This window comes from Opisthocomus hoazin, chromosome 1 (assembly GCF_030867145.1).
Source record: "Opisthocomus hoazin isolate bOpiHoa1 chromosome 1, bOpiHoa1.hap1, whole genome shotgun sequence".
NCBI classification, from domain to species: Eukaryota; Metazoa; Chordata; class Aves; order Opisthocomiformes; family Opisthocomidae; genus Opisthocomus; species Opisthocomus hoazin.
The window spans coordinates 3208748-3351132 of record NC_134414.1 but is presented as its reverse complement, the minus strand read 5'-3'; the positions used below and the strand labels follow the sequence as shown (position 1 = coordinate 3351132).

At 50.9% G+C, this 142385-nt stretch overlaps 2 protein-coding genes across 4 annotated transcripts; one reads left to right on the top strand and one right to left on the bottom strand.

Moving 5' to 3' along the window:
- Window positions 1-39972: 39972 nt before the first annotated feature.
- SLCO2B1 (solute carrier organic anion transporter family member 2B1) lies at window positions 39973-112211 on the bottom strand. Of its 3 annotated transcripts, none has more exons than XM_075414674.1 (15): window positions 112129-112211; window positions 96416-96519; window positions 84425-84562; window positions 84162-84324; window positions 82520-82747; window positions 79716-79814; window positions 77048-77178; window positions 63539-63647; window positions 53889-54053; window positions 51717-51909; window positions 50769-50925; window positions 45247-45416; window positions 43340-43404; window positions 42512-42632; window positions 39973-40530 (listed from the first exon to the last, which is right to left on the bottom strand). In XM_075414674.1, the coding sequence occupies exons 2-15, from the start codon at window positions 96494-96496 to the stop codon at window positions 40356-40358; spliced, it is 1995 nt and encodes a 664-aa protein (XP_075270789.1). In that variant the 5' UTR covers window positions 96497-96519; window positions 112129-112211; the 3' UTR covers window positions 39973-40355. The 3 variants fall into 3 exon arrangements, with proteins under 3 accessions (XP_075270789.1, XP_075270799.1, XP_009941603.2); XM_075414684.1 differs by lacking the exon at window positions 112129-112211 and adding an exon at window positions 96737-96819; XM_009943301.2 differs by lacking the exon at window positions 112129-112211 and having other exon boundaries at window positions 96416-96820.
- An 18819-nt stretch (window positions 112212-131030) lies between these two features.
- Window positions 131031-137320, top strand: OR2AT4 (olfactory receptor family 2 subfamily AT member 4). The gene is given in 8 exon segments (XM_075413926.1): window positions 131031-131091; window positions 131512-131635; window positions 131755-131921; window positions 132181-133121; window positions 134445-134469; window positions 135078-135192; window positions 136079-136270; window positions 137281-137320. Coding segments are annotated over 8 exon segments (1665 nt in total).
- The last annotated feature ends 5065 nt before the right edge of the window (window positions 137321-142385 follow it).

Sequence of the window (142385 nt, the reverse complement as noted above, 5' to 3'; positions counted from 1 at the left end):
GGCTGCCTCGAGCCCTGTCCACGCCACAGCACTTAAATTCTGCAGGATAGATAATTATTCCTTCCGGAGCATAGAATCATAGAATCATAGAAGGGTTTGGGTTGGAAAGGACCTTACAGATCATCCAGTTCCAACCCCCTGCCATTGCCAGGAACATCTTCCACCAGACCAGGTTGCTCAAAGCCCTGTCCAACCTGGCCTTGAACCCTGCCAGGGAGAGGGCAGCCACAGCTTCTCTGGGAAACCTGGGCCAGGGCGTCACCACCCTCATGGTGAAGAATTTCTTCCTAATATCTAATCAAAATCTGCCCTCTTTCAGTTTAAGACCATCACCCCTTGTCCCATCACCCCCTGCCCTGGTCACAAGCCCCTCTCCATCTCTCTTGCAGGCCCCTCCAGGCACTGGCAGCTGCTCTAAGGTCTCCCCGCAGCCTTCTCTTCCCCAGGCTGAGCAGCTCCAGCTCTCCCAGCCTTTCCTCCCAGCACAGGGGTTCCAGCCCTCGCATCATTGCTGGGGCCTCCTCTGGCCCCGCTCCCACAGCTCCAGCTCTGTCCTGTGCTGAGGGCTCCAGAGCTGGACACAGGACTCCCGGGGGGTCTCAGCAGAGCGGGGCAGAGGGGCGGAATCCCCTCCCTCGCCCTGTGCCCACGCTGCTGGAGATGCAGCCTGGGGCACGGTTTGCCTTCTGGGCTTCAATCAGTGATGCATGCATCTTCCCTGCTTCCCACCAGCTGAGGTCCCCTGCTTCTCCCCTCTCAAGACCTCTCACCCCTCAGCCCAGGCCTACCTGAAATGTTCCTGCTCTATTTCTGGCTTTCTCTGGTGGCATCATGACATAATACTTTAACAAATACAATGCGAACAGGAGCAATACGCCCAGACAGCCCCATCCTCGATTTGACCAACAAGCCAATATTTGCTTCGGTGTTTATTTTCTGAGAGGAGGGAAGATCGATGGGAGAACGGGGAATGCTGCTGATTTATCCCGTTTGCCTGCAAAGCCGATCTTCTTCCTCTGCATGGGTGTGAGCTCACACGTAGTTTCACAGAATCACAGAATCACAGAATAGTAGGGGTTGGAAGGGACCTCTGTGGGTCATCTAGTCCAACCCTCCTGCCGAAGCAGGGTCACCTACAGCAAGCTGCACAGGACCTTGTCCAGGTGGGTCTGGAATATCTCCAGAGAAGGAGACTCCACAACCTCCCTGGGCAGCCTGTTCCAGGGCTCCGTCACCCTCAGAGGGAAGAAGTTCTTCCTCACATTCAGACGGAACTTCCTGTGCCTCAGTTTGTGCCCATTGCCCCTTGTCCTGTCGCTGGGCACCCCTGAAAAGAGCTTGGCCCCATCCTCCTGACACCCACCCTGAAGAGATTTGTAAGCATTTCTAAGGTCCCCTCTCAGCCTTCTCTTCTCCAGGCTGAACAAGCCCAGTTCCCTCAACCTCTCCTCGTAGGGGAGATGTTCCAGTCCCCTCATCACCCTCGTAGCCCTCCGCTGGACTCTCTCCAGTAGCTCTTCATCTTTCTTGAACTGGGGAGCCCAGAACTGGACACAGTACTCTAGATACTAGTTTGTTCAGGGGCTGATTAAAACCAAACCCCCTGCACCCTTATCTCACCAGCTGCTGGCCCAGTAAACCTTTGAGAGTGTCAGACTCCCCTTAGAGTTATTTTTTTGCTGAGAGTCACATTACTGAGGCTGGATTTCTCTTAAAATGGATTGTTTTGTTCCATTGGTCCAACTTGGTGCCATGAGAGGTGAGCTGCAAAGAAGGGGTGACCAAGAAAAGCCAAACAGAGAAGGACCTCCTCAATATCCTTTGCTTTCAGCTGAAGTATTGAAGGCAAAGTCGTGGCATGGTATTCAGTACCAGCAAGTTTCGAATCCCCAAAGCTCTCCCACAGCCCTCTCCAGAGTGCGCAGTAAGTGGCTTTTGGGCTGCCCTTGTCTCTCAAGTGCCTTGCAGACTTGCTCACATCTACTCAGACTCCGAAGCTGCTTTCAGTCACCGACAAAGCTCCCTGTCCTTGACCTCTCCATGGAGCTTTTCTCATGGTTGCTATTATTTAAGGACTTTCTTTTGTCCTTTTACCAGAAACAAGCATAACTGATGCATATGCTGTTTCTGAAGACTATCATCTGTACCACCTTGAGCCCACAAAGTATATGGACTTAATGTCTGCGTAGTTTTCAAGTCAACAGTCTTATTCACATGGATAACATCCACATGAACATGTTCCTCCTCTCATACTCTTCAAAAGGTAAAAGGTTTGGAACGACTGTAGGGATCTGACAGGGACCTGTGGAAATGCTGTCAGATGTTTCTGCAATTGCTTGTCAGCTAGTTAGCCACCAGCCTGTCTCACTCCACCAAAGTACGAACAATTTTCATTAATGAACCTACTAGAAGATGGGAATGCTCTGTTTCTGGTGTTTTCTCTCCCTGTCAGTGTCTCGTCAAGCCCTGCACAGCTCTGGCACATCCCAGGATCTGGCTGGAGCATCTGCCTCCTTGGGACTGGCAAGCAGAGCCTGGATACGGACCCAGGACCTGCCTGCTGCTCCTTGGCCCACAAGTGCAGGGAAACTGGGGATGGACAGCAAACTGGAAGGAGCCTAGGGAGGGACTTAGGCAAAGCATGGGTAGTGGATGCTGGGGAGACATCAGCAGAAGGCTACAGATTTCCATCTGTATCTTGGAGCTGCTACCATGAGCAACCCAACAAGCATCCCAGCAACACCCCCAATGCACAAAACCGCCCTGTTTATCTCCATCCACCTCCCCATCCCACCAGATAGCAGGCACCGAGCAATTCGAGGCCAGATCCACTGCCTTTAGATCACTGTGGACAACCATGTGGTGCAAACGTGAGGAGCAAGCTCATCCGCAGCCTCCTCCCCATGCTGTGACCCCCACTGCATAGCAGAAGCCCCTCTTTGCCCAGCTGCACCTTGCAAGAAGGAAGGCAGGGCTGAATAAGGCCATGGCAACGTTGCCCAGCTTGAGCAGGGACTTTCCTTGCAGTCGAGAGGCTTATGACGGAGCTGTGCCCCAAGGTCCTGATGCTGGTGAGGCTGCTTGGATGATTTACACTGAAGGGTATGAAGCTCTGTAGTCTCCAGAGGACCTATCTGCATGGGATCGCTGGATGAATTGGCTTTGTTTATCTCTGCTTTCTTTACCCAGCAGTTTGCCAGTAAATCAGAGAGATGTCAGATGTTATCAGCACCTGCAACTTTTATTTTTGGAAGTGATACAGAAGTGCATAGGTGACTTTGAGAGTGCTGAAAAAAGGAAACAAGAGGTTAATAAATCTTCCTCTTAGCAGCATCCATTCCAGTGTCCTTACCCCGTTCCTGGCCTTGCACAGAGATGTGACACCCGCTTACTCCTCAGTCACGTTGCAGAGCCCTGCTTTGAGCTCCCTCCTCTCTTTCTGAAGGAATGAGAGGTGGGTATGCCTTGGGAGAAGGGGAATCACTCCTAGGATGAGTTGTGGCAGGGGAAATCTGATCAGGCTCCCAGTCCTGACCCTCTGCTCCCTGTTCTCAGCGCAGCCCCACGTTGCTGTTCATTGCACGATGGTGTTCTACAGAAGCTCAGTTCCAGGGAGGTGAGGGCAGGTCCCCACACTGTGCCCAAATGAACCTGCCAGGGCATCCAAGACAGCAGCAGGGAAAGAGGGGAGATGGGACACTCCATAAGGCCAGGAGTTATATTGGGTACCTGGGCTTAGGGAGCTGCATCCCACTTGGGGCTGGTAGTCAACTCCCAGCTGTGGACACCAAAACAGGAGATGTTCTCCTGCATCCCACCTGGCCTCCAGCCAGTCTAGAGTGGCACATGTCCCCATAGGTCCTGTGTCCTCTCTGACAGCCCTGTGTGGATGGATGGCTGAGATACCCTAGGGTTCTCACATCATTCCAGATGCTCCTGTACAGGCAGCTGGACCGAGCCAAGGGTTTTAATGGCATATATGGGTGTCTTGAGCTGTGTTGGAGATGCCCCAGGTGTGGAACAGACCTGGAGGCAGAGCAGGATGCGAAGGGCAGCTGAATTGACTTCACTGGAGGACAGGGTTATTTGTAGGTAGATGCTTACTGTAGGGTGAGCAGAATTGCTCTCCAGACTTCACCAGCAGACTATACCTGCATTGAGTATAACAGGAGGTTAGACACCAACCACACATACAGGCATTGCTTCTTAGATCCCTCCACTGATGTGTCTACACGCTGGACCCAAACTGTACTCACATTTTCCACCAGAAAGAGATCCACTAGACTGCTCCATGCCATAAAAAACATTTGAGTGGTGTTACAGCTACTGTCCAAAAAAGGATCTCTCTGCTACCTGTGCACCACAGGTCTGACCTGCGATTTCTGGGGCTGCCCCAGCTGCAGAGAGCCCACACCCAGACATGTGTCAGCATGAGCCTACGGCCCCTTTGGTCACGCCACTTCCAAGACGAATGCAGGCTTCTTCTCTTCCACTTGCTCCTCAGCTTTTCCTCTTGAGACGGACGTGGCTGCCCCATCCAACAGCTAAACCTGATCTTCTCTTTCCTTTGCACTTTTCAGATTGTTTTCCAGAAGCGCAGCTTGGCGCTGGAAGAGATCTGCCGTCCATTAATTAACTCAGGACCTGACGGGTGTCATCACTCTGAAGGGATTTTTGAGGACAGCATTGAAAATGATTAAGGGTTAGACGGGAGTGATTTATTGGCAGAAGATTAAAAGAGTTAAATATGTAAAGCTCAAGTGAATGATGGCAAAGGAGAACCTGATGCCCCTGCAGAGCGGTTTGAAGGGTATAAACACCCAAAAAGAAGTGGTGGCATTGCTGAAATGAGGCATTTCAGCAAAAACCCCTTGGGAAGGCTCAGGGCAAGCAAAGGGAATTGCTTTCTGCAAGCCTGCAGTTATCAGGGTCCACACTTCCAGACTCCATCCTTAAAATTAAACGCAATGAAGGATTATCGGCTCTGATCACAGAATCACAGAATGGTCGGGGTTGGAAGGGACCTCTGTGGGTCATCTAGTCCAACCCCCCCTGCCGAAGCAGGATCACCTACAGTAGGCTGTAGAGGACCTTGTCCAGGCGGGTCCTGAATATCTCCAGAGAAGGAGACTCCACAACCTCCCTGGGCAGCCTGTTCCAGGGCTCCGTCACCCTCAGAGGGAAGAAGTTCTTCCTCATGTTCACACAGAACTTCCTGTGCCTCAGTTTATGCCCGTTGCCCCTTGTCCTGTCGCTGGGCACTACTGAAAAGAGCTTGGCCCCATCCTCCTGACACCCACCCTGCAGATATTTGTAAGTATATATTAGGTCCCCCCTCAGCCTTCTCTTCTCCAGGCTGAACAAGCCCAGCTCCCTCAGCTTCTCCTCGCAGGAGAGATGCTCCAGTCCCCTCACCATCCTCGTAGCCCTCCGCTGGACTCTCTCCAGTAGCTCTTCATCTTTCTTGAACTGGGGAGCCCAGCACTGGACACAGTACTTCAGATGAGGCCTCACTAGGGCAGTGTAGAGGAGGGGGAGGAGAACCTCCCTCGACCTGCTGGCCACACTGCTCTTCATGCACCCCAGGAGAACATTGGCCTTCTTGGCAGCCAGGGCACGCTGCTGGCTCATGGTCACCCTGTTGTCCATCAGGACACCCAGGTCCCTCTCCGCAGAGCTGCTCTCCAGCAGGTCCTGATGCAGCAGAGATGTTGCTAGAAGGCCAGAAACACAGTTTCTCCCCTCCCTTTTCCCCAGCATGGGCTCCTTGGTGCCTCGCATTGCTCCATGCTCAGCACCGCTGCGTCTTCCGAACACGGGGGAAGCAAGGACCAGCTCAGGACCTTACAGACTTGTCCTGGTGCCGGCACATATTGCAGGTGCCGGTCAAGGCAGACGCACAGAAAGCAAGTGCTTTCCTCTGAAGCACTGGGTTTTGCTTGATCAGAAACTTCAGCCTGTATGTGTTGGTCTGATGCTGTCTCTGCAGAGCAAGGTAAAGGCGGTGCTGGGAGTCCATAAGTTATCCGGGCTGGAAACAGCCTCTCACGCAGCGTTGTGAACAGCAAGGACCATCCAAAGGAGCTACGGGTGGGCTGCGTTTTCCTGCTATTCCCCATGAGAAACACTGTTTTCCTGTCTTGCAGAAATACTTATTTCCAGCAACACTCCTTTCCTTGCCTTCCTTCTAGCCACATTCACCTCTGTATCTTAGAGGGCTGCAAAATGTTTGTGCGCTGTTCAGAGCACGGTTAGATGATGACCCAGCTAATGAGTTCCTTGGTGTCAGCTGATCTAGCTGAGAGGTCACTACCAAACTATTCCAGTGCCTGTGCAATTAAGAATCATGCTCTTTTCCCCCGTTTATCTGACCTCACTCTTGCACAGAGCTGCCACAATCACCCAAACCTTCCAGAAGGTATAAAAACCAAAATATGTTGCAGTTAGTCTAGTTCTTCATCATTTTTTCTTCAAAAAGTTTGTACCTCTTAAAACAATGCTAATTAGACTTTTCTTATGGGCAGCATTTTATCAATACAGCCAACTGGGACTGGAACACCAATTAAAGTCAGGGAGAGGAGAACTACAGCTGTAGCAGAGCACCTAATTTTTTCAAAATTATGACATCAACTTAATTGCAACTTTCCAATCCATTTTCCCCCCCAATTAATCTAAAGTGCTGTATTCTTAGGAGAATTTTGGAGCTGTGATAAAGCAAGTCAATGACCTGTTTTCTGACCCTCTGCTAAACTGCTAATGACTTTTTTGGCGGGTTTCATCTCCATTTTAATTGATGATGGACAGAGTCAAAACCTGGTTGGTAAGTTGTAGGCAAAGTTGTTCTCTGCCTTCTGCGACAGGGCTATCCAGTTTGGCTTTGGATGCGGAGGCAAAGAGTGGCTGGAACGACTCAGAACTGAGATGTCAGCTGTAAAAAAGGTAAGTAAGCAGTGGAATTAATGCTGGCAAAACAGCCCAACTGGACAGATGGCCCCTGTCCATCTAGCTCACTTCAGGGCTTTGCTGTCTGGCTCTTTAATAAATCCACTGTATTGGAGCAAGGCTGCTGTATGCCCAACAGAAAGAAGAGGGGAGCTGGTGTCGGTAGCAGGGAGAGGGGAAAGCAGGAGCCTTGTGCATGTCCATCTTCAGCTGATGGTCTCTGCTGGGTAGGAAACCATCTGCTATTACTCTGGACCTCTCCTACCTGAACCCCGACCACAGCTGCAGCCCATAGCTCTTATCTGTCCTGCCCCAGAACTCAGATCCCCCAACATCTCCACCATCCCTCACTTCACACTGCTCTTCCCTGCAGCCCTGGTCCTCTGTCCAAGCTCCTTCTTCATCCTAAGACATCCCCATCTCTACAAGGCTCCTCTCTCTCGGCCGGCCCCATAGGATCCATAACTGGGTGGCTGAGACCAAAGGTCTCCCCAGCCCAATGTCCCATGTTTAAAGAGATACCCAGGGAAGAAAAGGGTAAGCGTGCAGCAGTACTGCCCCAAAACCAGACCTGCTGTTATCTGTGCCATTCACTGCCCCTTGGCCACTTGGTTCCCCTCTGACTTTCCCTGAAGAAGCAAATCCTAGCTCCTCCATGGGGGATTTCCACCACTTGCAGCTTCCAACATCTGTACTTATGAAAAACATGCTGGAGAAGGATCCTCAGGGCAGCAGGGAGGACATGTGTAGGTCTGTGAGTGAAACGATGCTGAAATATCCAGTTCCTTTGGGGTTAACAAGTGCTTACAGACTTCTCAGTGATGCAACCCTCAATTATCCACACTGCTTAATTGCCAGCTCTCCTCCAGCCTCTGCCAGCCAGGTCTTCTCCAAATCATGCCTGAGCACAGAGCAGGGTGGTACAGACCAGGGATTGCTCCTGGTGGGGGCTGTCAAAGTGGATGAACCCTGTGGGTTTTGGGGAGGAGAGGCTTCAGTGGCACGGGCACTGCTGTGCCACGCTGCCTGCCCTCGGGGCCAGCGAGCATCTCGGCAGGTTTAGCATGGGAGATGCAGCGAGGGAGACTCACTCCTCCTCCTCCTCCTCAAGGTGCTCATGGGCTTGGTGATTTTCAGAAGACCATGAGGAATCATTAAAACCATAGGGGGAGACTGTGGCATTTTGAGAGCAACGCATAATTCTTCAAAGCAGTGGAAAATCTCCGCATCCTTCCATAGTCTGTTCTAGTGGCTAAATGCTCTCGCTGTTAAAAACACTTGGCTTCTTTGCAGCTTGAACATGCAGTGTTTGGCCCTTGTTATCTGATAGCCATTAGCTGGCTAGAGGTAAGCCTCCCTTTGTATCAGGCATTCTCTGTCTTCGTTGGCAAGCACGGAGAGCAATTTAACAGCCTCTTAATCTTTTGTAATAATCTCCATCACCAGGACTTCTGTCGCCTCTTGCAGTAGCACTTTTCCAGCTCCTGAATCATTTGTATACCTCTTCCCTGCAGCCTCTCCCCTTTGTTTCTTTGCCCTTTTAAAGCCTGGACACAGGAACAGATCCATCAATTCAAAATTACTTCCCAGAGAGCGCAGCTACATCTAAAAGGACCTCCTGGCTCCTGCACAACTTTCTCCTCTTAGCACATCTGAGAGATGGGTCACGCCAAAATACGTGATATTCAGCTCGTGGGCTGTTTGTAGCAAACATAGTGCAAACCATTGGAGGGTGCTTGGGATGTGTGAGACCAGATTAATAGAAAACAGGACTGGGAGAGCCCAGCTAGACACTCACTGTCCCAAAAACAGGGTCGATGAAATGAAACCCCTCTTGGCTGACACCTGGCTGAAAACCTCACTCCCTCCACGAGCACTCAGCCCCGGGCTGAGTTCTCCTTCCAGCTATAAAGATTATCTCAGCCTGGTTCTCCCTTGCTGTAATTTCAGTCCTTGACTTCTTGTCCTGCCCCTGGAAGAGCTGTTTATTCTCCCCCTCTTTGCAATGACCTTTTACATAATTGAAGACTGCTATTGTGTCTCCTCGCAGCTGTCCTTCCTCCAGATTAAATGACACCAATTGCTTCCCAATAGCTCATGTTTTCCCAGCCTCTGATCATTCTTCTTACTGTCACACAAATGCTCTTCGGGTTGTCCTTGAAGTGAGACGTTGAAACCGGACCCAGCAGTCCAGCCGTGGTCTGTAAGTGGAGAAGAGGCAAAGTGCCACTTCTGCTGTCACCTCCTCACTGTGTCAGCCCCGGAGGGATCTCCTGGAGAACTGTGCGTGTCTGAAAAGGGTAAATAAAGCCTGATGGATGCCACAGGGTGGTATTGCTCCTGCACTCCAGGAACGTGCTTGTAAGAATCCTTTAATCATGGAATGATTTGGGTTAGAAGGGACATTTAAAGGTCATCTAGTTCAACCGCTTTGCAATGAGCAGGGACATCTTCAACTGGATCACGTTGCTCAAAACCCCACCCAACCTGACCTTATATATTTCCAGGGATGGGGCATCTACCAGCTCTCTGAGCAACTTGGTCCAATGTCTCACAACCCTCATCGTAAAAAATTTCTTCCTGATATCTAGTCTAAATCTCCCTCATTGTAAAAAACTTCTTCCTAATATCTTCCTAATAGTCTAAATCTCCCTTCTTTTAGTTTAAAACCATTACCCCTTGTCCTGTTGCTACAGGCCCTACTAAAAATTCTGTCCCCATCTTTCTTATAAGCTGCCTTTAAGCATTGAAAGCCCACGAGGACACTGCTTGTGGGAATTGCATCGTACAGGTTTCACAGCATGGTTTAATGCTGCGAGATCATTGAGATAAATGGGCTGTGGCTCTCCAGAACCGGTTTCACTCGGGGAGCCATGGTGACAGTCCTGAAATTACTGAGGACATTGCTGTCACAGAAAGGAAGACTGAGGATGTATGACAAGAAGAAGGCAATTCAGATGCTCCCGAGTTACCCAAAAGCGTGATGCACCATTCATCTGTGCCAGAAGCCCTCACATTTGTCAAAGCTTAAAGGGAATCAGATATAACTGACCTGGAGGAGCAAACCATCAGCGAGAAGCAATTGACAGTTGTACAAACGAAGCAGGTCATGTTCAATTCTCTGTTCACAAAGGAAACCATTAGAAATCACTGAACCCGAGTTTTGTTGGTGATGATAGGATGACCTAACGAGTCTGGAAGTTTTACGAGCAACTGCCTGTGCTGTTGGAGCAGGGTGATAGTTGGGGGGGGTTTGCTATTTGTCATGATAACCATACCAGATATATGAAGATATCTAAATGAAGGGAAAAAAAGAACTATTTACAAACTGCATCAAATTTTATAATCTTCAGTATGCTTTTGCTCTAGACAAAGATTCCTAATGGTCAAAATTTACACACAAGTTAATCTTTTTGTGGAACATTCACAAGATGTTAAAAGCCTCAGCACCATTCGGTGCAAAGCAGCCACCTCAGGGGTCTCATGAAGATTTTGGCTCCAGATGATACTGCTTGTGCATTTTTTTCTGGAAATCCCCAATGTACTAGTTGACATGCTGGCTCCAATATGGGCCAGTGCCCAGACACAAAATCCCCTATAAACCTCTTCTGCACCAAGATTTCTCCTTTTTCTCTCTTTCTGCTAATCTATAACGGAGATCTTATTTGCGTTCAGAGAACAGACTTGCTCGGAGTTGGCTGGAGACATGACAGAGAGAAGCCAGGAAGGTAATGAAAGCAGGTGGAAATGCTGGCTGAGGAAACAGAGAGAGTATTTTTTGTCTTGCAGTGTCACAAAGCCTCTAACATCCACCTGGAAGCAACAAGGTCGGTCAAAAGAATTTCACACAAAGACAAAAAGGTCATCAGCACAGGACTGAGGATTTAGCTAGGCTAGCCTCAACCTTACAGCCTCTAGCGTCATTGCCATTCCTACTCATGCCCATCCAACCATGACCACCATAGCCAGGCTCCTACTCTGTGTGATTCAGTGGAAATAACGAAAATTATGAAAAAGAAGAAAGTAAAGTCTCAGGAGAGTGCACATATCCTGTGGCAACCTCCCTCTTCTTACAAATGGACACAAAACATTCCCCATTTCACATCAGCTGAGTCAAACACCATTCCAAACCAGCTCCCAGGTACCCCAATGCGGTCGGAGGACATCACTGTGACCACAGCATCACATGCATATAGAGCTGGGGGGACCTCAGGAGATTGCCTAACCCAAAATCTGCATGAAAGAGTAGTGGAAAATGGCTGGAACCCCCTGCCTTCACCTCCTGGGTTGGAAGAAGGGCTCTTCAACAGCTCTGCTTACTGTAGCTCCTTGCTTTGCCCTGCACCCAGAGACCACCAAGTTTGCCAACTGTGTGCTGGCAAAGAGCGTCATGCTTTGATGCGAGTGAAAAACACCCCAGGAAGGAAAGACACAGATTTATTCTATAACCTCCAAAGAGAATCTTTCCCCATGCCTCTTGTTCTGTTTTCTTCTCTATGCTCATCATCGCCCTAGGGCCTGCTGACTTGGATTTCCCCATGATTCACTCTCAGCTGCTAGGAATGTCCCTGGAAGACATCTTTGGGTAGAAGAACCACGTTTCACCCCAGAAGGGTCCCGTTCAGGCCTGGCCTGCAATGGCCATGGATGACTCCTTGGCCTTGGAGGGAGTACTTCAGGCTGGAGCTGCAGGACCAAGAGGCACATGTGGGACTCATAGGGGGTGCTCTGGGCTGTAGGCTCATGGCTTTTTGGAGCATGAACCTCTTGGCAGTGCAGCCATGTAAGTCCTAATGAAAGGTTTTCTGTTTTCCTGGGGTTTTATTTCAACAAAAATAGCAATTTCCCAGTCAGTTTCAGTTTTTGATGTGCCACCTTCATCTTTGCTACTTTATGGTGTTAAACCACTGCCACATTTCTCTCCAGGAGAGAACAAATCCCTTTATTTCTGCCCCAAAAGGGCAAAAATAATCATGGATGTAGTCACAAGTGAAACCGCTCATTCTCTTTCTGTCTCCCTTATCTCTAGTACTTGAACAAGATTTCTCCTCTGTCTTTCTTCTCCTTGATCTTGTGTTTTTCTGTTCCCATCATCTTCTTATCCTCTTTTCTTTCTTCCCTGGGTTTCTGAAGTCTCTACCTTTTATGCACAAAACTAGCAGCTCTCTTTAATCAAACACAGCAATTAAGAAAGTCTCAATTACAAGTGTCGCCCATGTCATGATTTATTCCTGGCTTCAGGATTTTGAGTTCACTTATTATTACCGTGTCTGAAAAAGTCTAAGGGGAATTAAGCACAGAGGATTGGATCACAGAGAAAAAGCACCCCAAAGAGTAGCTTCGTCTGTCTCCAGCAGCCCCAGATTGTCATCTCTGGGGACTCAGCAGCTGAGAGTTTTGTCCCAATGCCTTTGCAAGCTGACAGACACCAGATGCTTAACAGCTTGCTAGGAAGTCTTCCCTGCCCTCCCCACAGTACATGAGTAAACACTAAGCAAAGAAGAGGATGACTCTTTCCTGGGGGTTTTCATATCCTCATTTTAGTACAGAGAAAAAAAATGATTATTGACATCAAGAAGAGAAGAGGTTGCATCGTTGGAAACCAGCTCAGGCAGCCATGCCAAAGCTGTCTTGGCAGAATCAGACTGTCTTCAGCATCTACTGTTCCCTCTGTGTGCACTCCAACCCTCCTCCTCCTCTCCAGGCTGCAACGATGGGGCACAAGTAGATGTTCCAGGAAACACTCCCTTCTCAGAATTCTTGGATGGCTGACAGATGGGGACGTGGGAACATTGCCCAGAGGGAGAAGGGGCAACGCACATGTCCTATGTACCTGGAAAATCCATTAGGGCAACAGATCAACTTCTCAGCTGGGTCCTTGCAGTCAAGAGGGACGAGGGTTATCTGGGGTCTGAACTATCATTTGAGACTCATGCTTTGGGAGGACACTAACCCCAGCCTAGAAATGCCCATGTTCTCTCCTTGTCTGTAGGTCAGCCCATGGATAATGGCTCTTACAGAGATACTTCCGTGCTGTATTTGGTCAGATGAATCTCCTTGCAACGCTGTGGCCATGCTACCCAACCCACCTGCAGCTGATGATTTTGTTTTGACCGAAAAACCTAATTTTCCTTGATTTGGAGGGAGACTGTAACTTACTTTTGAGAACGAGGTGATTCCCAGAGAAACCAATGTTGCACCCTAAAAGACACACAACAGTTTCTGGGTACAGCAGAATCACAGAATCACAGAATAGTAGGGGTTGGAAGGGACCACTGTGGGTCATCTAGTCCAACCCTCCTGCTGAAGCAGGGTCACCTACAACAGGCTGCACAGGACCTTGTCCAGGCGGGTCTTGAATATCTCCAGAGAAGGAGACTCCACAACCTCCCTGGGCAGCCTGTTCCAGTGCTCCATCACCCTCAGAGGGAAGAAGTTCTTCCTCATGTTCAGACGGAACTTCCTGTGCCTCAGTTTGTGCCCATTGCTCCTTGCCCTGAAAGAAGCATCTTCTTTCTTCTTTTTTATTTTTTTCCCCCCTCAGAAATTTGGTATCCTTGATCTACCTTATTCCCTTTGTGGAGGACAAACGTGGAGGTGAAATATACTCTCTCAGAACTAAAACCCTGTAGCTCTCTCTGCGCTAGAAACTAGCCAGGGCTGAGCCACGAGTTCCAGGCTCTGCTCATTATCTCCTAGACTGCTTCATTGTTAGCTGATTCCTGGAATGCTCTTGTGTTTCTTCCGGGCCGTGTCTGAGCGTGGTTTGTAGGACAACACGGGCCAGAGGTCTGATTCAGATAAGCAGTTTGGATGCAGCACATGCGATAGGGAAGGGAGCAAGTTCATCTCTGCAGACACGCGGAGGCTGTGCTTCTCACCCTCCTCTTAATTTACTAATAGAGACAGAGCCTTTAGCAGTGAGTAAGTGCAGTTGCACAGGGGTTTACCACAGATTAAACAGCTTGCTGTGCGATTCAGTTCTGACAGCCATTCCTGAGCAGCGAAGCGGGTTGCAATGAAAATGAGCTGCAGGAAGATCATAAATCTGTGGGCTGAGAGGCAGAGGGCCGCTGCGGAGAAATTTCCGATGCTGCTTTTTCTGTTGTAACTACCAAGCATGTGCTTTTATCCCTCGGGGCCTCAGATTCCCCTGCATAAATGATACTGGTCCAGTTGCCTACCAGAGGTATTCAGAGCAGTATGGGATGCCCTTGGGCATCCGGGCAGGACCCCAGCTGCCAGCCACCAAAAGCAGAGGCTTCTTGTAGGTCCCGTACCCTGGCTGCTTGCCGCATTCACATAATCACAGAATCCCAGCGTGGCAGGGGTTGGCAGGGACCTCTGGGGTCACCCAGCCCAACCCCCTGCCGAAGCAGGGTCACCCACAGCAGGCTGCACAGCACCGCGGCCAGGCGGGGTTGGAAGATCTCCAGAGAAGGAGACTCCACAGCCTCCCTGGGCAGCCTGGGCCAGGGCTCCGTCACCCTCAGAGGGAAGAAGTTCTTCCTCGTATTCAGCTGGAGCTTCCTCTGCTTCAGTTTGTGCCCATTGCCCCTTGTCCTGTCGCTGGGCACCACTGGAAAGAGTTTGGCCCCGTCCTCCTGACACCCACCCTGAAGATATAAGGAAGAAATTCTTTACAATGAGGGTGCTGAAACACTGGAACGGGTTGCCCAGAGAGGTAGTGGAGGCCCCATCCCTGGAAACATTCAAGACCAGGTTGGACAGGGCTCTGAGGATCCTGATCTAGTTAGCGGTATCCCTGCTCGCTGCGGGGGGGTTGGACTAGATGACCTCTAGGGGTCCCTTCTGACCCAAAACTTTCTATGATTCTATGATTCTATTATATTTATTGGCATTTCTAAGGTCCCCTCTCAGGCTTTTCTTCAGGCTGAACAAGCCCAGCTCTCTCAGCCCCTCCTCGTAGGAGAGATGCTCCAGTCCCCTCAGCATCCTTGTAGCCCTCCGCTGGACTCACTCCACTAGCTCTTCATCTTTCTTGAACTGGGGAGCCCAGCACTGGACACAGCACTGCAGATGGGGCCTCACCAGGGCAGAGCAGAGGGGAAGGAGAACCTCCCTCCACCTGCTGGCCACAGTCCTCTCAATGCACCCCAGGAGACCATTGGCCTTCTTGGCAACCAGGGCACGCTGCTGACTCATGGTTGACTTGTAATCCCCCAGCACTCCCAAGTCCCACCCCGCAGAGCTTCTTTTCCAAGAATTCAAGTGGATTCACTCTTGATCCAAGCTGGGCTGTGCTTACATAAAGCTTTTCACGCATACTCAAGTTCTTGCAAGACTTTTCATGCACACCCATGCATAAACCACAGCACCGAGGAGGTCTGTGAAGCCACAGCACTCCAGTGATACCTTGCATTCAGGGTGAAGGCTGGCCATGGAGGAAATTTTGGGGAAGGGGGAAAAGCGAAGGCCACTGAACCTCTGGCTGTGCTGTGTGATAGAAAAGGCTATTTCTCCCCTTATAGGAAACACGCACACATTTATAGTATCCCTTATAAATCTGCCCTTCCTCAAAGGCTGGATCCAACACAATAGCACTTTTATTTGCATTTTGTGCCTCTGGACAAGAAAGAATAAAACAGCCATTAAGAAATGCCAGCAGAAGAGAGAAAATAACCTCATGTCAGGATGACAGCTCTTTGGGCATGAGCTTCCCCCAGCCAAGGTCAAGGATGGATGTCTGCTGCCCTGTCTACTCATACCTATTGCACCAAGGCAGCAATGGGATCTGTGGGTCAGGGAGACTGGGATCTGGGCTTCCATTCCCAGAAGATAAGCCTTGGGGGCTTGCACAGTTCCTGGTAGAGCAGGGCTCCAGACCTTCTCCCTTGATAGCGAGATTACAGGTGCCCAGCACCACGGCTGGAGTGATAGCAGAGGTCAGTCAAGAGCAAGAGGGTCCAATTGCCTGCTAGTTAAGCTCAATCAGTCCCATTAAAGTTGCAGCAAGGTCTTTTGGTCCCTAAGGACTCCTGTTGAGTTTGTCACTTGCAAGGCAGCATAGGTGACACCCCTGGGAGACGGGGAAACCATCTGGCAGGTGCCCAACTTCACAAAGACCAGGACATGATGGGGAATAGCCAGGCAGGTGGGGTTATGGATCATACAGGCTTTGGATATCCAGACCTGAGGACATATTTTCCTATGGATGATCTGGTTTTAAAAAAGTCTGGATTTTCTAGCTCACGCAGAAGGTGCCACAGGACTGAGGAAGAACTGTTATCTCCACGTGTCCATAGGAGGCTCTGCAGCCATCAGGGATGAAGTGACGTATCCAATGAGAGGGTGACAGCGATGCAGCTAGGGACAGCATCCCAGTCCACCCCTTACCCAGGAGTCCCTCCAGCCCCGTAAAGCCCTTGCCCTTGCCCTGTACAGTGCTGTGAACCACAATGCCATGATTGCAGAGTCATTGTCAACACTTGCCTGAGAGTCTGATTTCTCATTGCTATCTGTAAAGAAATCTGAATACAATTAATATTACCCTGACTCTTTTCTTGCCTTCTCTGCTGAGTTCTGCTCCCACAAGCTGCTTGCGTGCTCTGCTTTCACGGCCATCTCATTTTATGATAGCCCATTCCCTTGATGGATGCTGAAGCTTAATGATGACTTGTATATGACTGAGAGAGACACTGGGAAGCAGCTGGCAATATTCACTTCTAGATGGAGCCCCAAGTCCTTTTGCAGCTGAGTGCTAGAAGGGATCAAGGAAGCTGCAAATAAAACTCTGAAATTATTTCCTCAGGGAATTTCTAGCTGTTTCACACTTTGGGTCACTCAGAGCTGCCCAGGCAAAATATAGCCCGTGGAGATGTTACTTTATGAGCACCCAGTGAGATTTGGGCCACCTCACTTCTGTCATCTTGACCCAGCTGGCTCCTTCCTCTGGACATGGGAAGGGGCAGAGAGGTCTGGAGGCCACTTGATCCTGTCTCAAGATCATGTGTGTGGACCATCCTCTGCTTATCCCTCCCTGCAGACTATAGGGGAAGCCTCAACCACTAGTTTATCAGACTCCGAACATGCAACCAGGTACATCACTGAGTTTGCAGCAGTGTTGGCTTAGACATCCACTCAAGCAGAATCTCTTTCCAGTTGGGTTTCCTCTCCTGCTATATAAGCACCATATATGCACTATCCTAGAAGAACTGTAAAGGATTATTTTTACTGACATGACCTATGGGCAAGAGCAACAGATTGTCTGGCTCTCCTCTGGATCAGGATTGGTATAAGCAAGAAGTGATGAGGCCATCAACAGAGACTTCTTATTGCTCAAGTGTTGCTTTTTTGCTTGTATCTGAATGTCCCCACTCTTCAGATCTGAAGCACTTGAGAAGAGCAAGCAACAATCCTTTTTTGGTGGTATGGGTGATGAGTAAGGATGGGCCAGGGTCTGGTGGAAGCTGGGAAGAGCATGGCTCTCACAGGTCTGCAGCAGACCCATCCCACCACCCATGCTATGAGATGACTAGCCCCAAAGGCAGCAGCCCACGTGGTTCTGGGAGCGAGGGGACATCAGTGTGCTAAGCAGAGAAGCGGCAGCCTCCGCTCTCTGCTCCTGGCTATGGAGCCACCCCCATCAGGGATTTTTCACAGAATCACAGCAAGCTTTCATTTTTAACTAACTTTTCCCGTATTCACAACATTAAACCTTATCCTGAGGCTGGTAATTGATGGACAGAGAAATCTTCTGTGGACCTGCCTGGGTTTCACTTGGCTTGCTCCTGCTGTCACCCGTCCAGCATTTTAATTGTGGCCTTAACTGATCAAAGTGCTTTTCTGCCTGCTTAATCTAGTAGAAAGCAAAGAGATGTTTTTTGCACTAGACTCAAAGCCTCTGACTGTGGCCACATTAATGTCAAACAAGAGTGGATACAGGCTGTCCAGAGCATGCTGGTTTCAAGCAACTGCTCCTCACAGTAGATCTCCAGGTAATGTGCAGGGCATCCCAGCCTTCCCTCTGCAAACAAGAGCTCACGGGGCCCTCAGACATGACGAGCGACTTCTCTCTGGGAAGCTCCAAGATTGAGTCTTGAGTCCTTTATTGAGTATTTAAAGTAGCCGAAGCCTTGCACAGCACAGGAAATCCAGACTTCTCACTGTTTTCAGAGAGTTTGGTGTTTACAGTGTCTGGACAAGGACCTCACCTTCTGGCTGCTGAAGCTTACTGGGAGCAGTGGACACTCATCAGATTCCCAGGATCTCTCAGAAGCTCCAGGCATGTTCCAACTCTTCTCTGAAAGATCCTAGGTTCTCCAGATATGCTGATACTGATTAGCTCGGAAGGATAAGTCCTTCCTCTCAAGATCCTTTGGCTTATGGGGCCAGGATTTGCTGTAAGGTGGACCATTTTGCTCAGTGTTGGATAGTCTTGAAGGCCCTGTTATTCCCCTCTGCTGATACATATGAATATTTCCCTTGGTCCAGAAGGCAAGGTCACCCTGGCAAGCTATTGCAGTGTGCAGCTCATCACTTGGCTCAATGACACCTTGGTTGTGCTGATTGTCTTCCAGAGTAGCCCCAGGATCCCCGCTGTCCCTTCTCTGCACTTGTCCAAAGGATCCTAAAGCCTTCTGTCCACAGTGGGGTGTGAGTTTGGAGACGATACAGCCATCAGGCAGCTCAGGGGGGCACAGAGGTCTTTTGCTGGGAACTCTATGACAAAGTCCTCAAAAGCTTGGCTGAAGGGCACAGAGAAGGCACAGTAGCATTGCTCCTCCTCTTAATGTCCTTCTCATGCTCATCCAGCACCTTTTCCAAAGCTGGAGTGGTTCTGAAGACTAATAACTGTGGTCTAGGGTGGAAGGAGGGTGTCTTCAGCGTGTGCAGGCACTTACACACAGACACACAACCCTCCTTCCTAATCTTCTCTTACTCTATGCTTGGGATTTCCCTGAAGGTTCTTGTTTCTTCTTGGCTTGATTCATGCAGCCGCATTAGATAAGTGGCGCCTGCACCATCTATCCTTGTTATGACAGCCACGCGATGCGCACCAAGCATTCATTTCTCTCCCCACCGACCTCGCCAGTCTTCACTGGAGTGTGCTCGAATGAAAAGCAAAGGGGGAGAGCTGCAATTACTCTCTGCATTGATTAGGGAAACATCGTGAAGCAGCATGGAATCATAAGCAATGCAAGTGCCCTGGTGATGGGTTGTCGTTCCTGCAGCTAATTAGAAATAAAACTTATTAATAGGGCCTGTAGTGATAGGACAAGGGGTAATGGCTTTAAACTAAAAGAGGGGAGATTCAGTTTGGATATAAGGGAGACATTTTTTGGTGGTAAAGCCCTGGAACAGGTTGCCCAGAGGAGTGGTCAATGCCCCATCCCTGGAAACATTCCAGGTCATGTTGGACAGGGCTCTGAGCGACCTGATCCAATTGAAGATGTCCCTGCCCATGACAGTGTTGTTGGACTAGACGGTCTTGACAGGTCCCTTCCAACCCAAACCATTCTACGATTCTAGGATTCTCCATCTACTCCAGAAGCCCTGACTTTGAGAATCGTAGAATAAAATCCTGTGTCGCCTTTCACTCTGTACAGCACTGATGCCCAGGGGCCCAGGCTTGTTTATACCCATAGATTGTCCCATGATAGGGATTATCACTCTGCTACCCCACTAAATCATTGCATTTTATTATTTTTTTTTAATGCAGGAAGCCCCAGGCACTTGGAATCGGGAGGGCCACTTTGCACTGTGTTTGCAGTGCACGTTTCATCTGTTCTTGGCTGTTCCTGATGCTTTGGTGCTGATGGAGGCGGATGCTGAGGGTGAGGTGGTTCATCCCAGGGCTGGTGATGCTGCAGCCTGGCTGAGAAGCAGTGACTGGTCCCAGGTGACACAGGCATGCTGGGGTTCTGGTGACTTAAATTTCTCCCCTGCTACATAAGACAGAGAGCTCTGCCTTGCAGGAACGGGCACACTTTGCTGGCCAGCAGTGTGTGGAAGTTATTAATGGACGGAGTTAAAACCACTTGTGCAAAGTGGAAAACTCATCCCACAGCTGTGGAGGGACACTGGATTTAAAAGCCAGATAAGACTTTCCCAGCACTTATTCCTCAAATTGCTCTGTCTCGTGTAAGGAGTCCCCATGGGATAACGTGCACAGTGCTTGCTGCACCTGACCCCAAACTGAGCCAGCAACTCTCCGGTTCACGAAAGAGCCCCAGCAGATGAAGCCAAGGAGGTCCTCCAGCCTTATCCTTCACAGCTGTCTGTGGCATCCTGGGTCTCCTTCCACTTCACATCTCATCTGTTTCACTCTTGCCTTTGCATTTGTTCAATTATTTCTCCTTCCCTATTTATTATTAATACATACATTTTCTGTCTAATTTCTCCCTCCTTTTCTATTATTTAACTGTACCCAGGCTACGGCTAGGGATCTCTGGCTCAAAAGCTGCTTCTCAATTAAAGCCTCAGCTGTGCGTTAAGCAGAAGAGACCAGAGGTGTGTTTGAAATCCTCCATCACCTTCCAAAGCTTGGATCAACCCCAGCGCGTGCTGCTTTCCAGCATCCCCAACACAACGGGATCTGAGGGTGTTCAGGATCTGCTGTGTTTTACGGAACCCTGTCCTTTAAGACCACGTTCCGCTTGGTCAGTACGTGCCAAACCAAACCTTAACGATTACATCAGGGCTGTTATCTTGGGAAGGGCTGTTGTGCTCCTCTTAGCAGTTTACCTCCTGCATGATTTGGCGGAAAGGGAGCGCAGGAGGGGTCTGCATGGGTCGGAGGGGTGGGCTGGGGACCCCGTAGTGGGATGTGCTCCTAGCCCCAAAGGGATGTGCTGAGGAGTGGCCCCTTCCCATGCATTTCCCAGCACCTGCACAGCTTTCTCACTCCCCAGTCCAGAAACAAATGGAAGGAGCTGTTTCCCTTCGGGAACCCAGAAAACATTTATTATTTCACATTTCTGGAGAAAAATAGACATAAAATTTCTTGGTGGAAGGAGGCAGGGCAGGTCCCACATTAACCCTTGTGCATCCTTCTCCCACTGCCCTATCCCGGAGAGGCTTCATAGGCAGAAACCATCCTGGTGCTACCCGACCTGGTCCATCATGACCTCTTCTGTGGCCTCTGCTTGGTGGCCCTGCAGCTGTGGCAGGTCGTGTGCACCTACCGTGATGTGCCAGCCTGTGGGATGCTCTTGCTAGATGGGATATGCAGGACCATATTTTAAACTTTTAGGACCCCAATGTCTTAAATAACACTGCACAGCTGTGTTTGTATAGCCACAACTAGGCTGTAATGGGAGCTGAAATACTCGGTGCACATGGAGGCAAGTGGACATCTGCATTTAGGGGATTTAATGTGCAAGTTGAATCGCATCCCGGCATCCATATAGCGGGGGTGAGCAAAGATGCTTCTGGCCTGAAAATTATCATGGGCCTGATCAGTCACTGGCTTAGTTCCCTGCTCCGTGCACAGCTTGCGCTTTCTCCCAGCCCTGGGAAAACGGGTATGTGACACCAGGACCCCAGGGACAGGTCCAGGGTGGTGGGAATGGGATGGCGGAAACCACTCAGGAGATCAGGCATCATTGAGAGAAGTTACGGCTTTGCAGCATGCTCTCTGAAGCTGATACCTGGCTGGAGCTTCCATAGACGCCTGGCTTTTTTTGGATACTTCTCGCTCCCATGTCCTCTGTTCCCAGAACATCTTCTGCAACTGCTCCCTTGAGGTATGAGGAATCCCGGAGACTTTGCAGCCAGGATTTCAGGGAATAAATTGGCACACCAGGCTGTTAATCACAGCTTTTTCTCTAGTTTCCTGGAAACAGTAAAGCTGTAATTTCCTCTGGGCTTGCCTGTCATTATCACCAGAGCCCAAAAGCAATGCGTTGCCTTGTGTGCCTAAACATCTCCAGTCTTGGACGAGCCCCAGCTCAGACCTGGGACACCTGGCTGTGTCACTTCTCTCCTGGAGGGCACCATCAGAAGAACTGCGCTCCTTTTTGCTGCGGATGGAAGTGATCAATGAAAAAAGACTCAATGCGAGACCTTTGGAAAGGGAGGTGATACTTGTTTTAACCCAGATGTGTTCCCTCTGGCCAGCTGCCATTTATATACTGAGCATGACACCTATAGTATGGAATATTTCCATTGGCCAGCTTGGGCTAGCTGCCTGGCTATGCTCCCTCCTAGCTCCTGCCCACCTGCCCATCAGCTGAATATAGGAAACTGAAAAAAGGTCTTTGATTTCTTAGCGACAACTAAAACCATCAATTTATTACCAACAGTCTTTTCATACTAAATCCAAAACACAGCAGCTACTGGGAAGAAAATTAACTCTGTCCTGGTTGAAACCAGGACACATGCTTCTCTTTCTCTCTATGCCTCTGTCTACTCCACCCCAGGAGGCGTAGATACTATGCTATCAAGGTCCTTCAAGTTGTGTCCTTGCCCACCGTGGCAGCCTCTCAGGCCCTAGGTCACTGCTTTATCCACGTCTCTCTGTTTTCTCTAGGGTTGCCTGATGGAAAAACTATCTGTGAATATTTGCAGATACCTGTCTGCATCTCACTTGCCTCCCTCACATCTCACCTTGAAGGTTTCCCTCGAGAGCCGCCTCTCTCACAAACTGAGCTGAGACTGGAGGATTGGGTGATGTGCAAACCCACCGTGTCTCAGCCTCGCCAGACCCACTCAACCTCCTGCTTGCAAAGATTTCTGGATGTCTCTGTATTTGTGCCCAGCTTCTGCTCCAGAGCACTCCTGCAGTCATAAGATATTGGAAGATGGGGAGAAAAGAGCTGCTATCATGAGTTGCAAGAATGCAAAGTCCCTCAAACTTTGCAGTGCTTCTGATGGGTGCAAAGTCCCCAAAACTGTATGAGTGCAATTTGGATACATCCAGTCACCAATGTGTAGTTAGGTCATGGCACTGGCAGAGGTAGGAGACAAAGGAGTGGAAAGGGAAACCTTTTTTTAATAGCAGGTACAACAGCAAGAAGGTTTCAATAGCAAGTTCATCTGGGGAATGTGTTTTTTCCCTGAAGTTTGCTCAGAAAGTTATAATGGTGTGCACAGCCTGGAACCATCTCAGGTTCTGGTCTCTTTAGCAAATGACATTTTAACTAGAAAAGTAAGGTGAGAGGGATTAAAATGTTACGGCAGCCTTTATCAGCACCGTCTGAAAGCACTTCTGTCCTTCAGCGCCCTGAAAGCGACAGATTAGGATGAAGCTGGGAATATGCTCAATGACGCAGTGTCAGCCCTTATCAGATCCAGGGGATAACGGATGTTGTTCCCTCGCCACAATAATTTCAGAGCCTTCAACAACGAGCTGCCGCACAACTTTGTTATAGCTACATTAAGCCCCAAAGATGAATTTCGTATTTCATGAGTAATCATTACTCAACCTGTCTCCAAACACAGAAAAGACTTCCTGATTTATTCTGCTCTGTTTGTCTTGGACCTTCAAGTAAGCAGAACTGGAAGAGAAGAGGGGAGGACGCTTGCGAATTAGTAGGAAAATGCATTTAATTTAGCAACACAGGGAGATAATTTTATGCCTCAAATTGCTAGGACAGCAAGTGAATTCTGGTGAATGCCAATTTAATTTAAAGGGACAATATGAGCTTAAAACTCATATAACAAAGGCCCAGGATCTTGGCCAAATCCCAGCAAATTCTGCCTCTTGTACATGCAGGCAGCTGCCATCTCCCCCATGTCCTGCCGTGCTCTCGGCCAAGAGACAGGGAGGTGACCCCAGAGCAGGCTGCATCCCATGGATGGGATGGTCGTTCTTTGATGCATAGCTTGGTTTTGGGTTTTTTTTTCCAGAAGCATTGTGAGATTCAGCTGAATGAAGAAAGGTGTGTAAATGGCAGGTCCTCTGTGACCTTTGGCGTCACAGCTCTGTAAGGAAATGTTGACCCAAGTAACTAGGACTGCAATGCAAGGACCTCTTTAAAAGGACAGCCAAATGCCACGCGGCACGTCAGAGCAGGAAACAAAGAGGGGAGACATCTTACAAACAGCTAATAGGGATGATTTTCTTGGTCTTGGTCTGATGGTGAGTCGCTGTTTACAAGCAAAACCCACCCAAGCAAGCAGTAGGATTTCATGGGATCTGAGCTATTTCTTTCTTGGTTTCTGTTGTCTGAAAAAATCCCTATCTGGAAAGCACAGCTGTGTCCCACCTCTCTCCGCCATGCACCAGGCAGACCCCACATGGCAGTGGGTCATGGATCAAACCCAAGATCAAAGCCAACCATTAGATGACAGCAATGTTTCCTGCAGTCTTTTCTTGACGATACCCTGTACAAATTGTGGTGCTGCCCCTGCTCCCAGAGTCAGCGCGTGGCTCCAGCTGTTTGTTCCACTGCAGTTTGCTTGGGAAGCTGAAACTCTAAACTTCAAGACTCTGTCAAAAGTACAAATTTGGGGGTGATACCTGTTATGCAGTGGAAAACCACCTGTGCCACTTCTTTAAGTTGATGCAACAAGATATGGTCACAGCCCAGACAAGCAAAAGAACAGCTCAGATCCTTCCTGCAGCCACGAATCCCTTGGGTGTCTCATTCCTCCTGTAAGTTGGCATGATGGAAAAGGCAGGTGATCCTTTCTTTGCAATACTGCTGGACTGCAGCTGCTTCAGTGTGAGATCTTCTGGAAAGTAGCATCAAGGATCATTATAGGATCACCAGTGTAACAGAGGTAGGACTGATGGGAAGTATCGTCCCAGTACCTTCACACACTGTAGTTGTTGGGGTGGTCCCAGTTAGCAAATGGCCTGGATTACAGCCATGGTTTGTACTCGGCACTGATGAGGCCGCTCCTGGAGTACTGTGTTCAGTTTTGGGCCCCTCACTACAAAAAGGACATCCAGGGGCTGGAGCATGTCCAGAGAAGGGCAACGAGGGTGGTGAGGGGTCTAGAGAACAAGTCTGATGAGGAGCAGCTGAGGGAGCTGGGGCTGCTCAGTCTGGAGAAGAGGAGGCTGAGGGGAGACCTTCTCGCTCTCTACAGCTCCCTGACAGGAGGGTTCAGTGAGGGGGGGTTGGTCTCTTCTCCCAAGTAACCAGCGACAGGACAAGAGGCAATGTCCTCAGGTTGCATCAGGGGAGGTTCAGATTGGATACTGGGAAAAATGTCTTTCCTGAAAGACTGGTCAGGTGTTGGCCCAGGCTGCCTAGGGAGGTGGTGGAGTCCCCATCCCTGGGGGGGTTCAAAAACCGTGTAGATGGGGCACTTCAGGATATGTTTTAGAAGGTGTGATGGTGTTGGACTGATGATCAGACTTGATGATCTTAGAGGTCTTTTCCAACCTATGATTCTACGATTCTATGATCAGATCATGCAACATAGGTGTGATTCAGCAATTCTCTACCTGTTACAGCCTGACAGGGCCTGTGAGCCCTCATATTGCCTTGTTCCTGGGTAGTATCTGTCAGTCAAGACACAGGATCCATGCTACTGGAGTGGTAGATCCCAGAATCTGCTCCCACGCCTCCCCTGGTGCTGGGGTGAGGAGCCTGGCTAAAACCTTGGGGTCCATGGGCTTGCAGAGCCCCTGGGATGCTGGCTTTGCTCCTATGCCCAGACCCAGATGTGTGGTCAAAACCCACAAAGCAAGGCAGCAAACCAGCTGATGGCTGTGCTGAAGGCTCTTTCCATGCTTGCCTGCACAGTACAGCGATCTGCAACAAGAAGCATGAATTTCTCTCACACATTTCCATGTCAGGGTCTGGTTTCTTTCATGTCACCAGCTGGGGAACAAACCACAAGACCAAGACGTGTTGTTGGACATGGGTGCTGCCAGATCAAGTCACAGCAGTGCTTTGCATTGCTCTATAACCTGTCTCACATGTTGGGCCACAGCAGGAGCCCCGAAAGCAAGATCTCCTGCTCTCCATCTGCTTCGAAGTGTGAGATTTTCTCCCCATTTACATTTGCAACCATGCCTGATGTAACTCTGGGCATTACCAAGATCTATACAAATCATTTTGCTGCTCCTTGTTGCTTCAGTCAAGGAGAGCCTGGGAAGGGCAGGTTGGAAGGGGCTCGGTACCCTCATATATATTTTGGTCGAAGAAAAGACTTCGCCTTTACCTACAGTCATCCTGTGACTTTGGATTAAACTGATGGGTGTTTGCATCTCCTGTTCCTAAAACCTTCCACTGATGGGCCCAGGGCTTTACAGTCTGCTTGGGCACCTTATTGCAGTTGAATGGTTTTTTCCTGCTCTTCCATCTACATCTTTTCCCCAACTGATAACTTTTTCTCCTAGAAATAAATGATGTTGCCTCCTCCTTACAGCTTCCTCGTATAAGAGGTGGCTGCCACATCCCCTTTCTTGCAGGGCAGATATTGCACCCAAGCCTTCCTCCTTCCTCAGCACGGCCATTTTGCTCTGGATGTTGAATCCCAGCGCTATCGATTTCAGGACATTTCTCCAATCTGCCAGGAATGATTTGAATTCTAATCCTGCCATCCACAGCACTCGCGGCCACAGACACAAATTTTATTAGCTCCTCTTTCCCTCATCATCCAAGTCATTAATTAAAATATTGATTCGTGCCAGAGACAGGACAGACCCTAGTGAGATTCTACTAGATAAATCCTTCTGAGTAGGCAGCAAACTACCCATAACCCCTGGAAGTGAAGCTTTCCAATTAAGCATGTTCATTGCCCTTCTTTTTTCTCCTCTCTGCATGATAATTTCATATCGCTGATAATTAGTTGATGAGAATATGGTGGGGTAGGGTCAAAATCCTTGCTTAAGTCAAGAGGTAGCTCAGCTTCCCCAGCTGGGCCAGTTACCTGCCCAAAGAAGAAATTAAATAGTTGATGTGATCTGTCTGTTACAATCCATGACGTTATTATCCAAGTGATTGTACATGGAGTAGCAATTGCTCCAGCAGCTTTCTGCTGCTCAGGGCTGACCTGGGTCTGGATCTGCCTGATTTCTCCATTTTCCCTAAGATCATCCAGAAACCCCCAACCTCTGCGAATTCTGGGGCTGACTGGTAGCAGTTCGGTGATTCCTTGGCCCGTCTTTTCCTAGTGGGAACCTCCCAGACTTTCCTAAACTGAGTATTTCTACCGTTCTTATACACGCATATGAATTCTCTGTCTCTGCCACATGTACTACAACTGGTCGGGTGTTATCAGAGTACCTGCTCCTTGCCGGTATGCTCATAAACTGGCTTTCCTTGTAGGTCAGAGTATTCACAGAGAAGCAAGCCTGCTGCTTTCAGACAGGCTTTACTATCTTTGAAGTTGAGTTACCAGCTAAAAAAAATAGCGCAGCTCCTTTCTAGGGAATTTGGAATTGTCTGGGGGTTTGTAGGGGTTTGTTGTTGTTTTGGGTTTGTTGTTTGTTTTTTTCTTTCCTGAAGAGACATGTGCATGGGATAATGCATATGTGCAGTTGTGGAACTTTATTTTCATAGCAGCAGGAAAAAGCTTGAGGTAGCAGATCTGCATTTTGAATAGGTGTCTGCTTGCTAGATAAGCTATATAATTATTTATTGTTTCTAATGCTTATTTACTAAAGAGTTTCTGGTGTTCTTCACAAAAGATTCAGTTGTTCTTAATTTTATTTAACTTCTGGAGAAGTCTTATGCAGAATTATTTTTCACATACAAGATCCATAGTTATGCAGACAAAACCCCAAACTTCTCCCCTTTGCACATTACACTTTTTAATTTTCAAAATGCAATTTTTGCTTCCTTGTTTTTCTTGGCTGTTAGTGAGGGCAAAATTTTGCCTCCTAAACTATTTTGTATCTTAAATAGAGGCTATTGGCCATTCTTGATTATCAAAGTTTTGTTTTAAGATTGCATAGTGCTGCAAAACCTGTGGAAAAGTTTTTAAAACTTGCCCTTGTAAGTGATTTGCAGAAACTGTCTTGTGCTCACTGGTGTCTCCAGAGGAGTGGAGGGAAGTGGAAATTTCTCAAACTGGCATAGCTGAGGAGGCAGTTCTGTGTATGCCAATGTTTCAGGAATGAGGGTCAGAGGCAGAATAATTTCTGTATCTTACCACAGCTATAGGAACACCTCTGTTATATAGGACTACAGTGTTCTCTCTGCAAAAAGTGACGGCTTTGACTAAGCTTGAATGCTGTTACAGGGGCTGTGTGGCTTAGCCTGTTGACATGCTTCTTGTAATTATCTGCCTTCTTCTTCCCCAGCTTGGGGACTGGGTTTTTCTCTCGCCGCTTTAGGCTATGGCCAGGAACAGGGGCTCTCTGCGGTTTTGTTACAAACTGTGTCTCTTCAATGAGCATTTTCTGGGAACAGATTTCAGATTGCCAGAGGCAGTTTGAGTTAATTGTAATAGAAACATTCAGTGGGTTTTGATACACATTGGTTGGCATTCTGCAAACAGTCACCAAATCCACACGGGACCATCCCTATGCCCTCTGGTGAAAAACCTGTTCCTTTAACAACAGCAGAATCACAGAATCACAGAATCACAGAATAGTAGGGGTTGGAAGGGACCTCTGCGGGTCATCTAGTCCAACCCTCCTGCCGAAGCAGGGTCACCTACAGCAAGCTGCACAGGACCTTGTCCAGGCGGGTCTGGAATATCTCCAGAGAAGGAGACTCCACAACCTCCCTGGGCAGCCTGTTCCAGTGCTCCGTCACCCTCAGAGGGAAGAAGTTCTTCCTCATGTTCAGACGGAACTTCCTGTGCCTCAGTTTGTGCCCATTGCCCCTTGTCCTGTCACTGGGCACCACTGGAAAGAGCTTGGCCCCATCCTCCTGACACCCACCCTGAAGAGATTTATCAGCATTTCTAAGGTCCCCTCGCAGCCTTCTCATCTTCAGGCTGAACAAGCCCAGCTCCCTCAGCCTCTCCTCGTAGCAGAGATGCTCCAGTCCCCTCCTCATCCTCGTAGCCCTCCGCTGGACTCTCTCCACTAGCTCTTCATCTTTCTTGAACTGGGGAGCCCAGAACTGGACACAGTACTCTAGATGAGGCCTCACTAGGGCAGTGTAGAGGGGAAGGAGAACCTCCCTCGTCCTGCTGGCCACACTCCTCCTCATGCACCCCAGGATCCCATTGGCTTTCTTGGCACCCAGGGCACACTGCTGGCTCATGGTTAACCTGTCGTCCACCAGGACACCCAGGTCCCTCTCCGCAGAGCTGCTCTCCAGCAGGTCCACCCCAAGCCTGTACTGCTGCATGAGGTTGTTCCTCCCCAGGTGCAGGACCCTGCATTTGCCTTTGTTGAACCTCATCAGGTTCCTCTCTGCCCAGCTTTCCAGCCTATCCAGGTCACGCTGAATGGCAGCACAGCCTGCTGGTGTATCTACCACACCTCCCAGTTTGGTGTCGTCAGCAAACTTGCTGAGGGTACATTCTAACTCTTCATCCAGGTCATTGATGAAGAAGTTAAACAAGACTGGGCAGAGTACTGATCCCTGGGGGACACCACTTGTTACCAGCCTCCAACTAGACTCAGCGCCGCTGATGACAACCCTCTGAGTTCTGCCATTCAGCCAGTTCTCTATCCACTTCACCGACCACTCATCCAGCCCACGCTTCCTCAGCTTCCCTAGGAGGATATCATGGGAGACTGTGTCGAAAGCCTCGCTGAAGTCAAGGTAGACAACATCCACGGCTCTCCCTTCGTCTACCCAGCCAGTCATGTCATCGTAGAAAGCTATCAGATTGGTCAGGCATGATTTCCCCTTGGTGAATCCATGCTGACTACTCCTGATAACCTTCTTTTCTTCCACTTGCTTCATGATGGCCTCCAGGATAAGCTGCTCCATCACCTTTCCCGGGATGGAGGTGAGGCTGACCGGCCTGTAGTTCCCTGGGTCCTCCTTCTTGCCCTTTTTGAAGATTGGAGTGACATTGGCCTTTCTCCAGTCCTCGGGCACCTCTCCTGTCCTCCAGGACCTCTCAAAGATGATGGAGAGTGGCTCAGCAATGACATCCGCCAGCTCCCTCAGCACTCGTGGGTGCATTCCATCGGGGCCCATGGATTTGTGGACATCCAGATCACTTAAGCGATCCCTCACACAATCCTCCTCGACCAAGGGAAAGTCATCCTCTTTGTAGGCTTCTTCTCTTACCTCCGGGGCCTGGGATTCCTGAGGGCCAGTCTTAGCACTGAAGACTGAAGCAAAGAAGGCATTCAGTAGCTCTGCCTTCTCCGCATCCTCCGTCACCAGGACACCCGCCTCATTCAGCAGCGGCCCCACGTTGTCCCTAGCCTTCCTTTTGCTGCTGATGTAGTTGAAGAAGCCCTTCTTGTTGTTTTTGACATCCCTTGACAGCTTCAATTCCAGGTGAGCCTTGGCCTTCCTCATCGCATCCCTGCATGCTCTCACCACGTTCCTGTACTCTTCCCAAGTGGCCTGCCCCTCTTTCCACATTCCATGGACCTTTCTCTTCTGCCTGATCTCTGCTAGAAGCTCCTTGTTTAACCATGCAGGTCTCCTGCCTCCTTTGCTAGATTTCTTTCTCAGGGGGATGCATTGCTCCTGTGCATGGAAGAAGTGTTGTTTAAAGAGCGACCAGCACTCATGGACCCCCCTGCCATCGAGAGCCCTGGCCCACGGGATCCCTCCCAGTAGCTCCTTGAAGAGGGCAAAGTCAGCCCTCCTGAGGTCCAGGGTTTTGATCCTGCGTATCGCCCTGCTTCCTCCACGCAGGATCCTGAACTCGACCATTTCATGGTCACTGCAGCCGAGTCTACCTCCAGCCTTCACATCCTCCACCAGTCCCTCCTTGTTTGTTAACACAAGGTCCAGCAGCGCGCCTTTCCTTGTTGGTTCCTCCACCACTTGCATCAGAAAGTTATCATCGATGCTCTGTAGGAACCTCCTGGATTGCGCCTGCCTAGCTGTATGGTCTTCCCAGCTGATGTCAGGGTGGTTGAAGTCCCCCATGAGAACCAGGGCCTGTGACTGTGAGGCTGCTTGCAGCTGCCTGTAGAAGGCCTCATCAACCTCCTCCTCCTGGTCAGGTGGCCTGTAGTACACACCCACCGTAATGTCACCCTTATGAGCCTGTCCCTTAATTCTAACCCACAAGCTTTTAACTTGTTCCTCATTTGCCCCCAGGCCAAGCTCAATGCATTCCAGTTGCTCCCTCACATATAGAGCAACTCCCCCACCTCTCCTTGTTGGTCTGTCTTTCCTAAAGAGTCTGTAGCCATCTATGACAGCATGCCAGTCATGCGAGTTGTCCCACCACGTTTCTGTGATGGCGACCAAGTCGTAGCCGTCCTGCTGTATAATGGCTTCCAGCTCCTCCTGTTTATTGCCCATGCTACGTGCGTTGGTGTAAACACACTTGAGCTGGGCTGTCAATCTCACCCCTGGCCTTGGCACTCCAAGCCTGGGTTCATCCCTAGTGAGCTGGGCAATATCCCCTTCCCCCTTTGAACCTAGTTTAAAGCCCTCTCAATGAGCCCCGGGGCCAGCTCGTGGCCAAGAATTCTTTTCCCCCTTTGAGATAGCTGAGTTCCACCTGTCGCCAGCAGGCCCGGTGCTGTGTACACCTCCCCATGATCAAAGAAGCCAAAATTTGACTGATGGCACCAGTCCCTGAGCCACCTGTTAACCAGGTGAGTTTTCCTGCCCCTTTCAGTGCTGTTCCCTGCCACTGATGGGATGGAGGAAAACACCACCTGCACCCCTGATCCCTCAACCAGTCTCCCCAGTGCCCTGAAGTCCCTTTTGATGGCCTTGGGACTTCTTTCTGCTACCTCGTCCCCGCCAACCTGCATTACCAAGAGGGGGTAGTAATCAGAAGGCCGCACCAGACCAGGGAGTTTCTTCGCAACATCCCTAACCCGGGCCCCAGGGAGGCAGCAGACTTCCCTGTGGGATGGGTCCGGTCGGCAGATCGGGCCCTCTGTTCCCCTCAGAAGGGAATCGCCTATGACAATGACCCTCCTTTTTTTCTTAGTTGAGGCAGTCGTAATTCTTGGGGCTGTCTGACTCGTTCTAGGCAACCCCCTGGATGGAGCTTCACCTTCACCCACATCCTCTGTGGCCGGGCCCTCACATTCCAGAGCCCCATATCTGTTGCTTAAGGGCAACTGGGCCGGTGAGGGAGGCCGGGGGGAGATTCGCTTGCCCCCCTGAGCAGGGACCCGTTTCCATTCCCCCCCATCTCTTAGGCCCCCTCTTTCTGCTCGGTGGCAAGAGGGTAGGGGGTTCTCTGCTTTCTGTGGAGCCGCCTCCTGCTGCCGCTGCCTCAGGGAGGGCAGGGTGCGGCTCCACCAGTCGATCTCCCTCTCACACTCCCGGATGCTCCTCAGCCTCTCCACTTCCTCCTTCAGTTCTGCCACCAGGCTGAGCAGGTCATTCACCTGCTCGCACCGAACACAGCCGCTGTCTCTGCTGTCCGCCGGTACGAGCGCCAGGCTCAGGCACTCCCTGCAGCCGGAGACCTGGACACCCGCGTTCTTGCGTGGGGCCTCCGTCTGGGTCCCCACACTCCTTCGAGCAACAGCTTTACCACGGGTGGTAACCATGGCTAGAGTATCTCCTGCAAGAGCGATGCCCACTACTTGACTTGCCAGGAGGGGCGGCTACACCCTGCCTGTCGCCTTCCCCTCCCGCCCTGCCTGCGCGAACTCTCGCGCGAACTGCGGCGCCGCTTCCGGGCTGCTGCGCCGCCTCTGTTCGCCCGCGCTCCCTGGGGCCGCTCTTACCCCTGAGGGGGTTCGGCCGCCCGCGCTCCCGGGGGCCGCTCTTACCCGTGAGGGGGTTCGGCCGCCCGCGCTCCCTGGGGCCGCTCTTACCCGTGAGGGGGTTCGGCCGCCCGCGCTCCCGGGGGCTGCTCTGATCCGTGAGGGGGTTCGGCCGCTGTCACACTCGGGTCCGCCCCCGCTGAGGCAGAGCTGCCGCTCGTTGGCACCTCCCGCTTTCCCGCTCGGGGTGGGGGGGGTGGGGGGGTGGGGGCTGGGGTCTCTCTCTCTCTCACCCCTGCGGTTTTGCCACCGGAGAAAGGGTCCCTCGGCGCGAGCCTCTATTCCAGAACCCTTCACCTTCAGTAGGTTCGCCAAAATGCATCTGCCAAGATCTGCCAAGAACATGGGTTCAGGGCTGGTAACAGATGAGGAGGAACTGGATCCATCAGGGGAAGGGTCTGGGCTGGAAACTTCAGGCCGCTAAAGACCTCAGGTCACTACAGCAGCGGTGTTGGTTGTTGGAGGCTCCTTTGCAGGACAGAGCCACCGATCTGCTAGCCAGACCTGTCGTTTAGGGAACTTCACTGCGTGCCTGGAGCCCGGATCCATGATGTTATGGAAAAATTGCTAAGGGTCATCTAAATTTCCAGATTCCCATGGCTGTCATCTATGTGGGCATCAGTGATTCAGTGAGGGGACACTGTCAGCAGATAAATACAGGATTCAGAGTGCAGGGACCCAGGTAGGGATCTCCATCCTTCCAGCCAAGGCGAATAGCCCAGACAGGTAACAACTTCGTGGTGCAGAGGGTACAGAGACTGAGTAAAGGGATGCTCTACTTTGGAGAAAAACTAACTGCAAATATATCTACTTATTTGTGGACATATATTGTCCAAATATGTCCATGTATTTGTAGCTGCAGGGGCTGCAGCGACCATGAGATGGGTGAGCTCAGGATTTGGAGGAAAGCAAGGAAGGTGGACAGCAGTCACGTCTCAGGGCTTCAGGAAAGCAGTTTATTGCTTGTTTGGAGACTTGCTAGGCAGAATCCCAGAGGAGCAGCCATGGAGGCTTGGGGTTCCCAACAGAGTGGGGCTGTTCGTAATGAAAACTTTTAAGAACCCAGGACAAGCCATCATCTTAGGCAGGGAGAACAGTAATTTCAGGGAAAGGCGATTGATAAGGATCTTATCAACAAGCTAAAACAAAAGAAGAGAGCACCCCACAGGAGTGAGGACACGCAACAGAGGAGGAGCACAAATGCATTGCCTGGGCCCTTAGGGACACAATCCGGTGCACCAAAGCTGGAGATAAGGTCAATGAGGACAACGTGGTAGCAAGAAGGGGCCCTATGAGTATTCTACTTGTCGATAACAGATCAGTGAAAACATGACTTCATTAATGGATGGGGAAATCATCTGGTATTGGATGCTACAGAAAAGGCTGAAGTTCTCCACACTTTTAGAATCACAGAATCATATGGTTGGACTGGGAGCGACCTTTGAAGGTCATCTAGTCCAACCCCCCTGCAGTAAGCAGGGACATCTTCAACTGGGTCAGGTTGCTCAAAGCCCCATTCAGCTTAGCCTGGAATGTTCCCAGGGAGTGGGCATTGACTACCTCTCTGGGAAACCTGGGCCAGGGCCTCACCACCCTCACAGGGAAGAATTCTTCTTTATATCCAACCTAAACCTCCCCTCTTTCAGTCTAAAGCCATCACCCCTTGTCCTGTTACCCCCTGCCCTTGTCACAGCCCCTCTCCAGCTCTCTCACAGCTCCTCCAGGCACTGGCAGCTGCTCTAAGGTCTCCCCGCAGCCTTCTCCTCCCCAGGCTGAGCAGCCCCAGCTCTCCCAGCCTTTCCTCCCAGCAGAGGGGTTCCAGCCCTCGCATCATTGCTGGGGCCTCCTCTGGCCCCGCTCCCACAGCTCCAGCTCTGCCCTGTGCTGAGGGCTCCAGAGCTGGACGCAGGACTCCCGGGGGGTCTCAGCAGAGCGGGGCAGAGGGGCAGAATCCCCTCCCTCGCCCTGTGCCCACGCTGCTGGGGATGCAGCCCAGGGCACGGTTTTCCTGCTGGGCTGCCACCACACACTGCCAGGTCATGGTCAGCTTTTCATCCCCCAGCACCCCCAAGTCCTTCTCAGCTGGGCTGCTCTCCATTTTAGCTTCTGTCTTTACAGGGAAAGCCATCTCCTAGGCCTTTCTGTGCCCCATCATTGTTGGGGAAGTGCATGGAGAGCCCAGAGAAGCAGCAGGACCATTCAGAGAAACTGGAACATTCACATCCATGGAGTCAGATGGGTTTGACTGGAGGATGATGATAAGGTGTGGGCTTGTGGGACAAGGGATGTTACATGGGCTGAAAACTGGTGGGACTGCCAGACTCAGAGGGTAGTGATCAATGGCTCGACATCCAGTTGATAGCTGGTAGCAAGGGGAATTATTCATCCTCAGGGATCAATACTGGGGTTGATATTGTCTACTGCCTTCATCCATGACGTGCATGATGAGGCAGAATGCATCTCAGCAAGTCTGAAGGAGGTACTAAATTAGAAGAGGTGACATGATGAATGGGACAGCTTCAATTCAAAGGTAAAAGGCACGCTGGCCAGCATCAGGAGAAGCTTGGAAAGAAATTGAGGGATGTTTTCATCCCTGCTACACAGTCCTGGTGAGCCCACACCTGGAATATTGTGTGAAGTTTTGGGACTCGCCAGTTCATGAGGGATGGGGAAAAAACAGAGGCCTGGGGAGGATCCAGGGCACATGGTCAGTGAGAAGAGATTGAGGGAGCTGGTTTGTTTAGGCTACCTAAGAGGATGCTAAGGGTGATCTGACAGCATCCTACAGCTACCTGAAAGGAAGAGAGAATGGAGCTAAACTCTTCTCGTCCATAGCAGGCAGCACAACAAGGGGCAACAGCCACAAGATGTGGTTTGGGAGGTTTAGGCTGGACACTAGGAAAAGCATTTTTCACCAAAAGTGTGCTACAGCCCTGGCACATGTCACTAGAGAGGCTGTGGTGTCCCCATCCTTGGATGTTTTTCTATGTCAGGGCAAAGTCACGACTGCCTTCATAAAATCATGGAATGGTTTAGGTTGGCAGGGCCCTTTAAAGGCCATCTAGTCCAACCCCCCTGCAATAAGCAGGGACATCTTCAACTGGATCAGGTTTCTCAGAGCCCCATCCACCCTGACCTTAAATATTTCCAAGGATGGGTCATTGACCACCTCTCAGGGAAAGCTGAGAGTGTGGTGATGGTCTTGCCAACTAGATGACCTCCAGAGGTCTCTTAGAACATTTCTGTGATCCTGACCCTCAAGGCAGGACAGTTGAGCTCTTATGGAGTTCCTAGAATATGACATTAAGTGACTGCTTAAACTGGAGACTGCATTGTACTGGAGACCAACCGCCACGATCACATTAAAAACATAAGTATAAGGAGTGTCAGCATATGATGAAAAGATACTGTAGACTATATATGACTTTGAAAGAGATTGACATGAAAAGGGTGATTCAGAAGTGATAATTCTGCACAAAAGCAGCTCCCAGCCTTGGGGATATTTTCTCGCAGAGTTATCTGTTTCTGCTAACCACCTTGCTGCCTTTACTGGAACTGGTGCTACCCTCCCAACCTTCATGCACCTTGCAAAGCCTTCTTGTAGTTGGTGAAATAGCCTTCCCTCACGTTGTAATTCATCTTCTTGACCTTGTGCAACCCTCAGCAGCCCTAAAGGCACTGTTTTACCTTCAGGTCTGTGACCCCTGGTACTACAAAGTGCTGCACAGAAACACCCAGTGCATTCAGCTCCTGGTCTGGACGTCTCTGCCCTACCTACCTTGCTGTAGGTTATATCTCCTTTAGACCTCCCTGGAGCACAAAGGAGCAAGACTGAAGAAGTCAAGGGAGTTATGGCCCAGCTGGATTGACTCATTTTAACCTCCCCTATGCAATTTATGACTGTTGCCTAAGGTATATCCATAAGTGCTTTGTAAAATCTATTTTAAACTATATCTCCAGGGAAATATCTCCTCTGGAGAAAACCTGGCAGAGCGTAACGGCACAGGGTGGATTTTGCTGATGCTATACCTTCTTTTGCTGCTGGTTTTTTTGCAATCCTCCTACCTGCCTGCCCCTTGCTCTCCATCAAACACTCCTCCTCCTCCCTTGGTGCTGACAACCTTTCCATATTTCCTGTTTTTTATCTCCCTCCCTGCTGGCAGCGGGAGCTAGCCTTTCCAAACTCCTTCTTATTAATCTTCTCTTGCAAGTCAGTCCTTTCAACAGTGTTCTTAAAGAGCACAAAGAAGAGGAAGGGGAGAAAGAGGTTTTATTTCTCTTTATAGAAACTCCAGCCCAAATTAATGGAAATTACCACAGCAAAAGCAGAAGAACAGGCGTATAGTTGACCACTAAGCTAAGACACACTATTTGCAATTGCCTTGGATGCTTACCCACAGGGAACTCTCCTCTGCTGAAGTCATAATGAGGAAAGGAAGAATTCAGGCTGTACCAGCCTATGCATCGCCTGAGAACAATCTCTGTATGATGTGATAGGAGTTTTCCAAGTGGAAAATGGATGTAGAGTCCTGAGCCCAGCAGTGACAACAGGCCACGCTGGGATTGAACTGGCCAGGCCATCCTGTGAGTTGCTTCTGCATCCCTCACGAGCCCAGCAGTCCTGGCCACCTCTCCAGATGGACAGCTGACGGATGGTGCAACCTTCCCTGCTGCTCAAATCCAAGGGAAGTAATTGAACATGCTGTTTACTTTTGCATTATGTTGTTTGTGAACAAACATACGAGACAAATTGCTGTGTAAGGGGGTTCTTTTTCCTTTTTTCCCCTCCTTTCTGCAAGCAGCACCACTGCTTTGGTAATCATGAGGATTAAGGAACAGCTGCTGAAATCTGGGGGGCTTTCAGAAGGGCTGCATGGTCATTGCTCTGAGGTTCTCCCTCTCATTTATCACAGAAGACCTTTAGTGCTATGTTCTCTGCTTTGCAAGAGCACAGCCACCCCCTGAGCCCATCCCCACAGCCCAGCGTGGCAGACCCAGCAGCACAGGATGAGCAAGGGGTTGGCAGTGATTTTGCAGAAGGATTGCGCTGGCAGACCGAAACACAGAGCTCAGGACTCCTTGGGCCTGTGCAGTGGCCACTGGCCAGGCTGTGCTGCTCCAGTGCTCGAGCACGGTCTGGTCCCCATCTGAAGTCAACTGTCGTTTCTGACTTTATGAAGTCATTTGAGGAGCTACTGGAGAGAGTCCAGCGGAGGGCTACGAGGATGGTGAGGGGACTGGAGCATCTCTCCTATGAGGAGAGGCTGAGGGAGCTGGGCTTGTTCAGCCTGGAGAAGAGAAGGCTGAGAGGGGACCTTAGAAATGCCTCTAAATACCTGCAGGGTGGGTGTCAGGAGGATGGGGCCAGACTCTTTTCAGTGGTGCCCAGCGACAGGACAAGGGGCAATGGGCACAAACTGAAGCTGAGGAAGTTCCAGCTGAACCCGAGGAAGAACTTCTTCCCTCTGAGGGTGACAGAGCCCTGGCCCAGGCTGCCCAGAGGGGCTGTGGAGTCTCCTTCTCTGGAGATATTCAAGACCCGCCTGGATGCGGTGCTGTGCAGCCTGCTCTGGGTGACCCTGCTTCACCAGGGGGTTGGGCTGGGGGATCCCCAGAGGTCCCTTCCAACCCCGAACATTCTGTGATTCTCTGATTCTGTGATTCTGCAGCCCTCATCCAGGGTTATTCCTGGCAAAGCACGTTGCAGCTCTCGTCTTTTCACGCCGTACAAAACAAATTGTGTTGTTGTTGGTTTGTTGTGGTTTGGAAAGTACCCTGGAGTGACTCGAGGTTGTGCTGAAAAAGGCAGGAAACCATCTGTGAGCCAAGGGCTTGGGCTTAGCCAGGAAAGAACCTTTCTCTCTGCCAGATGTAGCGAGAATGCCACAAATCCATGGGTTGCCAAGAGCTGGAGGGACCACTGTGAACATCATGGCCCATCTCTTCCCTGCTCCTGTCCACAGAACCTCATTCCTATTTCACACCTGCTAACAAGTTTGTTATAGAAACAGATGCTACCTAGTCATGGCTTGAAAACCAAGAGTAGTGCAAAACTCCCCCAGATCTGGCTTTACAATGCTCACAGTCAGCATATGCTACGCATCCTTCCTTGAATGGGTCCACCTACATCTCTTCAGCATCTACTCTCATGTCTGTCTTCTAACACCTTCTTTTAGTCCAGAAGTCACTTCTGTGTGTAGGCACCTGTGAACAGGGCTGTAGACTCTCTTAACCATCTCCTCAATGAACAAAAGGCACTGCACAAAAACATGCAAAAAAACTCTAAAGAAAATAAAATAGAATTAGTCTCTCACTCTGCAGTGTGTTATTTGGGTCTCTCCAAACAGCTGGGCAAGCAGTCTGGTGAAGTATCTAAATCAGCCACTTAACCACTGGCCTTTCCACCCTCCACCACTGTTTGTGCACACCCCAGACCTTATCATAGGACTATTTGCCAGGGTGCGAGGAGTTAATGAATTTTCTCCACTGTGTATTTCTTTTCCCTTCTGCATATTTGGGGTGAATGCAGAAGTTTTGGTTTCTCTACTGAATTCCATTCTGGAGCCAAAAATTACACATTACCCAATGGTCTGTGGTTGCATGCTGATGGTGTAAGACCAGTAACACAATTTGTGCTTGCGTGGAAAGGAGTCCTGAGATGGGAAGAATGCAGAAAATAGAGGCAGTTGCACCAAAATAACACCAGACTCGACTTTCACCCCATAATTACAGCTGCCTCAGACAGTAACCCCTTCAAGGAGCACAGCAAGGCTCTCTGGCTCTGTGGTCAAGTGGCTCAGCCATGAGCTCTGCCCGGTCTGCAAGAGGGCTTGGTTCAACCTCCGTTTATGGTCCTGCATCCCTGGCAGAGGTTCTGCCTTTCTCAAACTGCAAAACGGGAAGGAGCCTGAACACTCACATGTTTCAGTAAGCTCCTGTGACAAGTACCGAGCATGCAAAAAAACAGGAATTATTATTCTTATTGCTGCAAAATGCAGCCGTGCTGCCAAAGTGCAACAAGTCTGCAGCTTGGAGTTTCTCTCCTGGCCTGGACCTGCCAGGCCTTTTTGACGTCCTCCCCAGAGCCCTCATCCCAGCCCCTCACCACCAAAGCAGTATCTACACAGCAGCTGGGTGAAGCACGTGAGCTGGTCCTTGACAGTCCATAGCCTGGGACAAAACTCCCATCAGTGTCAGCTGGAGCTGGGTGAAGCCTTCAAGGAAGAGAGACCATCTAACACCACGAGAGCAAAAGGAACAAGAATAACTGATGTTATGGGGGCAAGGACAGACCATCACTCATGGAAACGTATGGGTTCAGTACAAAACCATTTCTTAAAAATGATTTATTAAAAAAAAAACACAAAACCTTTCAGATCTATGGTCAATGCTCAGTGCTGGCATCACCAAGACTGTCAGCAGGAACAAATGCTTTGGAGGACATAAATCCAGAAGATGGCAGTGTCCAAAGGTTAATGTGTGTGGACTAATCCATGTGAAGGAGCAAGCTGCACCATTGAGGTGGAGGAGACAGGTGTAGAACAGTGTATGGACAGACTCCCATGGCAGTACAGAAGTAGTACATCCCACCCAGAAGATCAGGAAGCAGCCCCATCATCCATCACTCCAAGCATCCATCCTTCACAGTTCAAGTGTAGGGTGATTCGCATGGCTTCGACTCCCCAGACACAGATCGCAACTCACATTTTTGGTGTCACACTTTAGATTCTGGGCTCTTTATGGAGTTTCCTGCCAGTTTCTCCTTCTCTGGGTTTGCCTTTGTCTCTGCTGTATTGCTGGCTTCCCTCTCCTGCCGTCTGAGAATCATATACACCATCACGAAGCACAGGAAAGTGCCCACCTCAAAGAAAAACTGGAGGCCAAGATACCTGTGGTGTGGAAACACAATAAATCAGGGTAGCAAGAGCATTCCTATGTGCACCAGGCACCAACACCCAACTTGCCCAGGCACCCAGCAGACATTGAACATGGGGATGGGCTCCTTGGGCACATTTAGCCATGGGCAAGGAACTGCTGCAAGCCTGGCTCCCGAGAAGGGTGCCTGAAAGCGGAGGAATAGCTAGGAATAGCTAGGAATATCTACTTCTCTTTGGTGTTACATTAACAGATCATATCTCCTGGTAAAAAGGAGGCACGTAAAAACATGGCTTTGGGCTGAGAGTGAACAGGAATTGCTGCAGCTACTGAGCAGAGAGTCACTTAATGACGAATTTGCAATGGGGACGGAAGGCAACCTACAGCTCCCTTCCAGCCTCCTCAACATGCACAGGCTGGATTTTGTGTCCTCTGTGTGTTGAGCTGTGCTGCTCTGTTGGAAGATGAAATCATGGACCCTACACCACCTCACAGGCAGCTTAGAGGCTGGGCTCACCCCTACTGCTGCGTCACCTCCATGGAGAAGGCATCAGGACAGGCTGCTTGTGTCTATGCTGGTGAAATAAGTAATCATAGCATCATGGAATAGCCCAGATTGGAAGGGACATAACTTCTTCATCAGTGACCTGGATGAAGAGTTAAGAGTGTACCCTCAGCAAGTTTGCTGATGACACCAAACTGGGAGGAGTGGTGGATACGCCAGCAGGCTGTACTGCCATCCAGCGAGACCTGGACAGGCTGGAGAGCTGGGCACAGAGGAATCTGATGAGGTTCAACAAGGGCAAGGGCAGGGTCCTGCACCTGGGGAGGAACAACCCCAGGCACCAGTAGAGTCTGGGGCTGACCTGCTGGAGAGCAGCTCTGTGGAGAGGGACTGGGAGTGCTGGAGGACGACAGGGTGACCATGAGCCAGCAACGTGCCCTGGGTGCCAAGAAGGCCAATGGTCTCCTGGGGTGCATTCAGAGGAGTGTGTCCAGCAGGTCGAGGGAGGTTCTCCTCCCCCTCTGCTCTGCCCTGGTGAGGCCCCATCTGCAGTACTGGGTCCAGTGCTGGGCTCCCCAGTTCAAGAAAGATGAGGAGCTACTGGAGAGAGTCCAGCGGAGGGCTACGAGGATGAGGAGGAGACTGGAGCATCTCTCCTATGAGGAGAGGCTGAGGGACCTGAGGTTGTTCAGCCTGGAGAAGAGAAGGCTGAGAGGGGACCTTAGAAATGCGTCTAAATCTCTTCAGGGTGGGTGTCAGGAGGACGGGGCCAGACTCTTTCCAGTGGTGCCCAGCGACAGGACAAGGGGCAACGGGCACAAACTGAAGCCGAGGAAGTTCCAGCTGAACATGAGGAAGAACTTCTTCCCTCTGAGGGTGCCGGAGCCCTGGCCCAGGCTGCCCAGAGGGGCTGTGGAGTCTCCTTCTCTGGAGATATTCCAACCCCGGCTGGACGCGGTGCTGTGCAGCCTGCTGTAGGTGACCCTGCTTCGGCAGGGGGTTGGACTAGGTGACCCACAGAGTCCCTTCCAAACCTGCCATGCTGGGATTCTGTGATTCTGTGACATTAAAAGATCATCTGGTCCAACATTTCATGGGGAAGGAGGCCTAGATGAGATCATCCAGCACCCTGTCCAGTTGCATCTTAAAAACCCCAGTGATGGGGACCCCAAGACGTCCTTGGGGAGGTTGTTCCAGTGAACGATTGTTCTCACTGTGATGCAGGGAATGCTCCTGGAAGTAGACGTCTGTGGTCTCTAGCATCAAGCTAGCATGGTCATTGGCATGTTTCTGGTTTGTGCCTATGACTTCCCTCCAAGCCATTCCTGAGCACTGCTAGGAGTTAGCACTGGCCAGGGAGATGCGAGTGTCCCTGTTTTCTTACCACTGCATATACAACAACTTATCCCACGTCGGAGGTGGCCTGATGCCACGTTCCTCCCCGGGTTCCCCTTTCCACCTCCAGCCCTATCCTGACCGCTCATCCCTACCTTTGCCTGAAGAGGTTGTTGTCGTAGTATCGGCAGGCTGCCTTCCTGTCGCACTTCTTCTCCCAGAGGATGCAGGTCGTGTCGATGGCGCTGCCGTACAGAACAGGGCCTGGCATCCATGCTGGAAGCAGAGGGTCAGAGGGGGCTTTGTTACGTTATGGGAGCCAGGACTGACCCAACCGTGGTTACTTTCCCATGCCTTAGGGTGGAAAGTGGCTGGAGATGGTTTTCTTTGCTGTGGCCCATGAAGCCACTGGTCCTGCACAGCCTGCCAAGGGCTGGCTGGGGGTTTGCAATCCACCAAGACCAAGACAGTCCTTCTTTCTCATTGCTCTGTGATGAGGGACCATCGCTTATCCCAGGAATTATTCTCACCTCCTCCATGCACTGTGCATGTATGCTCCTTCCTACGACTGCAGTGGCATGTTCTGGGGGGCCCCAGGTGAAAATTAATTTCCACCATAATAAAAATAACTGGCGGGATCACAGGACGTTGTTTGCAGCTATCCTGATACGCTGGAGGCTAACGTGGCAATATCTGCACACAGCCAAGGGTTGTCCTCCTGGACCCAAGCTTATCCCCTGTCCTCTTTTATTTAGCCATGTAGCTGTAGCCCCACGGAGATGCCTCCTCTCCTCCCCACCATATGCAGACCCCAGACCCTGCAAGGCAGCATCTTTCCCTGGCTCAGGACAGGCTTTGATGAGTCTAAAACTCTGAATAAACCGCACTTCTGCAGCCCTGGGGCTGTTCAGGGACAAATCCCCACCAATCGCCAAGAGCTGCCACGATATTCCAGGACGGCATTTCAACGCGTTTTAATTTACCTAAAACTCTCAGCAGCATGAACTGTATCCCAACCGCAAACGATTTGTCTTCGGGCTGGATGCTCCTGAAAAACAAAATGGAAAGCGTGCCCTCTGCCTTCTCTGCAAAAATGGATGTTTCCCTCCCTGGCATCCCACAAGGCCTTACGACACCTCACCCAAAAAGTCATCCTTCAACCCAGCCTCCACGGACCCCAGGCAGTTCCCATTTACATCAGCAAAAATAATGCTTCGTTCATTAGGGCTGGAAGCTTACCACAGTCTTTTCTTGGCCTGAAAAACCTGCCAAACTCTGTATGAGACAGGGAGGGGATCAGCAAAGTAATTTTGCTTTAATTTAAAGAATCCGTATGAGCAAAACACAAACAGAAACGAATATAGCTGCTGGCTCTGCCAAACGCAAGCAGTACAATGGATGCTGTTTGTGACTGAAAAAGTGATTTACCCTTTGAGGAAGTGGCTTTTTTTGAGGTGGGATGCCCCAGTGTATATTTTGGTGGGACCCCAGTTTCCTGAAATAAGCATTTCAGGCTGTGGTTCCTTCTGGGGTCACACATGGGAGAGGACCGGGTGGCAGAGGACCCCCCCCCCCCAGGGTCATCCCACCTCAGGGGACCCAGCTTCGCTCTCCCCTCTAAATGCCTAGTGTATGCATAGTTCATTCATGGCATAAAAGGTGATTTAATAATGCCTGGGGCTGGCAGAAAAAACAGGTTTTAACCACAGCTTTTCCCTAAAAAGCAACTGTTTAGATTGCTTCGACCACAGAAATGTGCCTGGAAATATCATTTATAGACTAACACAGAGATTCCCCCATGGCTTTCCCCTCTCCCCCAGCACATCCCCAGCCTCATCCTCTCCTGCCCGTCCCAGGCTCCATCCCCACCAGCCTGGGGCTCGTGGTGAGGCTGGCTCCATCTTGCCGCCGCCTGCCCCACAGGCACCTTTCCCAGGGTGTGGGAAACCAGAGTCCTAATTGCTTCTCTGCACTGGGAACAGAGGCTGAATTCAAGCGAGATCCATCAGAAGGAAGGGAGGTAATTAAACTTCTTAACTTAACGCGGAGCTGCATTAAAAAGTGCCAAAGCACTGCCATGATAAATTAATGCTGAGTTAATGGTGCATCTCGTTACTGAGGTATCAGCCGTGGGTGGGGAGAAGGAACGGGATGGCTGCTGGATCTGAAGGTTGTGCTGAGATCAGGAATGGGGGTTGCTGAGGGCAGTGTGGGGTTCCTGTGAGCCCCATGGCCCCGTTGGTGGGTGGAGGTGCCGTGGGGGCATGGCGTGGTGTGACACCCACCCACACCCACTGGCTGCTCCTTGCCTGAACCTGTTGGTGAACACCACGCTGCCTACAAGAACAATTGGCCATGCAGCACTGGTAACTCCGTGTTAAAGCCTCCAGCAGCCTGAAATCTCCAGTTGCTGCTTAACTCCATAGGGTGTTCAGCATCAGCAGCCAAAGAGACCTCGGAAGAGCCTCTGTAGTCTTTAGGCAGCAGGAGCTCTGTTAGTACAGGGTCTTCAAGAGCAAGTCCTGAAGGTCTCTCCTGCTCCAACATTTGAGCCTGGAGCTGCTTGATGTTTCTGTCCTGCCTAGGCATGCCAGATCTGCAAAGCACAGCCCGCTCCCGAGCTAGAAGATGGACAACCACATGTACCACCAGAAGCCCCCTTCCCTGTTCCCTGCACCAACACATGCAAGAACCATGTAAAAGCAATGGGAGGAACTGGGCACAAGGTGCAATACAGGGCTGATTTAACCCTCCAGTCACTTAGCTGGAGAAAATCTTCCTCCCCTATTCAAGTACCCCTTGTTTTTCCAAACCCAACCTCTGGATGCCTTTTCCACCGTGCTTAAAGGAGTGGCTTGCACCTAGACCATGGCCAACCCAGTCTGCTCACCTGAGGATAAGCATGAAGGATGGCGTGTGGGACGTGCTGGCGAGGATCCCCGCCAGGCAGGACAGGACCACAAAGGGCAGGAGGAGGTGGGAGCAGTCGGTGCCGCAGGTCCCGGGCTTGGCAAACCCCGCGAGCCCATTTTCGGGGATGCAGCTGCAGTCGGTGTAGTTCTGCAAAGAGGAGAGAAAACCCAGAGGTTGCTCATCTGCCCAAGGCTATGGAGATACCAGGGACAGCTGCCAGCAGTCATAGGGAGGGAGGATATTTGAGTTTTGTCTGTAAATAATTATCAGTAATTAGCACTCAACACTTTGGGGAGCAGAGGGAAAAATAGAAACACATGCAATGAAGCCGGCTGGGGACAACAGAGTGAGTGGGTGAGGAAACACATCTTCCAATCCCCGCTTCCAGCCTCCAACGTGCTGCCATCTCTGAAAGGAGGTCCCAGTCCCACCAGGTCCCACGGGCATCACTAGCATGTCACACGGGTGAGCACACACACCTGATGAGGAAGCTGGGACCACCGCGGTACCTTGGTTCATCTACAGTGGTACCTTGGTTCATCTCTCTGTGCTTCCAGAGGCCCCTGGAAGTGCTCCCAACCCAGACACATCCTTGCCTTGTTCATGTGAGTTCCAGCAACGCCTCCCCACCCCACCATGCTCGTGCTTCCAGCCCTGCGTTTCACACCCTCTGTGCACCGAAGATGCTTACGCATGGTTTATTTCAACGTCGTCGTTTGCCAGCCGAACGCTTTGGTGTCCTGCATAAATCTGGACTCTCAGCATGGAAAAATCTCACCCTCAGCTGATAAAACATTCAAGCCTGATGTGAGCATACTGGCCTGTGTTGTATCTTTTGGAGGAAATCACCAGGGGAGCACCCTGGGCTCCATCACCTGTAGCCAGCTTGTCTCCTGCTGTGGGAGCCTGCATCCAGGGGCTACGTGTTGAGCAGAGCTGGCAATCAAAGGCAGAGCCCAAGCTCAGGGGAGTATTAAATCACAAAACACTTGCTAGGGGAAAATGCAAAACCTCCCCTTTAAGAGAGGGTCATAAATAACCAGCACAGCGTTAGCAATGCAAGGATGCCCTGGGTAAGGCATATGGAATTTTTGTTTTTCTCCAAATTTTAGTCACAATTCTCTTTTTTTAAAAAAAAAAAAAACAAAAAAGAAACCTCATTTTTTTGGAAAAGACCTTTAAATAAAATGAGCTTGATCTTATTGTTGCCGGAGGGGGACAGATTCACAGCGGGATGGCAGTTTGCAGAAGGGTGATCCAGAGGCAGGAGCACCCCAGGGTCTCCCAAATCCCCGTTCCCACATCACTGCCTGGGGAAGCGGCATGGCTGATGCCCATAAAAGAGACCCACAAGGAACCGCTCCCTGCTGAGAGCATGGGGGGGGAAATTTGGGATGAAAGGGGACACAATCCCTCCTCCCACCTCTAGGAATGAGGATTTAATATTTTAAATTCAGACTGGGATTTATCTTCTGAAACAAGCTAAACCAAACTCATCATCTGGGCTCCTTCTGCAGTCATGGAGGGAGAGGTGGCTCTCCAGAGGACCCACCACAGATAAGTGCCTATGATAGCTGAGATGAATTTGGGCCAAAGCATTTAACAAAAAAGCAATTAGATAAATTAAAACTCACTCGATCTGCGCAACTGCCACCTTTTAAGGAGCATTTGAGTCACAATATTTGGGGGACTCACACAAAGCCAAATGGAGACAAAGGGCTGGAGATGTACGTGATGGAGTCACAAGGCAGGGCTCTGCCCCTTTCATTTGAAACCTCGGAGGATTTCAGAGCAGGAAGCATGATCTCAGCTGCAAAAACCACTGAGGAGCAGGGGCAAGCCGCAAAGCCACCGGTGGCCTGTCCCTGTGGGATGCCTCATCTGGGCAGCAGTGCCACAAGGCTGACGCAGCACTGGGGCAGGGGAAAAAACCACCCAGGGAAGCAGAGAGAGGAGAGTAACCAAGAGCAGCCCTGAAACCAGGGCTGTGGTTTCCGACACCGAACTCTGCTTGATGCTGTCTTATTGCTTCTTTTTTTACCCCAGCTGGGACCTTCTGGTACCCTAAATTTTGGGGTGTGTGCTGGCCAGCTCAGACCTGACCCAGCTGGCAGCAGAGGAAGGTCCCTAGAATCCTGGAATCATTAAGGTTGGAAAAGACCTCTAAGATCATCAAGTCCAACCATCAACCCAACACCACCATGCCTGCTAAACCATGCCCCGAAGTGCAATATCTACACTTTTTTTACCCTGCTCCCACCCGTGGCCATGCACAATGAGGCTCCTGCTGCTGCCCGTGAAATTTGGGGACATCGGGCGATGCAAAGGGCAAATCGCTTTCAGTTTGCGAGAGCTTTCAAATAAGAGTATTCAAGCCAAGCTTGCACTGTGCAAGTGTCCTCTGGAAGGGTTGCAGCCAAGCTGAGCACAGAATTGCAGGTTTTCCTGCACGCTGGGAGGGTTTCTAGAAACCCAGTTGTTTGGGACATGGAAAGCAGTAGGGAACAGGTCCCTGCAGTGGCAAAGAGCTGCTGAAAATAGTGAGAAAAATGTAATATAGCAGAGAAAGCATGAGCTGGAAGAATGCCTTAAAACGCAATAATCTCATATTTTTATTTCCTGCTACAGGTAATACCCAAAACTGGAGAGGGACGCGGGTTGCTCTGCAACCACCTGCGCTCAGCTCCAGCACGGTAAAGCAGCAGAGCTCAGCATCTGTAGCCACGTCGCTGTGAGCCACGAGCTCCCCCGTCGCAGGGAGATGCGACGTCCCCCGGCTACTGCGTGCTGGCACATGGCTTGGCATTTATAACAACACGCCGACATACAGCCCCTGCGTGGAAGAAGCTCTCACGCAACTTAAATTGGGTCAAGAAGCATCAATAGGTGGAAAGAAGATTCAGCAAATTATCTAAGCGCTAAAGGAAGAGCTAACGCTGGCTTTACTAAGTACTGTTTGCATGGCACCATCAAGGGAGCTCTGATTTTTTTGTAGCGTGTGGCTACACATAATTATATGTATCATGAATGCAGGAGTGGGTCGTGTTCAGGACCACGGGGTGTCAAAAGGCTGCAGGCATCTTGAAGGAGGAAGAAGAACTTGAAAGGGATCTGCTGTACGAAAGGCAGGCACAGGGATGCAGAAAAGCACATTTGGGACTCAGCTCTGGCAGAAAACAATATTGTTATTAATATGAAGTGTTATTCATTAAAAAAACGCTGCTAAAAAGTGCCTAGACAGTCCCACGCTGCCATGATATCCTGTGCCAAGGAAAAATACTCACCCTGTATGGATTGCTAACATTTTTCAGACAGGTATTTGAACTGGCAAAGGTTTCCTTATTATTAATTTGTTGAACTGCATTGCCTGGAGACCCGATAGACAATTGGTACTGTGAAAACTCATCCCTGTTGGGGTTTTGGTGACAGACAGAGAGCGGCAGAGGAGAGAGAAGTACACGGCAGCAAAATAACCCTTCCAGGTCTGCAAATGAAGGGAAAGCCAAGAGCAAAACCCGTTTCTCTATCCCCCACGTCGGGACTCTCCCACTAAATTATCCTCTCACGCAGACACTTGGCTTGACAGCCGGTATTTATGGAGAGGATGCACACTGCAACCAGACCATGACTTTTCAACCTGCAAATCTGCCGGCTGAAAGGCGGAATAACATTGCTCTAACGAGGCCCTCCCGGAGTATGCAGTGAAGGTCTGCTAAAAGTCAGTGCTGTGTGTACTGGGGCAGTGGTCCGTCCCAGGTTGGTTTGCCCAAGGCATACAGAGTTGCCCTCTGAGTCCCCAAGAGCAAGATTTAGCTCCTCTCTCTTCATCGACACTGTCTCCCATAACATCCTCCTAGGGAAGCTCAGGAAGAGTGGGCTGGATGAGTGGTCGGTGAGGTGGACTGACAACTGGCTGAATGGCAGAGCTCAGAGGGCTGTCATCAGCAGCGCTGAGTCTGGTTGGAGGCCGGTAACGAGTGGTGTCCCTCAGAGGTCAGTACTGGGCCCAGTCTTGTTCAACTTCTTCATCAACGACCTGGATGAAGAGTTAGAGTGTACCCTCAGCAAGTTTGCTGATGACACCAAACTGGGAGGAGTGGTGGATACACCAGCAGGCTGTGCTGCCATTCAGCGTGACCTGGACAGGCTGGAGAGTTGGGCAGAGAGGAACCTGATGAGGTTCAACAAGGGCAGTGGCAGGGTCCTGCCCCTGGGGAGGAACAACACCAAGCACCAGTACAGGCTGGGGCTGAGCTGCTGGAGAGCAGCTCTGTGGAGAGGGACTGGGAATGCTGCGGGACGACAGGGTGACCATGAGCCAGCAGCATGCCCTGGTTGCCAGGAAGGCCAGTGGGATCCTGGGGTGCATTAAGAGGAGTGTGGCCAGCAGGATGGAAACATCCAGGCTGCTTCCACAACTGTAGGTATCAGCTGAGTGTTTTCATCTGGTACTTCACAGAATCACAGAATCACAGAATAGTAGGGGTTGGAAGGGACCTCTGTGGGTCATCTAGTCCAACCTTCCTGCCGAAGCAGGGTCACCTACAGCACGCTGCACAGGACCTTGTCCAGGCAAGGTCCCTCACTCTGCAGGAGGGCAGTTTGGACCAACTGCAATATTGCATTTTGCTTCAGAAAAAAAAAAGATAACTTGTTCATTCTAGGCTTTGAGCAGTATTTTAGGTCAAGCCCAAGCAAATGCTATTGGGTGAGCAGCCTGGGTGATGTCTGCTGCAAGATATTGAGGTGTGTGAAAAATGTGTGCCACCCGCATTGGTATTTTGCCTTTGCAACCCCGGAAAATGGAAACACTCAGACTCCGTCCAGTTTCAGAGAACTTCAGGCACGTGATGCCCAAATTGGGAGCCTTGTTTCCATAGGTCCCTGTTCAAGGAACATGAATGGGACAATCCAGAGCGGGAGCTCAGTGGAGGTGGGCTGACTCACCCTGTGGAGAAAGCATTCCTTGAGTGCAAGAGGCATCCATGGACTTGGGTCATGCTTCATGCTATGATTAGCTCTTCCCACACTGCACGTCCTCCTGTACCACCACGGGAAACACAGCTAAGAAAGCTGTCATCGTTTAGGTGGGAAGGGAAAGCAGAAGGTCCTTGCATCTTCCATGCAAAAAGTCCACTCCAGTTGCTGGGTAGCAAGGGAGATATTGAAGCTGGGGTTTGTGGAGCAAAACCTGACCTGGGGGGGAGCAGTGGATGGGGAACGACACCTTGACATCTAAAAGGTTGGATGCCTAAAAGGTTTCTGCCTGCTGCTTTGGCCAAGGACTTGTACTGGGAAGAGCAGTTGTATACTGGAGAGTGTCACTATCTACAATGGCTTTTCCTGGGACGCTCTCAAACTTCTGCTCATCCCACAGGGTCACGCAGAGCTTGTCCAACACTAACATCAGAAAAACTAACTGCCAGGTTGGAGCGCTGTGTTGGTCATCCCTCATTAGCCATCGCAAGCCCGAGCACTAGCGCGGTGGGAATGACTCACCAGCACCGAGTTGTCTGCATCGATATTTACAACTCTGCAGCCGGCGGAACAGGGCGAGATGTATTCAATCGCGTTTGAGCCGCAGATGGGGTTGTAGGCTTTCTCGGGGCAGTTACACTGGAGGTTACATTCCAAGGCGTGGTGTCCATATTCAGAGCTACAACAGGAAGAAAATATTAACATATGGTATTGAGCATAATTAATACACATCTTATATAGACAATATACTGCATGTATATTAAGATTAGTAAAGAAACACATGATTACTTAGCAAAACCTTCCCCATATGTAAGTGAGGAGCCACAGAAAGTCCACTATAACCCCCCAAGCCTTTGCTCTGCCTGGGCAAAGCATCCTGACCACGAATGGTCAAGGGAGTTACCCACTTCCTTCATACTTGGTCCCTAACGTTGGGCAGTGCAACACCACATTGTGGGAGGTGGTGAGCTTCCCACTGAAGGCTCGGACCAGCTTCCACCGAGACCAGAGGATGCTGATAATGTGAAATGACAGCAACTTGGATCAAGCCTTGAGGGAAGACAAGGTCCTGCTCATGTTTAGCTGCGTAGCGAAGCAGCCATGGCTTTGAAGGCGTGATCCCAGGGCTGGCCCCTGTCCAAGCTGTTCATCTGCGAGTAACGCGCCGCACTTTCCAAGATGAAATTTTAATCTTGTGCTGTTTGTGCCAAAAATGCGTTCTCTTCGAGTTTCACAACCAGTCAATGAAGTTAGGAGTAAGGACTCAGCAGATTCAGTGTTTATTCACAAAAGCATTAATTTCTAGCTTTATTTTATCACCATTAACTTTTTCTCATGAGGGAATAAACCCATTTCTGGGTATTCTGCTTAACTCTCACCTCCACGCCAAGGAGTGCAGCTGGGGATGGAGGGTACCCACAGCCCTGGGAACAACCCACCCATGCCCAGCTTAGCTGGAGCTGTCGGTACCTCTCGCTGTAGGTAACGCCCGCGACCTTCTGCGTGGGGCAGCCGAGGAAGAGGAGGGGGAAAGCCAGGAGCAGGCAGAGGAACATGCCGAGGATGCACATGGCGCTGCATTGCCTCAGGGACATCTGGAACCGCTTCAGGATGGCACCACCCACCACGATGCCGACCATCGCCCCAGGGATGTTCACAGCACCTGGAGAAAGGCAGATCCTTGTTTTGCATCCCCCAAGCCATATCAGTCCCTTCATTACAGTGAAGGCCCAGAGGATTTGTTGTTGGATTCCTAGTTTTCAGCATCGGTGATCTGGAGGGGACCAAGTTTTTTGCAGGGGCTGGTGGAACGGTGCTAAGAAAGAGCAGTTTTGCAAAAACTGTGGGCTCCCACAGCAACCTGGCTGTCTTCTGTATCCACACATGGAAGATGCAGGGACCAGTGGAAAGCTTTGCTTCATCCAGCAAATGTGATTTTTCAGTGCCGACAGGAGAAAATACCAATGAAACCTGGAGAGGATATTTGATTTCTGCGTAATGCAGTAATGTGCCCACTTCTGTTGTCACCATTACAAAACCGTGAAGGTTTCCATGACAGACTCAGAGTTTTGCAAAACCCACCTTCATAATGGGATCCAAAGAAGTGCAAGCTGTTTAATTCAACGCAGAATCAACAGGGAGGTTGCTTTCAGCCCATAAATACCCACAAAATGAAGGGATTTCCAACTACAGAAAGCCATTTGATCTAACAGAAAGAGGCAAAGCAAGATTCAGTAGCTGGGAACAAAAGCTAGATAAATTCGAACAAGAAATACGGGGCACGTCTTTAACAGAGCGCGTAAATCAAGCCTGGGAACAGCTCAGCAGGGCACCTCAGTGGAGGACACCACTGCTTCGGCATTTAACCTTTCTGCCCGCATTTAGCATCGGCTGCTGGGCTTTGCCAGTCTGCTCTGCTCATTTCCTTCTGATTTATTTGTTGCAGACTTCAGAAGACTCTTTCTCTGAGGATGCATGCTGTTTGTTTAAAAGTATAGTTTAAATACTTCTGTGTCTAGATCTCTGAATTCTACAACTGATTATAAGAGCAGGGCTTTATTCTTCATATTTTTATTACCATGAGAAGCTCACACAGGGAGACCTCACCCTCAGACAGGACATTCTGGATATTACAACACAAGCAAAAGCAGTCTAATCTCATGAGCACTTGTCCTGCTTAACATTTACTCCTCTCCTTCACAACAATACCAACAGCAAGCAATTAGCCCAACCATTAGCCCAACAATTAGCCTGAAGAACAGAAGGCTGCGAGGGGACCTAATATATACTTACAAATATCTGAAGGGTGGGTGTCAGGAGGATGGGGCCAAGCTCTTTTCAGTAGTGCCCAGTGACAGGACAAGGGGCAATGGGCACAAACTGAGGCACAGGAAGTTCCGTCTGAACATGAGGAAGAACTTCTTCAGTCTGAGGGTGACGGAGCCCTGGCCCAGGCTGCCCAGGGAGGTTGTGGAGTCTCCTTCTCTGGAGATATTCCAGACCCGCCTGGACAAGGTCCTCTACAGCCTACTGGAGGTGACCCTGCTTCGGCAGGGGGGTTGGACTAGATGACCCACAGAGGTCCCTTCCAACCTCGACCATTCTGTGATTCTGTGATTCTGTGTTTACAAGCAGTTAGTGTGGCTACAGCAAACATTTGAAGAGTTTAGGCTCGATCGGTATACCAGCCTGACTGGTCCCTTGCTGCATGGTGTCTTCAAAATGCATGCATATATTTCTACAGTTCTTAATTTTATTTACTACCTACTTTTTAAAAGACCCTTAGCGCAATGATCAATGTAATCTCTACCACAGAAACACGCACGATTCATATCTGATGTTTCTTTGCTCCCTTGATGCAATGAGTTGGTTTCCTCTCCTTGATTATAGTGAACAGCTTTGAGATAACAAACATTTCCGCAGATCTTCAAAGATTTTATTCTAACAAGCTCAGGCTGCAATATAAAGGAAGGAAAGTGGACAGCAGCTGAGCAATTATATGTGCAAGGACCTTGTGCCACGTCTGTCTGTGGGTAATGGAAGGAGACTGGCAGTGCCAGAGGGACGTGTGCTTCTCAGTAATCTCTAGATTATTTTCTTAGAGGTGCTCAAAAGCTGGCAAGCCTTAACAGCAACGCTTACCGATGATCATGTTGGCGAAGGACGCCGTGATGGAGAACTGTCTCTCCAGGAACTTCCCCATGAATGTTGCTAAACCAGCAACCATGGCACAGAGGTTGACCTGAGCCAACACCACCAGCAGGTAGACAGGATGGCGCAGGTTCCTCAGCAGGACCAGAGGAAAATCTGAAAGGAAAAAGGGAGACCCGTTGCATACAGAAAAATATTAATGCATGGAAAGTGGCAAAACTTTGAATTTTCCTCCTTTTTTTTGTGCAGAATTAACTCTTTAGGAGTGGTGAGCTCTTCCGAACATTTCATCCACAAAAGGGCAGAATGTGTGCTTTCAGGGTTTATCATTTCAGGCCTTGACTACGTGACTATCTGGATATTAAAAAGTCAGGATGAAGCATCAGGACATTACAAAAATTAAACACCTGAAAAGTGCAAATCAGGGTGAGAGAGGGAAGCTGATGATCCCTCATCCGCACCTGCCTTAGGAACCAGCTGTGGGATGGGTCAATCAATGGCAGAAGTTAGTTGTTGCAATGAAGAAAAAAGCAGGGTTTTCAGTGCAAAGCATGTCCAGCCTCAAAGCAAACATCAGAAGAGAGCAACTCCTCTCTGGAAATCTCCCATCCTTGCAGAGCTCACCTCCTCATCTGTCAATCCTTTTGACTTGTTGCTAAGATCAATCATGCTTAGTTTCTTCTGAAGTCCACGTAGTTGAGGCTGGGAACTGCTCTAAACACATGTGCACAACAGGCAGTGTATAATGGGTCTGTGCCAGTGCAATGGGAAATTGTTGGAGGTGTCAGCATCAGAAGAAAGGGAAAGGGAAGGGAAGGGAAGGGAAGGGAAGGGAAGGGAAGGGAAGGGAAGGGAAGGGAAGGGAAGGGAAGGGAAGGGAAGGGAAGGGAAGGGAAGGGAAGGGAAGGGAAGGGAAGGGAAGGGAAGGGAAGGGAAGGGAAGAGAAAAAAGAATATTTTCAGTTGAAAGGGACCTACAAAAATCACCTAGTCCCACTGCCTGACCACTTCAGGGCGGAACAAAAGTTAAAACATATTATTAAGGGCATTTCCCAAATGCCTCAAACACTGACAGGCTTGGGGCATTGCCTGCCTCTCTAGAAGCTTGTTCCAGTGCTTGACCACCCATTTTTGGTAAAGAAATGCTTCCCAAACAAACCCTAAATGAAGCATCTTGACCCAAGAAAATTGAGATCTCACATCAACCCTTGGGTGACGTGCTCAGGCATCCCAGAACACCTGCTAACGCAGAGGACAAGTCCGCCACCTTCTGCAGCAATACCTCCTGCTGAGCTCTTCTTCAGAGCTGCTAGGGTCTGATGATGCCTGAGGAGAAAGGCAAGTGGCTCTGCGATAGTTTTTTAGCCTCAGGTGAACCTCTGTAAATACCGTCCCTAACTCCTGCCTTCAACGGGTGGACGGTACCAGGATGCCTGAGAGCAAGATGGAAACCTGCACGTCTTTTCCCCCGCTACCCATGGGCTGAGGGCTGCAGCGCTGGCTGGTTACAGGGGCTGCTACAAACACGCATGGCCTGAGAAAACACAGTCTCAGTTCCTCTCCCTGAATCTTTCTGGCAAGGCTGCTGCTAAAACAAATATGAAAGTAGCGGGGAAGTGATTAAAAGTTGATTTATTTGCTTGCTGCGGTTGCAATTTCAATGTCCTTTTTGTTTCAATGATAAAAAAGCATTTTTTGATTACAGGCAAGAAGCACTCCAGCAAATTCCCCTGCGGCTGAACCATCCCTGCTTGACAAAAAGATATGTTCAGCCTGCTCAGCAAAGACAGCGGCTCTGCTCCCAGCACCACAGCAGTTCTCCAGCCTGGAGTGACCTCTCCTTCGTCCACATCCTGAACCCACTTTCCGCTCACGCCTTTGGTCCCCCTAAACCATCGCCTTCCCCCGTGCTCATCATCCGGCTTTGCAGCAGTTGCGTAAGGGCAACCTCCAGACGAACAGATGATGAGTTTCCTAGATGAGGACCCTGAAAGCCAACATGTTGAAGCAGAGATAAGGAATTCACAGGGAGGATTAGTGCAATGGCCTGCCATAAATTAATGGCGTTCATTCTTAGCAGCTCACAAACAGCTGGGACAATCTTTGTATCTGCTCCAGCACAGAGGCACTGGGAGGCTGCAGTGGGGAGAACTATCTGGTGCTCATCTGGGAGATGCCACAAGCTGTTTATTTCTTTCAGCTGTCCTAAAAAGTTATGTGAAGAGCATAGCTCCCTCCGGGGATGCGAGGGGAACCCTCATACACAAAGGCAAAGCCCTTGTTCATGGGAGTATCGCCTCTCCAGCTCAGCACTCTGCTCCCAGGGTTAAGCAAGCAGCTGAAGACATGGGGGAGCAGCAAACACAGGGAACTACAGCAGGTCCAAGCATGCAAAGCACGTTCAAGGTCCCCGATATATTGACATGCTGGAGAGTGGGCAGGCTAGCAGTGCACCAGAGAGAGAATGAGCTGCGATGATATCTCTGTGCTAGACCAACATGAAGCCCAGAGAACATAGCCCAGTACAGGCTTGGGGCTGACCTGCTGGAAAGCAGCTCTGCGGAGAGAGACCTGGGTGTCCTGGTGGACGACAGGGTGACCATGAGCCAGCAGCGTGCCCTGGCTGCCAAGAAGGCCAGTGGTCTCCTGGGGTGCATTGAGAGCAGTGCGGCCAGCAGGTCGAGGGAGGTTCTCCTCCCCCTCTACTCTGCCCTGGTGAGGCCCCATCTGGAGTACTGTGTCCAGTGCTGGGCTCCCCAGTTCAAGAGAGATGAGGAGCTACTGGAGAGAGTCCAGCGGAGGGCTACGAGGATGAGGAGGGGACTGGAGCATCTCTCCTACGAGGAGAGGCTGAGGGAGCTGGGCTTGTTCAGCCTGAAGAAGAGAAGGCTGAGAGGGGACCTTAGAAATGCCTCTAAATATCTGCAGGGTGGGTGTCAGGAGGATGGGGCCAAGCTCTTTTCAATGGTGCCCAGTGACAGGACAAGGGGCACTGGGCACAAACTGAAGCCGAGGAAGCTCCAGCTGAACATGAGGAAGAACTTCTCCATTCTGAGGGTGACGGAGCACTGGCCCAGGCTGCCCAGAGGGGCTGTGGAGTCTCCTTCTCTGGAGATATTCAGGACGCGCCTGGACAAGGTCCCGTGCAGCCTGCTGTAGGTGACCCTGCTTTGGCAGGGGGGTTGGACTAGATGACCCACAGAGGTCCCTTCCAACCCCTAACATTCTGTGATTCCGTGATTCTGTGACTCTGTAAGTGGTTTTGCTTTTAAGCATCATCAGAAGTCTTGCTTTTTGACACGTACTCCTGCCTAGTTCCCTCACTGGAATATCTCAGACATCTTGCAAATATGAAACCTCTGCTTGCTTGCTGAAAGGTCTCCCAAGAGCTAATGCAGTCTTTTGTGGGAGGTAGTGCAAATCTTCCACCAGAAAGTGGGAATCTTCCACAAGAGAGATTTCTTTTCCCTAGAGCTCTTCGGTCTTTTCAACCAAGCTATGCCCCCCCTGCCACCCCAGATCAGAGCTATAAATCTACGACAGCGAGCAGGTCTCCTGCTTCATGGTGGGAGGCAGCAAGATTGCCATCCTTTGCAATCACCAGCTCCTTACTGGTTCCATCTTCCTTACAGGTCCAGAGAGGAAGCTGGGCAGATACTAAAAGCAAGTGGAAACTTCAAAATTATAATTTAAAAAAATCCTTGAAACTATTTTTAGGCACCACAGAGAAACAAACAAGTCGCAAGCCCAGTGTTTTAATTGCTTTGAAGATCACCTTTAATGGATTAATTCTCAGTATGTGCAACAGAAGCTGCACATCCTCCCAGGTGCCTTCAATAGAAGCCTAGAAATTAGCAATGGAAATGACTTCAGGCTGGCTAAATCCTACTTTCTTGATTACTGTGAGCAGGTCCGATGCCTGCAAAAGGAGCACTTTGTGAGTAGGAGGAGCAGGGTGCAACCCAATGTCACGCAGAGCATCTGTGCAAGAGCCAAGATCATTCCCCACAGTGCTCTGACTTTCCTACTTTTGAATAACTCCGGCGCTTGGAGCCCGCTCCCTTCTTGGGTAATTGACCTCATTGTTTGGAAATGTCCCCTGTGCTTTGCCTGAGTATTTATCCTGTACACAGCTCCATCCTGTTATTGCTGATTGTGGATGGAAAAGCTCTTCCTGTCCTTGAGGCAGAGTTCCCAGGGCTTTGCAAACTGCTCGCTGCTCATCACACCTTGCCCCAGCAAGATTTAGAGCCCAGTGGCTTCCAGAGAATGGAGAATGCAAAGCATCTAACCCGTCCTGATTCCATTCCCAATAAAGTTAACGGCAAAAATTCCTGCAAGCCTTATTTTACTCTCAGTTATCTCCATGTGCACTGAAGCAACAGAACGAATGACAAAATGCATTTCCTTCTCCATAATCATGCTTCATTTTGCATCATTTAAGCTGAAATAAGTGACTAAACAGCATTTTTCAACATCTTCCTCCTCCAGGTCAGCTTAGTAACTTAAGGCTTGCCTCTGCCAAGCTCTTAAGAAAATCACAGAATCACAGAATCACAGAATGTTTGGGGTTGGAAGGGACCTCTGTGGGTCACCCAGTCCAACCCCCTGCCCAAGCAGGGTCACCCAGAGCAGGCTGCACAGCACCGCGGCCAGGCAGGTCTTGAATATCTCCAGAGAAGGAGACTCCACAGCCCCTCTGGGCAGCCTGGGCCAGGGCTCTGTCAACCTCAGAGGGAAGAAGCTCTTCCTCATGTTCAGCTGGAACTTCCTCTGCTTCAGTTTGTGCCCAATGCCCCTTGTCCTGTCGCTGGGCACCACTGGAAAGAGTCTGGCCCCGTCCTCCTGACACCCACCCTGAAGAGATTTAGAGGCATTTCTAAGGTCCCCTCTCAGCCTTCTCTTCTCCACGCTGAACAAGACCAGCTCCCTCAGCCTCTCCTCGTAGGAAAGATGCTCCAGTCCCCTCACCTTCCTTGTAGCCCTCCGCTGGACTCTCTCCAGTAGCTCCTCATCTCTCTTGAACTGGGGAGCCCAGCACTGGACACAGCACTGCAGATGGGGCCTCCCCAGGGCAGAGCAGAGGGGGAGGAGAACCTCCCTCGACCTGCTGCCCACACTCCTCCTCATGCACCCCAGGAGACCATTGGCCTTCTTGTCATCCAGGGCACACTGCTGGCTCATGGTCACCCTGTCGTCCCCCAGCATTCCCAGTCCCTCTCCGCAGAGCTGCTCTCCAGCAGGTCAGCCCCAGCCTGTACTGGTGCCTGGGGTTGTTCCTCCCCAGGTGCAGGACCCTGCCCTTGCCCTTGTTGAACCTCATCAGATTCCTCTCTGCCCAACTCTCCAGCCTGTCCAGGTCTCGCTGGATGGCAGCACAGCCTGTCGGTGTATCCACCACTCCTCCCAACGCTTCAAGGCACTCTGCAGCCTTATCCTGCTCAAGGAGCAGCCTCGAGTGCTTTGCTGAATCACAGCCTAACCAGGCATGCCTTTCTGTCCTGGAGTTTCACCCAGCTTGGGATGGGTCTGGAGCAGGGCCTGCATTTTCCCCACCCGTCAAGGAAAGCGGTCCCTGTTCCCTGCATCTGGCAGGCAATGGGACACTTCCCAACGGGAGACGCTGCCTTCCTCCCAGGCAGAACATTCCTGGTACCCGGTTGAGTTTCCAGCCATACCATATGGGTGGTCCATGTGAAAGTACAAGGCCAGTCTGCAAAACGCTCTAACACCAGCAATGAGCCAACTCCAATTGTTGACTCAACTGACTCCAACCCCAAGCACTTTGTCTGGGAAGACCCAGCACCGATGATGCAAAGTACCTTCTAACTGAAAGTGGATGAAGATCTGCAGATGAGCTAAATAAAAAAGCACAACCCAAATCTCCAGGCCCGTTTTTCAACCTACTTGCTGTATTCAAGCACCTCAGTCAGAGGGAGGACTCTGTCTCATGGGTGGTGCAGGAAGAACAGGACTGAAATATCACAGGGAACAATCTGGGATCTTGTGAGGTCCTTGACTGATCCAATCCCTGCTGGCATCCTAATGCTTTCCTTCATCCTACCCTGAACAGGGGACCCATAGTGATCAGCAACCTTCACCCGACCCCAAACAGGGGACCCATAGCCACCAACGACCTTCATCCCACCCCAAACAGGAGACCCATAACCATCAGTGACCTTCACCCCATCCCAAACAGGGGACCTATAGCCTTCAACATTGGGCAGGTCTGGGGATGCCTGTCCCAGGGACAGCACCAAGTTACCAGGCAGCTCTGGGAAGGGAACCATCTGTAAACACTCCCCTCAAGATGCAGATGGACCAGCAAGCAGATGAGATCCAACCCACTTCTTGCCAACAGCCATCTCCAGCTTTAGGCTTATCCCCTTGCCCATAAAATGAGCATATTTTTCACAAGCAGTGGAAAGCTGTGAGCATAAGACTGACTTAATATACAGGTTACTATTTCTCTTGTAAGATATTCTAGGAATCTGCTTCATGTCTTTTCTGCTGGTGGATTTGCACTACCGATCTCCTAAATGCCCATCTCCTGCCTTTCTGCAAAGTGGGCTCCTGCTCCCCATGCCACGTGCAGAGACGCCAGATGAAATCAGAAAAACCAAGCAGGTACCACTCAAACATTTCACAGCACAACCCCATCGGTCCCAGCCTCCCGAGACCAGCAAAGCAGGTCCCCTCTCCTTCAGGAGCCATCATCCTTTTGTAGTGGGGTGTGGCCTGAAAAGGGCTCACTACGCACTTGGTAGAGGGAGAGCACTGTCCTCCAGCACTTTGCCATCACATGTGCTACAAGGATGATGAGGGGACTGGAGCATCTCTCCTCTGAGGAGAGGCTGAGGGAGCTGGGCTTGTTTAGCCTGGAGAAGGCTGAGAGGGGACCTTAGAAATGCCGATAAATATCTTGAGGATGCGTGTCAGGAGGACGGGGCCAGACTCTTTCCAGTGGTGCCCAGCGACAGGACAAGGGGCAACAGGCACAAACTGAGGCACAGGAAGTTCCAACTGAACATGAGGAAGAACTTCTTCCCTCTGAGGTTGATGGAGCCCTGGCACAGGCTGCCCAGGAAGGTTGTGGAGTCTCCTTCTCTGGAGATATTCAGGACCTGGCTGGACGTGGTCCTGTGCAGCCTGCTCTGGGTGACCCTGCTTCGGCAGGGGGTTGGACTGGGTGACCCACAGAGGTCCCTTCCAACCTTTGCCATGCTGGGATTCTGTGATTCTGTGTTTCGTTCTGTCCCGCTTTTTAAACAACAGAAGGTATAAAATTGCAAGATGGTTCAGGATGGAAAATCTCCAAATGCTGTTTTCATAAATCATTATGTAGAAAAGAATAGTTAAAATAAAGAGGAGAGAATGCTTGGTGTTGGAAAGAAGAAACAAAATAAGTACGAGAGTCACAAAATGGGAGGTAAAATTCCTTTCTAGTGACCCGTAGGTGAGCTAGCACTGAAGTTTTTAGACTTCAAGTTGTTCTCACCTAACCATCACACACTAGCTACCGTCCAGTTTCTGGCTCTAAAAAGAGCTTTCTATTTAAAATCCCAGTGATTTCATCAAGATTGCTCTCCTGACAAAAAATACAGACACTTCATTTTTATTCAGGACTTGGCTTTAGGGGATAAATTCTCAGAAATAATGAATTTATCAGCACGGCTCTCACAGCCCTGACAACAGCAACCCCGATGCAAGCCCTGAGCCAAATCCACAGCTCGAGCAGAGGTAAGACATTTCCTCCTCTCCTCACCCAGAAGCAGGGAGCTTGTTTTTATTCATTTTTCAGAGGCAAAGAGCAGAGTGTCGGCGTGAAAATCCTACCCGAGCGCTATAAATCTGCTCCTACGCAATCGCTTCCATCGCGCAGGTTTTCTAAATGACAGTGCAACGAGGTCAGCGGGGGAATAAACCCCCGGCTTGCTCCTCTAATTTCACATTATCCCCTCACAGGATGGTGAGGGGACTGGAACATCTCCACTACGAGAAGAGGTTGAGGGAACTGGGCTTGTTCAGCCTGAAGAAGAGAAGGCTGCGAGGGGACCTTATAAATGCCTACAAATATCTGAAGGGTGGGTGTCAGGAGGATGGGGCCAAGCTCTTTTCAATGGTGCCCAGTGACAGGACAAGGGGTAATGGGCACAAACTGAGGCACAGGAAGTTCCGTCTGAACATGAGGAGGAACTTCTTCTCTCTGAGGGTGACGGAGCACTGGAACAGGCTGCCCAGGGAGGTTGTGGAGTCTCCTTCTCTGGAGATATTCAAGACCCGCCTGGACAAGGTCCTGTGCAGCCTGCTGTAGGTGACCCTACTTCGGCGGGGGGGTTGGACTAGATGACCCACAGAGGTCCCTTCCAACCCCTACTATTCTGTGATTCTGTGATTCTGTGATTAGGCTAGCGAGCCAACGGTGCAGCCAGCAGAATAAAAAACTGCCTACGCTCGTCTGGCTGCGCCGGCCCTGCACTGACCTTCATAAACCAGAGAATTTCCAATAAATTAAAGGCATAATATTCAGGAAATATGGAGGAAGCTGACACAGGTTGACTTCAGAGGGTCACTATCCTTAAGTAATTGCCAAAGCGCAGAGTATTTCCTTCAAAAAAAGCGATCCTGAGCGATAACCTCCACAGACCAAAGCCCAGCTGATTCCCCTCAGCACAAAGAGCCTACTCCTTTCTAAACAAGCTAATTGCACCGGATTAAGACCACCCTGTGCAAACATGCATCTGATTTTAACTGCTTAGACTCTGGCTCCAGGCAGCACCGGCCATCCTCCGTGGGACAGAGAAGGCCGTCTGGCTCTGGTATTGTCACCAGCCTTGAAAGAGGGGATCTGAGGAGGCTTCTGGGGATCACAGAATCACAGAATGGTAGGGGTTGGAAGGGACCTCTGTGGGTCATCTAATCCAACCCTCCTGCTGAAGCAGGGTCACCTACAGTAGGCTGTAGCGGACCTTGTCCAGGTGGGTCTTGAACATCTCCAGAGAAGGAGACTCCACAACCTCCCTGGGCAGCCTGTTCCAGTGCTCCGTCACCCTCAGAGGGAAGAAGTTCCTCCTCATGTTCAGACGGAACTTCCTGTGCTTCAGTTTGTGCCCATTTGTTTCAGTTTGTGCCCATTGTGCCATTGAAGAGCTGCCAGTGCTGCTGGGGGTCTGATTCCTGCTATCACCTGGAAGCTGAGGAAGAGCAGCTGGATGCACCCACACTGCAAAACCCCTCTAACTGGGGGCCTCTTTCTCTTCCCATGGCTCTGCTCTGGGCTCACAGCTTCCATCCCTCTTTCCTGCCTGGCTTTGGGCTCCAGTGAGGTTTCGGCCTCCATTTCCCACTGCCCAGACGAGCCATAAAGCCACGCGACGTTCAGAGCTACCAACCCCAGATGCTCTGATCAGGACGTGATGGCAAACATCTGCTGTGAGCAGGCCAGGAAGAGATCTGCAGATCTAATTAAACCCAACAGTACGCCTAAGTTGCATCTTGAGGGCTTATCTAGGTGGTAGGCTGAGCACAGGGAGGAACATCCCTTCTTACCAGCATTGCAACCCTTTGCTCATTGCCAGGACGCGTGTTTGTGCAAGAGGAGAAACTCCGTCCAAGTGGGAGGCGGGGGATGCACACACTTACGTTTGATGAACTTCGTTAGCGAGAGGTTTTGCACGTGTTCAGATCTCAACCTGAGCTGGCTGAGCATGTCCTTGCTCTTCTTGCTGTCTCTCTCCTTCCCACTCACCACCTGGGGACAGACGAGATGCTGTCACTGCACCGACCATGCCAAAGTTTCTACTGAACTCACTTTTTCTCTCCCAAATCATGACGGACAGTAGCCCATGCTTCTTGCAGATGGATTCTGCAATGTTTCTGGGTTTGGCCAGCACCACCCGTGTCCAGCGTGTGATGTGCACCGCTGCCGGGCAGGTATCCTTCCACCCATGGCTGCTGATCCATGCCTGCATCGTCGAGTTTCTGGGGGCACTGAGAGCATCCATGCATATGTCTGTGTTGTAGGGGTAAGAGCCCACTTCCCCCACTTTCCCCAACAGCAATGTTCTTCATAATTTCTTCATAATCACACTTCATAAATGTTGAGCTGGACCATTACCCAGGTACAGCACACCATGTGCTCAGCTCACATAAATATGGAAATGTGGGAGGTGTACAACTTTGCACTGGGAAAGATGGATACCCTTAGGGAGATGCTTTTCTTCCCCAGAGGGTCCATTTTGGCCCAGTGTGAGGGGGAAGCAGGCACAAGAACCCAAGGAAGGATGCAGCTAGACCTCCGCCCAAAGCAGGTTTGGACACTGATTTTTGGATGGAGGATGAGCATTTCCCCGCGTGTAGCGTAACAAGCTGCAAGGAGAGCAGGCAGCATTGTAGGAGGAAAAGGTTGGGCTAGATGACCTCTAAAGGTCCCTTCCAACACAGAACATTCTATGACTCCCTGAAAATATCCAGGCAAGGAGGGGGTTTGTGTTGGAGGCAAAATATTTTTCACCTCCTAAGCGGAGAGGGGCTGACCCAGAGCCACCCTGAGTAAGGACGTATCGGGGGTCATGGGGAACAGCTACAGACCCCTCCCCTCTCCCAGCCGCTTTCCACTCTTCTTCTGCTCCTGGAAATCTCAGCTGAATGCTAGCAACTCCTGCTCTCTTTAATGCTTTTAATTTTCTTTAGCCACTTCTTTCCGACTGGACAGCAGCAGTACGGAAGGGACATCATCTCCCACCCCAGTCCATGGAAGGGGACAGATAGAATCATAGAATCATAGAATTGTTTAGGTTGGGAAAGACTAACATCATTGAGTCCAACTGTTAACCTAGCACTGCCCAGTCCACCACTAAACCATGTCCCTAAGTGCCACATCTACATGTCTTTTAAATGCCTCCAGGGATGGTGACTCCACCTCTTCCCTCTGTAGCCTGTTCCAATGCTTGACTGCCCTTTTGGTGAACAAATTTTTCCCAATATCCAATCTAAACCTCCCCTGATGCAACTTGAGACCATTTCCTTTTGTCCTATTGCTTGTTACTTGGGAGAAGACACCAGCACCCACCTCACTACAACCTCCTTTCAGGTGTTTGTAGAGAGCAATAAGGTCTCCCCTGAGCCTCTTTTTCTCCAGGCTGAACAACCCCAGTTCCCTCCACTGCTTCTCAGAAGACTTGTGCTCTCGACCCTTCACCAGCTTCATTGCCCTTTTTTGGACACGCTGCAGCACCTCAATGTCTTTCTTGAAGTGAACACAGTATTCAAGGTGTGGCCTCACCTCAGCCTCACCTCACCTCACCGCTCCCCGAGTTTTCCTTCTCTGTTCAGAGGAACAACACTTTGCAGCTGGACATCAGACAGGTCCAGGCAGCTCTGCTTAATTCAGCCTCAGCTGGTTTTGCAGCTCTGCAGGACACTAACCCGGGTGTCATGCTGCCACCGCTCACAAGCAAAGAGGTGCCAGCAGGAGATGGAAGGTGGAGGGCTTGGATCATCTAAGGTCCATCCCAGCCTCTTTAGGAGACGACTGCACGTCCGAGGCAAGTGTCCAACATCCCGTCAGCAAGCGGGAGGCCAAGGGAGGGGAGGGTTTCTTGGATGTGCATCCCTTCCCCTGTTCTGCAGGCTTTTAGCAGAACGGCTGGATGGAGGGCATTAATTCGATTAGATGTGCTACTACGCATATGTAATAGCAGAAAGTGTTCAGCGGGAGCGTGGTTTTCACGGAAAACTGCAGCATATTTTTAGCCAGAAGGGCAGAGCCAGCGGCCCCGTCTCTGACATCCCACATCAGCTCAGCAACGCTGCGTTTACAACTCTTGACACGAATTTAAATGAGTCAGACAAATGAGTTCATTCAACAGAAATCAGATCTTCATAATTCACAGAAGGAACTGGACAGCTCTTTGGCTAAAATGATCTCTTTTCCTTTGAAACCAAGACTGATTATTAGACATCAGAGAGGTCAAAATGTCCCATGCTGTGAATGCCACATTCCCTTTCTGAAGTGCCTCTACAAGGCAAAACCAATAAAGCTCTTTTCATGTTTTTTATTGGTAGAGCTTGGGGTTTAATACGTTTTTCAAATGCAAAGATAAAATCCAGCTTCCTTGCACTTTTCAATTAGGTTACCAGGTCTCTTCTCTCTGCTCTGAAACGTCATTGCTTTCCAAAATTATGTTCAAGCTGTTACTGACTGCGGCTTTCTCAGCTTCCAGCTGTCTGTACTTCAGAGACCTAACAGTCTGCTGGGCACTGTCTACACATCTGAAAAAAAAAAAACCAAAATAGTCCCAAATCCCCCCAGAATTCCCAGTCTGGGATGCCTCTGTGTGAGCGTGACCCTTGCAAGCGGGAGATTTCTGTGCACATCTGCTGTCTCAGCATCCACACAAGGAGCAGCTGCTGTTTGCACATGGAGCAAAGCCCTAGAGGAGGAGGAAAACTCCTCTCCCCATGTCAGCTTGGCCCCACGATATATTTTTTTTTGCTGCCTGAAAGGATCGGGAAATTCATTCCTCTGGGATGAAGCAGGCACATTCGCACGCCGGGGAAGAAAGCTGCGGAGGGACCGGCACTAATCCTGCCTCCTCCTGCAGGGAGGTGAATGGTGCTGGCTCTACCATCGATGTTCAAGCCCTGCCAACGACGCTGTGCTCCTGCCGCAGGGGATTTTAGCAGATTACGCAGAGCGGACGATTTGGCAAAGCGGAGTCGGTAGGTGCAATCACAGGGGCTGGTTGCTCAGCGATCCCCCGGCCGTCTGCCGCAGCATCATGCCAAGGAAAAATAAACAAATGTGGGAAATGTCTTGCAAAATTCTTGGATTTTTTTCAGGATGATTCCCTAGAGGACTCAGTTTCCTGGTGCACATAGAATCACAGAATCATTAAGGTTGGGAAAGACCTCTGAGACCATCAAGTCCAACCATCCACCCAACACCACCATGCCTGCTCAACCATGTCCCCAAGGGCCACATCCACATGGTTACTGAATCCCTCCAGGGATGGGGACTCCACCACTGCCCTGGGCAGCCTGGGACAAGGCCTGACCACTCTTTCAGGAAAGAAATTTTTCCTGATATCCAATCTGAACCTCCCAGTGATGCAACCTGAGGCCATTGCCTCTTGTCCTGTCGCTGGGGGAGAAGACACCAAGCCCCCCTCACTACACCCTCCTGTCAGGTAGTTTAGAGAGCGAGAAGGTCTCCCCTCAGCCTCCTCTTCTCCAGATATCCACCAGTGAAGGGGCTCTCGTTGCATCTCAAGTTTTTGCAACAGGATGTGATCTATCGCCATCACTTCTAGCCTCAGGGGAAGGAGGCAGACAGGCTTTTGAGGAAGGAGGATGAAGTTCCCCCACACTTTCCTTTAGAAAAAGCAACCCCAACCTGAATTTGACCTGGGGAAAACCCCCCTTTCCCTGAACAGAGATGAATAAATCGGGTATGACTGAGCAGGGCTGAGATCTGGACTTGCTTTGCAGGAAAGGCAAATGAAGGCAGCTTGCCCACGAGCCGGGCTCCTGTTTTCACCTTCCTGCTATTACACCTGCGAGAAGGGCAGCCAGAAGTCCTGCAGTCTGGTTTTATTCAAATATGCCACTGGAAAAAGGGATAAACGACCTGCTCTGCGACAAAGAGGTTTTCCTCGCTTAATTTGAGGCTTCTGCAGAGTTTTCCTCTGGCTGTGCACAACCTGGCGCTTGTGGCTTAGTGAAAAATAAGGTCAGAGGAGCCATTTTCATACTAAACAAGCAAAATGTAAAACCTCATAGCTTGAAAAAGAATTATTTCCCTCCTGACAGGGTCAAGTTCCCCGTAAACACTTCATTATGCCTCTTCCAGCAAGTGTGGGACCCCATTTCCCAGAGTGGTAAAATAACCGGCCGACAGGCACCTTGCTCGTGCAAAACGGGATGATTGTTTTTAGCTAACGTTTGCACCCGCCTTTAAAGCTCCCTGGGGAAAATCCAGAGACCAGCCCATTCCCGTAACACGCCAGTGGCACCACCCTGCCCTGCCGCTTGGCCCCCAGTTGCTCCCCAGATAGTGCCCTGTATTTCTAGACTGCCTTTGCTGAGGCTGTAGGAGATTTAATGAGGCAGCTTCAGAGCATCGCAGGAGCAAAGGATTGCAGACAAAGACTTAGATTTCCCCGTCCCCGTTCTTTAACCTTTCCCCGTTAACTGATAACCCAAATTGGAGCAGGTGTTTAAGAGAGTTCCCTGTCGGTTGTTTTCACTTCAGCTTTTCAAGAAGGATGAGGAGCTACTGGAGAGAGTCCAGCGGAGGGCTACAAGGATGGTGAGGGGACTGGAGCATCTCCACTACGAGGAGAGGTTGAGGGAACTGGGCTTGTTCAGCCTGAAGAAGAGAAGACTGCGAGGGGACCTTATAAATGCCTACAAATATCTGCAGGGTGGGTGTCAGGAGGATGGGGCCAAGCTCTTTTCAGTGGTGCCCAGTGACAGGACAAGGGGCAATGGGCACAAACTGAGGCACAGGAAGTTCCGTCTGAACATGAGGAGGAAATTCTTCCCTCTGAGGGTGACGGAGCACTGGAACAGGCTGCCCAGAGGGGTTGTGGAGTCTCCTTCTCTTGAGATATTCAAGACCCGCCTGGACAAGGTCCTGTGCAGCCTGCTGTAGGTGACCCTGCTTCGGCAGGGGGGTTGGACTAGATGACCCACAGAGGTCCCTTCCAACCCCTACTATTCTGTGATTCTGTGATTCTGTGATTCGCGTGCACTGGAAGCGCACCGGGTCACTGCTGAATAAACGTGGGACGATTTGTGTAAGTGCAGGCGTTCCGTCCCGAGACGGAAAGCGGCGAAGTTATTTTTCGCTTCCTCAGCGCCGTTTCACAATGTCTCTGCCTGCACAGAAGGGTCGAGTCGCTGCCCCAGCGCCGTCCCACCACGCTGGACCTGGGATGACCTCTGGGACCCCTGGGGACATCCGTGACCAGAGCTGTCAGCTGTTTGCACGCTACAAATATCCTCCACGGGTTATGGGGCCAAGCTCTTTTCAGTGGTGCCCAGTGACAGGACAAGGGGCAATGGGCACAAACTGAGGCACAGGAAGTTCCGTCTGAACATGAGGAAGAACTTCTTCACTCTGAGGGTGACGGAGCACTGGAACAGGCTGCCCAGGGAGGTTGTGGAGTCTCCTTCTCTGGAGATATTCAAGCCCCGCCTGGACAAGGTCCTGTGCAGCTTGCTGTAGCTGACCCTGCTTCGGCAGGAGGGTTGGACTAGATGACCCAAGAGGTCCCTTCCAACCCCTACTATTCTGTGATTCTGTGGGTTGGGAAGTCCCCAACAACCCCAACACAGGGCAGGAGGCTCTTTGCAGGCTCGGGCACGCTGGTGCAATCCCATGAGCAGCACCAGCATCCACGGGGCACCTTCAGGGCAGGACAGGAGGGGTCCCAGACACATTTTACAAGAGCGTCTCCTCATCATAGACCTTCTCCTTTGGGACTGGAGGGACAGACGTTGCTGGACCTTGCCAAGCAATTCCACCTCCAGCAGCAACGACAATGCCCAAACATTTGAGATGGACAAATGTTGCCAGGACACAAACACGTGTCATCAAGGTTTCTTCTTGCTTGTAGCCCCCTCCTGCCACTGTGCACCAGGTGCTTTTTGGGATGAAAAATGTCGATCCAGTCTGCAGGTTGTGGTCCTAAAGTTGCCAGCTTTCCCCGCTCCATGGTTTGAAGCACTGCCCAGACAGACAGGGTTTGCCCTGGGAAATGGAAGGTGACTTCTTCACCCTCTGCTCTGCCATGTATATCTCCTCCAAGACAAAGCTGCATGTCCAGCTTGGCGTTCCCCTCTTTCCTCAAGCATCTGCTCCAGCCATCCAGCAGGGCAATTGAAAGTAAAATCTGGAGATATTGCACAGATGACTGGGGACATGTTCCCCACCATCCCACCAGAAAATCCCATCAGATGCACTTTGCTAGGCTGTCACAGAGCTGTCACATTGCTGCACACCCTGAGCACTCCCACATTTCACGTCCTTCCAGCTCCATCGTGAAAAAAACCCAGAAATCCACCTCCTTTGTTCTGCAAAGGATTTCATCTCCCATTCTCTCCGTCCCATCCCATGGGAGATGACCATGCCCCTTCCACCATCCCATTAGCAACGTAGAGGAAGAGGCGTGATTTCTTTCCATCCCATTTTTGCACTTCTCCCAGTTGAAGTGCCACACGTGAAGCTTTGAGATGGAGAAGGACCCAACACGAAAGAGGCATCACCCTGCTCATCTCTGCTGGTTGGCATCCACATGTCCCCAGACGGATGGGGACCTTGGGTTAGGGGCTGATGGATCAGCAGCAGCCTGTTCTCTCTCCTCAACAACACTGGTGATTAAATAAATAAAGCAAATGCAGTAGGTGTAATCTCTACAGACCTGGGCAAAGCAGAAGATGCAGCACCAAATGGGAAACCATTAGCTAAACTGGAGAATACGAGAATTAGGAGAGTAAACACAACATGGCTGAACGGGAGAAAGAGAGCAGAGCATCCCAGAGGGCTGAGCTGCTGGGAGGTGCTGGTGGCTTCCTTGGTGGTTTGGCGCTGAAACCCCAGCTAATATTTTCTGTAATCTCCTTGGCATAGCGAGAAGACATGTACTATTTAATGTGCAGAGGAGAAGGTGGGAATTGTCCATACAGAGCGGGCTGAGGCACCATGTAGGAAAATCTAGGCAACCAGAGGGCTGAAATAACAGAAACCGAACCAAGCTTCGTGCAAAGGGCGCAGCCATGCGCTTAGGGTTTAAAAATAATTTCTGCTGCAGAGCTGGGAATGTTGGACACAAGGGAAGGAGAACGAGAAATAGCTCCAGGTCTATCTCTGCATAAGCATATGGTGCAGCTGTTCCAGGAGCAAGTGTGACGTGGGGAAGCACTGAGGATGGTGTTTCCAGGAGAGCTGGGGAAGCGCAGACCCTGCTGCACCACCACCAGAGACCAAACCCAGACTGGTACAGCACCGGGAAAACCAGTTTGTGGCTGGGATGGATGAAGAGCAGGGCTTTTGGGATGGAGAAGGACTAGATAGCCTCCCTCACCCCCTAAAAGGAAGGTTTTCTACAACCATGCCAATATAGCAATGGTTAGGAAAATATATTTAACCAGGATTAGGGACAGAAGAGCCAACTAAAGACTAAAATACAGACTGGAGATTAGACAAAGTTTTGCAACATGCAGGGAAATAAGTTTTTGAAACTTGCTGCCAGTGAGGCTTAGGAGGAAAGCGCTGATGAGGTGGACTGATATCCAGTGAGGATCACAGAATCACAGAATCACAGAATAGTAGGGGTTGGAAGGGACCTCTTGGGTCATCTAGTCCAACCCTCCTGCCGAAGCAGGGTCACCCAGAGCAGGCTGCACAGGACCGTGTCCAGGCGGGTCTTGAATATCTCCAGAGAAGGAGACTCCACAACCTCCCTGGGCAGCCTGTTCCAGTGCTCCGTCACCCTCAGAGTGAAGAAGTTCTTCCTCATGTTCAGATGGAACTTCCTGTGCCTCAGTTTTCGCGTGACAGCGATCTGGAGCCACCAGGTCTTGGACATGACCAGGACACGTAGACCTGCTCCCCATAAAATCCACCTGAGCTTTCTCAGGAGGCATCTGTCTGCAGACGATGTGCGCTGACATTATAGGGTAGGCTTTGCCAGGGTGAAGAGGAAGTGTCACTCACCCCCTTTGTATGGTTTTTGGGGAGATGTTCGGTTCTACGTGACTTCGGAGTGTCACAGACTGACACCTGAACTGGGAGTTGAATGGGTGTACAAGACGGATCTTGCACGCGAGAAATGCTGAGCAAGGGCAACGCTCCTGCTGTTGTTTAAGGTGAAAGGTTTCCCCTTTTCAAACCCTTTTCACATGGCCCGTGGAGCTGCAGGGACTGGGGAGGTGCTTTACCAGCTGCAATGCAACAGCCAGGAAGCCTGAGGGACAGACAGACGCCGTGCCCGAGCAAAAGCATGGAGAAAGCCTTTAGCAGGCAGGACACAACTGCCTGGGTTGGGATACAACAACATCGCCAGGGACAGATGGCAAAGCACGAGCTAAACTTTGGCTACTCAGCAACTGGAAAATGGTCCAGTGCTGCAGTTCCCCACAGTCCAGGACACAACTCCAAGAAATAGTTCAGGCTCATGAAGGCAGTGTTAAACTGGAATTATTGGGAATAAAAAATGGTCTTGACTGGAAACAGTTTTCCCAGTCACAGCCTCAGCTTCTCATCCCCTGCCTGAGATCGTGACAGCTTTATAGCTTTGCTGTGATCGTCCCTCAAATAGGATTACTCAGGATACTTCAGTGCTAGAAACTTACTGACAAGTTTCAAAGCGGAGAAATAAAAACATTCTGGGTCTGGAGTGATAGATTTATGAAAAAAGATCAAAAGAGCTAACACTCATTATCACTAATGTTAACATTCAGTGCACAAGTCATTCCAGGAACTTCAAAGAAAGAAGCTATCAAATAAAAAGCTGAAATGTGGTTGTAGAATAAATAATCTAGATCTGTCCTGGCTGACAGGAGGAGGCAAAGAAGTCTCCAAATAGACTGAGAGCTGTGCTGTTATTCAGTGTTTGCTGGATGATACCCATCGAGGAGGACAGTCCTTGGTCTGGAGAAACCACCCAGGCTCAGATGAGTTGTATAAAGCGAGGCAGGAGGAAGAAAGGCAAATGAAGGTAGGATGAGAGTCAGAGAAGAGAAACAGTGCTTTTGGCAGTGAGAAGGACTGAGCCATGGGCCAGTCTTTGCTACTGGGATCTTGCATGGTGGATTCTGCAGCGGGGGAACGTATCCACAGCTTGGTGTGGACACGTTATTCCCAGGCAGCTTCATCATCTAGTGAGAGATGTGCGGTCCCAGGGGCCTGCAGACAGCAAGTGGCAAAACGATAGCTTGGCCCGAGGCACCTGAAATTCCCTTTTGGCCTCCAGAAATGAAGCCCACAGCTGGTGGTGCAGAAACATCTCAGCTTCTTCTGTGGACAGAGCAGATCTGTGCTTTTCCCATGTTTTTCCACAGCTGCCATGCCTGGAGGTATTTGCTGTGGGTAAGATATTGTGCTGGGGCTTTACAAACATGGGGAAAAGTCCAGCTGATGCCTTCAAGTGCTTGCAGCTTGTGGTTGGGTGCTGCTGACTGCTTTTTTTTCTGCTTTGGACAGGCAGAAACCCTGAAACCAAAGGCAGCCAAAGAAATGCCAACCGTCTTTGAAACTGCAGCCGTATTTAGACAGAGTTGACCCAAAGGTTATCATGGTGACCCTTCTTACTGATCTGCTGGTCTGTAAAACCCCGTGCTGACCCCATCCTTTCCTTCCCCTCTGCAGTGTGTCAGGGAAGGAAGGGATTTGAGCCCGGACAGGGAGCTATCACGGGGATCTCACCATTCCTCTTTGCAACGCTGCTTCTCCCCCGCTCCATCCCAAACCAGAGCCAAGCACAAGAAAGAAAACCAGCCTTGCTCTGTGCCGTGAGAGGAAACCTGGAAGCAACCCTAAAGCCACAGCACGAGCCTCCGCGGCGCTGGGGATCCACCGCGAAAGGGCGGCTGCTCCGGCTGGGGCAGAGGAAGGCAAAATTGGGGTCAACCGTTTACCAGCGCTGAGCTTTGTGCCTGGAAACACAAATTTCCTTCCTGCATTGCATGTCTTACCAACTCTACCCATCCCTCCTACAGGGTTTTGCAATATATCCCCGGCTGATGCTCTTTTGGAGGGGAACCAGGGCTCTAACGAGCTCAGCGGCGGGTGCAGTAATTCAGTGACCTTAGAGATGCTGCCGCCTCCGGCTCACTGGAGAGGAAAGGGACCTGCCCTTCGCGATGGAACAGCAGCAGTGCTTACACCCTCAGCCAAACACTGATTTACCCCAAGGGCAAGCAAGAGAAAGTGATTTATATTTTTTTTTCTACTACAACTACAGAAAATCGTCTGCGATAACGCAGATTTCCTACAAAGCTTCGCGTGCTCTCACAGCAGACAGATGTTTCACCCAGACCAGCATCTGGCAAAGTTTTTATTAAGGTGTTTTCTTTTAAGCAGGGCCCTTTGCTGATAGTGGTGGTTCTGATAGCCCCGTGGGATGGGCACAGGCCGGCTTGGCTGGCCCTGGTGCCTCCCGTCCTGCTAGTGGAGCAGAATTTTGCCATCCCTTAGGTTATTTCCCTACTATTATTTTTCACTGTAAGTAGTTTCCAGAAGCTTCCCGGGGGAAATGGTAAAATGGGGAGAAATTCAAGAAGACCTGGGCTGCGAAGGGACAAACGGGTGCTCAGCCATGTGGAAGCACTCCCTACAGATATCAGCCAGCAGAGCAGGTGACACCCTCCTGCTGTTTTCATAAATCGATATCCAACCTATCCTTCCTTAAACTCTTCAAAACTGCTCAGGCTGAGCAGAGCGCAGCACTTGCAAGAAAGTGCCGTTGTTTTAGTTCGAAGTACATTATTCTCTCTGAAGAGCCATTTATGAAATTAATATTCCCATCAGCCCTAATAAAGAACCTTTCCCCTAAGATGTAGTGTGCCACCCTTGCCTATCGAGCAGGTCCTGCTGATATAGATCATCCATAACGACTTTAAAGTGAACCAAGATAAATCAGGCATGTTGCATGCGGTATCACCCTCATCCTGCAAAGTGCTGAGCAGTTTCCACCCCATTACCTCACAGGACTGCAGCACCTTTGCAAACTTAACAGCTTATTTAACCCAGGAGTAGATCATTATATCCCCAGAAGTGTGACTGCTACATCAGGTCACACCTTCCCCAGCAGGTGAAACCCAACTCTTCCTAAGAATCACTCATTCTGCGGAAATTCAGGCAGCAGCAGGAGAAATGAAGAATTATTCTGCACCAGACAGTGCAAGGACTTGTTTAGACATGAAAGTTTCAACGCTGCCCCAAGGTAAAATATTCGTGAAAGACAATTACAGAGGCTAGAATACAGCTGAGACATCGAGAAGAGCCCAGTTTCACCTACGAAGCGCGTCCCAGTAACTTCAGTAACATTCAAAACCACAGCATGATGCCTCCTCTCAAAGAACAATTTGTTTTGATTTATTTCTCACGACACGCCGGTTGCCAGAAAGCCGGGACCTGCAGCCTTCGGAAGCTTGCAAGCTGTTTCACATCTTGGCGTGAGCACTGAAGCACTCAGGAGGGCTCCGGAGAAGTAAAAAACCTGGTAGCAAACACAGAGCAAAGTACGGTCCCACCAGCGGGCTCCAGCAAGAGCCGGGGACAAGCATCCCCCAAGCAAACTGCAGGCAGACAGGGATCGGTTTGGCTTGCAAGAACAGGTTCAGGCTGGTCAAGGTTTTTCCCTGACAGCTATCTCCCAGGACTTCACAGAGCTATCTCCGAGGACTTCACAGAGCCAGGGTGTTTACTGGCTGCAAAGTGTCTAAAATCCTTTTGGCCAGCAAAGAGGTGGCAGTGAGAAGAGGAGGTGGGTGAAGCTGGATGCTGGAGCAGCGGCTAACCCCGAGCCCTATGGACAGCGAGTGGTGAAAAGGGGCTTTGGCAGTGAGAACGAGATAAACCACGTTCAAGTCTTCTTTCAAACACACCCAAGGTTGCAACCCACTTCTAAGGAACGGGTCCTGATGCATTATTCATATTTCCTACGAACTGGAGATGATTTCCTCATTGAGCACATGAGGTTCTTCCTGAAGAGAGACAAGGGGCATCCATGCACCATCTCCCACCAGCCTCCAAAAGAGATCCATCAGAAGGAGGAAGACCATTGCTTCCCTAGGGAAGGCAAGGAGGCCCACTTCCAGGTGAGCCAGGAGGGCGGCTGTAAGAAGGATCTCAATCCACACGGAGCTTGTCCAGTGCTATATGACATGGACAATGGATTGAGTGAAACCTCAGCAAGTCTGCTGATGACAGCAAGCTGAGTGGTGTAGTCAACATGCTGGAGGGAAGGGATGTCACCCTGAGGGACCTGGACAGGCTTGAGAGGTGGGACCATGCGAACCTCATGAGGTTCAACAAGGCCAAGTGCAAGGTCCTGCACCCGGGTCGGGGCAACCTCCAGTATCAACACAGGGTGGGGGTTGAAGGGATGGAGAGCAGCCCTGCCGAGAAGGGCTTGGGGGTGCTGGGGGATGAGAAGCTGGCCATGAACCCACCAATGTGCGCTGGCAGCCCAGAAGGCCAAGCGTGCTCTGGGCTGCATCCCCAGCAGCGTGGGCACAGGGTGAGGGAGGGGATTCTGCCCCTCTGCCCCGCTCTGCTGAGACGCCCCGGGAGTCCTGCGTCCAGCTCTGGAGCCCTCAGCACAGGGCAGAGCTGGAGCTGTGGGAGCGGGGCCAGAGGAGGCCCCAGCAATGATGCGAGGGCTGGAACCCCTCTGCTGGGAGGAAAGGCTGGGAGAGCTGGGGCTGCTCAGCCTGGGGAAGAGAAGGCTGCGGGGAGACCTTAGAGCAGCTGCTAGTGCCTGGAGGGGCTGTGAGAGAGCTGGAGAGGGACTGTGACAAGGGCATGGGGTGACAGGGCAAGGGGTGATGGCTTTAGACTGACAGAGGGGAGATTTAGACTGGATATAAGGAAGAAATTCTTCCCTGTGAGGGTGGTGAGGGCCTGGCCCAGGTTGCCCAGAGAAGCTGTGGCTGCCCCCTCCCTGGCAGTGCTCAAGGCCATGTTGGATGGGGCTCTGAGCAACCTGGTCTGGTGGAAGATGTCCCTGCCCATGGCAGGGGGTTGGAACTGAATGGTTTATAAGGTCCTTTCCAACTCAAAATGTCTGTGATTTTATGATCTCATGATTCTGTATGTTCCTGTGCAGTGGAATCAACACACAGGCGCTGCCTCAGTGCCCCATGAAGGAAATGATCTCATCCATTAAGGTCCACACTTGGTTTCACTAAGCACCTGCTTAACATACCAGAGCCTCTGACACAGGAGATGAGAGCAAACCACAGCTCGCATCTGATTTTGGGATGCAGCTGTAAACTGCACGACCACTTCCACAGTTGTGTTTCCCATGGACACAGCAGCCAAGGCTGGCTGCAAGGGAGAAATGTGCACATAAATACACATTAAATGCACAAGATATTTGTGTGCAATGCCAAAAGGGCAACCCGCAGCATCTCTCCTACCTCTTTTGGCATTTCCCGTGGGAAGAAGAAATAAGGCACTGCAGACACGGCCACGAGACTGGCTGCGACCAGGAAACCAAGCCACCAGGCACCGACCCACCGCGGGTCTTTGTTGGTAAGCTGGACTTCATCTGCAACACAAACAGAGAATTGGGCATTGAATCAAAGGTGAGCAGAGGGTCCCCAGTGCACCAAAGGGATGGTGATGGGTGGCCCCAGTCATCCCAGACATCAGCGTGCTCCAAAGTGGTGGTGGCTCCCAACCTGGTGACCATCAGTTCTGGGGTCTGAGCCGCATTTGCACCTGACTCATCCCATGGTGTTAAATCACATTTCATTCGTTGTTATCCCCAGGGTGTCTAAAAACCCACTCAGCCTTTTGGATGGAGACAACCTGGACAGGGATGTCCCGGAGCTGGAAAGGCAAATGAAAGCATCCTCATCACAGCTTTTTCAGAGGAGGGATATCCATGTTGTGAAAAATCTTGGGAATACTCACACAAAGGGATTAAGCCATCATGTCTGTCAATACAGAAGGAAAAATCCTTTCCTAAGATTAAAATGGAGTTAACTCCACCTAACTTTCAGCAGGCAAGAGCACTGGTTTAGTTTTTCACAGTCTGGCTGCCCACACAAGGACCCCCCTGTTCATGGCAGGACTTAGACCCTGGAGCTCTGCCCACCGGTCTGGTCCATCAGCCAGTGCCTGGTTTGCAGCTCGACTAATGGAAGCCAATCTTTAAATATGCTTTAATAAGGATTATATCCCTTTCTCCTGACCACCTTCCTTCAGTTTGCCCAGCCTCCTCTTCTGCCATCCTCAGGACACTCTGTCATAGATAAAATTTTCTGTGGGGAGGGTACTTGGCGTAAATAAAATAAAAATAACAAAATAAAAATAATTAAAAAAAAAATATGCAGAAGCCAGAATGTAAACTCACAACAGGGTGAGCTGGAATCAAGAAATATTTCTACAGAAAATGGGGATATCTGTGATTTAGACAGGATCCACAAGCAATCCCAGGAAACGAGTCCTCCCAGAAATCTCTTCCTTAGCGGTCAGGTTTAACACCAGGGAGCTGATCTCACTGTGGGGGGTGCAATTAAAACTGTGTCAGTTCACTGGATTTCGGTACGGCAGATACTGCCACATCTCATCTCCCATCTCCGGAAGTAACAAGTGATAGGTGAAAGAAATTTGATAATCTCCTCCCTGCACGGAGCATTTAGCAAACTGGAATTTTAAACCCCTTCCTGAATAAACACCAAAGGTTTTTTTCTAGGAAAATGTGAGGTTAAATTAGATTTAGCGATAAGCAGCCTGAGCTCGTTAGCTTTCCCCAGTGGCCTGAAGACAGCTTTAGGCTGAAGACAGCTCTGAAACTGGGTGTTCTCCAGTTCTGGCTGCTCAGACACGTTCCTCATTCAATGTCCATCTGCAGAAGATGGCTTAGAAGAACCGAGCATCAGGGTGTGCAGGCAGACAGCAGATCCTAACTCAATTTCTTTGTCCTTCGAGGCAGGTAAGCCAAGAGTCCAGACATCTCGCCATGGTTCACCCACTGAGGAGGATGGACAAGCTCCAGCAACGAGCTTGGAGGTCATCTGATAGGAGGTGGAAGTGTCAAGACTAGAGTGTGCTCTCGTGCTACAAATATCATCAATGTATACAGCGATAAAGTCCAGCTGAAAAAATGCCTGGTGAAGTCAGTGAGCAGGAATGAGCTGGAGGCACCGAGAAGGAGCCAATGTTAACGGCTCTGCACTGTCAATACCTGATGCTCATCCAGCCCTGATGCTGCCTGCTCACCACCCAAAGGAGCCCGTCCATCGTCCTTTTCCTCACGGGAGGATGTGCTGAGCTGTATAACGTGTGTCTGTTCTGTTCATAACCAGGAAAGAGCCTCTTGCTTTCCAGGCTGGCTTTCAAGAGCAGCCAAAAAGGAGACAACTACAAATGCTTTAATAATGCAGCTCAGGAAGAGCTTCTAAAGGAAATCCCTTTCATGCCCGTCTTTTGCCCTACACAGCATTTCTCTTCTACTTGTTTTCACCTTCCTCCCATCCCACCCTTCCATTTGCTTCTTCACCTCTCATGGTCCTGGTACCCATTCTCCATTTCTCCTTTTTTACTTCTCCCCTCCTTTTTTCACTTTCATGTTTCTTTCTGGGTTTTGCTCATCCTCCACATCCCCACTCTTCCCCAGTGCCGTCTGGCACCAAAATGCTCCCACTGCTGTTGCCAGTATATGGCTGAAAATTCATAAAAGAGTAAAAATCAGGTCTGGTCTAAAAGCACAATGCGGTTGGGCACTCCTCTAACCAGACCTGGCAGCAGCCCAGGGCTGAGGGATCCCCAGGTCTGAAGGATGATTAAAATATGGGATTCCAGAAGCCACGGGGCCAGGTTTAACCCTGCAGATGTGTGTGTGACACCGAGTCGGGTGGGAAGGACCCGCTTATTCGGGCCATCCACCCCAGCGCTGCTGGGACCGGTCCCAGAGCATCCCCAGGGGATGGAAGTGATTTAACAGGTGAGATAGCAGATAAAGGGAGCTCCGCAGGTTGCACCTTCATCCCTTGGGGATCCCGATGCCCAGAGAGGGGCTGGACCGCTGCTCGTTCAGTCAATGGGATGCAGGGCGAAGGGTGCCGGCCATTCACTCACCTCCGGTGACTTTGTCAATGTCGACGTAAAAACGCAGCATGGCAGAGCCCAGCATGAAGGCCACCCCCGGCCCGATGACGGTGATGGAGAACAAGATCCCTGCAGAGGGGCGAGAGCAGAGAGGGGCTCAGCCCTGCGTGAAGGGACCGTGGGGACAGGAGGTGCCTTGAGGCAGGACCAGGCTGCACCACAGTCCACTGCATTTAACCCCAGCACAGGCTATTTCCCTGGCAGCTTTCTTATCTCACACTTTTCAAAGGATAACACCCCCATGTTTTTCATGCTCCCTTCACAGGAAAGATTTTGCAAAATTCAGATCCTTCCTGCCACTTTTCTTCAGCCTCCTAGAAAGACTGAAATACACCCAGGAACAAGATCATAGAACCATTAAGACTGGAAAAGACCTCTGAGATCATGAAGTCCAACCGTCAACCCAACCCCACCAGGCCTGCTCAACCATGTCCCCAGGTGCCACATCCACACAGTTTTTGAACCCCTCCAGGGATGAGGACTCCCCCACTGCCCTGGGCAGCCTGGTCCAAGACCTGACCACTCTTGCAGGAAAGACATTTTTCCCGATATCCAATCTGAACCTCCCCTGATATAACTTCAGGCCATTGCCTCTCATCCTGTCACTGGTTCCTTGGGAGAAGAGACCAACCCCCCCTCACTGCACCCTCCTGTCAGGGAGTTGTAGAGAGCGAGAAGGTCTCCCCTCAGCCTCCTCTTCTCCAGACTGAACAACCCCAGTTGTCCCTCAGCCGCTCCTTGTAAGACTTGTGAGGCGCATCAGATGTGCCCCTTGGCATAAGAAATCCAGAAAATGCAAAATTGCTCAAGATACCGCTGGCATCGAGGCCAATATTTGAACTGTGCAGTCTGAACTAATCACTTTCTTCAATACCACAGTTTATTGCCTCCCCTTTACAAGCTAAAGGAAATAAAATTTATCAGCAAACTCTTCCACATGACTTACTGATAATAAAACTAAATGCACATAATATTCAACTCCTGTCTTTCAGGTCAGCCTTTCAAACACGGTTCAGGTTTTTGGAGCAGCTACCAGAGCAAAACTTGATGCAGTACTTCCAGTTTCTTGATGGTAATGACCTGCTTTTGAGCCACCCTTGCGGTCCCATTCAGTTCAAAGACTGTCACAGATAAAAGGGCTAGGAGGACCTGCAAGGACCATCTTCTCCATTCCACTACCCTGGGGCATCCCTTGCAGGTGTGTGCCCAAGCTTTTCTCCAGCACCCCTCTGCTGAAGGATACTTGCCCAAATCCCAGATGGTTCCTGCTTTTTCACATAATCACAGAATCACAGAATGTTAGGGGTTGGAAGGGACCTCTGTGGGTCATCTAGTCCAACCCCCTGCCAAAGCAGGGTCACCTACAGCAGGCTGCACAGGACCTTGTCCAGCTGGGGTTGGAATATCTCCAGAGAAGGAGACTCCACAGCCCCTCTGGGCAGCCTGGGCCAGGGCTCCATCACCCTCAGAGGGAAGAAGTTCTTCCTCAGGTTCAGCTGGAACTTCCTCTACTTCAGTTTGTGCCCGTTGCCCCTTGTCCTGTCGCTGGGCACCACTGCAAAGAGTCTGGCCCCGTCCTCCTGACCCCCACCCTGCAGATATTTAGAGGCATTATTAAGGTCCCCTCGCAGCCTTCTCTTCTCCAGGCTGAACAAGCCCAGCTCCCTCAGCCTCTCCTCGTAGGAGAGATGCTCCAGTTCCCTCAGCATCCTTGTAGCCCTCCACTGGACTCTTTCCAGTAGCTCCTCGTCTTTCTTGAACTGGGGAGCCCAGAACTGGACACAGCACTGCAGATGGGGCTTCAGCTTCCTATAATATCCCTTGTATCTAAACAAAGTCTTCATCGCTGCATCTTAGGCCCACAGCTGCCTCTTGTGAACACAGACTATTCCTCTTCTCCTTGTTGAAGCCTTTTTGGAGGAGGACACAGTTATTGCGTCTCCCTCTGGCTTGTCACTCTCAGGTGAAAAAACCCAGCATCTCACAGAATCACAGAATCACAGAATAGTAGGGGTTGGAAGGGACCTCTGTGGGTCATCTAGTCCAACCCCCTGCCGAAGCAGGGTCACCTACAGCAGGCTGCACAGGACCTTGTCCAGGCTGGTCTTGAATATCTCCAGAGAAGGAGACTCCACAACCTCCCTGGGCAGCCTGTTCCAGTGCTCCGTCACCCTCAGAGGGAAGAAGTTCCTCCTCATGTTCAGACGGAACTTCCTGTGCCTCAGTTTGTGCCCATTGCCCCTTGTCCTGTCCCTGGGCACCACTGAAAAGAGCTTGGCCCCATCCTCCTGACACCCACCCTTCAGATATTTGTAGGCATTTATAAGGTCCCCTCGCAGCCTTCTCTTCTTCAGGCTGAACAAGCCCAGTTCCCTCAACCTCTCCTCGTAGGGGAGATGTTCCAGTCCCCTCATCATCCTCGTAGCCCTCTGCTGGACTCTCTCCAGTAGCTCTTCGTCCTTCTTGAACTGGGGAGCCCAGAACTGGACACAGTACTCCAGATGAGGCCTCACCAGGGCAGTGTAGAGGGGAAGGAGAACCTCCCTTGTCCTGCTGGCCACACTCTTCTTGATGCAAGATTTTCCCCTAAATCATGTTTTCTAGCACTCCTGGTATGTCTGCAGTCTGCCCAAACTTCAGGCAGATAAACTATTTTTGCAGAAACCTTCCTAGCACTGGGTAGAGCAGCAGGGCTACAGCAAGCTCTGCTCTCATTAATGCACATCAAGGGCTAACCCTGGTTTCCCACCTTCCCACAGCAGCCCCAGCCTTACCCAAATAGAGGGGGGAGTTCCTCTCACTGGCGAAGTCGTCGATGTAGGAGATCCCGAAGGGCTGGATGGGGACACCGCCGATGCCCAGCAGCGCCTGGGCGATGAACATGACGAGGAGAACCTCGTGGTTCTCCCTGGCAGCGTGGGGGGTGCAGCCGGCATCGCTGAGGTTCCCCTGGGACTCCAGGACCCCGGGCTGGCACAGGTCAGTAGTGTTGCTGAACATGCCTGTGACGACAAGGGGAGAAGGTCTGGAGGGCTCAGTCAGGAGCAAGAGCTTCCCTAAGATAGCAGCAAGCACACAGATATGCGCTCTGCAGATGTCAGGTGGGGAACATCAATCAAAAAGCGAAAATGCCAAGAAAATGCGAAGATTACTGCGCAGATGTTTGCAGTGAGATGGATGCACGCGCCATGAAAAGCCACCTCCACGGGAAAAGTGGAGCTGAGATCACTTCCAGGACATTTGACAGATCTTGCAATAAAGGTAAGTGAGCAAAATGGCAGATTTCGTGAATAGCTACTCAGGAAACGAGAACTCATTTTACCCAGAAACGGATTACAGAGCTGCCTAAGTGAAAGCGCTGATTCCAGCACCCTTATCTTCCCTAAAACACTGGGGGAGGGTGTGGTGGTGTTTACAGCAGGATTTCCACGCTTATGCCCCAAATCATACGCAACTCTGAGCGCTCGACACAGGGCCACCTGCCACCAGCACTCCTGAAACGCATGGCTAATTGCTTCCAAACCGTCGTTAGCACCTGACCCCCGTTTGCAGCCATGAATTATTCACCTATTCAGCCTTTGGTGGCTGCAGCTGCGTGAACCAGCTGTGCTCTCTCTGATGAGCCAGAGAAAAGAGAAAAGCTGTTTATTGGAGGTTTCTAAAAGATTTTCTGGAGCTTCACGGCAGGATTTGGGAAGGTAATGAGAGGCTGGTTTCCTCCCCTCTTTCTTTTCTCATCCCTTTACCTTCTTTCAGGGAGAAAATCCCAAATCCACCGTCACCTACTCCTCCATGGTTGATTTACACCTGCATGTTTCTTTCATGAGAGGTTGATTTTCTGGTGGGGTCTAAATCCTCAAAGCATTCCCTCAAAGACAGCTCAGCTAGGCATGGGAAGACAGGGTGGTACCCCATAAACAGGAGAAGTTAGGAGTGAAATTAGGGCATTTACCCCCCACCATCACCATGTTGGGTCAAATCAAGACCCTTCCCATAACTCTTGTTTCCTTCCCATAAAGGGCTTCAGGTTACAGAGGTCATGAAACCTTATCTACACTATGAAAATAAGGGAGCAGCTCATGTGCATGAGGACAATTCGGCTCAGCTCATGGAAGATGAGCCCCGATAGCTGGGGTACCCAATGTTTGTCTGATGCATGGATGTGCAGAAGACAAGGGGAATCTGAGGCACAGCCCACGTTTTGATGGTTTTCATGCCCTTTCTTTTGGTTCCAGCTGTCCCCTGGCTCTGCTTCCCATCATGAGCTCTTGCCCCTCAGGACTGAGATTATTTCATTCTCAGAAAAATAAAATTCCTTGAGGACAAACCTGCAGCTTGTAACTCACAACCTCTCCAGGGAAGGTCATTTCCTTTTTCTGTCCCAAAAGGCATAAAATAAGTTCCTAGAGTACCTACTGGCAACGGACTGGTCATATTCGTAGGGTCCAGTTATGAAGTGGGGGAGAGACATGAGGAACCCGGCCAAGGAGACGAGGATGGCACCGCAGCCGATGAAGCGAGGTCTGTGCACTCGGCTCCCAAAGTAACTTATGAAGACGATCAGCAACGTGTTCCCAACCTGCAGCAGGACACACAGACCAAGAGGTCTCAAAAGGGAATGACAGGAGCATGGGGAGAGCATTCATCAGGTAGACTAGGAGAAGCAAGCTGGGTTTTACCTCATTGAAGGAAGCGAGCAGCCCTGATGTCTGGCTGGAGAGGCCATATCGTCTCTCGATGGTTGAGATGGAGCTCTTCAGATAGCCAGAAACCAGGAGCTGGGAGAGCTGCAGGAGCCCATGGCAGAAAACGAAGAACTGCCAACACAAAAAGAGAGCATCCAGCATGATTACTGTGAGCTGCAACATAACAAACGGCGTCTTCTACACAAAGGTTCAATTATTGAGCATGAACCTTTGACCATGAGGCTTGGAAATATTATCCCCTGCTCCCGCCAGCAGTGGTCTTCTGAAATTAGGTCAGGGCCATTAAATAGCTCTCTGCCAAAAAAGACAGTAGGGTTAGTATTTGTAAGGAGTGTGTAGTTTCTTCAGCTGAAAATGGCTTTGGATAAAGAGATCATTTCACTTGGGATGTGGCTAGTTTGTGCTGGCCTTGACCCTGAGATCCAGCAGCAGAAGTGGGAGGTTGCACAACCTTCCCGCTCCCGTCTAGCCTCAGGCAGGCAGGCAGCCATCCCCAGCGCTGGCAGGAGCTCTTCTGAGACAGGAACCAGCGCTTCCAAACACAGCAACAAACAGCTTCTGTAGAGAAAGTCAGGAGAAGGTTAGGGAGAATAAATCAGACTTCAGGTTTTCCTTTCCTTCTTGCAAAGCGCTGGATGTAAAGGACATACTTCCTTTGGGAAAACGTGATGGTTCTTTTCCAATTCCAGAAGGAAACCCTGTCAAAGACCATCAGTTCCCAGAAAATCATCCAACCTCATCCCCTTCAGAGTTTGGGACGTACTGGTGCTCGGCTGCCCAGGTGAACACATGGCTCGAGCTGCCCCACCACTGCTGAGAGCAGCATCCATCTTCCTGCTCCTCACACTGAAGCATTTCACAAGCACCAAATGAGCTGCTCCAGGAGGGATGGAGACCACCTCCTCTCCATTTACAGCTCTGCAAAGTTCTCGGCAAAGGAAAAGAGCTGCCAAGCCACCTCCTTCTCTTTTGCCACGTGGCTCTCCACAGGCATCCCTCTAGTCCCCAAATGAGTTAAAACAAACTAACCAACCCAAATGGACGCATGCCCTAAAGGAGATGGACTGCTCATCGAGCTGCAGGACAGGCTGAATATCCCTGGGTCCTCGCAGAGCTGCTGCCCTCGGCCTTGGATGCTCCCCAAAGCCACGGGACGCTGCTTTTGGCAGGTGTTTTCCCAGTCACTAGCAAGAGCAAGGCCTTTAGCACTGGCCCAGGCTGCCCAGGGAGGTTGTGGAGTCTCCTTCTCTGGAGATATTCAAGACCCACCTGGACAAGGTCCTCTACAGCCTGCTGTAGGTGACCCTGCTTCAGCAGGAGGGTTGGACTAGATGACCCACAGAGGTCCCTTCCAACCCCTACTATTCTGTGATTCTGTGATTCTGTGATTCTGTGATTGCTCCAGCTCTGTGTGTTTCACAGCCAGCTCCAATCAGGCAGGAGCTGCTCAGCCTGGCCTGGATTTCTGCTATGTCTTGTTCTGATAAGCGGCTGACGTGGTGTCATTGCCAAACTGGGCTGCTCTGTCAGCAGAGGGACTATTCACAACTCAAAAATGGAAAAAAAGGATGTTCAAGCCCCCTTGGCTCCCTGAGGGCTGGAGCACCGGGGTGTGGGTACCACCACCAAAAGTGATGCGCTGCCATCACATGAAGCAGGATGCATCCAGGACCTTCCCGCTCCCAGGATCACGTCCCCACTGAGGGGTGCACCGTGTTCGGACCAGGAAAATGTCACCCAGCCGAAGGAAAGCTTTCCCAGAGTCAGCTTTGCTAAAACTCCTACCTTCCTGCAAGGCATGCTGGCTATGTCCCAGGAATATTTCCTGAATACATGAGTTCAGATGGAAACGCTGAGGCCAGATTCGTTTTTTCCAGGCATCCATAACACACAGCTCAATGGGTACCCAAACCCAGGACCATCATGGCACGTTGGCTGACATCAGCCCCCTGCTCAGCAGCTGCCCCACATCTTCTTCAGCACAGGAGGTCAAAATGACTTGGGAACCTGGTATTTTGTTCTACCCTGTCTGGGCAGACGGGAGCACAGGAAAGAGGGACTTGCAGTGGGTTGGTGACAGTGCTGGGCCAGGACCCCAGTTGTTCTCGCTCCAGGGGCTGTTTGCTGTTAGCTGTCAGCTCACAGCACAGCTGGTGATCTGCCAGGAAAAGAAGGAACAGCCTCATGGACTCTAGATCTGCTGGAGAGATACATGCCTCTGGCTGAAAACACGACGCTGCATTTCATCCTGCAGCAAAAATCACTTGTTTACATTTCTATATCTGATCACGACATCTGGCTCTCTAACTGGTATGGCCTGGAATGATGCTCTTTGTGTCTGGAAGGAGAGACCATTACTGACACCAGCGTGACCCTCGTACCAGAGGGAGAGATTTCCCCGAGGACCAACTGCTGCCGAGCATATGCTCAGTTCTGCTCAAGAGACGCAGAGCATAAATGCCTACAGCATCTCCAAGTTGTCAGAGGTCATCTGGACACGCACACCAACACACGCTCCTCCTGTCCCAGGAGATCTCGGCAGGGCTAACCCTATGGACAAAGCCTGCTTTCATCTAAATCCTTCCCTGCCAGCAGAGCCCGCTTCTTCATACTCCCAGCAAAAGGAGGGAGAAGCAGCAGACAGCAGTGTTGTTAAGAATGAAGGTAACACACTAAAATCAAATTATGTCTGCTCATAGCTCCCAGGAAACAAACCTCCCAACCTAGTGCGTCCCTTTCCACCCTCTCAAAGTACAGGCTGTGAATCCTGTCCACATCACAAACCTGACATGGGCTTGGAAGAGGGGTGTGACACCAAGAGCCATGCTTTCAGGTCTCCTCCATTCAAATGCATGGCTGCAAGCCTAGTTTTGGTGGAGTCCCAAAGGTTGAGACTCTACTTGTAAACGAAACAGGCTGGGGGCCGTTCTCTCATGCCGAGGCCTGTGGGAACAGAATAACCTGCATCCATCCCACCAAACTCACTGAGCCTTCAAAATACGGTGGTTTCATTCAAAATGCTTGCTGGGAGTGGTCCCGGGTTCTCAGCTTCCCCCTTTTTTGGGAAAGTGGTAGCTGGCCCAGGGCCACGTCATGGAGAAGGTGATAACTCAGATGTATAGCCAAACGAGCTGTAAAGTTGAGGTCTGCTTGGGGTCTTGGTATGCAAAAAGCCCCCTCCATCCCTGGAGGAGCTGATCCAGGGACTGGTGTCAGCATGCCCAGACGTGATCTCCGAGCCTGTGCTGGGGTGAAAGTGCAGTGCAGGCTCAGTCCTGCCTTTGGGATGCACCCAGGAACGCAGCCACACCACGATGCTCATCATAACAGGGTTTTGGTTTTCTCCCGGCAAGCTGTTGCTTGTAGCTTTGGTCATCCAGACCAAAGCCCTGCACTGGAAGAAGGATCCTGCACTTTCTGCAGCCCACAGAGCAACCACCACCTGTGACCCCAAGTCTGCTCAGGTTTGGGGGATGCCCTCCATGCCACAGCCTGGTGGGCAGGACTTCAGGGGATGAAGTTTTTATAGGTTTATCTTCCCCTTTTCTGGAAGGGAAAAGCAGTACTTCAGGTCCTGGGGAACACGGTGAGGAGCTGAAGCCTGGGTCAATGCAAGGGCATGAGGATGTCGCTGCTGGCAGGACATCCCAAAGGGACTGCAGCAGCTTCAGGAAAATGGAGGTAGAGGACAGGGGGCTTGGGTAATGCCAGGAGCTGGTGGGATGGTTAATGACAGCCCATCAAGAGCCCTCAGGTATGCACCGTGTCCCACCGAGGGAGCAGGGGCGGTGAAAGAGCCACAAAGGCATCCGACCACAGCGCAAACGGCAGGATGAAACGAAGGGAAGGAAATCCCCACGGGCTGCCCGGCAGAGCTTCCTAAGATCGAGCTATCGATAGCAGGTTTTAATTAAACATTTCAACCTCTTCTCTCCAATGTGTGCCTTTTTTAAAACAGCTACTAAACCAAACACATCAGAGAGGCCAACATCTAACGTTTCTGCACTGCGTGTGTTGAAAGAGCAAAGACCAAGAGATTTATAAAAACCTGGATACCAAGGTGGTAACTGCACTCGTTGCTGCGCAAAGGTCTTTAGACACAAGTCAGAACCATACCCCAGTGCAAGCAGGGGAACATTTCGAAAGTCAAAATCAAGGTGGAAATGGTTGAGAAGGAAGAAACAAATGTGAAGACCATCACCTATATTTTCTCCAATTTCTGCAGCGATTGTAAGTCGGCTAGTTCTGGGAAAATGTCACAGAAAATACTCAGCTCTTTGCAGGATCTGCCAGTGTTTCTGTGCTTCCCGTTTCTCCAAGATGGCGATTTACTTTTCTAAGGTAGCACAGTGGGAGGTCTTGCCATTAAAGTTCTGCAAGGCCAAGTCTTCTTCTTACTCCTCAGGGAATCGCTGTGGGCAACCACCCTAACCACAGTGCACTTCGAGGCTGAGGAATAATTTAATGAGTGAGAAATGAGTGAGAAATAGGCAATAGTTAGCGTGGGATTTCCAGTTTGCCCCTTTGCAAACTGGAAATGATGGTGGTGGGTGGTCGAGCCCCAGCAGTGTGTCTGTCACAGGGCTCCTCTGGGACCTCCCATGATCTCCAGTGCAGGGCTGACCACGTGCAGACCTGGATGCCACCCTGCGCCTTTCTCAGCCAGGTCTGGGAGACAGCCCATGCCAAGGGCAGGCAGATCCTCTGCACCATCTTTCTGTGCCATCTAGTTGCTTTTACCAAGGACTTGGGGCTGGAGTCCATGCCTGGACTTGGGACCGGTGGGATCTGCCAGACTGATGGGCTGCCCCAGCAGCAGCAGCAGATCAGAAGGTGACCTGCGTCTGCAGACACCAGCCTTTTCCCAAGACCTGGGTCCTGACAGCAGGACGTGCCCATGGAAAGACAGGAGCAGCCTGAGAGCTGGGTGCTCTCAGAGGCAACCCCAAACCCAGCCGTCTGGCACCTCTTTTCCATTATGGGCCAAGCCACGCTCACATCCTCTCCCCTCTACATCAGTAGAATTAAAATAACTCATAGAATTCAAACGAGGACTTGTGTAGGCTGAGGAGGAAGGAATGGAGAGGTTTTTTAATGGCATTTCTTTTATAAACATCTGCAAAGCATTATCATAGGAGCCTGCTCAGGCTCCATGTTGGGAGAACACCAAACACCGCAAGGACAGTGGGTGCTCGGTATCAATGTAACCCTGCCAAAACCAACCCCCTGCAGAGCCAGGGTGCAGAGCAACCCTCCTCCTCTGGAGCTGTGCCACCACCGCTTCCCACCACCAGTGAGGCATGGAGAGTGCCCAAGACTTCTTCCCAGTGCCCTACCGCTTCCCACCACCAGTGAGGCATGGAGAGCGCCCAAGACATCTTCCCAGTGGCCCAGAGGGAAGGGCACCATCCTTGCCAGGTCTCTGGTGAGGAGCCCTCACCCATACGCAATGACATCCCAACCCAATGTCCACACCCTCCACAACCAGCATTGGGCTAAGCGTGTCTCCACTCCACCACATGTTGAACAAGGAGCTTCTCCGCAATTGTGCACTCTCAGAGGACCTTGCTGCTTTTCTCTGTATTTTTTAGTATATTTTCACAGGCTTTCCTCTACTAAGCCTTGCACTGCATCGGTGAGGTGTTGCTGCTCCAACTCTGCACGTGTAAGAGAATAGAGAAACGTACTCAATCCTAAGAAGCCAATAAATTGCAGAACTAGGGATTAAACACCAATACCTCCCGTCTTGGTGGTTTGGAAAAAAACGCTTGCAAATCTTCCATCGTGTTTCTAGTGTTGATAGCACAGTTTGGCAACAAATCCTCCATGTAAGGGCTGCGAAAGCCGCACACAGAGTCTTCCCCCACTTGTCACAGGGAAGTCCCTGTCACGCTGTTTCCATGTGTTTGGGAGGCTTTTGCTGCTATTTTAAGAAAGGGTTTTGTGCCTTAGCACATGATAAAATCCTGTGCACTGGGCTGTGCTTACAGAGAGGAGAAGACAGGTCTGGGAGCGATCAGCTTGTTCCAGTTCAAACAAAACCAGTTGCATGTAATTGCCCAAGTCCCTACCACCACACAGAACCACTTGTAATAAAGGCCTGGGGCAGGGACAGCTCTAGTTTGTTCTTGAACTAAAGCACAGAGTAGAAAATATCAAGGGCTGAAGCTCCCAAAGAAGGTGAATGTCCTCAGCAACTGCTTTAGGAAGTGGGAACATGCACGCCATCCCATGAGGAGGGATGTTGGATCCACCACTGTGTCTGCACATGAACCTGGAAGCCATCTCTGGGGCATGGAGGTCATTGTGCATGTCCTCAAGGTGCAGTGTGGCAACAGGCAGGGTCTGGCAGGGATGGGAAACACGCGTCCATGGGACCATGGCATCCTCCCGGGCTGCTCACCTTCACACACGTGTCCCTACCAGAAGGGGTTTCACTGACCTCGTCCACAGCATGGTGCCTGGAAACACATGCACCTCAAACAAGCCAGCAGCAGCTGCATTAGCAACCACAGTCTTCAAATGTCCAAGTGGCCTTTCAGGTCTTCACGGTATCCCAGTTTTATTGGACAAAACCTCTTTACATTGACTACAGCAGATCACACCATGGACTATGCTTTACCGCCCAGCAAGTCATTGCTCCCAGTCTGCCTCCTCTTCATCTGCAGGTGAATTGTTGCTGTAACACACACAGAGTCTTCCAAAAAAATTTTTCTTTCTGCAGCAGTGTCCATCAGAGGATCCCAAACCACTTCTCCACATCTTTGCAAAACCCTGCAGGGAGGCAGCTCTTTGGCAAGACTGCTCTTCCTGAACTCATGTGTCCAGCATGGGATGCTTAATGGTCCTTGAAGCCAAGGCAAGACGTTGGACTTCAACGGAAGCGGCAGCAGACCTGATTTAATCTGCTCTGATGGACTACAGGAATTCGTGCCAGGTACCTCCAAAGGCTCAGGGACCATCAGCCCCAGGAACATTCCCCAGAAGGACAGTTTTTAGTTATGCCTCTCGGTTGCATTTTGACACGTGGCAGTTAGTTTTCGTGACACACTCTCTCTCTCTGGATATATATATATATATAAAATTGCAGTGCTGTGATTTTTGGTCCTTCAACCACTTCAAAAGCATAAACCACATTGTGCAACGGTTTTGTGTTTCTCTGCAAGAACCATTCAAACCCTGGACTTGAAGTTATGTTTTCTGAGGAAGTCATTTAGAAACCGGACAGAGTGACCTAACTTCTTGAAAGCAAAAAAAAAAAACCCCAAAAAAGAGATCTGGGGAGAACATCCTGTGCTGAGTATAACTGTATGCTTGGTGACATGCACGGTCAGGTCAGCTGTGCCTTAGGGGTGAAAACAAGTCCTTCAGCGGTTTAATGTGAAAATAGAATTGGAAGAGAGTGTTTGCTCCCCTTGGCCGTGGGCTGCAGCCAGGAGAACGCCTGGCAATGCCAGGATAATGCCTGGAAATGGCTTCCTCGAGGTAGGTCTCAGCCTGCTGTGATTGCAAGCATCCCTGCAGCCTCCCACAATGCTGCTCTGACCTGGAGGGATCAGTCAGGGCTTCGCTGCTGAGCTTTCCAAGCAGAAACTCAGCAGTAGGCTGTCCGTCCCCTGGTTCTGCCCTTCTCAGGGTGGGCTCCAGGCACCCTTCAGAAAGCAATAGGCTCTAGCAGACATGGGAGGATTCAAAGCTGCCCATTGCCCTGTCCTGCTCTGGCCTGCAATATTCTCCATTAAGAGCTTCCTCTACGTCTACCTTCACAGATACCTTCGCTCAGTGAAACAGATGTCGACATGGAACTGTTGGAGCGGTTCCAAAGGAGGGCTACAAAAATGATCCGAGGGCTGGAGCACCTCTGCTATGAGGAGAGGCTGAGAGAGTTGGGCTTGTTCAGCCTGGAGAAGAGAAGGCTGCGGGGAGACCTGATTGCAGCCTTTCAGTACTTAAAGGGAGCCTATAGGAAAGATGGGGACAACCTTTTTAGTAGAGACAACAGTGACAGGACGAGGGGTAATGGTTTTAAACTAAAACAGGGTAGGTTTAGGCAAGATATAAGGAAGAAATTCTTTACAATGAGGGTTGTGAAACACTGGAACGGGTTGCCCAGAGAGGCAGTAGAGGCCACATCCCTGGGAACATTCAAGACCAGGTTGGACAGGGCTCTGAGCAACCTGATCTAGTTAGCGGTGTCCCTGCTCGCTGCGGGGGGGTCGGACTAGATGACCTCTGGGGGTCCCTTCCGACCCAAAACTTTCTATGATTCTATGATTCTATGATTCTGCTCACAGACCCGAGCTGACTTTGCACTGCAGTGGCTTTCATCTTTGGAGTTTTGAACCCCTTCAAAATATCTCCACAAGGAAAAAATCAATTGAATTTTATTTTTAAAGATAATCTTGCTGGCACGTAAAACCAAAACAGTTGAACGGTCTGAAAAGAGGATTGGGGGAGAAACCTCAGGACTGTATGGCACCGAGCTCTCCCCTCTCCTGTGCCTCCAGCCTCTGGTAACCCTCTGGCTCAGTGACTTCTTCTGAGTTCTGCCTCACAAGATATGGTGGTTATTACATTACCAGCATTTGTAAAAAAATCCCAAACCGAAAATCTTCCTTGCAAAAGTGACAGAGGAATCTTAAACCTGTAACACTGGCTGTCTTCTTTTACTCTGCAACCTAGCGAGACTCTCTAATGAGTCAGGTAATTGGCTTCCAACTATGAATGTATCACTAATTCGCTGCCACTATTGATAATGTGCAATTACGCAACCAAAGGAGAATGAACCAGCCCGTGGTTTTGCAAAGAGCTCCTCAAACGCTCAGCTGGAGAGGACCTGAGGTTGCACTGAGTCCAGCAGGACAACTGCAGCATCGCATTGCCAGAAGACTTCGAAGAAGCAAGGTTTATATGACCAGCTCTGGCTTACGTTAAAATTAAACGAAAAGACAACAGAGGGAACGAGGACAAGGTCCTGTGCAGCCTGCTGTAGGTGACCCTGCTTCAGCAAGAGGGTTGGACTAGATGACCCACAGAGGTCCCTTCCAACCTCTACTATTCTGTGATTCTGTGATTCTGTGATTCTGTGATTCTGTGAATCTGGTTTCCCTGCTTACCAGGTCACTACCAACTCTCCTAAGTAAAGGAAACCATCATTCCCGCAGATGCTTGCAGTGACGTGCTAAGAAAAGCTCACATTAAATCATGTATGGGCATACTGCATGTGTGCAAAGAAAATCCCCAAACCTGTGGTTGCATAGTAACAGAGAAAGCATTCCCCATCTTGTTCTCCATTTATTCACCCAGCAGTTTTTGATCTGCTCCCACATCAGACCACCTTTGGCTCCCTCAGATTTCTGTATCATAGAATCATGGAATGGTTTGGGTTGGAAGAGACCTTATAGATCACCCAGTTCCAACCCTCTTGACACGGGCAGGAACCACTTCCACCAGACCAGGGTGCTCAAAGCCCCGTCCAAACTGGCCTTGAACCCTGCCAGGGAGGGAGCAGCCACAGCTTCTCTGGGCAACCTGGGCCAGGGCCTCACCACCCTCAGAGTAAAGAATTTCTTCCTTATATCCAAAGTCTCCTCTCTTTCAGCTTGAAGACATCACCCCTTGTCCTGTCACCCCATGCCCTTATCACAAGCCCCTCTCCAGCTCTCTCGCAGCCCCTCCAGGCACTGACAGCTGCTCTATGGTCTCCCAGCAGCTTTCTCCTCTCCAGGCTGAACAGCCTCAACTCTCTCAGCTGCAACTGTTCCACGTGTCCCAAGCTCCCACTTTGCTCCCACAAAACTCTCTGTACCTCTCATCTCTGTTTGTTTGAACCGGAGCATCTTGAAAGCTGATGTTCACAAGCCAAACAACACGCTCCATTGAACACAGCGTTGTCATCCATCTAGACCAACAGTTGGCTTGGTTTCAGTTTCCTGCTTCCTTGTGACATTAAGAAAAGATTACAAAACTTACAAAATGTCCTTTTGTCCTGGTTTCAGGACACCTTTTTTTAGAAAAGAAGATGGAAATATGAACTTGATTCTGATGCAAGAACTCCCTTTTTCTGACAACACTGTGGTTGATGCTGATTGTTACTTCCACTTTGCAGATGCTTGTCTTATCTAAATGTTTATACTTTTTTCTTCTGAGTGTTGCTACACTTCACAGAATCCCAGAATCCCAGCATGGGAGGGGTTGGCAGGGACCCCTGAGGATCCCCCAGCCCAACCCCCTGCCCAAGCAGGGTCACCCAGAGCAGGCTGCACGGGACCTTGTCCAGGCGGGTCTTGAATATCTCCGGAGAAGGAGACTCCACAGCCCCTCTGGGCAGCCTGGGCCAGGGCTCCGTCACCCTCAGAGGGAAGAAGTTCTTCCTTGGGTTCAGCTGGAGCTTCCTCTGCTTCAGTTTGTGCCCGTTGCCCCTTGTCCTGTCGCTGGGCACCACTGGAAAGAGTCTGGCCCTGTCCTCCTGACACCCACCCTGAAGAGATTTATCAGCATTTCTAAGGTCCCCTCTCAGCCTTCTCTTCTCCAGGCTGAACAAGCCCAGCTCCCTCAGCCTCTCCTCATAGGAGAGATGCTCCAGTCCCCTCCTCATCCTCGTAGCCCTCCGCTGGACTCTCTCCAGTAGCTCCTCATCTTTCTTGAACTGGGGAGCCCGGAACTGGACACAGTACTGCAGCTGAGGCCTCACCAGGGCAGAGTAGAGGGGGAGGAGAACCTCCCTTGACCTGCTGCCCACACCAATAGCACCTTGCAGCAGAGCACCAGTTGCACAAGTTGTGTGATCTTCATGGTTACATGGGATTTTTTAAAAACACCATTAGCACCATACAAAGAGAAAAGGATTCCCCACCACCTCCAAGAGTCAAGGATCACGGATCCTCCTCCGCAAAGAACTGAGCATGCGAATAACAAGCTGAGGAGCCCCCCTGGCACTGACACAGCCACAGGTAGGAGGCACAAGGCCATGCGTATCTGCAGGCAAGCTCAAGGTCAATGTGCTAATCCAAAACAGGCAGCACTGTCCCCACCACCAGATGATCTCAGCTTCTGCACCCTGCCTCATGCCTCTTCCCAGCTTTGAAAAGGGGAGAAAAAGGGACCTTCACCCATGGTTTCCTATGGCTCAGCAGTTTGAGTGCTCCAGGCCAAAGCAAACGTGGCTTCACATCCCCATCAGTGAGTCGAGATGGTCCTCTGCCTTCCCTGGGCAGCCCTCTGACCACCAGACTGCTGTGCAGAAGGGACCACCACCTCCCGCCATCCCCACCAGTTTGATTCTCCAAAGGGAGTAACAATGTCCACTCATCGGGCCACCTGCACGGGACCTGACAGTGCTCCTGGGTGTAGGTGTGGAGGAACCATCTCCCCGCATGCTACCAAATGCTCGACAGCAAGACCAGGAGGCGGGCAGATGGCCTGAACCAATGCTTAGGACACCTGTTTTCAGTGACTAAACTCAAGCAAGGGCAGGGTTTAAGCCAGCTAGATGCCATTCCTTGCTTAAATGGGGACCAATACCCAAACCTTCGCAGGCTGCCACGTGCCAAGCTCCAAGAGCGAACACAAATTCCCCCTTCCCTCCACCCCTGCTGCCCCCACGACGTCCATGCATTTATCATAGATATCACCAAAAAAATGATTTCCACAAAGACTGAGGCTCCTAGCTGCTTCGACATCTGGGATTCGTTTCTCTTGAAAGTTCGCTTCGGGAGTTCCACCGACAGAAGCGAAATACTGCAGAAGCGGGAAGTTCAACCGGCGTTGCAACATCGCTGTCCCACCGCTCGCTTTTGGATGGAGAAGGCTGCACATCCAACAGCGCTTCAGCACCAGGGAGCATTTTTCCAGATATATTTGGTAAATGGAAATCTTATCGATGCCTTCTGGAGGAAGCTAAACTCCTCTTTACCAGGCCAGTAATCCAGGCGGGGGGATTATAGAAAGCAGGAGGTTATTTACCTTGATGCTGAGAAATGGGCTCCTGCTGAGCGTTTTCCGGGACTGATCCGGGTAGCTGCTCTTTGTAGCGGTACTCGTCATTTTGTCAGGTCTGCTTTATCCTCCTGCCAAAATAAATCATTCGGCACAATGCTAAGTTGCTCTGCCTGAATTCGCCTTGCTCAGCACAGCGAAATCCTGTCGTGCTTTGCAAACACCCACACAGCAGGCACGCAGTCGTCGTAAGCAATTATGAATTATTCCTGTTTTTCATTTTCTCTTAGCACTTTGCTTCTGCAAAGCAATAACGAAGCACGCAAAACAAGCTAATCACCAGGGCACCTCAGAGGTTAAAAATTATCCATTATTTCATTGCAAAGCAAGAAAGCAGCTCTGGGACATGATCCTGCATTCACAAATCCCAGCCTCACCAGAGCATAACTGGGGCCAATGCTGCTCGATACAATCAAGGCCAATATTGTTTAAACATTATCCAGGTGGGTATTGTTTAACATCCTTATCAGTGACCTCGGTGATGGGAGGAGCGGTGGATACACCAGCAGGCTGTGCTGCCATCCAGTGAGACCTGGACAGGCTGGAGAGCTGGGCACAGAGGAACCTGATGAGGTTCAACAAGGGCAAGGGCAGGGTCCTGCGCCTGGGGAGGAACAACCCCAGGCACCAGCACAGGCTGGGGCTGACCTGCTGGAGAGCAGCTCTGTCGAGAGGGACTGGGAGTGCTGGGGGACGACAGGGTGACCATGAGCCAGCAGCGTGCCCTGGCTGCCAAGAAGGCCAATGGGATCCTGGGGTGCATGGAGAGGAGTGTGGCCAGCAGGGCGAGGGAGGTTCTCCTCCCCCTCTGCTCTGCCCTGGTGAGGCCCCATCTGCAGTGCTGTGTCCAGTGCTGGGCTCCCCAGTTCCAGAAAGATGAGGAGCTACTGGAGAGAGTCCAGCGGAGGGCTATGAGGATGAGGAGGGGACTGGAGCATCTGTCCTACAAGGAGAGGCTGAGGGAGCTGGGCTTGTTCAGCCTGGAGAAGAGAAGGCTGAGAGGGGACCTTCAAAATGCCTCTAAATCTCTTCAGGGTGGGTGTCAGGAGGACGGGGCCAGACTCTTTCCAGTGGTGCCCAGCGACAGGACAAGGGGCAACGGGCACAAACTGAAGCCGAGGAAGTTCCAGCTGAAGACGAGGAAGAACTTCTTCCCTCTGAGGGTGACGGAGCCCTGGAACAGGCTGCCCAGGGCGGTTGTGGAGTCTTCCTTTTCTGGAGATATTCAAGACCTGCCTGGACGCGGTCCTGTGCAGCCTGCTCTGGGTGACCCTGCTTCGGCAGGGGGGTTGGACTAGATGACCCACAGAGGTCCCTTCCAACCCCTACCATTCTGTGATTCTGTAAAAAGCGCACCCTCCGGCAGCTGCCAGGAGATGCAAGGCTGAGAGGAGTGGCTGACCCAGACGATGGTTATGCTGCCTTGCACAGGTACCGCAGCAGGCTGGAGAACCTCATGAAGTTCAACCAGGAGAAGTGCAAAGTCCTGCCCCTGGGGAGAAAAAACCCCGGCCACCAACATGGTCTGGGGGCTGACCAGCTCTCCAGAGAAGGACTTTGGGCTGAACATGAGCCAGCAATGCTCACTTACGGCAAGGAAAGCCAGCTGGGCTGCATTAGGAGGGCTGTTGATGCCATCTCCAGAGGTCCCTTCCAACCTCAGCCATTCTGTGATCCCATAACAACCATTTCAATATCCCTAGGAGGAAGGAGGGCAATCTTTACTGCACCAAGCTATGGGACTTTGATTGCACTGATCGCTCTGCTCGACCCCTTCAAACCCTTGAACCACGCAGGACATCTGGGCTTCTTTTTATCTGGTATCAGCCACACACCTAGATCAACCACCTAAATTAGTAAACAGATCTCCAGACCTCCCAAGCTCACCAGCTGCAGCTGAGGTCACATTTGCTGCTAAGAGTCCTCATGGGGTGTGGGTGGTTTCAGCTGCCCATCACACGGGGCTGACAGATGTGCCAGGGCAAGGCGTGCAGAAGTGTGTGCATGAGATCAAGCAGCTTTGGAGACGCTGGCTGGCCAAACTGCCTTGCCAAGAGCAGCCTATAGACAACCACTGCTCTGCCTGGGTGGGTCTGGGGGACTCCCCTGTGGGCTCGGAGGTGGGAGGCACAGGCAGCTCCTGCCTGCAGGAGTGGGGGTCAGCAAGCCCTTCTCCATCCCTCCATACGCTGGGTCTCTGATGGATTAAAGCCCTCCTTTCCTCCCTCTCACGGTGTTTTTGCATCTCCCCTGGAAGAATCATTCCACGCTTGCTTTCAGGCTCCCAAACACCACCTAAATTTAACCACGCAGAGAAATGTAAATCCATGGGGAGCCACCATTCCCTTCCCTGCACAGCTGACCTTCTTCCCTTCGGACCTACACTTCCTCCTCCCTTCTCACCGGCTGCATCCGCGGAGTGAAGGATGTGCAGGAGGACCACGTCTTTGTCGGGTTTCTTTGTACCCAGACTTCCTGAGCAGGAAGCCGTATTGTTTGGAGGCATGTTAAACTCATTAGGCTCCAGCTTGTTGTTCAGCACACTCTTAATAGATGTTTCCACCCCAGCGGCACCTGCGAGCTCTACAGCAAATGGGTGAAAGGCTTCACATTATCATTTTGTGTAACTGTATTTCGCCCACGAGGAGAGACAAAGGAGCAAGTACTGTGGCCTCAAACAAATTAACAAATGTACGGGTTGATGTAAATTCTAGCAAGAGGAGACTGTCTTAACTGTGGCGTTTACACAGCTCTTAAGTGCACTGCACAGGAGAGGAAAATTTAAGGGGGGGGGGACCTGCACTCCGCTGAGTTACCAGCTCCACGGCATCCTCTGCATAAAACAATTGCTGCCCTCAGCCCCGTTGCAAGAGACAAGATATTGCTCCAACAAAACACAGGATGGGATCAATAAAGTAAATTCGATCGTAAATTAAAGCGGCCATGAAAGGCTCCCCTGAACCTCTGGAGGGTTAAGCAGTGCAGGAGCAAAAGCACCTGCCTGTCTCCGGCCCACGGCATCCGATATTGCCTGTTCCTGGGAGCAGAGCTCTGATGAATTATTTAGGGCTGCCGAGTTTGCCGCTGGAGCCTCTTGAAAGCTCAGGGGTGACACAGGGGAAAGAAAAAGGCTGCCAGGGTAGCAAGGGAGGAAATCGAAAGGAGCCTGAGCCCAGATTTCCAGGGATGGGCGCGTTCATGGAGCTGGTAGCCACTGTAGGCTTAATGCCCTTCTTTCCCTGCTTATCCACACGAATGTTGTTGCTAGCCCTACTTACCAAAGATGACAGAATCACAGCATGGTGGGGGTTGGAAGGAACCTCTGGGGATCCCCCAGCCCAACCCCCTGCCCAAGCAGGGTCACCCAGAGCAGGCTGCACAGCACCGCGGCCAGGCAGGGCTGGAATATCTCCAGAGAAGGAGACTCCACAGCCCCTCTGGGCAGCCTGGGCCAGGGCTCCGTCACCCTCAGAGGGAAGAAGTTCTTCCTCGGGTTCAGCTGGAACTTCCTCTGCTTCAGTTTGTGCCCGTTGCCCCTTGTCCTGTCACTGGGCACCACTGGAAAGAGTCTGGCCCCTTCCTCCTAACACCCACAAAGATGCACTCAATTAGACCTGCAAACAACAACTCCTGCCCTCTGTAGGGGTATTCTGGTCCCCCTGCCCACCCTTTCCAGGTCCCCCTTTAAATGTGGGCATCCTTCTACCCTTCAGGGCATCCAGGAAGCTGCTACACCTGCAAATAGTCCAACCTCTTCCCTACTCAGTTTTCATTGTCTTCTTGGTGGACGAAAATGGTAGAAAGCAGTGGTGGAAATGTTTTCACTCATCCCTGCCCAAGCAGGGCGTAAAAGCCCCTCACCCTTTGCCGTGCACCACAGTCGCCCCAGATTTCCCACACCGCCACGGAGGAGCTTGGTTCCTCTTTCTCCAGGGCAGTCCCTTGCGTTAAGGACAACCTGCAACATCCGTCAGCAGCCAGGGGCCAAGGATGCACGGCCACATCTGACTCCAGCCCACCACGCACACCTTCATTTCACCTTCAGCCAGGTTTCCTACATCCATTTCAGGGTTAGCTGAGAGCGTGCACTGCCTATGAAAGAGGGAGGGTGGGTGAGCCGAGGGGAAGCATTCAGCAGAGATGGGAAATGCTGCAGAGGTTGCCAGAAGTTAAAAATGAGAATAACCTATTGCATTTAAATACTGTTGATCCACAAGGCTTCTTTAAGAGCAAAACGAAACAGAAAAGTACTTTGATCCAGCACAAAGGACAATGAGCAGACCAAATAAAAAGGCAGATAAGACTTAACTGCTAAAAACCGAAATTGCATGAAGCCAGCAGGATGCTAAGGTCAGTCTGGTTCTTCGCAGAATCCCAGCATGGCAGGGGTTGGAAGGGACCTCTGTGGGTCACCCAGCCCAACCCCCTGACCAAGCAGGGTCACCCAGAGCAGGCTGCACAGCACCACGTCCAGCCGGGGTTGGAACATCTCCAGAGAAGGAGACTCCACAGCCCCTCTGGGCAGCCTGGGCCAGGGCTCCGTCACCCTCAGAGGGAAGAAGTTCTTCCTCGGGTTCAGCTGGAGCTTCCTCGCCTTCAGTTTGTGCCCGTTGCCCCTTGTCCTGTCACTGGGCACCACTGGAAAGAGTCTGGCCCCGTCCTCCTGACACCCACCCTGAAGATAATTATAAGCATTTATAAGGTCCCATATATAATGGGACCATATATATCCTCATTATGGTTCTTGTTTCCTTCTACTGGATCAAGCCCATTTTGCTCAGCCCAGCTCTCCCATAACGCGTTGTATCATCCCCTCTGGGGATGGCACTTGCTTGGCAAGAGCCACATTCTTCTCCGAGTGGATGGACATCTCCAGATGGAAAGACAGATTATTTCTGATTAATGCAATTTCTCCTGGGTAAGGTCAAGAGGTCTCACTGAATTTGCTCCTCTGCAGGCAGGAGGTAGAACTGGTGCTGCAGGACCAGTCCTGCAGGCTGGGTACGGCCGGGGAAGGAGGCAGAAAGGAGGGATGAGATAGAAGATAGAAGATACCCATGTCAGAGTAAGGAGAGACGGGAACAAGAAGAGCAAAACCCAATGGGACTGGGGTGGACAGGACTCGCCTGGCTCAGGGCTGCAGCCTGATGGCCCAAGGCCCCTCCAGCACCCCAGGAAGAGGGCGCATGGTGGGCACAGCTATCCCTGCCTTGCTCCAAGCATCCCCGTGCATTCGCCGTGGTACCCCTGGAGCCACACCAGCTCAATGCAAAAAGGTGAGAAATATTGGATCCCGGAGTGCCACCCCTTGATTTCAGAGATCCTGACCCAAACCAGCTCCCAGCCCAGGACCAACAGCACCCAGCTCTGAACCTCAACTCCAGAGCAAGATGTTCGCCATCTTTGTGCCTCAGTTTCCCCAAGAACAAGCCAGGGAATAGATGCCACCTTCCTCTATAAAATGTTTGGGGAGCAGTGGATAACCTGGGAGAGGGAAAGGCTGACAGCACAGCGGTCACCATGCTGGGGAGGAAAGGGTGCTGCAAAGAGCCTTTTTTACTCCTTCCTGCAGCTTCTGCACCCAGCTGTGCCCACGAAGGAGCATCATCCTGAATAATAAAGCACAAGCCGAGATGCTGCCATAAGAGCTTGGACTGCCTGACGGCTCCCACAGCACCCCTGCAGCCGAGCACCCGCTCCACGCCCGACCTCCTCCTCCAGCTCAAAACTGCTTGAGGAGGGAGCTGGACCAAGGTTACCCCCACGCAGCAAGGGCGTTTAAGCTAAGCTGCAAAACAGAAGAGTTTGTTTTTCAGGGTGCTGCGACAGGCCCAGCTCCGGTGCCTCTCACAGCTGCAGGAGGTGAGGAAGCTCCTTCCCAGAAAAGCGTTTTGCAGCACTGCAAAGAAGAAACCAACCCTGGGTCTGCGAGACCGGGCTCTTGCAGATGCTGTGAACGCAGCACGCCAGCTCCATTTCCAAACACGAGCCCAAAGTGACCCTCCCACCTGTCTTAATTAGCTACCTGAGAGCAATTAGGCTGTGCTTGCACAACACGCCATGGTTACACAACGTGCTTGATGCATGTCAGAAACGGCTGTTTTCGAGCTGGGGAATACTGTCTAGAGGGTTGGGTTGGTTGAAGGACCAGGCTGTGGCCACAGGCAAATCCCTGCCTGGAGTAGTGAGGGCAGAGGCTGCTCCCAGCTGCGTTCAGACCGGAGGGCAGCCCAGCAGCATCTCCTCTCCCTCCAAGCACCCTCCAGCCAGCCCCAGAGACGTGGTTTCTGCAAGTTGGTTCATTGGCACTGGCAATGGGACTTTGCTGCAAAGCTGGAGCAGATCCACCACAAGTAGATGCCACCACTTGACTTCAGTCTTCTGCTCCTGGCAAGATGTTGAGCAAGACAATGTGGCTGCTGGAAGCCTGCTTGGTAAGCTGGTGGCCTCTTGGTGACCAAAGGGATGAGTTTGCCCTGTACATGGATGGGAAGGGACCTCTGAGAAACATAGTGAGGGGACAACAAATGATGGCAAAGGCACATCTCTGCCTGAACACCTCCTGATGGAGGTACCTTAGCAGTGGGCGTCTCCTGCTCCTGGGATGGTCTTCACCATCGATGGCCAGCAGAGTCAGTGCAGCCAGGGTCTGCTCCCCATCACACCTTCACACCTTGCTAGCTCACAGAGCACCCTGGTGCTGCGGTTCTGCTCAGAGAAACCCATCGGAGCATCCTCATCCAAACATTTTGCTCTTCATCCTCCTTTCCCTTCCTTGACCACGATGACTGAAGCCCCACGGCAAAGCAGCTACTGCAGCCGGCCGCAGTGTTTCTGCACCGCTCGACACGTGTACAGCTGCAGCCATCAGCTGAGTTATCTCAGCCCAGCAAGGTATTTCTGACACCAAACATTGCTCTGCTGGAACTCTCTAGGGTGCATTGAGAGTTGGTGCAGTGATGGTGGGTTGATGGTTGGACTTGATGATCTTAAGAGGTCTTTTCCAACCTTAATGATTCTATGATTCTGTGGTTTCACCTTTTCTCCTTCAAATCACAGGAGCGTGAAACTCATTTGCTAGGGAGGCACAGACACCGAGAGGCTGGTGCCAGGTGGGATGCAGGGTGACAGGCAGAGGTGGCAGTGACCGCACGCAGTGTCACTGACCCTGGCACAAAGCCCTTTAAAGCCAGCACTGCACCCTGATGAAGCAGAAAATTGCTTCCTTATACGTCTGCAAGTAAACTCTCCAGCAAAATTGCTTCTCCCATAAAACTCGGAGGGACTTTCCACGCTCAACAGCTGTGTTCAGGAGCCTAGCAAGCTGCATGAGTCACCTCTGATGACCTCTGGGAGATGATATTTTCAATGCAGGGGCTCAGCTGAGCGGCTCGTGCAGCAGGACCCCAGCCAGCAGCTACCAAATGCCCACAGGATTTACTCCTATACTTCAGGGAAGGTGATGGATGGATGGTTGTTCAGAGAGCAAAGGTGCCTGATGCTGCAGATCCATCAGCTGACATTATTCCTTCAGCTACGGATCAAGGATTTGTCCTCAGAGCCCTGTTTCCTCCACATTACCGGCCTGGGTCACAGCGTCCCTCGGGAAGGCAGAGCCTGGCACGACGAGCCCCGGGTGTTGTGGGCACAAGGAGCTGAGCTTGGACGTGCCAGCGGGCCAGTCCCACACCAAATGATGCCATCAGGCTATGACAAAATTTTGCCATTAATTACAGCTTTTCTTGCTGGACATCCCACCACCGCTCCCAGGAGACAGCAACCTGCAAAGTGGCAAAGCACGGGGCTACAATCTGGGGAATAACCCCCATATGTACAGAGTTTGGCCAGATAACCTCACAAACCTCTGCAGCACCGATGAAGATGCTCCACTTGTCCCCGAGCTGTCCTTTCTTTGACACAGGGGCAGCAGAACTGCCCCATAACCTCCTGGGTTCTTTGGGACTTGCGTAATGGTCCTGGCTGCGACAGCCGGGGACCAGGCTCGGTGACACCAGAGTCCCGTTCTATTCCCGAGGACACAAATCTATCACAACGCCTTTATTAATAGCAGCGTGTCTCCCGTTAGCTGAACAAGGAAAAACACACGCTGGGCTCAGCAGAGCTTGAGTAAATAACGGTGAATGTAACACAGCAAATTAAATCCCAGCAGGGGACGCAAAATGCCAGCAAATATCCCGTAATCTGTCTTCCTCCTGCTGAATTTCTAGATAATTTACATTCGCGGGCGGTAAAGCTGGAATAGTGTCAGTGTGTTTATTTATGAGCGTGCCCGCGTAAATGGGAAGCTGGCTCAGAAAATGTGGGTGCAAGGATGCTCTGTAACCCAACAGCAGGAAAAAGATAGTGTGTGCACATCATTCCCTCCCTGGAAAAAGACTGAGAAATAAATCTGGTGCTTAGATGTGCCCACAAGCTGTTTCCATCTTCCACCACCGGCAAAAAGAAAGTGAAAATGAGATCGGCCCAGCTTGGGAACTCTCTGTAATGAGGAATGTGTCAGTGATGACACATCCCAGAAACCCCTCAAGAAGCTAAACAAAAGGAAACCTGTTACTGAGAAGTTAAAAGATTAGAAGAAGGAGAAAAATTGGTGTTGAAACCCATGAAATGCAACCATGAGGCAATGAAGAAGAGTCACCAGCCCTGCTCTGGAGTGGGGCTGGACCAGCTCTCCAGAGGTCCCTGCCAGCCCTGACCCCCTCTGACTTGGGAAGGATGAAACCCTCCTCCTCATTTTCACAATGAGGTCTCATGGAGCTCCCTGCTCAACCCAGTAGGTTCTGCCAGATGCTGGAGGCATGAGCCCTTCTTGGAGGGGTCATCACCTGCTCTGGCACTGCAAGATGTGGTGAAGGGGTCGGACCTCACCTGGTGATACTGAAATGGAGATGGGAGCTCTCACACCATCCCCTGTGGAGATGAAGCACTGTGAAAGGGTAATGTGGAGGAGCTGGAGCTGTGGATGCTGTCATGCAGATGTGGGGTTCACCTGACCCTACATCTGCACTGGGAACATCTGCCCCTGAGCCACCTCCTGGACCACACTTAGTCAACAGAGAGAGACCATCACTTCCACGGCCCAACCCAACCCAACGTGGCCACCAGAAGAAGTAGGACAGCCAGTCGCGTCCTCAAGGTGTATTTGCTAATGGTAAAGGCAGCAACAGCACATGGTTGAGCAGGCATGGTGGTGTTGGTCTCACGGTTGGACTTGATCTTAGAGGTCTTTTCCAACCTTAATGACTCTATGAACATATCCAGCCTGGGGACACAGTGCAAGGTCCAGCAGCCCAGTGTAAGGTGAGATGAGCTGCAGTCGCACTCCTTCCCTGGGGGGACACATGGCAGGGTAAGAGGGAGAGGGGTACAAAAAAACGGGTTGCTTTTGGGTGGTCATTTCTGAGAGAGCAGGCACCTTCCCTGCAGCTCAGCAGATCAAGCCCAGCAGAGCCATAAGCTCGTCACGGGGACTGTCCCCTGGTGCTGGATGACCTTCGTGGTGGTGGCTGCCATCATCACACATCCTTGGGAAGAAGACAGCGCCCATCGCAAGGGCTGGGGTGGCCTTGCCTGCAAGACGGGGAAGCACCCAAGAGCAGAAGAAGCTCAGAGCGCAGAGGGAATCACAGAATCACAGAATGGTAGGGGTTGGAAGGGACCTCTGTGGGTCACCCAGCCCAACCCTCCTGCCGAAGCAGGGTCACCCAGAGCAGGGGGCACAGGACCGCGTCCAGCCAGGTCTGGAATATCTCCAGAGAAGGAGACTCCACAGCCCCTCTGGGCAGCCTGGGCCAGGGGCTCCGTCACCCTCAGAGGGAAGAAGTTCTTCCTCGTCTTCAGCTGGAGCTTCCTCGGCTTCAGTTTGTGCCCATTGCCCCTTGTCCTGTCGCTGGGCACCACTGGAAAGAGTCTGGCCCTGTCCTCCTGACACCCACCCTGAAGAGATTTAGAGGCATTTCTAAGGTCCCCTCTCAGCCTTCTCTTCTCCAGGCTGAACAAGCCCAGCTCCCTCAGCCTCTCCTCCGAGGAGAGATGCTCCAGTCCCCTCCTCATCCTCATAGCCCTCTGCTGGACTCTCTCCAGTAGCTCCTCATCTTTCTTGAACTGGGGAGCCCAGAACTGGACACAGTACTCCAGATGGGGCCTCACCAGGGCAGAGGAGAGGGGGAGGAGAACCTCCCTCGTCCTGCTGGCCACACTCCTCCTAATGCATCCCAGGATGCCATTAGCTTTCTTGGCAAACAGGGCACACTGCTGGCTCATGGTTAACCTGTCATCCACTAGGACACCCAGGTCCCTCTCCACAGAGCTGCTCTCCAGCAGGTCCTCCCCAAGCCTGTACTGATGCAGAAGTGGAAGGAATGGCAGAGGTTAGGGGAGAAGGGGGTTTTGCGGCCGAGATCCCCGATGTCAGCGAGTTACCTAAGCAGCGAGGCTGGGAATTGCGTAACGACACGAATCATTCGCACGGTTTCATCTTCAAGGCTGCTCAGGGCTACGAAGCCATCGGGTCTGATATCTCCAGAGATTCTCCAAGCTCTCACGGGATGTACCCCGCTCTGTGCAAAAGCAATGTCTCCTTAAACCTCGCCGCAGCTCCCGCCCTTGTTTTTCCCCGTGTGAGCTCTGGGTTTGTCCGTGCTGGTAGTTGAGCCGTGGGTGAACACGGTTCAGCTCAAGGACGTGCAAGTTTTACTCCTTCTCTGTAAGATTTTAGGCAGTATGTCAAATGTTGAATGTCAGCCCTCTCCTTTGGACCACGCCAGATGCTGAGGATACTCTGTGGGGTGGGACGCACAGATGTGGTGCGTACCACAGAAAACCGATGTCTTGTGTCCTCAGCGGGGATTTTCTATTTTAGCACCACCTCCTGTGTCTTTGGCAGGGAAATACTCTCTGCTTCAAGCAGCTCAGAAGCTCAGGGTAGGCGTTAAAATGATGAATTCAGTATGAAAAGCCCTTTCCCCAGCAGGGACCTGCCTTTCCATAGGCTGCAGACACGATGCTCGAGTTTATGGAGAAACATCTGCCCATAGCAGTCTGAAGGAAGGTGATCCCAAACCAGAGTTTTTCTGATTTGGGGTTTTATACTCTGTAAATACCTTCCTGCTATATTTTTTCCTCCATACTTAACTGATGTTGAAGACTGAAAAATAATGGGTTTTTTGCTGAGTGTTTCTGAAGAGCCTTAAGACTTTGCAGCACTGTTTGCAAGGAGCAGCTGGAGGAAACGTATGAAAGTGAGAAACAGGCAGCAGCCACAGAATCACAGAATGGTCGGGGTTGGAAGGGACCTCTGTGGGTCATCTAGTCCAACCCTCCTGCTGAAGCATGGTCACCTACAGCAGGCTGCATAGGACCGCATCCAGCCGGGGTTGGAATATCTCCAGAGAAGGAGACTCCACAGCCCCTCTGGGCAGCCTGGGCCAGGGCTCCATCACCCTCAGAGGGAAGAAGTTCTTCCTCGTCTTCAGCTGGAACTTCCTCTGCTTCAGTTTGTGCCCGTTGCCCCTTGTCCTGTCGCTGGGCACCACTGCAAAGAGTCTGGCCCCGTCCTCCTGACACCCACCCTGCAGATATTTATTGGCATTTCTAAGGTCCCCTCTCAGCCTTCTCTTCTTCAGGCTGAACAAGCCCAGCTCCCTCAGCCTCTCCTCGTAGGAGAGATGCTCCAGTCCCCTCCTCATCCTCGTAGCCCTCCGCTGGACTCTCTCCAGTAGCTACTATTCTGTGATTCTGTGATTATGGGGCGATGCTGGGACAAGGAGCAAGCCCCAGCCCAGCGCAGCCATCGGCGGCTGGAACTGGCATGGGACAGGGAAGAAACACTGATATTTCGGGCAGCAGGGGGAATTAATTCATGTCACTACTAAAAGTCATTCTTCCATTATTTAATATTCATGGACTGCAGAAAGTCTTCTTTATTATGGAGGGATGGTGCTTCTTTTCTTTTCGCTGCCAAGTTTTTTTACACCCTTTGGAAGAAGCATCCCCTGCTCACCCCGAGAGCAGATAGGGGCTGGCACTCTCAGACGGATGAAGAAAGCCCAGTGAAAAAGGAGATGATCTGCTGGAAGTCCCCAGATTTGCAGCTGGAGCCACATCTGGCCCCAGCTGGGCTGCATGTCTGCAGCCCAGCACCCGCCCAGTGGCAAGTCCTCTCCTGCATCCCTGGGAGTGTGTCCCAGGGTTTCTCCAGCCATCCACCCACTATCAATTTCTCCCGGAGCATATTTCAGAGCCTTGCAGTGTCTGAATCGTGTTTCAAGCCAGAAATTCCTTGTGTTACTCACTGCTCTGCATCATCTAACACTACCATCTCCGTTTCATTTGAAAATTAACATTTACAAAGCCTGGGGGCTAATGACCGGTCCCGAGGTGGGTAATGAGGCTCTCCAGCCATCCCTCAAGTCCACTTCTAGCAAAGTAACGGCTCGAGACACCAAATCTTTAAGCCAGAGGATGGCTCAAGCCAGGGCACATGAGGCAGGATCAGCATCAAACTGGGATGTGCTGCTGACCTGCAGCAAGAGCAGCACAGTGCAGACCAGCACCCCCAGGGAGGCACTGGGACCAAACTGGGAGTCAGGAACCACAGAGAGAGAGAGGGGTTGGGATCTATTTTTGACCAGACCAAGGTCCCCAAAGACCCCTGGGCTGCTGCAGAGGAGGCAGCAGACCAAGCAGCCCAGCAAGGATGAATGGTTGGGTCAGGAGTGCTCGTGTGAGCCAGGACGAAGCATTTCAGAGCCTGGAAATGCAACCCACCCCCAGCAGCACAGCTGGCAAAGACAAGGAAACTGGAAGTGTAGGAGGGAAAACAAAGAGAAATTAGATCACATTGCAAAATAGCTAAATAATAAATAACAGCTAGGAGGACTGGGAGTCAGGAGGGCTCTCACAGCCAGCCTCATGCCAGTGGTTCCTCCAAAAGCCCATCAGAAGCTTTGTGAAGGAACTGGTCAAAGCAGAGAGCAGTTTTGCACATGCCTGTGCAAAAAAGAGGGCAAACCCTCGCTCAGGCTACACGGCTTTTCAACACCTGCTGCCTCTCCGTGGATGGCAAAGGAGGGAGATGTCACGATGGATGCCACAGCAGGGAGGCAACGCTCCTTTTCGGCATCTTCTGCCTGAGCACAAGACACCCTAGACCAGGGCATGGAATGGAAAAGAAATGCAGCCATGAAATTTCTGCACACAACTGATAAAAGATGCTTTGGAGCGGATTGATACCGCTTGGACCACTGGTGAGAAATCAGATCCTGATGGGAGCCTGGAGAAAGGATGCTCCATCACCCACTGGAGCTGTGCCAGCAACCGTGGGTGAGCTGGACCACACTGCCTCAAACGGGTGGGATATAAGGTTATCAGATACAGCTGGTAGGATGAAATATAGACACGAATTTTGATAAGCTCCTGGAGCAGCTCAGCTCTGGCCTGTTTGTATGGCTGGGTATCCTTGGTGCTGCTCACAACCTGCCCTAAGGATCTCTCTTTTTTTTTGCCTCATTTGCCCTTGTTTTTTGATTTACTCCAACGTCCTTGACCAGCATTTTCCTTTTTGCTGTGGACCTGGAGCGCTAAAAACAGCAGTGAAGAGCTCAGGGGCTGCTTGGGTTGGACACGAAGCAGCAGGACCTGACAGCATTGTGGTCCAGAGATCCCACCCGCTCCCCTGTGCACCACAGGGGTTCCAGCTGGAGAAAGCCCATGGCTTCGAACCCACGCATGCTGTGAAAAGGTGGAAAAGGCACCTCACGTGCAGGTGAGATGGCAGTGAGGGAGAGATGTGCCCTTCTGACACAGCAATTGCCCAAAAGCACCAGAGATAGGAGAGATCCAGAGCCTCGGGCATAACGTGCCTCTTCAGCAAAGCGAAACCCGCTCTGTAACCGGAGCAGTAACAGGTTTTACAGCTTCTGCAGGTGGGCATCAAGCATCCTTGAGCAACCACGAGTCCGTGCCCCAATAAACCTCTGCTCCCTCTCCCTTACAACCAGGACGTTCAGCGTGACCTAGACAGGCTGGAAAAGTTGGGCAGAGAGGAACCTGATGAGGTTCAACAAAGCCAAATGCAGGGTCCTGAACCTGGGGAGGAACAACCCCAGGCACCAGTCCAGGCTGGGGCTGACCTGCTGGAGAGCAGCTCTGTGGAGAGGGACTGGGAGTGCTGGGGGACGACAGGGTGACCCTGAGCCAGCAGCGTGCCCTGGGTGCCAAGAAGGCAAGTGGGATCCTGGGGTGCATTAGGAGGAGTGTGGGCAGCAGGGCGAGGGAGGTTCTCCTCCCCCTCTACTCTGCCCTGGGGAGGCCCCAGCTGCAGTGCTGTGTCCAGTGCTGGGCTCCCCACTTCAGGAAAGATGAGGAGCTACTGGAGAGAGTCCAGCGGAGGGCTACGAGGATGATGAGGGGACTGGAGCATCTCTCCTATGAGGAGAGGCTGAGGGAGCTGGGCTTGTTCAGCCTAGAGAAGAGAAGGCTGAGAAGGGACCTTATAAATGCTGATAAATCTCTTCAGGGTGGGTGTCAGGAGGACGGGGCCAGACTTTTTCCAGTGGTGCCCAGCGACAGGACAAGGGGCAACGGGCACAAACTGAAGCAGAGGAAGTTCCAGCTGAAGACAAGGAAGAACTTCTTCCCTCTGAGGGTGACGGAGCCCTGGCCCAGGCTGCCCAGGGAGGCTGTGGAGTCTCCTTCTCTGGAGATATTCCAGACTCGCCTGGACGCGGTGCTGTGCAGCCTGCTCTGGGTGACCCTGCTTGGGCAGGGGGTTGGGCTGGGGGATACACAGGGGTCCCTGCCAACCTTGCCAACAATCATTCTGTGATTCTGTGAGGCAGCAGCTCAGCTCTGAACACAGGGCTTGTCCCCAGGCTAAGCCCACACCTCTCCCCAGCAGCAAACTCGCATAACAACTAAGAGGGATGCAACCCATCACCCTGGTCATCTTCAGAGCTGCAGAAGGGCTTTCTCCCCGGAGTTAACCCCTTCCTGCTCCCTGCCAACAATTTTCTCAGAGCCAGGAGGTCGCATCACCTTTTTCTAACCAACACAGTGATCCTGCCTTGAACCGGTTCCTCTCCCAAGCAATTCACCGCTGGAGAAGCCTGGGTTTGGCCAGGGTCCCTGTGCGGCACTGACACCGTGCCAGCCCGGGGACAGGTCAGGTCCACACCTGCCCGGCATCCTCCCCTAGAGCCCGCCAAGACCCGAGGTGACAAGAGGTGTTGCCATAAAAGAAGCAGCAAAACTGGAAGAGAAACCAACCGTGGCAGTCTCAGGGGCTGGGAAAACTCCCTGCAAAGGGAGAAATAAGTGGAGCTGCCTTACTGGAAAAAAAGACTCAAATAATTAAGTGCAAGCAGAGCGGAAGCGACAAAAATACATATGCAGAAAGCCGGCATGGAACAGGAGCGCGAAATATTCGTAATTCCTCCTTTTTTTCCCTTCCCCCCCTTAGCTTTTACGCTGCTGGAAAAACCTGAGCCAAACGGGTTCAAGGCGCCTTGCAAAGCAACGCGGGGAAAAGCAGCGTGAGAAACTTCACGCGTAGCCAACGCTAAAGCCGTCCCGCAGCCCGCAGGCAGACCCCGCGCGGGCTCAGGACCGGAGTCATCCTCAGCATCTCCTCGCGGCGGGTTGGGTGCTGCCGTACTCACAATTTCAGGGCTCTCCCGATCCCAATCCCACCGCCCTGGGAGCGAAAGTTTTCCTCTGCCAGCGGCTGCTGGGGCCATTCACTACTTTTACTTCCCAGCCTGGAGGTGGGGATGGGTGTGTGGAGGTGGGGCTTAGGCTGCAATTTCAAAAGCCAGAGTGCATTTTAACCAAAACTTTTGCAATCTCTTTCAATAGGATTTTTGTTCCCCCCCCCCCGCCCTTTCTGAAGTTGCAATCCAAAAAAATGACAGAGCTGCCCATGTGGTTTGCTGATACAGGGCTTTGCAAACTGCTTACGCTGTCCCAGTCCAAACTGGTCTTTTCTTTCGCTCCATCTCCTGGCTCCCGTCCCCTCTCCCCTCCCTGCAAGGGTCCCATCCCTCCCGGGCTTTTTCCTTACATCCATTTGCTTATTCCAATTGCTTTATCCGCATTTATTTCTTTAACATTCGAAGCTGTGCTGTTAGCCTGGGATTTGTGATTGGACATGATTGTTTATACAACCCCGGGTTATTTATTTTTCAATAATTCTTCCCCTTGCTTTTTTGCACTAATCACTAAGGTATTTCCAGATAAGAACCAGAGGAGTAAACGAACAGGCAGCCCCAGTTAAAGCTGTCAAAGCGAAACTGGGATTTCTCCCTTTGGGGTTCTTCTGGTGCCTTTGTGTGTTTGGGCTGAGCACAGGGCACAGCTGTGGGTGGGCATCGGGGATCTGACGGTTGGGCTTGATGATCGTAGAGGTCTTTTCCAACCTTAATGATTCTGTGATTGATTCCCCTCCTTGCTTGGAGCTGGGTAGATGCTCTGCCTGGCTGCTGGCACAGCTCCCTCTCAGCCTCGCCAGCCTTCACTGTGTGTTCCTCCTCCTCGCCCCTGGTTGTTGGGTTCGCTCCATCTGCTGCCGGCTCAGCTGTGGGCAATGACCCACGTGTGCCTGCAGTGCCATGGATGGAGCTGGCCCCAGCCCTGGCCATCTCCATGCTGCAGAGAGACAAGGGAGATGAGCTGCTGCCTCCACTCAGACACCATGAACAGAGATGGAGCACTGGAACAGGCTGCCCAGGGAGGTTGTGGAGTCTCCTTCTCTGGAGATATTCAAGACCCGCCTGGACAAGGTCCTCTACAGCCTACTGTAGGTGACCCTGCTTCAGCAGGAGGGTTGGACTAGATGACCCACAGAGGTCCCTTCCAACCCCTACCATTCTGTGATTCTGTGATTCTGTGAGACATGGGGTGAAGCAGGCAGAGCTACCAACTAGTTTCGAAATTCACCGGCAAAGAAAATCTCTGTTGGCCCTTTTGCGTGAGCAGGGATGCAGAGGTTGTCCTACAAGCTGGGCGTTGCCGGGACCCGTCGCCGAGCATCACCGTCAGGGCAAAGCAAGATGGGATTTAGCTCATCACAGCTAGGAAACACTCACAGTCTTCGAGTGGAGGCAGGGGGATGTAGTGTGAGGATGTGGTCCCCAATGGGAGCTGGCTGGAGGGGCTGCATTTGACCTGTGGGCTTGGAAATACACCTGAGCATCCAGGTGAAGGTGCTCACCTTGCCCATCCCAGGAGTTCAATCTGCCCCAGGAGGCTCTCCTTCCTCAGCTCTGAAGAGGGAGGTGATAGAAACGTCACCAAATCCTGCTGGAGACCTTGCAGGTGCTCCGGAGAGAAGCATGAACTGCCTCTCTCAAAACACGTTCCTGGATGTCCATCCCCCAGACCTCCAGCCCCAGTGGCCTTTCACAGCTTCAGAAATCAGCATCCGCACAGTTTACTGGGACGCCCGGCTCTCCCCGCCAGCCCTAACCCTGCTCATACGTTTCCCTGCTCAGAAAATCCAGGAGCCTCTCTGCAACCATCTGCAGATGGACTAGGTCATGTGCAGAGCCCAATTTATAAAGCTTTCTGGTGGGACTGGGAAGACGGCCCCTCTCCAGCTCCCTCCCCTCTCGCCCTCCACCCTATGCCGTGCTGGTGGGAAGCTCAGGGGTTGCTCAGGGACCTGGTGCCTTGCAAATAGGTGAAGGAGGGAAAGGTTTTAGCTGAGCAACCTCAGTTACGGATCCTCCAAGGCTCAGCTATGCCCTCGGTCCAGGGGAGCCCAGGTTTGGTAGCGCTCATCGTTGCCTCACTTGAGCTTTCAATGGGATGAACAGGGCTGAGCAAGGCTGACGTGAGATATTGGGTCCGGAAGATTAATGCCAAAGGTGTTTTACTGCTTTGCTTGACAACCCAAAATCCCTGGAGGTACGTTTTCAGGACCAAGAGACCCCATGAGCCATTGCTCTCTCAGTGGATTATGCACCCTAATCCCACACACATTTTTTCAAGTTCACCTCACAGTCTCCATAAAAGCCATAAATTCATGTGCATCTTTTTTTTCCAAAAAAACCCAACCAAACAGGGTGTTTTGAACCTCTTCAAATACCTGGATTTCAAAAAAGGGAGGACTGAGTCCACCCCTTCACCTGCTGCTACCAGTTGGCCAAAACTCTGCATCTTGCCCCGGTGGGACGGCCAGGTGTGGACGGCCTCAGCTGCCCTCAGCATCACTGTCCGGGGCCGTCTTGGCTGCAAAGGGGTGCACAAACCCAGGCAAGGGCAAATTCACCCTTGGATTTCATGATGCTGCAGCCTGGAGATGCAGAGAGCTGCAAAGTCACGTCCAAGGAGAATATACGGCACCAGGGGAGAAGGAGAGACCTTTGGTCGGTTCCCCATTCTCTCTTCATCCCAAAAGCCACAATGAGCTCCCCAGATGGAATCTCCGAGCGGGATATTTTCCAGCTCAGAGTCATAGCGTAGCAGCAGCTGAGAAAGGCACAGCCATGTTTTCCTCCTGGCATTTCTTGATGGGGTCTCAGGGACGGGACAGACCAGCCATGAGAAACAGGGCACACTGGGCAGAGGGACTTGATGTTTCCGAAGGGAAGATTATCTGCTTTCCCTACACAAGCTCATTAAATAGTAATTAAACAACCACTTTATTAGCTCTAGCAGCAGAGATACGTTTTGCTAAGTAGGAGACAGCCAAATAAGTGCGTTCAAAAATACTCTTCGCCCAAGTGACCCTGAGCCGTCCTCCCAAGCAGGGCTGCATCAGACAGATAATGCACTGCAGAGAAAATAAACTTTATCAGCTCTCGTCGGCTCTGCAATATCTCAGGAAGGCATTATTAGATCTAAAAAACCATATTATTAATATTTTACAGCTGCATAGCTCCTTTCTTTCCAGAGAGGCTGCGCAGCGTGCACAGACAGCCCCCAAGCACCCACAAAATGTTGTTAATCTGGGGGTGGGAGGTGGGACCTCCTTGACAGGAGGTAATAACCTGGTGGGAGGAGGAGACTCCCCAGCTGCAGAGGAGCAAGAGGCAGACACCCACCATGGCCCCAACGAGTGGACACTCACCCCCATGCCTCGAGAGTGGCAGGGAAATGTGGACACTTCTTCCAGCAACAATATCACGCTGCGATATTGCACGAAAGAAGAGCACCATCTATTGACTCCTCTTCCTCAGCACCTCATTTCTAGCCGCTGTGAGCTTTGCAAGTGCACAGGCTGCTGCTCCATCCCAGGTCCTGGATGTCTTCCAGAGCATCCTTGTTTGTGGAGGTGCGTGGTCTCACCGCAGCAAGATGCCCTTGTCCCGCTGGTCTAAGCTGGCTGCTCACAGAATCACAGAATTGTCGGGGTTGGATGGGACCTCTGTGGGTCATCTAGTCCAACCCCGTGCCGAAGCAGGGTCACCTACAGCACAGGACCACGTCCAGGCAGGTGTTGAATATCTCCAGAGAAGGAGACTCCACAACCTCCCTGGGCAGCCTGGGCCAGGGCTCCGTCACCCTCAGAGGGAAGAAGTTCTTCCTCATGTTCAGACGGAATTTTCTGTGCTTCAGTTTGTGCCCATTGCCCCTTGTCCTGTTGCTGGGCACCACTGAGAAGAGTCTGGTCCCATCCTCCTGACACCCACCCTGCAGATATTTATAAACATTTATTAGGTCCCCAAGGTGCTCGATGGCACATCACCAGGTTGCATCTCCATGGTCAGACAGGCTCCTCCCGCAGCCCCAAAGGCCGCTTGCCCGTCTTTTCCCTGGTAGGATACAAACAGCTTCCTGCAAAGCGTTGGAGCTGAAGGGGAACTTGGCTGTCAGCTAACGGGTGCCATGGGACAGCGGGTGCATGCAGCCCGGCCGTGGCCACCACGCACACCCCTGTGCAAGGGGTGTGCAACCACCACCTTCCCCTTGGGTTATGGGAATTCAAGTAGCTACATATGCGTTAGTTATGAATGCATTACCAATATGAATTGATATGGCATCGTGTGGGAAAGGGATGGAGGTGAAACCCTGGAGCAGGGTTGCCCAGAGAGGTGGGAGATGCCCCATCCGTGGCAACGTTCCAGCTCAGGTTGGACAGGGCTCTGAGCAACCCGATCCTGCTGAAGATGTCCCTGCTCGCTGCGTTCTGCGCAAACCCTTCTGTGATTCTACGGTTCTAAAAAAGCCCATGAACTCCTCGGAAGGAAAGCATTGCTCCTGGTGGGCCAGCCCCGTGGCTCCCAGCTTGGAGCCGTCTCCTGCCTGCTGCTGCCACTCTCTGACCAAGAGCTTTCCTGCAGCTCTTTCAGCTTTTAGGTCACTGCAAGCCTTTGACCTTCAAATATTTGGACATGCAGGCCCTGAGTGCACTGGGGTTGGAACCAGATGATCTTTAAGGTCCCTTCCAACCCAAACCATTCTATGATTCTATGATAATTCCTTCTGAAAACCAAGCATTAAGAAAGTCCCAGCGATTAACACCTAAATGGGCTACATAAAGTGCTTTAATAACAAGAAATGATACCAATCTCATTACAGCCGGTTCAGTGCTTTTAAATCCTCCAGAGGACGTGGTGGAAGGACAGTTTCTTGGAACAATTAAAACCAGTTTGCAGCAAACGATAGCAGCACTTATCTTGCGCAAAGAGATTATACAGTTTCATGTGTCTGAGATGATAAGTGTCCACAGATGAATAAATTGGGGCTTCTGGCCTGGAGGAGGCCACGTCAGCAAGACCATATCCGCCCAGGCTCTGCTGGTTACCCCAAGGGTGCTCCAGGTCCAGGAGCTGAGCTGGGTTTGCAAAGGAGCAGCTCGGCGTCCTGCACTGGAAACGGGACACGTCTCCACTTGTGGGGCTGCATGTGGGGTTAGGACGTCGATGCCGGCAGAAGAGGAAAGCCAAAGATGAAAACAGAGGCTGAACTCATTGTTCCCTTTCCTGTCCCTCAGCCACGGGACTTTCCTTCCTGTCCTGAAGAAAGAGGAATCTCGTGGGCTGTGCAAACGCAGTAAGAAGCCGCCTCAATTTTCTGCTGCTGAGCTTCAACCAGAAATTCTTCCATAGCAGCAGAGGGGGGGAATTTCAAGCCATATATTCAACTGAAATTTAAATTCTTATGAACAGGCTGTGCTATAGGGACACAGGGGAGAGCGAACGGGGACAGAGCTGGGTTGCAACATCTGCAGCAATCGCTGGGAAGGGGCAGCGAGAAATCCTGCCTTGGCTAAGGAGGAGGAAAGCAAAAGAAAGGGAAAAACCACAGCTTTCCCCTGTTCTGTTCTTGCAAAATATCCAGACCGCTCCCTCGGGCGTAACTATTTTGAGACAGCATCACCCGCCATGTGTGAGATGCCTTCAGCCTCGGAAAATCTTTCAAAATACGAGAAAGTTTTTTATGAATAGCACAGAAGGAAAAACGCTTCCTGCAGGATGTGCTTTCGCTTGAAAACCTTCCAGCGGGGGATTAACGCCGCACTCAGAGGCTGCCCGAGCTCAGAGCATTTACGTTGCTCCATAATTGCACAAGATGCACTTCTCGGAGAGTTTCAAGTCTATTAATGCACTTCACTCCTCGGGGACGTAGTGTCAGAGAGACTGCGATTTATGGACAGAGGCCATCGTGCTGTTTGTAATTCAGTTTAAAAAAAAAACACCCAACAGTTTGCAAGTCATGATGCTTCGCAATCCAGTCCAGATTTCCACTCCTCGCTGCGTCTGAGTGCTAGGTGCTAATTAGGAGAACTAATGGCATTATATAAAGTCAAGTGGCTAAAACATGAGTATGCACATAGCAAGAAACATCTGGTTATCAATTATCTTTCCTTTTTGACGAAGTACAGGTTGGAGCATCATGGAAAACAAGATCTTTCCTTGGTTGAGGATGTCAGCTGGGTGAGCACTTACACCCTCCGTCCCTTCAGCACGACTTTACAACCCAGAAGGTGCTAGGCAAAGCCCTCCCTGTCCACACAGTCTTTCTGCTGAGGCTCCAGATGGACACTAATTAATGGCATTCGTGATGGCTGCAGATTCGTTGAAGTTTCACGTGTAGGACACAGCCCCTTGACCATGCCCAGCACGGGTAGCTTGACCCACATCTAACTGGGAGATGCGAGGTCCTGCCATCTCCTCCCGCTCCCCAAAGCCTTTCTGTCCGTGCAGGCTTACAGTTCGTCTTAATTGCTTCTAATGACCTCAGCGACGACAGCAACGCTATGAGGGGTGGAGTTTCTCCTAAGAAGGATCTTACTGAAAAGTAATTAGTCACCCAGCCAGACTGCGCAGCGAGTTCAAGGCAGACACCGCCGGGTGCTTAATAATTGAACGAGTTCCTGCTTCTTGGAAGCGTTTGTAATTTGCAGTTGTTATTGAAGTGAAACTTCAGATGAATTTATACACCGGAACCCTCAGAAGACCTGCGCTTCTATCAGTCCTCAAAGTTATCTAAATGATAATACATCTTGTCTTTACAAGAACAGGCTAAATAAATTGCTATGTAAGTAAATGTTATTGCAGCCCTAATAAAGCACTGCATTCTTCCCATTTTCAATGGAATCTTTTGTCTCTTTTTTTGAAGATGCTTACTATCACCTATCCATTGAAATATAAGCCCACCAAGCCCAGACCCAGTCAAACCTAAAGGGATGAGAAAGAATTGTAGGCGGTTTCTAGAATGGAAGAGTCCTTGGGAAGCAAAGCCAGGCTGTATGGCCCAGCAAGGAGAGACAGACTCTTCAAGCTAAAGTAATTTAAAAAATCATTTTGACATTACAAAATTCCATCTAGGAGAATTTCAGTTAAAAATCTTCAGGACTGAGAGATGCCTGGAGAAGAGAAGGCTCCGGGGTGACCTCAGAGCAGCTGCCAGTACCTGAAGGGGCTGACAGGAAGGATGGAGAGGGGCTTTTCACAAGGGTGTGCAGTGATAGGACACGGGGGAACGGCTCCAAACTAAAAGAGGGCAGATTTAGATGAGATATGAGGAAGAAATTCTTCACCATGAGGGTGGTGAGGCCCTGGCCCAGGTTGCCCAGAGAACCTGTGGCTGCCCCCTCCCTGGCAGTGTCCAAGGCCAGGTTGGATGGAGCTCTGAGCACCGTGGTCTGGTGGAAGATGTCCCTGCTGATGGCAGGGGGGTTGGAACCAGATGATCTTTCAGGTCCCTTCCAACCCAAACCATTCTATGATTCTATATCATCCTTCAAGAACTGCAGCCCATGAAATGAATGAGATATGAAAATCCTCAGAGGAAGAAAAGGGCTTGGGGATGCCACTGGCTGGATATCGCTGGAACTGGAGAGCGATGCTGCAAGGATACAGGGGACAGGGAAGGGCAGATCATGTCCAGCAGACTCCAGACTGGTTTTCCCCCCTCCCCCAAAAAAAGCAACCCTCCAAATGCTCCAGCTTAAAGATGTTCTGTGGGTTTTTTTCATCATACTCCCACCAGGACAACCCAGTAATAAAAAAAACATCCTGAAATTGCTCTGCCCCAGCACAGACGATGTTGGGGAGAGGGAGGCCGGTGGAGATGCAAGAGGGATGCATGACGAGCAGCTCTCTGCTCACAGACTCGCTGGCTTTCATCCACGAGTCCTGATTATGGGGCCAGACTCTTTCCAGTGGCACCCAGTGACAGGACAAGGGGCAATGGGCACAAACTGAAGCAGAGGAAGTTCCAGCTGAAGAGGAGGAAGAACTTCTTCCCTCTGAGGGTGACGGAGCCCTGGCCCAGGCTGCCCAGGGAGGTTGTGGAGTCTCCTTCTCTGGAGATATTCAAGACCCGCCTGGACAAGGTCCTCTACAGCCTACTGTAGGTGACCCTGCTTCAGCAAGGGGGTTGGACTAGATGACCCACAGAGGTCCCTTCCAACCCCGACCATTCAGTGATTCTGTGATTCTGTGAATGAGGAGCAGAGACAGCAAACAGGGAGAGCAGGGAAGGGGCAGGACCCAGACAAGGACCTAGACCCACACAGAAATAGAGTTAGTCCTAACAGGGGTAGAAAAGAGGGATGAAGAGGATGACGGGTCAGCCCACCCAACATCCCAGAGCTATCTTAGTGCAAGGAGTGCGGAGGGGAATAGGAAGAGGTGGAAGCCTGGACTTGGGCCAGTGGCTCACACCGTCCCACCAGTAACCCAGTGAAACAATTTCCATAACCAGAATATAAAAGGAAAAAGGACAAATGTTTTCAGGAAGGGCAGAGAAGAGAAAAAGAGGAGTGTGATGGTTTCTGTACCATCGCAGAGGTACAGATTTATTCCGAAGTTCAGACCGTGTCACGAATTAGACCAGCTGGAAGTCCATCAGAGACGGGACAAGAAAATTTACGCTGTTATGTGGGTCTGCTACAAAGCCTTGAAGATCAGGTGGAGGAAGCTTCGCAGGCAGCTAACAAGGTCAAAAAACCCTGGAGCTTACACAAAATGAGGGATTTTCAATTCAAGGGATGGATAGAAAGCATTGTAAGAGCGTGGTCTGGTGCTCTGGTTTCAAGACAAGAAGGAAACCCAGAGAAAGTGGGAACTGGGCGAGATCGCTGGGACAATACTGAAGAGCAGCAGTAGCACGAAGGGGGGCCACCGGAGCTGCAGAGACAGCCACCAGCAAGTGGGAAGGAGGAAGCCCACGAAGGAGCTGGTCTTCTTCTTCATGGTGGCATTGCCAGCCAACACCGCTTAATGGCTTTTTCACATCAATGTTCACCAAAAGGTCAACTGCAGCTGTGAGCAGAGCAGACACCTACAGCGGAGGGGAACGGACAGAGCCAAAACCAGTAAAACAGGAGTTTTGGGAGTGCTTAGATAATACCTGTATTTTAAAATTGCTTGGGCCTTATTTTGGAGGACTCAAGGACAGGGTCATTTCCATTGCTGGCTTTGGAAAGACGGCGAGAGGCTGTAAATCTGGATGAGTGCAGAGCGAAAGCAGCTGAGAAAACAGGCAGGAGCCACACTAAGCCCCGTCGCGCCGGCTGTGCACGGAGATAAGCCCAGCTTAGGGCCAGCTATTGCTGATGGCTGAGGAGGGACGGCGTGGGCAGCACCAGGGTGACATTCTGCAAGCTCCAAAGTCCTCTCCATCAGAAACTTTGCCTCAGCAGGATGACAAATAATAGCCTTAACTTTTTTTTTTCCTTGATTTCCAAGTGATCAGCAAGTCTCACAGCAAAGCTTGATATCACTGATCTCCGTTTTACACCAAGAGAGCCTCCCATGAGCAGGACACTTGGCCACCCCTCCGAAGTTCTGAGCTCAGCTGCGGCAACATCAGAAAAATGCCTCCCAGGCACAACAGCACCTTCTCAGTAAGCCAGACTAATTGGGTTTTCTAAATAGGAGAGGAAAACATCCACATCCGAGCAATCATTCCACTTGTGAGGAACTCTCAAAGGTTGCAGAAGCAATTAAGAAGAGGACATCCCCATCCAGGTGGCCAGCAGCCATGAGATGGTCCCCAAGAGCACAACCATTTACATCTCCATGTTTCCCTGAGTCAGAACAGTCATTAACTATTTAGCAACCCTGAATTTCTCTTCTACTGACATCCCAGGTCCTTCCTTGAACTTGCATTGGTTTTATCTCACAGAGGGAGATTCACGGTGGGATGCGACCCCACACATGAAGAGCCACCTCCTCTTGGTAGCTTTGATGCACCCACTGGTGGCTTCACTGGATGTCCCTGGAGTCACAGGGCAAATTCGGGCATTTAGGTTGCCTGGAGAGGTGGGAGATGCTCCATCCCTGAAAACATTCCAGGTCAGGTTGGACGGGGCTCTGAGCAACCTGATCTGGTTGAAGACATCCCTGCTCATTGCAGGGGGCGTTGGACTAGATGACCTCTAAAGGTCCCTCTGGGCAACCTGTTCCAGTGTTGCACCACCCTCATTGGAAAAAATATCCCCCCAAAATAACTATCTGGGGGTATTTGCCGGCTGAAACGCTGGTGGGAACACGTAGAGCCATCAGCTCGTGGTTACCACTGCAGCTTGGGATGGAGGTGGACTATGCAGAGGAGGGAAGGAAGGAGGGATGGATGCAGCGATGGATGGATGGATGGATGGATGGATGGATGGATGGATGGATGGATGGATGGATGGATGGATGGATGACCTCTTCTGTCACTGGCAGAGAAGAGGAGGGGTCCAGCGGGTCCTGGGGACCCCGAGGCCACCAGGCCGAGGAGCTGTGTGCCGGTGTGCCGGGGGGTGGCACTGTTAGAGCAGAGAAGGAGGACGCTCCCTCCATGCAAGCAGGAAGCCTGCAAAGTCCCGGAGTTGGGATCCCCCGAGCTCCGAGCATCCTTCACCCCGCAGCCCGGCAGCTCTCCAGAGAGTCCTGGGGCTGGGGATGAATTTCATTTCTGTGCATATCTCTGGGCAAAGGGAGGAAATAAAAAAATAATTAATTTAACTGACAATTTTTAGCTAGGAAAAAGAAAAAAACAAACTGCAGTTCTCGATTCTCACTGCTCACGGGTTTGTGTGAGCGAGGATTGCACCCACCCGCATCTTCAGCGGGTCCTAGGGGCATCTCAGCCTCCCTCCAGCCTCAGTTTCCCCATCTGCAAAGTTAGGGCTGTTCAAATGAATTTCCCAGTGAATCAAATCATCATCCCCGACCTTTCAACCCACTGCATAGAAACCCCCCTGCCCTGCTGATAAATCTGGGGCTGCTCACCTGAAGAACATCCCGGAGGCTGTGGGGTACGAGCTGCACGAGACCTGCTGAGCTTCTGGGAATTGCTGAGCCCTCTGCCCCTTTTTAACATGTGCCTCCTGCACAGAAGAAACACGGGGGGAAGGAAGGTGTCATCCTCACTCTGCCCCAGCACCCCTCTCTATTCTTGTTTTGAGCGATGGGGGTGATGGATACAGAATTCACACACTGTAGGGAAATGCATTTTTAAGGCATCCAAATATGGATTAGATCTAGCCGTGTCACTCACCTTGTTCACAGCATATCCATTTATTAATCTTCCCTTATTCAGCTATTTCATTAATTATGGATCATGCATGCTTGGTGAAACTGGGTAGCTGAAGAGTGACATCCAGCATTTTAGGCCAACAAAGAGAAATGACCATTTCTTTCCCCAGAACTTCTGAAACTCAAAATCAATGGTGTGGTCCATAATCTCTTAAAGTGGGGCAAGCTGGGTTCATTATTCCGAAAGCATTAGTTTGGATCCTCCCACATATGACTACTCCCAGCTCAAGCAAGGAGCAGGGTGGAGGGGATGGAGATGAGGTAAATGCAGACCTGGCATTTGAACCTCCTCAACAGCAGGACCAGGGGATGCTTACTGAAACCAGAAGATTGGTTTAAACCACTGAAAGTTCTGGTTTTATGCAGCAGGCAGCGTGTCTCAGGGATTTGCAGGCCATGAGGCTGCAGGGATGGAGAGGACCAGCAGGTCAAAGGGGGGTTTACAGCCCACAAGGTTGTAGAGACGCAGAGGACCAGCAGGTCAAGCTGATGGACAACAAGTCCACGAACAGATGGTGAAGGGCTGGTGGGACAGTATTGGCTGCCGGGGTAGCGTGAAGGCAATGGAGCCCGGGAAGGGGCTCTCCCCATTAGCATCTCCACTGTGGACAGTGGACAAGGTGAGCTGGGCCATGCTCTGACATGGCTCAGCATCAGCTCTGCTCCTATGTTCTCGGCCAAACGTTGCTAATTTATTTTTATGCAGACATATTATTTTTACTTTCTTTAAAATAAAAAAAAAGAAAGAATGAAATAAAATGACTTCAGATGGCATCAATGTAAGAAAATTTTACATAAATTAATTATTCGCTGGATCTTTTTTCTTTAAAACTAGCACATATGTGAAAATAAAAATGTTTTCCAGAAAGTCATAATTAGGAGAATGAAAGCACTTGTGCTACTCTGGGACATCCGCAGGGTACACCAGTGCTCATGGGTTTACTTCTGGGAGAACAAACAGCATCTCCAGGATGACGCCCCACGTCTGCAGAACAGCTCTAAGTGTCACCTCGCTCCACGGACCAATTTACCCAGAGCTTCTTCACATGCCAGGGGTGCCAAGAAAACCCCAACATAACAAAACCAAAAACCACTTTAAAGGGTTTAAGACCTTTCAAATTCCTACTGCATGCTCACGGGGACCCATGCAATCTGAGGCTTGGGCTCCCTGGGGTTTCAGCATACTCTAGCACCGGCCGTGCAAGCCCTAATTACGCTGTCCCTGGATATTAATTATTCTGAAAAATATTTCTAAAACCCCAAAGATCTGCAAGCCACCGAGAGACCAATTTGCTCTGTTTTCACTGGTGTTACCACCCGAGTGCAAGAATTAGCGTTGGAAACGCCGCTTCTCCTGAATGTTACGGGGAGTATTTTTAACAGGAGGACCCAGGAGGTCCACCGTCAGGGGCACTGTGTCTGCTCGGAGGCAATCAGAAATTCAAGTGGGAAATTGCTCCAGAAGGTTTACGTCAGAAATCGCATGGAAACGAGCAGAGTCATTACCTGTCCTGTTCGTGCTGAGCCTGATCATGGCTTGGCGTGATCTGAGCCAGCAGCATGTCCTGGTTGCCAAGAAGGCCGATGGGATCCTGGGGTGCATCAAGAGGAGTGTGGCCAGCTGGTCAAGGGAGGTTCTCCTTCCCCTCTGCTCTGCCCTGGGGAGGCCCCATCTGCAGTGCTGTGTCCAGTGCTGGGCTCCCCAGTTCAAGAGAGATGAGGAGCCACTGGAGAGAGTCCAGAGGAGGGCTACGACGATGATGATGGGACTGGAGCATCTGTCCTACGAGGAGAGGCTGAGGGAGCTGGGCTTGTTCAGCCTGGAGAAGAGAAGGCTGAGAGGGGACCTTAGAAATGCTGATAAATCTCTTCAGGGTGGGTGTCAGGAGGATGGGGCCAAACACTTTCCAGTGGTGCCCAGCGACAGGACAAGGGGCAATGGGCACAAACTGAAGCAGAGAAAGCTCCAGCTGAACGTGAGGAAGAACTTCTTCCCTCTGAGGGTGACGGAGCCCTGGCCCAGGCTGCCCAGAGGGGCTGTGGAGTCTCCTTCTCTGGAGATATTCCAGCCCCGGCTGGCCGCGGTGCTGTGCAGCCTGCTCTGGGTGACCCTGCTTGGGCAGGGGGTTGGGCTGGGTGACCCACAGAGGTCCCTTCCCTTCTGTGATTCTGTGATTCCGTGACATTATTTGCTCTCGTGTCCATGGAGAGGGGTCAGATCCTGCTTCCTGTATGGGTACAAAGGGGCACATGCCCTAGGCCTTCTTGCACCAAGAAGTGCGCCAAGAAGCGACCACAGAAACCAGACAACGAGAGATGAGAATGCGATGGGGGACAGGGAAGGATGAAAGTGTGTAGGCGTGGTAGCAGTGCTGCTTTGCAAATCGGCAATTTTAGAAAATTTGCAACAAAAAATTGCGGCTTTGCAGACTGAGGGAGGGTGAGGGTGGGACATGGAGGAGTTTGGGCTCCAGGCATGGGGAGGAAACCACAGGGAGCACCAGCAAGACTCACGCAATGGCAGACAGCAGAGGAGAAGCGATTCATAGGCTGGAGGAGCAGAGCGTGGCAGTGGGAGAAGGCAGCTCAGACAAGTCTGAGGGCAAAGGGAAGGAGGGAGAAGAAAAGGAGATGAAATGAAATAAGTTATGGTTTGTAACAAACTGAGCTGTGCTAGCGCGGGGCTTGGCTCTTCTGCCATCCCAGCGGGTGGTGGGATAGGAAGAGTGGGAACTCCCACAGGAAAGGATTTGGCCTTCAAGAAGCACCAGGGTCTCATCCAGGAAGGTCTGGTTGGCTTCTGTCCGACAGCTCTGCCACCCTGTCCACACCTGGCCAGATGTGCTCGGGAAGGGGGGATGGCGCAGGGAGGCTGCTGCTCGGTGCAACCATGGCACAGGGAAGGGATTTGTCCCCCCACCCAAACACTGGCACGGGTTGCTCAGAGAGGTCATGGAGTCTCCATCTGTGGAGATATTCAAAACCCAACTGGACCGAGTCCTCACAAACCTGCTGTAGATGATGCAGATGATCTCAAGAGGTGCCTTCCAACCTCAACAATTCTGTGATTAAGTCATTTGTCTTATAGCATTTACAAACTGGCACCTTGAGCATCTCCTTCCCGTCCCCAAGGAAGCCAGTGATGACATTTTAAACTGGAGCAGCTCTTGATCCTGCGTGTGTGGGTGTTTCCCAGAATTGGGTAGTCTAATAAAACTGCCATCCTGAAGGAGGGATTGTTGTCCTGTAACACATTAATCCACCAATTTGCTGAGAACGAGCAGAGGCTAGATAATCCCAGGATCATCTATAGTGGGTCTATCTGAAGCTACCTGGAGTTAAAAATTAAATTATAACTGACAAGATGACAGCTCAATGGGTTATAATAGCAATGAGTTCCTCCTTCAAGCCATGGAAGAGACATTTTACTGCCTGTTCTCCTAGATGAATATCTAAACTAAATGTTCAGGTGACTAAAGGCAGTGGAGGTTTTTCTCCTCCAGAGTCGAAGCTCAGGAAACCACAGTTATGTGGGTTTGTCTGCTTGGAAACACAGCTGGTGTCCCCCTGTTAGTCCCCGGAGCAAGATGTGGACTGCAGGGTAACATCCACGGCAGAAACATGATGCAGAGAGGAGGCTGAGGGGGGGCCTTATCGCTCTCTACAACTACCTGAGAGGAGGTTGTAGTGAGGCGGGGGCTGGTCTCTTCTCCCAAGGAATCAGCGACAGGACGAGAGGCAATGGCCTCAAGCTGCGTCAGGGGAGGTTTAGATTGGATATTGGGAAACATTTCTTCACAGAAAGGAGTGGTCAGGCCTTGGCCCAGGCTGCCCAGGGCAGTGGTGGAGTCCCCATCCCTGGAGGAGTTCAAAACCCATGTAGATGTGGCCCTTGGGGACATGGTTGAGCAGGCATGGTGGGGTTGGGTTCATGGTTGGACTTGATGATCTCAGAGGTCTTTTCCAACCTTCATGATTCTGTGATTCTATGATGATGTGTGAATCTGACACCAAAACCTCGATGAGTGTTGGGAATGCGTGGAGGACACTAAGTCCATTCAGGAGGGACTTTGCACAGCTCCACCACATTACTGTTTCTGCCTGTGAGGGGTTTTGGTCAGGGCATGACTGGAGAATGGCAAGGGGTGAGATATTAATGATAATATACTGAAGATTCAAAGATGTTTGCAAACCACCCATTACAGTAAAAGTTTATTTCAAAGTTTCTGTTTAAAAACTGTCTGACTCAATCTGGCATGAATCGCATCTCACACTTTACGCATCAAACCAAACTCAGGTACATCTTTGTGTCCTCAGGTTCCCAAAAAGATCTCAACCTCTTGCAAAGCATTCAGCGATGCTCTGCTGACCCCAACTCCTCCAGTGTGAGGATTCAACCCCAGGACATTAGACCGAATAAACTGGTACCTTAACACCACATATATTCTGGCTTTTCTCCTCCCAGGGATCATCCTGGGCAAAATGACTTTGAGGACACACTCCAGGAGCACCACCAGATCCCCACACCTGTCAGAGTTCTCCACCTCTTTCATTTATCAAAGATATGACTGCAATTTGGAGGAATGATTGGGCTGGAGCAATGGAAATGAGACTGGTTTGAGTTTTTGTTCTGTATCTAGATGTTCCAGAGATGCAGGTGGGTGCACTGTTCACAAATTGCTAACATCATAATCAAATCTGTATTTTTCTGTCTGGTGTCCAAGGACGCATGCTGCACCACAGAAGCCTGAGTGCATCAGAACCTACTTACACAGGACAGGATTTAACCCCTTCTAATTGACATACAACAGCTTTCACTTCAGATGGTTAGGGGACACTGAGGATGTTTATGTAGGCATTTGGAGCAAGAGGACATTTGTCTGGGAGGACATCTGGAGAAGGAGCTTAGTTTAGTAGCTATGAATTGCCCCTCAGAGAGAATGTCTCCCTCAAATGACTATAGAGCCAGGTGGCAATGTCCTCAGACATCTTCACAAACATTCATCTCTCAGAACATTTTCATGTTCTTCTTAGATATCATCATCAATCACACAGCTGTCAAGGGCTGTCATCTTTCCTCTTGGCCTCAGCCACACTTGAAAAAGCCTCCAACAGAAGAAGCTGTGAGGTTTAGAGGAGATGGTCTCAGGGATGAAGAGGGCAAGAAGATGGTTGCGCAAAGAAGTGGCCCAGGGATGGCTGAAGTAGTCACCTGCCTGTCCATGTAAAGGGGGTGTATGTTGGCCAACATACCTAGACCTACCTAAGCATGGTGCATGGAGCGGTCCCAGGCTCCTGTCCGAGGTGAAATTAAAAACCAGAGGCCAACCTGCAGGGATGGCACCCAAGGAAATTCCTGAGCACCCAGAGATGTTGCCCAGCCCAGTCCCATGCATGTTGTCTCTGTGACTGCTTGGTCCTCCTGCACCAGCTGAGCCATGTACCATGCTTGACCTGAAAATCCAGGAGAAAGGAGATGGAGCAAGAACAAACACAGGTTCAATAAAGGTTTAAGCTCAACATGATCCAGCAGTGTGTGCTGGCAGCCCAGCAGGCCCAGCAGCGTGGACACAGGGCGAGGGAGGGGATTCTGCCCCGCTCTGCTGAGACCCCCCCTGGGAGTCCTGTGTCCAGCTCTGGAGCCCTCAGCACAGGACAGAGCTGGAGCTGTGGGAGCGGGGCCAGAGGAGGCCCCAGCAATGATGCGAGGGCTGGAACCCCTCTGCTGGGAGGAAAGGCTGGGAGAGCTGGGGCTGCTCAGCCTGGGGAGGAGAAGGCTGTGGGGAGACCTTAGAGCAGCTGCCAGTGCCTGGAGGGGCTGCGAGAGAGCTGGAGAGGGGCTTGTGACAAGGGCATGGAGTGATGGGACAAGGGGTGATGTCTTCAAGCTGAAAGAGAGGAGACTTAGACTGGATATAAGGAAGAAGTTCTTTACTCTGAGGGTGGTGAGACCCTGGCCCAGGTTTCCCAGAGAAGCTGTGGCTGCCCCCTCCCTGGAAGTGCTCAAGGCCAGGTTGGATGGAGCTCTGAGCACCCTGGTCTGGTGGAAGATGTCCCTGCCCATGGCAGGGGGGTTGGAACCAGATGATCTGTAAGGTCCCTTCCAACCCAAACCAGTCTATGATAGGGTGGGATGCTCTGTGGCTCCATTTGCATTTGGGCTGTGTCCACATTTGGAACAGCTGCTGCTGGCCCCACATGAGAGCTGCTCCTCTGCCTTGGCCACACACTACATCTTCAGTGTGTGCCTCAGGTGGCGTACAGGGGGATGGAGACTTTCATGGCCTCCAGCGTGCAACCCCAGCACTGCAAAGGAAATGCCAAAGAAAGGGCCAATATTGAACTATGGGAAGTTCCTCCAGATCTGGTAAGAAAAGACTGGTCTTCCTTCAGTGTTTCTCCACCAGCCTCGACACAACAGCCCACTTCCATCACACAACAAACTCTCAGTAGTGAAAACTCTTCCTTTGCTGCTCTTCACTAGGCAAATCTGTTGTACGATCCCCATCTGCTGTGAACTGCGCCATGCAGCTGGGGGATTCAAAGCTGTTGAGATGCTCTGTTGGGAAGATAACGTGTGGGTCTCCCAGCTCAAGGCAAGAAAACATCACGGAGAGCATCTCTGGGAGCATCTCTGGGTGGGGAGCCAGGCAGCGCGTTCAAATACGTTTAATATCGGTAGCGGCTTTGCCCGTTTATTTATTGCAGGAGTTTTGCGCTTCCCACTAAGGATAACATTAAGGAAGTGGAAGATCTTGTTATAACTTCAAAGTGCAAGTGAGTTATTGTTGATGCTGTTCTTTTAATCAGATAATATTTTTCAGACTAATTAAGTGTTTCGTTTTGATTTGCTTTTTTCTCATGAGGCCCAAGATGGAAAAAAAAGATCGTAATACATGTCAACAGCCTCCAAAGAATGAGAATTTGATCTGCTGTGTCTGAAAACAACTTCAAATCAATGCTAATTTTAAGGACATTACATGCTGGCAATTTTAATTCAGTACGATAAATTATCTTTGTTTCTTTAATAGCGCGGCATTGTTTATACAAATTACATCCTCAAAGCTTACCAGTTTGGAAGAAATAATAACAAGAAAGAGAAATGGAGAAGGGTAGATTAGATGTGAGGTAGAGAGCAAACAAATTATCAATTGTATTTAAATCTCAGTGCAGCTGAAAATCTATTTATTTGTAATATTAAATGGATCTCTCCTACACGGTTATGGAGATGACTTTCTGGGTGAAAGGTAAAGCTATCTGAAAATTACCAGAGATTTAATAATGCTAGGAAATTGCATGAGACCAACCATTACTCTCAACTACTTGCGGCCAAGCACAAAACATTTCCGAGAGAGCTTTACTTCCCCTCTCTTAGATTAGGATAAGGCAACCAGGAAAAGGCATAAAAACTTGATTAAACTTAATTTCTCCTTCCTTTTTTAGAATAAACCTAATGAAAACAAGCGTGGTTTTCCTTCTGAACATTATCTTAGTTCTGATTTACCCAGTGTTAGAGAAAATAGATAAAATCCAGAGGAATTTGCGCCTATGGAAGTGCAGCAGCTGTTTCGTGGCTTGAATGGAAGATGCTGGAAGCTTCCAATATGCCCCTTTATTTGGCTGCAGCAAACAAGCGTATTCCAGAGGGTTTGGGCAGAATGGTCCTTTCCAATCTGCATTTATGGGCAACAAGGGAAGTACTTCTATGGCAAGGAAAGAACATCTTTGTAACTCAGGAATCTTCAAAAGCTCATAATGTAAAATAAATCGAAAAGTACAACTCGCTTCCTGGAGAAATCCAAAAAGTACCACGAATTTATATGAATAATGCAGTTGTAGAGCTACATTCTGCAAAATAAAGATATGAAAGGGCTGTAAGCTGCCACACGTTGTGTCCCCCTCCATCTGAGCTGAAGTCACTGACGGATAATTACTCCCAGATTTTTATTACAGTGTCTTTGAACTTCATCAATCTCCAAAAGATTTCTTGCTATGATAAAAGACATGACGCTGACCTACATCAGCCAGAAAAATTACCGTGGAAATTCCTTTGCTTTTATGTGCCAGGAAACGACCTGGAAGCCAAGAGAAATTCTACATTTTCATCTGAATTTCAGCAACAGCAGCAGAAATCGACCGCGTGCCGCCATGACCATGGGGAACACGCTGAGCCGCAAGCAGCCAACCGGAGGTAATGCAGACATGAAAAACAGCCACGAGAATGAGTTTGTGTAGCAAAGACTGTAATAACCTAGCAAAAGAGAGATGGACGACTGACTGCTGCTGAGCTAATTCCCCGAATTCCCTTAGAGAAGAGAAACGGGCGTTTCCGTACAGCGGCTCATCTCCTCCTCGGTGCAGAACGGGGCAGAGGAGCCACATCACCCAAAATGCCCCTTTTCCCCACGGACCAGAAAAGGGACCTAGCAGGACCAGTGCAGATAGTGGGGCTCTGCATGGAGAGCACCCAATGCTAGGTGAGACGAATCCTTGCCCTCCGTGCCCAAAGCTGAAGAGCCTACCGTCTATAGACGTAATCCACATCATCAACAGAGAATGCCAATCATCTTCATTGCGGGTTAGAGACATGAGGGGCCGAGCTGCGTCTTGCAACGTGCTCGGCTCCGTGAGATTTCATCCAGCGTGTGTTTTCCTTGCAGAACCTCTGCAAAGCTCCTTAGAGAAATGCCTTCCAGCACATCGGCCTGTTTCCTTTCTGCTTCTTCATCCTTGCAGGTGTTTTGACCAGCCCCACCACAGAAAGATGCAGCAGCAACACTTCCACTAAAGTCTTTTTCTTGGTGGGGTTTCCAGCTCTCCAGAATTTCCAGATCCCCCTCTTCATTGTGTTCTTGCTATTCTACTTGCTGATCCTGGTCGGTAACACCGTCATCATCACTGTGGTTGTGGCTGACCATACGCTCCACAAACCCATGTACTTCTTCCTGATTAACCTCTCCATGTTAGACGTGCTATTCATGACCACCACCATCCCCAAAATGCTGGCAATGTTCCTGGCCAACACTAAAACCATCTCATTTTGGGGCTGTTTTCTGCAGACGTACAGTTTTCACGGGCTGACAGTAACCGAGGCGCTTCTCCTGGTGGTGATGGCTTAAGATCGCTACGAAGCCATCTGCAACCCCCTCCGTTACCCAGCCAAGATGACAAGAAGAGAGAACATCCAGCTGGCAGCGAGTGCCTGGATCACGGCGCTGCTCATACCCATGCCCGTCATCACGCAGACCTCTCGGCTAGCTTACAGGAACACAACCAGGGTTCACCACTGCTTTTGTGACCACCTGGTAGTGGTACAAGCTGCCTGCTCGGACTTCCATGCCGATTTCCAGACCTTCTTGGGGTTCTCCGTTTCTATGACAGTGTCGATCGTCCCTCTGTTGCTCATCACCCTCTTGTACGTCCGCATCATCCTCTCCGTACTAAAGATCAACTCCAAAGAAGGACTCATGAAAGCTTTTTCAACATGCACTTCCCACCTGCTTGTGGTGGGCACTTACTACTCCTCCATCACTGTGGCGTACATGTCCTACAGAGCGGACATCCCCGCTGATGTCCACGTCATGAGCAACGTTGTCTTCTCTATTTTAACTCCCTTGCTAAACCCCATCATTTACACTTAACGGAACAAGGAAGTAAAATCTGCGGTTAAAAAGTCCGTTTTTTTTTAAAATCTTTCCCCTTTCTAAAAAATGTTATTTATTTGGGTAAAATTTACAGCAATGTGGAAGCCTCATGCTACTTGTTTTTTCAGTCCTCTGTTTCATTAAGACATCATCTCCTCTGGAGTTCTGTTTGGTTCCCATGGTATATCCTATGTCAAGGTATTTCAGCCTATTTCTGTGAGGTTGTAATATTTATAATTTTCTACTCCGGTTTCCACCCTGCAGTGACTAAATCACTGACGCACTCAACAAAGCTCTGAACTCACAAAATAAAGCTGTGAATGCATTAAATAAAGCTGAAAATCACAGAATCACAGAATCACAGAATGTTAGGAGTTGGAAGGGCCCTTTGGGGATCCCCCAGCCCAACGCCCTGCCGAAGCAGGGTCACCCAGAGCAGGCTGCACAGGACCACGGCCAGCCAGATCTTCAATATCTCCAGAGAAGGAGACTCCACAACCTCCCTGGGCAGCCTGGGCCAGGGCTCTGTCACCCTCAGAGTGAAGAAGTTCTTCCTCGTCTTCAGCTGGAGCTTCCTCGGCTTCAGTTTGTGCCCGTTGCCCCTTGTCCTGTCGCTGGGAACCACTGGAAAGAATCTGGCCCCATCCTCCTGACACCCACCCTGAAGAGATTTATGGGCATTTCTAAGGTCCCCTCGCAGCCTTCTCTACTCCAGGCTGAACAAGCCCAGCTCCCTCAGCCTCTCCTCATAGGACAGATGCTCCAGTCCCCTCCTCATCCTCGTAGCCCTCCACTGGACTCTCTCCAGTAGCTCCTCATCTCTCTTGAACTGGGGGGCCCAGCACTGGACACAGCACTGCAGATGGGGCCTCCCCAGGGCAGAGCAAAGGGGGAGGAGAACCTCTCTCGACCTGCTGCCCACACTCCTCTCCATGCACCCCAGGATCCCATTGGCCTTCTTGGCACCCAGGGCACACTGCTGGCTCATGGTCACCCTGTCATCCCCCAGCACTCCCAGTCCCTCTCCACAGAGCTGCTCTCCAGCAGGTCAGCCCCAGCCTGTACTGGTGCCTGGGGTTGTTCCTGCCCAGGTGCAGGACCCTGCCCTTGCCCTTGGTGAACCTCATCAGGTTCCTCTCTGCCCCACTCTCCAGCCTGTCCAGGGCTCGCTGGATGGCAGCACAGCCTGCTGGTGTATCCACCACTCCTCCCAGTTTAGTGTCATCAGCAAACTTGCTGAGGGTAAAATATACTTTTTTTATTACTCTCACTGTTAAAAACTTAAGCCTTATTTCCACTTTGAGGCTCCTCATTCCCCACCGTAAGATCTTGTTTCATTTTTTTGTCTGCCACCAGACCCCTGTTGACCATGTAAATTCATGTACGTGACAATCAAACTCTTCGATATGAAACCGTGCCCAGAGGCTCTCACTGTAATACACATGTTCCAAACTTTCAATCATTTTCTTGATTTTTCTCCTGACTCTCTTTATGTTTTAACACTTTTTTTGAAGGATAATCATAAAAGCTTGATATAATAATCCTGTATTGGCTGCACCACCATCAAACAGAGATTATCGCTATCTAACACTTCCAGCATTCCCCTCCTGACATATACAGGATGGTTTTACTCCTCTCAACACATCATTTTGCAGACACAATTGTTCTCATGAAAAAAAGACCTAAATACATGAATTTTAGCTATTATTTTGTCCGTATAGATTTTTCCAAGTGCCACACAGATGGGAAGCAGCTAGCACATTGAGCAGAGAGCTGTGCAGAGCCCAGCATCGTGGAAGTGCTTAGCCCAGAGGGGTATCCCCCAACCCATCAGGGCTTGCATGCCTTTTTCATCCACAGCTTGGAAAGTCCTCCTAAAAATCTTGGAATGGGATTGGGCACTGGAAAGGGATTAAAAATTCATTGCAATCCACAGGAAGAGGAAGCACCATCTACGAGGAAAGGGGGAGTGCTGTGTTCTCCCCTCAGCTAGTCATCAGGAAAAAGAAAAATTAAGTCATGGAGAAAAGACTCATTTGGGTTTCCCCAGCGCCAGTGGGGAGGATGTTACCAGCTGCCACAAAAAAACCCACGGTGGTCTTGGGTGATGGCTCATAACCACCAACCGCGGTGGGAAATCAGCCACTGCAGCCACAGGGATGAGGCACTGAGACCCACCAGCTGCACCGCTCCTCCCCTTCCAACACCCATGGCAAACTTGGGTGAAAAAGGCCCAAAAAATGAACACAGAATCGCAGAATCACAGAATCCCAGCATGGCAGGAGGGTTGGAAGGACCCTCTGGGGGTCACCCAGCCCAACCCCCTGCCCAAGCAGGGTCACCCAGAGCAGGCTGCACAGGACCGTGGCCAGGTGGGTCTTGAATATCTCCAGAGAAGGAGACTCCACAGCCCCTCTGGGCAGCCTGGGCCAGGGCTCCGTCACCCTCAGAGGGAAGAAGTTCTTCCTCATCTTCAGCTGGAGCTTCTTTGGCTTCAGTTTGTGCCCATTGCTCCTTGTCCTGTCGCTGGGCAGCACTGGAAAGAGCTTCGCCCCGTCCTCCTGACACCCACCCTGAAGAGATTTATCAGCATTTCTAAGGTCCCCTCTCAGCCTTCTCTTCTCCAGGCTGAACAAGCCCAGCTCCCTCAGCCTCTCCTCGGAGGAGAGATGCTCCAGTCCCCTCCTCATCCTCGTAGCCCTCCACTGGACTCTTTTCAGTAGCTCCTCAACACCACGTGTCTTAGAATCATAGAATCATAGAGTGGTTTGGGTTGGAAGGGACCTATAAGATCATTTGGTTCCAACCCCCTGCCCTGGGCAGGGACCCCTTCCACCAGCCCAGGGTGCCCAAAGCCCCATCCAACCTGGCCCTGAGCCCTGCCAGGGAGGGGGCAGCCACAGCTTCTCTGTCACTTCTTAGAAGTCTGTTTCATGAAGAAGGAATAAACCTCCCCCAAGCCGAGGGTGTCCCCTCCGTGTCCTTCGCAGAAGCTGCACCCAGGAGGCACTGTGCCAGCACAAGTGCCTTTATCTCAGGAAATTATTAACATCAAGCCATCACGTGGGCTTCCGTCCCACCTTGCACATCGCAGTGTTGCTGGGACGCAGCCTCGAGCAGGAGGGGACCTTTCTAGAGTCTCCCAAGAAGGAGCAGAGCCTGAAACAAAGAGAAGAGCCCTGGTGCTGCACCTCATTGCCAGCATGACTACGTAAGAGCACGACACCCACCCAAAGGATTTTACATTATTTTTAAACAGTATTCCCCTTGTACAACGTGAGCTGTTTGGTTGCTCTGAGGAACTGGGCTTCTTTACCTGCGTAAAGTCCAGTGCTGTTGGTTGCTCAAGAGGGAAGCAAAGACCTCGGCTGGCTCTGAACATCTGCATTCAAGGGCAAGATTAGAGCAGGCAGGGGAGAGAGGCTTGCAATCAACCTGCAGAATAATAATACGGCAAATAACTTTCAATATAGGATGCTACAGCCTGCTCCACTTCCCTCATTCATCACATCTGACAATATAATAATTTTGCCTAACAGCTAAAAACAATTTCCAGCTAATATTATTTGTAATCTGCAGCAGTAGCATTATACTAATATCCAGAGGGTCATGCAGCTGCCTCTTACAAGATATTGTATTCACATAATGCGTTTTCTGCTCCAAATCTTCAACTCAGTTTCATATGAAACCAAAAAATAAATAAGAATTACATCGAGCAGAAGAACCTGCAGACTCCGAGCGCCGGTTCTCCAGACGTAGCTGGGTATTTCTGAGCCACGAGATGCACTCTGTTTCTGAACGTGAACCCCCAAATCCTTCCCATATCCAATTTAGATGTCAGCCAGAACAGCACTGCGTACAACTTTACTCTCCATCAAAGCAGCACCTAATACTCATTATTGTCCTTAAATTACTCCAGTGCTCTCCACCTCACCCTCAGGGATGTCAGCCCCCCTCCTCCAGCCCCTCCACATCCCAGCAGCTCAGACTACTCTCCTCTCTGAACAGCAATCTTGCAGAAAAAACATGATTTGTTTTTTTTTTTCATTGCAAAGTGAAAGAAAATCAGAAAATCGAATCAACAGACGTCAGGTTTTGCATCCATATAAGAATATCTGCACCCCAACACCCACTTTCATCTGCTGGTCTCCCCCTCCATCGTGAGAGCCCCCTCCCCCTTGCCTTGCTGCAGCTTCTTCGTGCCTGAGATCCCCTTCCCAAGCGGGTTGTGAGCTTGTATGTCGTGCAAATTATGTGCACATGGATGGGAAGCAAAGGCCAGATTGTTTCAAGCGCCATTGTAATAACGGCTTAAAATGATACGAGTTTATGCAATCTATTTTGCAACCAGAATTCTTCTACATAAAGTTCTTGTAAAAGCAGATACTCTTTCTCCACGGTTCCTTTATGCTCACCACCCAACACAAGAACTTCAAAACACATTTGCTTTCATTGATTTTTCATAGAATCTTTGAATCGCAGAATGGGTTGGGTTGGAAGGCACCTTGCAGATCACCTTGTTCCAACCGCCCTGCCATGGGCAGGGACACCTTCCACCACAGCAAGATGCTCAAAGCCCCGTCCCACCTGGCCTTGAACGCTGCCAGGGAGGGGGGGTTTGGGTTTTGTTTGTTTGTTTTTGTTTTTTCATGGCGTGAAGCCTCACCCACTGCAGTGCTTCACGGAGAAGTGCTTCCTTTGGGAGGTTGTGGAGTCTCCTTCTCTGGAGATATTCAAGACCCGCCTGGACAAGGTGCTGTGCAGCTTGCTGCAGGTGACCCTGCTTCGGCAGGAGGGTTGGACTAGATGACCCACAGAGGTCCCTTCCAACTCCTACTATTCTGTGATTCTGTGAGAAGGCACCCAAGGGTAGCCCCACACAGATCCTTCCCCCCCAGGAAAGCACAATCCTCATCAGGCTCACTCAAAAGCCTCCAAAGAAACCTCTGAGCGCTGCAGGCAACACCTCATCCCCCTCCAGTTGATGTCCACCCCTTCTCATCTGTCAGGGCCAAGCTCTCCAGCTGGGCTCCTCCATAGCCAACAAGGGAAAAAAACAAGAGACATATTCAGGCGTAAGTCATCTTGTCTCTTGTATTTCTCCACGCGGGACGGTCTGCATCTGAAAATGTTTGCCATCACCAGGGTGATGGGGCTGGACACTTCTCTCCTTAAAGCAGATCAGTTCTGGTCAGCTCACAAGGGATTTTGCTGCAGCATCACGGCAGGGAAATGCAAAGCCGTGAGGTTTCCAGGGCTGTTTATGGATCTAAAGGCCAGGGAAATCACAGAATCACGGAATCACAGAATGGTAGGGGTTGGAAGGGACCTCTGTGGGTCATCTAGTCCAAACCTGCTGCTGAAGCAGGGTCACCTACAGCAGGCTGCACAGGACCTTGTCCAGGTGGGTCTTGAATATCTCCAAAGAAGGAGACTCCACAACCTCCCTGGGCAGCCTGGGCCAGGGCTCCGTCACCCTCAGAGGGAAGAAGTTCTTCCTCATCTTCAGACGGAACTTCCTGTGCCTCAGTTTGTGCCCATTGCCCCTTGTCCTGTCACTGGGCACCACTGAAAAGAGCTTTGCCCCATCCTCTTGACACCCACCCTTCAGATATTTGTAAGTATTTCTGAGTTGGGAATGTCACAACATCTGCCGCAGAGCAATACATATTTTTATTTATTTTTTTTTTTTAATAGAAGTAAAACTGGGTTCCGAAGCGGTGTCCCTGCAGGCAGACCCCCAGCCACGCAGCCTCTCCACTGGGACACGTCACGGCAGAAGTCCCAGAATCTGGAGAACGAACTCATCGTTTCCTGGATGGTTTAACACCGTTTTTCATCGTTTGCACCAACAGTGCAGCACTCGGTGACACAGATATCTGGGTTTTCCCCTTTGCTTTTTGCACAGATGTTACTGCTTTTGTCTGCATCCCTTCACTCCCGGAGAGCTACCTGACATTTGCTATTTATTTATCACGCTGAGAGAGTCTGAAAATAGTCAAGGGGGGGGAAAGGCTTTTTCTCTACACAGAAGAAGAAAAGCCTTATGGCCCGAACCTAGAGAGCCCAGGGAACAGTTGGGAAGCCACTCCCAAGTCATGATCTACTGCAGCTTCCCTGCTTAGCGCCTCTCTTCACCATTTCTTCCTTGGAAATCTGCACAGCTGCAAACCCTGCCAGCAGCCCAGCGTTTTCAGGGTCTTCCAGTGGTCATGAAACCCTTGGTCTTCCCTGCACGCTTCTGCTTTGAGATGTCTCCTTTCCTACGTCCTAGGCTGGTGACCTGCCCTTTCAGAGCAGGGATGATGCTACATCTGAGATGAGATTGCTCCTCTTCCACCTGACCAGGCAAGGAGCGATCAAGAGGGTTCCTCCTCCCTGCTCCTGCTGCTGAGAACCTTCTTCCAGAAGGCTGAGAGTCTTCTTCTTCTTCTTCCCCGCCTAGAGTACTGCATCCAGCTCTGGAACCCCCAACACAGGAAGGACATGGATGAGTTGGAGCAGGGCCAGATGAGGGCCACGAAGATGATCCAAGGGCTGGAGCACCTCTCCTCCGAGGACAGGCTGAGGGAGTTGGGGCTGTTCAGCCTGGAGAAGAGAAGGCTCCGGGGTGACCTCAGAGCAGCTGCCAGTGCCTGAAAGGGGCCGACAGGAAGGATAGAGAGGGGCTTTTCACAAGGGGGTGTAGTGATAGGACAAGGGGGAACGGCTCTAAACTGAAAGAGGGGAGATTTAGATTAGAGATTAGGAAGAAATTCTTCCCCATGAGGGTAGTGAGGCCCTGGCCCAGGTTGCCCAGAGAAGCTGTGGCTGCCCCCTCCCTGGCAGGGTTCAAGGCCAGGTTGGATGGAGCTCTGAGCACCCTGGGCTGGTGGAAGATGTCCCTGCTGATGGCAGGGGGGTTGGAACCAGATGATCTTTAAGGTCCTTTCCAACCCAAACCATTCTATGATTCTATGATTTTACTGCCTGACTTCAGAAAGGAAAGTGTAGAGTCGTGGACCAGGGGTCTTCAGCCAGGGCTCTTTCCTCCAGACCCTCTTCTTGTAGGGCTGCCCAGCCAAAGACCCTGGGAAGGACAGAGCCTGGGGGGTGGACTGTGCTCCTGGGGTGTGGGTGCTATCAGCCCCTCCAACAGCAGGCTTGAGCTCCATCTCACAGGGTGACCCAGGTTGGAAAGGACTTCAGGAGGTCTCAGGTCCAGCCTCCTCCTACATGCAGGGCCAGCTCTGAGGTCAAACCAGGTTGCTCAGGACTTCAACCAGTTGGGTCTTGAAGACATCCAAGCACAGAGACTGGACAACTCCTCTGGGCAACCTCCTGCAGTGCTTGACCCTTCCTTATTAGCATGTCAGAAATAGGTGCTCTGAAGATGTAATTCCCCTTTTCTAGAGAAACCTCTGAACACCTTCCAAGGCTCTGCCTGTGCCGCCCTCCCCTTGTCTCCACAGGGACCTGGAGGTGCAAATCTTCAGGGCCACAGCTGGGTGCCTGTCTCCCAGCAGTCGTTTTTGCTGAAGTCACAGAATCACAGAATGGTAGAGGCTGGAAGGGACCTCTGTGGGTCAGCCAGTCCACCCCCTGCCGAATCAGGGTCACCCAGAGCAGGCTGCACAGCACTGCGGCCAGGCAGGTCTTGAATATCTCCAGAGAAGGAGACTCCACAACCTCCCTGGGCAGCCTGGGCCAGGGTTCCGTCACCCTCAGAGGGAAGAAGTTCTTCCTCGGGTTCAGGTGGAACTTCCTCAGCTTCAGTTTGTGCCCCTTGCCCCTTGTCCTGTCGCTGGGCACCACTGGAAAGAGTCTGGCCCCGTCCTCCTGACACCCACGCTGAAGAGATTTATCGGCATTTCTAAGGTCCCCTCTCAGCCTTCTCTTCTCCAGGCTGAACAAGCCCAGCTCCCTCAGCCTCTCCTCATAGGACAGATGCTCCAGTCCCCTCCTCATCCTCGTAGCCCTCCGCTGGACTCTCTCCAGTAGCTCCTCATCTTTCTTGAACTGGGGAGCCCAGCACTAGAGACAGTACTGCAGATGGGGCCTCACCAGGGCAGAGCAGAGGGGAAGGAGAACCTCCCTCGACCTGCTGGCCACACTCTTCCTAATGCATCCCAGGATCCTGTTAGCTTTCTTGGCACCCAGGGCACGCGGCTGGCTCATGGTCACCCTGTCGTCCCCCAGGACACCCAGGTCCCTCTCCACAGAGCTGCTCTCCAGCAGGTCAGCCCCAGCCTGTACTGATGCCTGGGGTTGTTAAAGTCTTGTGAGCATTGAGTAAGAGGGAAGGTACTGATGTGACTCCTCCTCCTACACCCTATTTGTCTGCTTTTTTTTCCCCTCATTGAGTAGCAGAACAATTTTGAGTCTCATCACGGTTCATCTTACTTCTCTGATGGAGCTGTTCGCAGATCTGCCAGCACGCTGTGTTAACTGCAGGTGGCTGGGACAGACGTCGAACAGTTTCTGCTCCAGGTCTGGCTCCCTTGGGACTTCACTTAACGCATCTTTACATCTTAGCAGTAAAGATCAGCAACTGCTCTCTCTGTGTCTCTAGTTAGTATCCACCTTAGAGTGAACAAACCTGAACTCTGCTGCCCCGGTTCACTGAAATGACACAAAAAAAGGGCCTTACTGATGTCAAAATGCACACATCTGCTCGTTATCTTCTGTTCAGAAACACATTTTCCATCTTATCAAAGGATATTAGTTTGTCCTGACATCACTTGATATTGGATATTACCAATGGAGTTGTTTTCAGCAACACCTTGGTTAGAAAAATAGTTTATTTGCTTTGATTTGTGAATGCTTTTGGAGCTTGCGAGGACTTTTGCCATCGCTGTTCCTGCTTTCAAAAGAGCTGAGATAAAGTGATATTTTTGTACCTAGGAGTGGGGATTATTTATAGCGACAGCCTGGCCTGTGCCAGCGTACCGTGATTGCACTCGGTGAAAGAAATAAAGAGTGACATTCAGAGATGCTGCCTCCTGACAATAATATGAAGCATTTAGATGAAACAATTACTTATCTGCTCCCATGGCGGGAATATGGTTTTATAAATTGCTATAATTTCACCGAATTTACTGAGAACCTGCCAGGGAAAGAGGATAATTTATAATAATAATAAAGTGGTATTTATTCAACAGAGAAGAGAGATGAGTCCCCGTGCTTAAAATGATTTAAGCATTTTTTTTTTAATCCGTGCGTGCTTCTGCAACAGCCAAACCATTTACAAAGTTGTCCTTCTGAGAGACAGAAACTCCTCCTCCCCTCTTCTACCACCAAAACACCTGGGAACAGGAT

Bases quoted from the DNA above. Each gene is read 5' to 3' on its own strand.
- SLCO2B1 (XM_075414674.1), bottom strand. From the start codon at position 96,496: ATGACGAGTACCGCTACAAAGAGCAGCTACCCGGATCAGTCCCGGAAA. The intron at 79,815-82,519 runs GTAAGGCTGGGG...GCCCCTCTGCAG, and splicing joins GAACTCCCCCCTCTATTTGG to GGATCTTGTTCTCCATCACC. The intron at 51,910-53,888 runs GTAAGCGTTGCT...GCCTTTCTCCAG, and splicing joins CTTCGCCAACATGATCATCG to GTGCTGTGAACATCCCTGGG.